The sequence below is a fragment of the Coregonus lavaretus genome (assembly GCF_964263955.1).
Source record: "Coregonus lavaretus genome assembly, contig: HAP1_SCAFFOLD_788, whole genome shotgun sequence".
Taxonomy (NCBI): Eukaryota; Metazoa; Chordata; class Actinopteri; order Salmoniformes; family Salmonidae; genus Coregonus; species Coregonus lavaretus.
Window position 1 is genome coordinate 108,653 of NW_028161303.1, and position 132,865 is coordinate 241,517.

Genomic DNA, 132,865 nt, shown 5'->3' on the forward strand with positions numbered 1-132,865 from the left:
CCACCATGTTCTATCCATATTAGGGTGCTCATAATCCCTATGTGATCCACAAGAGACATACAGTAGTAACAGTACTATGTGTATCGTGTTGATGACCACAATAGACTTTAAACTGCAAACAACATGTATTCCTTGCACAACACTTGTAACTGCCTTGACATCGATATCAGTCTCAGTTTCTCAATCATAAACTGTATGTTATAATGTGCTTTATCTACATTATTAAAATATACAGTGCATTCGGAAAGTATTCAGACCCCTTGACTTTTTCCACATTTTGTTACATTACAGCCTTATTTTATATTTGAATAAACTGTTTTTTTCCCTCATCAATCTACACACAATACCCCATAATGATGAAGCAAAAACAGGTTTCACATTTACATAAGTATTCAGACCCCTTCGGCAGCGATTACAGCCTCAAGTCTTCTTCGGTATGACGCTACAAGCTTGGCACACCTGTATTTGGGGAGTTTCTCCCATTCCTCTCTGCAGATTCCCTCAAGCTCTGTCAGGTTGGATGGGGAGCGTTGCTGCACAGCTATTTTCAGGTCTCTCCAGAGATGTTCGATCGGGTTCAAGTCCGGCTATGGCTGGGCCACTCAAGGACATTCAGAGACTTGTCCCGAAGCCACTCCTGCGTTGTCTTGGCTGTGTGCTTAGGGTCGTTGTCCTGTTGGAAGGTGAACCTTCGCCCCAGTCTGAGGTCCTGGAGCAGGTTTTCATCAAGGATCTCTCAGTACTTTTCTCCGTTCATCTTTCCCTCGATCCTGGCTAGTCTCCCAGTCCCTGCCGCTGAAAACATCACCACAGCATGATGCTGCTACAACCATGCTTCACCATAGGGATGGTGCCAGGTTTCCTCCAGACGTGACGCTTGACATTCAGGCCAAAGAGTTCAATCTTGGTTTCATCAGACCAGAGAATCTTGTTTCTCATGGTCTGAGTCCTTCAGGTGCCTTTTGGCAAACTCCAAGTGGGCTGTCATGTGCCTTTGGCTTCCGTCTGGCCACTCTACCATAAAGGCCTGATTGGTGGAGTGCTGCAGAGATGGTTGTCCTTCTGGAAGGTTCTCCCATCTCCACAGAGGAACTCTGGAGCTCTGTCAGAGTGACCATCGGGTTCTTGGTCACCTTCCTGACCAAGGCCCTTCTCCCCCAATTGCTCAGTTTGGCCGGGTGGCCAGCTATAGGAAGACTCTTGGTGATTCCAAACTTCTTCCATTTAAGATTGATGGAGGCCACTGTGTTCTTGGGGACCTTCAATGCTGCAGACATTTTTTGGTACCCTTCCCCAGATCTGTGCCTCGACACAATCCTGTCTCCGAGCTCTACGGACAATTCCTTCGAACTCATGGCTTGGTTTTTGCTCTGACATGCACTGTCAACTGTGTGACCATATATAGACAGGTGTGTGCCTTTCCAAATCATATCCAATCAATTGAATTTACCACAGGTGGACTCCATTCAAGTTGTAGAAACATCTCAAGGATGATCAATGGAAACAGGATAGACCTGAGCTCAATTTTGAGTCATAGCAAAGGATCTGAATACTTATGTAAATAAGGTATTTCTGTTTTTTTTTCTAAAAACCTGTTTTTGCTTTGTTATTACGGGGTATTGTGTGTAGATTGCTGAATATTTTTATTTATTTAATCCATTTTAGAATAAGGCTGTAATGTAACAAAATGTGGAAAAGGTCAAAGGGTCTGAATACTTTCCCGAAGGCACTGTATATTTAGTATTTAATGAGATATGACTTCTTCCATCAGTTTGTAAGGGGATTGTGGTCTGTGCTGACAGTTCTTCATCCAGTTACACCAGGCAACCTAGTGGACAAAGTGAAATACTGAACTGTACTTGTGATGCCATGAAAACAAAGTATTCAGAAAGATTCAAAGATGTCAATCAGATCTTTGAGAGGTTAACAACAACGTACCGCAGCCATACAGGAGGTTTATCTTGTGTATGTCCAGGAGACCTATTTCTCTGACCATTTGCTGCGTAGGGATCTGGTTTGGGGATTATGGTTGCGCTTCATTGTAATCAGATGAATATTTGGAAGGGGTCTCTAATGTTTGGTATACTCGTGTAAATGCATGCCAGTCTCTCTTGGCTAAGAGTTGAAGAGAGACTGACTGCATCACTTAAAATCCCAAATTGTTTGCATAGTCAACTTACACACAGCTCTGACACACACACTTACCCCACCAGACATGCCACCAGGGGTCTTTTCACAGTCCCAAAATCAAGAAAAGAAATCAAGAAAGCGTACAGTATTATACAGAGCCGTTATTGCATGGAACTCCCTTCAATCTCATGTTGCTCAAATAAACAGCAAACCTGGTTTCAAGAAACAGATAAAGCATCACCTCACGGCACAACGCCTCTCCCCTATTTAACCTAGATAGTTTGTGTGTATGTATTGATATGTAGGCTACGTGTGCCATTTTCCAAATGAATGTAGTTCTGTCCTTGAGCTGTTCTTGTCTATTAATGTTCTGTATTATATCATGTTTCATGTTTTGTGTGGACCCCAGGAAGAGCAACAGCTAATGGGGCTCCAAATATAAATCCCAAATACCACCGTCCTCTGAGAAGGCTACAGCTAATGGGGATCCTAATATAATACCAATTACCACCGTCCTCTGAGAAGGCTACAGCTAATGGGGATCCTAATATAATACCAATTACCACCGTCCTCTGAGAAGGCTACAGCTAATGGGGATCCTAATATAATACCAATTACCACCGTCCTCTGAGAAGGCTACAGCTAATGGGGATCCTAATATAATACCAATTACCACCGTCCTCTGAGAAGGCTACAGCTAATGGGGATCCTAATATAATACCAATTACCACCGTCCTCTGAGAAGGCTACAGCTAATGGGGATCCTAATATAATACCAATTACCACCGTCCTCTGAGAAGGCTACAGCTAATGGGGATCCTAATATAATACCAATTACCACCGTCCTCTGAGAAGGCTACAGCTAATGGGGATCCTAATATAATACCAATTACCACCGTCCTCTGAGAAGGCTACAGCTAATGGGGATCCTAATATAATACCAATTACCACCGTCCTCTGAGAAGGCTACAGCTAATGGGGATCCTAATATAATACCAATTACCACCGTCCTCTGAGAAGGCTACAGCTAATGGGGATCCTAATATAATACCAATTACCGCCGTCCTCTGAGAAGGCTACAGCTAATGGGGATCCTAATATAATACCAATTACCGCCGTCCTCTGAGAAGGCTACAGCTAATGGGGATCCTAATATAATACCAATTACCGCCGTCCTCTGAGAAGACTACAGCTAATGGGGATCCTAATATAATACCAATTACCGCCGTCCTCTGAGAAGGCTACAGCTAATGGGGATCCTAATATAATACCAATTACCACCGTCCTCTGAGAAGACTACAGCTAATGGGGATCCTAATATAATACCAATTACCACCGTCCTCTGAGAAGGCTACAGCTAATGGGGATCCTAATATAATACCAATTACCACCGTCCTCTGAGAAGGCTACAGCTAATGGGGATCCTAATATAATACCAATTACCGCCGTCCTCTGAGAAGACTACAGCTAATGGGGATCCTAATATAATACCAATTACCGCCGTCCTCTGAGAAGGCTACAGCTAATGGGAATCCTAATATAATACCAATTACCACCGTCCTCTGAGAAGGCTACAGCTAATGGGGATCCTAATATAATACCAATTACCACCGTCCTCTGAGAAGGCTACAGCTAATGGGGATCCTAATATAATACCAATTACCACCGTCCTCTGAGAAGGCTACAGCTAATGGGGATCCTAATATAATACCAATTACCACCGTCCTCTGAGAAGGCTACAGCTAATGGGGATCCTAATATAATACCAATTACCGCCGTCCTCTGAGAAGACTACAGCTAATGGGGATCCTAATATAATACCAATTACCGCCGTCCTCTGAGAAGGCTACAGCTAATGGGAATCCTAATATAATACCAATTACCACCGTCCTCTGAGAAGGCTACAGCTAATGGGGATCCTAATATAATACCAATTACCACCGTCCTCTGAGAAGGCTACAGCTAATGGGGATCCTAATATAATACCAATTACCGCCGTCCTCTGAGAAGACTACAGCTAATGGGGATCCTAATATAATACCAATTACCACCGTCCTCTGAGAAGGCTACAGCTAATGGGGATCCTAATATAATACCAATTACCACCGTCCTCTGAGAAGGCTACAGCTAATGGGGATCCTAATATAATACCAATTACCACCGTCCTCTGAGAAGGCTACAGCTAATGGGGATCCTAATATAATACCAATTACCACCGTCCTCTGAGAAGACTACAGCTAATGGGGATCCTAATATAATACCAATTACCGCCGTCCTCTGAGAAGGCTACAGCTAATGGGGATCCTAATATAATACCAATTACCGCCGTCCTCTGAGAAGGCTACAGCTAATGGGGATCCTAATATAATACCAATTACCGCCGTCCTCTGAGAAGACTACAGCTAATGGGGATCCTAATATAATACCAATTACCGCCGTCCTCTGAGAAGGCTACAGCTAATGGGGATCCTAATATAATACCAATTACCACCGTCCTCTGAGAAGGCTACAGCTAATGGGGATCCTAATATAATACCAATTACCACCGTCCTCTGAGAAGGCTACAGCTAATGGGGATCCTAATATAATACCAATTACCGCCGTCCTCTGAGAAGACTACAGCTAATGGGGATCCTAATATAATACCAATTACCACCGTCCTCTGAGAAGGCTACAGCTAATGGGGATCCTAATATAATACCAATTACCACCGTCCTCTGAGAAGGCTACAGCTAATGGGGATCCTAATATAATACCAATTACCGCCGTCCTCTGAGAAGGCTACAGCTAATGGGGATCCTAATATAATACCAATTACCGCCGTCCTCTGAGAAGGCTACAGCTAATGGGGATCCTAATATAATACCAATTACCACCGTCCTCTGAGAAGGCTACAGCTAATGGGGATCCTAATATAATACCAATTACCGCCGTCCTCTGAGAAGGCTACAGCTAATGGGGATCCTAATATAATACCAATTACCGCCGTCCTCTGAGAAGACTACAGCTAATGGGGATCCTAATATAATACCAATTACCGCCGTCCTCTGAGAAGGCTACAGCTAATGGGGATCCTAATATAATACCAATTACCACCGTCCTCTGAGAAGACTACAGCTAATGGGGATCCTAATATAATACCAATTACCACCGTCCTCTGAGAAGGCTACAGCTAATGGGGATCCTAATATAATACCAATTACCACCGTCCTCTGAGAAGGCTACAGCTAATGGGGATCCTAATATAATACCAATTACTGCCGTCCTCTGAGAAGACTACAGCTAATGGGGATCCTAATATAATACCAATTACCGCCGTCCTCTGAGAAGGCTACAGCTAATGGGGATCCTAATATAATACCAATTACCACCGTCCTCTGAGAAGGCTACAGCTAATGGGGATCCTAATATAATACCAATTACCGCCGTCCTCTGAGAAGACTACAGCTAATGGGGATCCTAATATAATACCAATTATACCGCCGTCCTCTGAGAAGACTACAGCTAATGGGGATCCTAATATAATACCAATTACCGCCGTCCTCTGAGAAGGCTACAGCTAATGGGGATCCTAATATAATACCAATTACCACCGTCCTCTGAGAAGACTACAGCTAATGGGGATCCTAATATAATACCAATTACTGCCGTCCTCTGAGAAGACTACAGCTAATGGGGATCCTAATATAATACCAATTACCACCGTCCTCTGAGAAGACTACAGCTAATGGGGATCCTAATATAATACCAATTACCGCCGTCCTCTGAGAAGACTACAGCTAATGGGGATCCTAATATAATACCAATTACCACCGTCCTCTGAGAAGACTACAGCTAATGGGGATCCTAATATATAATACCAATTACCACCGTCCTCTGAGAAGACTACAGCTAATGGGGATCCTAATATAATACCAATTACCGCCGTCCTCTGAGAAGACTACAGCTAATGGGGATCCTAATATAATACCAATTACCACCGTCCTCTGAGAAGACTACAGCTAATGGGGATCCTAATATAATACCAATTACCACCGTCCTCTGAGAAGACTACAGCTAATGGGGATCCTAATATAATACCAATTACCGCCGTCCTCTGAGAAGACTACAGCTAATGGGGATCCTAATATAATACCAATTACCGCCGTCCTCTGAGAAGACTACAGCTAATGGGGATCCTAATATAATACCAATTACCACCGTCCTCTGAGAAGACTACAGCTAATGGGGATCCTAATATAATACCAATTACCGCCGTCCTCTGAGAAGGCTACAGCTAATGGGGATCCTAATATAATACCAATTACCACCGTCCTCTGAGAAGACTACAGCTAATGGGGATCCTAATATAATACCAATTACCACCGTCCTCTGAGAAGGCTACAGCTAATGGGGATCCTAATATAATACCAATTACCACCGTCCTCTGAGAAGGCTACAGCTAATGGGGATCCTAATATAATACCAATTACCGCCGTCCTCTGAGAAGACTACAGCTAATGGGGATCCTAATATAATACCAATTACCGCCGTCCTCTGAGAAGGCTACAGCTAATGGGAATCCTAATATAATACCAATTACCACCGTCCTCTGAGAAGGCTACAGCTAATGGGGATCCTAATATAATACCAATTACCACCGTCCTCTGAGAAGGCTACAGCTAATGGGGATCCTAATATAATACCAATTACCACCGTCCTCTGAGAAGGCTACAGCTAATGGGGATCCTAATATAATACCAATTACCACCGTCCTCTGAGAAGGCTACAGCTAATGGGGATCCTAATATAATACCAATTACCGCCGTCCTCTGAGAAGACTACAGCTAATGGGGATCCTAATATAATACCAATTACCGCCGTCCTCTGAGAAGGCTACAGCTAATGGGAATCCTAATATAATACCAATTACCACCGTCCTCTGAGAAGGCTACAGCTAATGGGGATCCTAATATAATACCAATTACCACCGTCCTCTGAGAAGGCTACAGCTAATGGGGATCCTAATATAATACCAATTACCGCCGTCCTCTGAGAAGACTACAGCTAATGGGGATCCTAATATAATACCAATTACCACCGTCCTCTGAGAAGGCTACAGCTAATGGGGATCCTAATATAATACCAATTACCACCGTCCTCTGAGAAGGCTACAGCTAATGGGGATCCTAATATAATACCAATTACCACCGTCCTCTGAGAAGGCTACAGCTAATGGGGATCCTAATATAATACCAATTACCACCGTCCTCTGAGAAGACTACAGCTAATGGGGATCCTAATATAATACCAATTACCGCCGTCCTCTGAGAAGGCTACAGCTAATGGGGATCCTAATATAATACCAATTACCGCCGTCCTCTGAGAAGGCTACAGCTAATGGGGATCCTAATATAATACCAATTACCGCCGTCCTCTGAGAAGACTACAGCTAATGGGGATCCTAATATAATACCAATTACCGCCGTCCTCTGAGAAGGCTACAGCTAATGGGGATCCTAATATAATACCAATTACCACCGTCCTCTGAGAAGGCTACAGCTAATGGGGATCCTAATATAATACCAATTACCACCGTCCTCTGAGAAGGCTACAGCTAATGGGGATCCTAATATAATACCAATTACCGCCGTCCTCTGAGAAGACTACAGCTAATGGGGATCCTAATATAATACCAATTACCACCGTCCTCTGAGAAGGCTACAGCTAATGGGGATCCTAATATAATACCAATTACCACCGTCCTCTGAGAAGGCTACAGCTAATGGGGATCCTAATATAATACCAATTACCGCCGTCCTCTGAGAAGGCTACAGCTAATGGGGATCCTAATATAATACCAATTACCGCCGTCCTCTGAGAAGGCTACAGCTAATGGGGATCCTAATATAATACCAATTACCACCGTCCTCTGAGAAGGCTACAGCTAATGGGGATCCTAATATAATACCAATTACCGCCGTCCTCTGAGAAGGCTACAGCTAATGGGGATCCTAATATAATACCAATTACCGCCGTCCTCTGAGAAGACTACAGCTAATGGGGATCCTAATATAATACCAATTACCGCCGTCCTCTGAGAAGGCTACAGCTAATGGGGATCCTAATATAATACCAATTACCACCGTCCTCTGAGAAGACTACAGCTAATGGGGATCCTAATATAATACCAATTACCACCGTCCTCTGAGAAGGCTACAGCTAATGGGGATCCTAATATAATACCAATTACCACCGTCCTCTGAGAAGGCTACAGCTAATGGGGATCCTAATATAATACCAATTACTGCCGTCCTCTGAGAAGACTACAGCTAATGGGGATCCTAATATAATACCAATTACCGCCGTCCTCTGAGAAGGCTACAGCTAATGGGGATCCTAATATAATACCAATTACCACCGTCCTCTGAGAAGGCTACAGCTAATGGGGATCCTAATATAATACCAATTACCGCCGTCCTCTGAGAAGACTACAGCTAATGGGGATCCTAATATAATACCAATTATACCGCCGTCCTCTGAGAAGACTACAGCTAATGGGGATCCTAATATAATACCAATTACCGCCGTCCTCTGAGAAGGCTACAGCTAATGGGGATCCTAATATAATACCAATTACCACCGTCCTCTGAGAAGACTACAGCTAATGGGGATCCTAATATAATACCAATTACTGCCGTCCTCTGAGAAGACTACAGCTAATGGGGATCCTAATATAATACCAATTACCACCGTCCTCTGAGAAGACTACAGCTAATGGGGATCCTAATATAATACCAATTACCGCCGTCCTCTGAGAAGACTACAGCTAATGGGGATCCTAATATAATACCAATTACCACCGTCCTCTGAGAAGACTACAGCTAATGGGGATCCTAATATATAATACCAATTACCACCGTCCTCTGAGAAGACTACAGCTAATGGGGATCCTAATATAATACCAATTACCGCCGTCCTCTGAGAAGACTACAGCTAATGGGGATCCTAATATAATACCAATTACCACCGTCCTCTGAGAAGACTACAGCTAATGGGGATCCTAATATAATACCAATTACCACCGTCCTCTGAGAAGACTACAGCTAATGGGGATCCTAATATAATACCAATTACCGCCGTCCTCTGAGAAGACTACAGCTAATGGGGATCCTAATATAATACCAATTACCGCCGTCCTCTGAGAAGACTACAGCTAATGGGGATCCTAATATAATACCAATTACCACCGTCCTCTGAGAAGACTACAGCTAATGGGGATCCTAATATAATACCAATTACCGCCGTCCTCTGAGAAGACTACAGCTAATGGGGATCCTAATATAATACCAATTACCGCCGTCCTCTGAGAAGACTACAGCTAATGGGGATCCTAATATAATACCAATTACCACCGTCCTCTGAGAAGACTACAGCTAATGGGGATCCTAATATAATACCAATTACCACCGTCCTCTGAGAAGACTACAGCTAATGGGGATCCTAATATAATACCAATTACCACCGTCCTCTGAGAAGACTACAGCTAATGGGGATCCTAATATAATACCAATTACCGCCGTCCTCTGAGAAGACTACAGCTAATGGGGATCCTAATATAATACCAATTACCACCGTCCTCTGAGAAGGCTACAGCTAATGGGGATCCTAATATAATACCAATTACCACCGTCCTCTGAGAAGGCTACAGCTAATGGGGATCCTAATATAATACCAATTACCACCGTCCTCTGAGAAGACTACAGCTAATGGGGATCCTAATATAATACCAATTACCGCCGTCCTCTGAGAAGACTACAGCTAATGGGGATCCTAATATAATACCAATTACCACCGTCCTCTGAGAAGACTACAGCTAATGGGGATCCTAATATAATACCAATTACCACCGTCCTCTGAGAAGACTACAGCTAATGGGGATCCTAATATAATACCAATTACCACCGTCCTCTGAGAAGACTACAGCTAATGGGGATCCTAATATAATACCAATTACCGCCGTCCTCTGAGAAGACTACAGCTAATGGGGATCCTAATATAATACCAATTACCACCGTCCTCTGAGAAGGCTACAGCTAATGGGGATCCTAATATAATACCAATTACCACCGTCCTCTGAGAAGACTACAGCTAATGGGGATCCTAATATAATACCAATTACCACCGTCCTCTGAGAAGGCTACAGCTAATGGGGATCCTAATATAATACCAATTACCGCCGTCCTCTGAGAAGACTACAGCTAATGGGGATCCTAATATAATACCAATTACCACCGTCCTCTGAGAAGACTACAGCTAATGGGGATCCTAATATAATACCAATTACCACCGTCCTCTGAGAAGACTACAGCTAATGGGGATCCTAATATAATACCAATTACCGCCGTCCTCTGAGAAGGCTACAGCTAATGGGGATCCTAATATAATACCAATTACCGCCGTCCTCTGAGAAGGCTACAGCTAATGGGGATCCTAATATAATACCAATTACCACCGTCCTCTGAGAAGGCTACAGCTAATGGGGATCCTAATATAATACCAATTACCACCGTCCTCTGAGAAGGCTACAGCTAATGGGGATCCTAATATAATACCAATTACCACCGTCCTCTGAGAAGACTACAGCTAATGGGGATCCTAATATAATACCAATTACCACCGTCCTCTGAGAAGGCTACAGCTAATGGGGATCCTAATATAATACCAATTACCGCCGTCCTCTGAGAAGACTACAGCTAATGGGGATCCTAATATAATACCAATTACCGCCGTCCTCTGAGAAGGCTACAGCTAATGGGGATCCTAATATAATACCAATTACCGCCGTCCTCTGAGAAGGCTACAGCTAATGGGGATCCTAATATAATACCAATTACCGCCGTCCTCTGAGAAGGCTACAGCTAATGGGGATCCTAATATAATACCAATTACCACCGTCCTCTGAGAAGGCTACAGCTAATGGGGATCCTAATATAATACCAATTACCACCGTCCTCTGAGAAGGCTACAGCTAATGGGGATCCTAATATAATACCAATTACCGCCGTCCTCTGAGAAGGCTACAGCTAATGGGGATCCTAATATAATACCAATTACCACCGTCCTCTGAGAAGACTACAGCTAATGGGGATCCTAATATAATACCAATTACCGCCGTCCTCTGAGAAGGCTACAGCTAATGGGGATCCTAATATAATACCAATTACCACCGTCCTCTGAGAAGACTACAGCTAATGGGGATCCTAATATAATACCAATTACCACCGTCCTCTGAGAAGACTACAGCTAATGGGGATCCTAATATAATACCAATTACCGCCGTCCTCTGAGAAGGCTACAGCTAATGGGGATCCTAATATAATACCAATTACCGCCGTCCTCTGAGAAGACTACAGCTAATGGGGATCCTAATATAATACCAATTACCACCGTCCTCTGAGAAGACTACAGCTAATGGGGATCCTAATATAATACCAATTACCACCGTCCTCTGAGAAGACTACAGCTAATGGGGATCCTAATATAATACCAGTTACCGCCGTCCTCTGAGAAGGTAATTACCGCCGTCCTCTGAGAAGGTAATTACCTCCGTCCTCTGAGAAGGTAATTACCGCCGTCCTCTGAGAAGGTAATTACCGCCGTCCTCTGAGAAGGTAATTACCTCCGTCCTCTGAGAAGGTAATTACCGCCGTCCTCTGAGAAGGTAATTACCGCCGTCCTCTGAGAAGACATGCCTGCATCAGAGGATACAACTCAAGCTACATTCTTAGGCGGAAGTAAGTAAACTCATCCCTGATCTGTTTGTGCTGTCTTGCCAACTCCTATTTTCATTGTCTCAACTAGGTTGGCAAGGAATTGGCAACACAGAACTAGGTTGGCAAGGAATTGGCAAAACAGAACTAGGTTGGCAAGGAATTGGCAAAACAGAACTAGGTTGGCAAGGAATTGGCAAAACAGAACAAACAGACCAGTGAATATAGAATATCACCCCACCTACACCAACTCACCTGCCATAGTCCATGATGGAGCTGTAGTCATGAACAGTATTGAGGTTGTTGGTCTGATACTTCTTACAGTTATGACCTGTTTAGGGACATACAAAGACAACAGAGAAACATAATTAATAGGCATCTGCTGTTTAATGTATTAATGATTATTTCATCTGTTGTTTAATGTATTAATGATTATTTCAGTCTTTAGTCCTTTATTAAGGGTCCATTAATAGTGATAAAGAGAGAAAGAGGGGGAGAGAGAGAGCTAGGGAGAAAGACAGAAGGAGAGAGAGCGAGACAAAGGGAGCGAGACAGAGAGATAGCTATTGAGAGAGATGGAGGGAGAGAGAGAGAGAGAGAGAGCTAGAGAGACAGAGGGAGAGAGAGAGAGAGAGCTAGAGAGACAGAGGGAGAGAGAGAGCTAGAGAGACAGAGGGAGAGAGAGAGCTAGAGAGAGAGAGACCCCCCCGGTCCCCCCCATCAGAGCCCATGATAGCCCTCCTGACAACCACCACACACCCACTGAGGACACACACAAGCCACAGATTGTACTCCTTATGGACTCAAATGGGAAATACATACAAGAAAATAAACTTTTTCCCAAACACACATTGTCTAAACTCTGGTGTCCAAACACCCAGCGCCCCCTAGACCTTCTGTCTGAGGACCAACTAGGGTCATCCAGCCAAATAATAAGACACAGAGGCACAAATGACCTGAGAGCACAGCAGGAAATTGTGGCCACAGCACTCAAGGGAGTGATTGAAAAAGCTTCTTCTACTTTCCCCAACTCACAAGTGGTTATCTCAACCCTGCTACCATGAAAAGACTCCCACCCTGCTACCATGAAAAGACTCCCACCCTGCTACCATGAAAAGACTCCCACCCTGCTACCATGAAAAGACTTCCACCCTGCTACCATGAAAAGACTCCCACCCTGTTACCACGAAAAGACTCCCACCCTGCTACCACGAAAAGACTCCCAACCTGCAACCACGAAAAGACTCCCACCCTGCTACCACGAAAAGACTCCCACCCTGCTACCATGAAAAGACTCCCACCCTGCTACCACGAAAAGACTCCCACCCTGCTACCACGAAAAGACTCCCACCCTGCTACCACGAAAAGACTCCCACCCTGCTACCATGAAAAGACTTCCACCCTGCTACCATACAGCGGCTAAACGCTAACTTACCGTAACTGTGCCTTAAAATCAAATGTCTACCCGGCCCACCACTCCACCCTGGACTGGAACAGCCTTTATGACCAGGTCCACCTATACAAGGCAGCAGTGCCCACCTTCGCCCGGACCCTAAAGGATATCGCCCTCAACCGCAGCTCCAACACCTCACACAGGAGCAACAGATCAACAGACACCCAGCCCAGACCAGCGAGACACTCTCCCAGACCTGTGGGACCCCCCCCCCCCAGACCTACACATAGATGACCCCCGCCGAGAGGACCTACATCCAGACCACAGCACCACCAGCCATATCCACACCCCCACCCCTACCAATCAATACCCCCCCAAACCAACCATGCCCACACCCCATATAGGCTCCCTCAGGTCAGACCTATGCCCCTCCTGCCCACCCCATGCCCCCCACCCCCGCAAAGAGGGCCTCAACATGAAAGTCACACAAACGCCCAGGCCATGAGCAGGCAAAAATGCCCAACCCCCATTATTACACTAGCCCAAGCCAATGGCATGTACCAGATGCTCAGCAGGCTCTGCTCACACTTACTGGTCTGAGGCCAAACCACACGACTAACAACATTAGACACTTTATGGAACACAAAGCCTTCACTATCTCATCCTGGAATATCCAAGGCCTGAGGTCATCTGTCTTTGGCCTAAAGAGCAGGAACCTGGACTTCATCAAAGAAATTGGAAATACAGACATTGTCATCCTACAAGAAACATGGTATAGAGGAGACGGACCCACTGGTTGCCCTCTATGTTACAGAGAGCTGGTAGTCCCATCCACCAAACTACCAGGTGTGAAACAGGGAAGGGACTCAGGGGGTATGCTAATTTGGTATAGAGCAGACCTAACTCACTCTATTAAATTAATCAAAACAGGAACAATTTACATTTGGCTAGAAATTCAAAAGGAAATGATCTCAACAGAGAAAAAGTGTCCTCCTGTGTGCTACCGTCCCTCAGATTACACAGACCCACAAAGAATTCGAAAAAAACAAATCCAATTTTGATATTTTGGTATTTTTTACATGGAAGATACATTGGAGATAATATAAGGCAAGTATTGGAAACAATAGAACACTATGACAAATCTGGGAAACCAGGCCTGCTATTCATAGCAGACTTTGAAAAGGCATTTGATAAAGTACGACTGGGGTTTATATATAAATGCCTGGAACATTTCAATTGTGGAGAATCTCTTATAAAATGGGTCAAAATCATGTATAGGAACCCTAGGTGTAAAATAGTAAATAATGGCTATTTCTCAGAAAGCATTAAACTGTCAAGAGGAGTGAAACAAGAATGTCCACTATCGGCATATCTATTTATTGTGGCCATCGAGATGTTAGCTATTAAAATCAGATCCAATAATAATATCAGAGGATTAGAAATCCAGGGGCTTAAAAACAAAGGTGTCATTGTACGCTGATGATCCATGTTTTCTTTTAAATCCACAACTTGAATCCCTCCACAGCCTCATAGAGGATCTAGATACATTTTCTAACCTCTCTGGATTACAACCTAATTATGACAAATGTACTATAATACGTATTGGATCACTAAAAAATACAATCTTTACATGACCATGTAGTTTACCAATAAAATTGTCTGATGGTGATGTGGATATACTCGGAATACATATCCCAAATGAAATAAATGATCTCACTCCAATACATTTTAATAGAAAGTTAGCAAAAATAGATAAGATCTTGCTACCATGGAAAGGTAAATACTTGTCTATTTGTGGAAAAATCACCCTGATTAACTCTTTAGTATTATCCCAGTTTACCTATTTGCTTATGGTCTTGCCTACGCCTAGTGAACAGTTTTTTAAATGATATGAGAAAAAAATATTCCATTTTATTTGGAACGGCAAGCCAGACAAAATTAAACGGGCCTATTTATATAATGAATATGAATTCGGAGGACAGAAATGATTAAATATTAAAGCATTAGACCTATCACTAAAAGCTTCACATACAAAAGTTATACTTAAATCCAAACTGGTTCTCTAGCAAATTAGAAAGATTGTCTCACCCTATGTTCAAGAATGGCCTTTTTCCCTTTATTCAGATTACAACCTCTCACTTTCAGTTATTTGAAAAGGAAATAATCTCCCAAATATCACTATTTCTAAAACAAGCCATAGAAAGTTGGGTGCAATTTCAATTTAATCCTCCAGAAACTACAGAACAAATATTGCAACAAATATTGTGGTTAAACTCAAATATGCTAAAAAAAAATTATGTTAAAAAAAGGTATAATCTTCATTTTTACATTTTTTGTCATTTAGCAGACGCTCTTATCCAGAGCGACTTACAGTTAGTGAGTGCATACATTTTCATAAATTATATCATCGGTAGGACTGGTGGAGTTATGTCGCACATGCAGCTAACAAAAACATATGGAAGTGTCTGCTCTACTCAAAATTACAACCAAATAATTGCAGCATTACCGCAAAAATGGAAGAGGAAAGTGGAAGGGGGAGAAAGTAAGGAACTTGTCTGTCGGCCTTGCATTAAAGAACATAATTGGTTAAAGAAAATTGTGATAAATAAAAAAGTATATCAGTTTCATTTAAGGACCAAAGGATTGACAGCCGTCCCATATAGATGACAAAATAGTTGGGAAGAGATTTTTGACGTACCGATCCCATGGCATAGTGTTTATGAACTGATACGCCGGATTCAAAACTTAGAATTTTTCAATTTAAATTATTATATAAAATTCTTGCTACCAATAGAATGTTATTTAAATGGGGGATACAATCTTCCCAGCTCTGCAGATCTAGCTGCGAAGAGACAGAATCATTAGATCATTTGTTTTGGTACTGTCCATTTGTAGCTTGTTTTTGGTCACAGGTCCAGGAATGGCTGAAGGATTACAATATTTACCTGGAGCTATCCCTGCAGATAGCATTACTGGGTGATCTGAAAAGTCATAGTCAATCGATCAATAATATAATAATACTTTTAGCAAAAATGTTTATTTTCAATTTACAATCTGTAGAAACAATGAGAATAGAAAGGTTCAGACCTTTTGTAACATCACAGTACAGTTGAAAAATATATGGCAACTAGAAATCCAATATGGATGGTGTTAAGAGGTAGATGGGAGGTGTTGAATGGAGCTGAAGGATGGGACTAATAACAACTAACAACAACTAATAACAACAAGATAAATAATGTAAAGCATACGGTGTCCATAATAAGGATATAGGTTATAGATTGAGAGCTTTTGTGAAAGAGCACAGTTAGAAAGATATGGCATATAGAAGCAAACCGGATGGACATCATGATAATGATCGGAGAGGTTGAGGGTAGAGGAAGTTCAGGAGTAAAACCAAACAAAATAGAATTATTGTGAAATTGACTGTGTCCATAAAATGTATATAGTAATTATAAGCTGGAAGTAGAGGCCTAAACATTGTTGTTCACTAGTTTACTCCAATTAGGGAAGGGGTGGTGGGGTTGGAAAGTAATAAAGGGATGTATGTATATGTATTTATATATATATATACAGTTGAAGTCGGAAGTTTACATACACCTTAGCCAAATACATTTAAACTCAGTTTTTCACAATTCCTGACATTTAATCCTAGTACAAATTCCCAGTTTTAGGTCAGTTAGGATCACCACTTTATTTTAAGAACGTGAAATGTCAGAATAATAGAGAATGATTTATTTTCTGCTTTTATTTCTTTCATCACATTCCCAGTGGGTGTCACGTTCGCTCATAGACGGGTCAGACCAAGGCGCAGCGTGATATGCATACATGTTTATTTGAAACGAATAAACAACGACAAAACAACAAACTAAAGGAAACGTGAAGTCCAAGGTACACAAACAACATACCTCACACGGAACAAGATCCCACAACCCACTAGTGCCAATAGGCTGCCTAAGTATGGTCCCCAATCAGAGACAACGAGCGACAGCTGCCTCTGATTGGGAACCACACCGGCCAACATAGATCTAGACATACTAGATCTAAACATAGAAAATACAACATAGAAAATCACAACAAGGAATATACACACCCTGACTCAACATATAATACACTCAATTAGTATTTGGTAGCATTGCCTTTAAATTGTTTAACTTGGGTCAAATGTTTCGGCTAGTTAAATTCGGTGAATTTTGGCCCATTCCTCCTGACAGAGCTGGTGTAACTGAGTCAGGTTTGTAGGCCTCCTTGCTCGCACACGCTTTTTCAGTTCTGCCCACAAATGTTCTATAGGATTGACGTCAGGGCTTTGTGATGGCCACTCCAATACCTTGACTTTGTTGCCCTTAAGCCATTTTGCCACAACTTTGGAAGTATGCTTGGGGTCATTGTCCATTTGGAAGGCCCATTTGCGACCAAGCTTTAACTTCCTGACTGATGTCTCGAGATGTTGCTTCAATATATCCACATAATTTTCCTTCATCATGATGCCATCTATTTTGTGAAGTGCACCAGTCCCTCCTGCAGCAAAGCACCCCCACAGCATGATGCTGCCACCCCCGTGCTTCACGGTTGGGATGGTGTTCTTCGGCTTGCAAGAACCCCCTTTTTCCTCCAAACATAACGATGGTCATTATGGCCAAACAGTTCTATTTTTGTTTAATCAGACCAGAGGACATTTCTCCAAAAAGTACGATCTTTGTCCCCATGTGCAGTTGCAAACCGTAGTCTGGCTTTTTTATGGCGGTTTTGGAGCAGTGGCATCTGCCTTGCTGAGCGGCCTTTCAGGTTATGTCGATATAGGACTCGTTTTACTGTGGATATAGATACTTTTGTACCTGTTTCCTCCAGCATCTTCACAAGGTCCTTTGCTGTTGTTCTGGGATTGAGTTGCACTTTTCGCACCAAAGTACGTCTCCTTCCTGAGCGGTATGACGGCTGTGTGGTCCCATGGTGTTTATACTTGCGTACTATTGTTTGTACAGATGAACGTGGTACCTTCAGGCGTTTGGAAATTGCTCCCAATGATGAACCAGAATTGTGGAGGTCTACAAGTTTTTTTCTGAGGTCTTGGTTGATTTCTTTTGATTTTCCCATGATGTCAAGCAAAGAGGCACTGAGTTTGAAGGTAGGCCTTGAAATACATCCACAGGTACACCTCCAATTGACTCAAATTATTTCAATTAACCTATCTGAAGCTTCTAAAGCCATTACATCATTTTCTGGAATTATCCATGCTGTTTAAAGGCACAGTCAACTTAGTGTATGTAAACTTCTGACCCACTGGAATTGTGATACAGTGAATTATAAGTGAAATAATCTTGTTGGAAAAATTACTTGTGTCATGCACAAAATAGATGTCCTAACCGACTTGCCAAAACTATAGTTTGTTAACAAGAAATTTGTGGAGTAGTTGAAAAACGAGTTTTAATGACTCCAATGACTATTTTGCATATTTGTGATACTGAATGTTATCAGATCTTCAACCAAAACCTAATATTAGATAAAGGGAACATAAGTGAACAAATAACACAACAATTACATATTTATTAAAATGCAACACCCAATTCCCCTGTGTGAAAAAGTAATTGCCCCCTTTACACTCAATAACTGGTTGTGCCACCTTTAGCTGCAATGACTCCAACCAAATGCTTCCTGTAGTTGTTGATCAGTCTCTCACGTCGCTGTGGAGGAATTTTGGCCCACTCTTCCATGCAGAACTGCTTTAACTCAGTGACGTGTGGGTTTTCAAGCATGAACTGCTCGTTTCAAGTCCTGCCACAACATCTCAATTGGGATTAGGTCTGGACTTTGACTAGGCCATTCCAAAACTTCCAATTTATTGCTTTTTAGCAATTTTCATGTAGACTTGATTGTGTGTTTTGGATCATTGTCTTGCTGCATGACCCAGCTGCGCTTCAGCTTCAGCTCACAGACGGATGGTCTGACATTCTCCTGTAGAATTATCTGATACAGAGCAGAATTCATGGTTCCTTCTATTAAGGCAAGTCGTCCAGGTCCTGAGGCAGCAAAGTATCCCCAAACCATCACACCACCACCACCATGCTTGACCTTTGGTATGATGTTCTTACTGTGGAATGCAGAGTTTGGTTTTCGCCAGGCATTACTGGAACCATGTCGTCCAAAAAGTTATACTTTTGAATCATCTGTCCATAGAACATTCTTCCAAGAGTCTTGATGATCATCCAGCTGCTTTTTGGCAAACTTGAGTCAACTTTTTGGACGAGATGGGTCCCATTGATATACTGAATAAAGTGCTCTCAGGGTAGTGGTCGAGGCCTGCATATATATAACATCACTAAAATCTAAAGCCGCCAGTAATGTACATGGTACCAGCTCCTTCCTGGCCTCCAGAGAAAAACAAGCCTTATGCCGGTAATAAAAACCTATTCTCAGCTTGAGCTTCCTTATCAAGTTCTCCACATGAACAGTGAAGCTCAGCTGGTCATCCACCCACACTCCCAAATATTTGTACACTTTGACTCTCGCTCTATAGTATGTCCATCCAATGTAGCAATGACATGATTATTAACATTGAAAATACCATGCATTTTGTTTTACCCTAATTCAGAACCAGTTTCTGTTGTATGGTGTTAAATGCTCTTTGGGCATTTTCAAAAGTTGAAGATAAACTAATACCACTTGAATAAAGAACAGTATCATCTGCATAAAAATTAACATCCGCTGTTTCAATATGATCCCCAATGTTGTTGATATACAAAATGAACAAACAGTGGGCCCAAAATAGATTATAAATCAATCTAGAGCATGACCAGTAATTCCACAACATTTTAACCTTTGCACAAACACAGCCTTCGACAAATCAATAAAGACAGACACACAATGTAACTTTAATGAAGACAGCTTCTCCATCCTAGAGGGGGAGATCAACCATTTCCAGGCCCAGGGACATGTACTAGTCTGTGGTGACCTAAATTCCAGAACTGGACAAGAACCTGACACCCTGTATAGCACACTGTATTACTTACACAACTAATATAGGGACAGAACATGAGACGGGAGTAGAAACTAACGTGGGCATTGTTTCATGCATTTCACAGGACAAAACATTCCAAGCATTTCGTCGTACGTAAGCATTACAGTATTACAGGGACAAACTAGAATATCAACGCACAATACCTACCTGGAGGTGACAGCATTCCCTCCCCCATGTGCCCCCCTAGACACAACTACGACAACATAACCAACAAAAACGGGTCACAACTCCTGCAGCTGTTGTCGCATGCTGGGTATGTACATAGTCAATGGTAGGCTTCGAGGAGACTCCTACGGTAGGTACACCTACAGCTCATCTCTTGGCAGTAGTACTGGAGACTACTTTATCACCGACCTCAACCCAGAGTCTCTCAGAGCCTTCACAGTCAGCCCACTGATACCTCTATCAGATCACAGCAAAATCACAATCTACTTGAACAATCACAATCTTTAACAAACAGTAGGCAGTGGTAGGCCTGATCACCGACAACAATGAGACAGCCTATAGGGAGGAGGTCAGTGACCTGGCAGTGTGGTGCCAGGACAACAACCTCTCCCTCAATGTGAGCAAGACAAAGGAGCTGATCGTGGACTACAGGAAAAGGCGGGCCGAACAGGCCCCCATTAAATCAAATCAAATCAAATCAAATCAAATTTTATTGGTCACATGCGCCGAATACAACAGGTGCAGACATTACAGTGAAATGCTTACTTACAGCCCTTAACCAACAGTGCATTTATTTTAAACAAAAAAGTAAGAATAAAACAACAACAAAAAAGTGTTGAGAAAAAAAGAGCAGAAGTAAAATAAAGTGACAGTAGGGAGGCTATATATACAGTAAAATAAAGTGACAGTAGGGAGGCTATATATACAGGGGGGTACCGTTGCAGAGTCAATGTGCGGGGGCACCGGCTAGTTGAGGTAGTTGAGGTAATATGTACATGTGGGTAGAGTTAAAGTGACTATGCATAAATACTTAACAGAGTAGCAGCAGCGTAAAAAGGATGGGGTGGGGGGGCAGTGCAAATAGTCCGGGTAGCCATGATTAGCTGTTCAGGAGTCTTATGGCTTGGGGGTAGAAGCTGTTGAGAAGTCTTTTGGACCTAGACTTGGCACTCCGGTACCGCTTGCCGTGCGGTAGCAGAGAGAACAGTCTATGACTAGGGTGGCTGGAGTCTTTGACAATTTTGAGGGCCTTCCTCTGACACCGCCTGGTATAGAGGTCCTGGATGGCAGGGAGCTTTGCCCCAGTGATGTACTGGGCCGTACGCACTACCCTCTGTAGTGCCTTGCGGTCAGAGGCCAAGCAGTTGCCATACCAGGCGGTGATGCAACCAGTCAGGATGCTCTCGATGGTGCAGCTGTAGAATTTTTTGAGGATCTGAGGACCCATGCCAAATCTTTTTAGTCTCCTGAGGGGGAATAGGCTTTGTCGTGCCCTCTTCACGACTGTCTTGGTGTGTTTGGACCATGATAGTTCGTTGGTGATGTGGACACCAAGGAACTTGAAGCTCTCAACCTGTTCCACTACAGCCCCGTCGATGAGAATGGGGGCGTGCTCAGTCCTCTTTTTTTTCCTGTAGTCCACAATCATCTCCTTTGTCTTGGTCACGTTGAGGGAGAGGTTGTTGTCCTGGCACCACACGGCCAGATCTCTGACCTCCTCCCTATAGGCTGTCTCATCGTTGTCGGTGATCAGGCCTACCACTGTTGTGTCGTCGGCAAACTTAATGATGGTGTTGGAGTCGTGCCTGGCCATGCAGTCATGGGTGAACAGAGAGTACAGGAGGGGACTGAGCACGCACCCCTGAGGGGCCCCCGTGTTGAGGATCAGTGTGGCAGATGTGTTGTTACCTACCCTTACCACCTGGGGGCGGCCCGTCAGGAAGTCCAGGATCCAGTTGCAGAGGGAGGTGTTTAGTCCCAGGATCCTTAGCTTAGTGATGAGCTTAGAGGGCACTATGGTGTTGAATGCTGAGCTGTAGTCAATGAATAGCATTCTCACGTAGGTGTTCCTCTTGTCCAGGTGGGAAAGGGCAGTGTGGAGTGCGATAGAGATTGCATCATCTGTGGATCTGTTGGGGCGGTATGCAAATTGGAGTGGGTCTAGGGTTTCTGGGATTATGCTGTTGATGTGAGCCATGACCAGTCTTTCAAAGCACTTCATGGCTACAGACGTCAGTGCTACGGGTCGGTAGTCATTTAGGCAGGTTATCTTAGAGTTCTTGGGCACGGGTACTATGGTGGTCTGCTTGAAACATGTTGGTATTACAGACTCAGTCAGGGACATGTTGAAAATGTCAGTGAAGACACTTGCCAGTTGGTCAGCACATGCTCGGAGTACACGTCCTGGTAATCCGTCTGGCCCTGCGGCCTTGTGAATGTTGACCTGCTTAAAAGTCTTACTCACATCGGCTACGGAGAGCGTGATCACATAGTCGTCCGGAACAGCTGGTGCTCTCATGCATGCTTCAGTGTTGCTTGCCTCGAAGCGAGCATAGAAGTGGTTTAGCTCGTCTGGTAGGCTTGTGTCACTGGGCAGCTCGCGGCTGTGCTTCCCTTTGTAGTCTGTAATAGTTTTCAAGCCCTGCCACATCCGACGAGCGTCAGAGCCAGTGTAGTATGATTCAATCTTAGACCTGTATAGACTCTTTGCCTGTTTGATGGTTCGTCGGAGGTCATAGCGGGATTTCTTATAAGCGTCCGGGTTAGAGTCCCGTTCCTTGAAAGCGGCAGCTCTACCCTTTAGCTCAGTGCGGATGTTTCCTGTATTCCATGGCTTCTGGTTGGGGTATGTACGTACGGTCACTGTGGGGACGACATCATCGATGCACTTATTGATGAAGCCAGTGACTGATGTGGTGTACTCCTCAATGCTGTCTGAAGAATCCCGGAACATGTTCCAGTCTGTGCTAGCAAAACAGTCCTGTAGCTTAGCATCTGCGTCATCTGACCACTTTTTTATTAGCCGAATCACTGGTGCTTCCTGCTTCAGTTTTTGCTTATAAGCAGGAATCAGGAGGATAGAGTTATGGTCAGATTTGCCAAATGGAGGGCGAGGGAGAGCTTTGTATGCGTCTCTGTGTGTGGAGTAAAGGTGGTCTAGAGTTTTTTCCCCTCTGGTTGCACATTTAACATGCTGGTAGAAATGAGGTAGAACGGATTTAAGTTTCCCTGCATTAAAGTCCCCGGCTACTAGGAGCGCTGCATCTGGATGAGCGTTTTCCTGTTGATTAATGGCCTTGTACAACTCATTCAGTGCAATCTTAATGCCAGCATTGGTTTGTGGTGGTAAATAGACAGCTATGAAAAATATAGATGAAAACTCTCTTGGTAATTAACATTGAGAGTTTCAAGTTCCTTGGTGTCCACATCACCAACGAACTATCATGGTCCAAACACACCAAGACAGTCGTGAAGAGGGCATGAAAACACCTTTCCCCTCAGGAGACTGAAAACATTTGGCATTGGTCCCCAGATCCTCAAAAGGTTCTACAGCTGCACCATCGAGAGCATCCTGACCGGTTGCATCACCGCCTGGTATGGCAACTGCTCGGCATCTGACCGTAAGGCGATACAGAGGGTAGTGTGTACGGCCCAGTACATCACTGGGGCCAAGCTTCCTGCCATCCAGGACCTACAGTTGAAGTCAGAAGTTTACATACACCTCAGCCAAATACATTTAAACTCAGTTTTTCACAATTCCTGACATTTAATCCTAGTATAAATTCCCTGTCTTAGGTCAGTTAGGATCACCACTTTATTTTAAGAATGTGAAATGTCAGAATAATAGTAGAGAGAATGATTTATTTCAGCTTTTATTTCTTTCATCACATTCCCAGTGGGTCAGAAGTTTACATACACTCAATTAGTATTTGGTAGCATTGCTTTTAAATTGTTTAACTTGGGTCAAACGTTTCGGCTAGCCTTCCACAAGCTTCCCACAATAAGTTGGGTGAATTTTGGCCCATTCCTTCTGACAGAGCTGGTGTAACTGAGTCAGGTTTGTAGGCCTCCTTGCTCGCACACGCTTTTTCAGTTCTGCCCACAAATGTTCTATAGGATTGAGGTCAGGGATTTGTGATGGCCACTCCAATACCTTGACTTTGTTGTCCTTAAGCCATTTTGCCACAACTTTGGAAGTATGTTTGGGGTCATTGTCCATTTGGAAGACCCATTTGCGACCAAGCTTTCACTTCCTGACTGATGTCTTGAGATGTTGCTTCAATATATCCACGTAATTTTCCTTCCTCATGATGCCATCTATTTTGTGAAGTGCACCAGTCCCTCCTGCAGCAAAGCACCCCCATGCTTCATGGTTGGGATGGTGTTCTTCGGCTTGCAAGCTACCCCCTTTTTCCTCCAAACATAACGATGGTCATTATGGCCAAACAGTTCTATTTTGTTTCATCAGACCAGAGGACATTTCTCCAAAAAGTACGATCTTTGTCCCCATGTGCAAACCGTAGTCTGGCTTTTTTATGGTGGTTTTGGAGCAGTGGCTTCTTCTTTGCTGAGCAGCCTTTCAGGTTATGTTGATATAGGACTCGTTTTACTGTGGATATAGATACTTTTGTACCTGTTTCCTCCAGCATCTTCACAAGGTCCTTTGCTGTTGTTCTGGGATTGATTTGCACTTTTCGCACCAAAGTACGTTCATGTCCTAACCGACTTGCCAAAACTATAGTTTGTTTTTTATTGTTAGCTCTCTGTGGCATGGCTGGCCCTTGGATGTATGAGAGCTAAAATTAATATGCATGTCAATCTATCTGGCTCAATGTCACGGTTTCGGCCGAGGCTGCTCCTCCTCCTTGTTCGGGCAGGTTTCGGCGGTCGTCGTCCCCGGAGTACTAGCTGCCACCGATCTATGTTTCATGTTCGTTTGGTTTTGTCTGGATGTTGTACACCTGTGTCTAGTTAGTCCTCATTAGTGTCCTATTTAGTTCTCGTTGTGTGTGTATGGTGTTGTGTGTGATTGCTCCTCTGTTTGGTGTGCTGAGCTACGTATTTCTTCCCTCCGTGTTTGGAGAGGTTTTCGCACATGTTAGTGCGCCTTTATTTAGCCTCCGGGCTGATTGTTCTCGTATACTACGTGAATAACTCACTAAAGTATTTTGGACTTAGCTTCTGCGTCCTGCGCTTGATTCCTGCACCACACCCACCTTCAGCAACCTTGACACTCAAAGTGGATGAGAGATTGACTTCATCACTGCTTGTATTTGTGAGAGGGATTGACATGGTGAATGCACCGAGCTGTCTGTTTGAACTACTGGCACACAGCTCGGACACCCATATATACCACACAAGAAATGCCACCAGAGGTCTCTTCACAGTCCCCAAGTCAAGAACAGACTATGGGAGGCGCACAGTACTACATAGAGCCTAGAGTAGGGGCCTGAGGTCACACACTTAATGTTTTGTGAAATCTGTTGTGAATGTATTGTAATGTTTTTAAAATTGTATAACTGCCATCATTTTGCTGAACTAATGGGATCCATAACAAACCCCAGGAGGAGTATCTGCTGCCTTGGCAGGAATTGTCAATACGTCTCACAAATACAAGTAGTGATGAAGTCAATCTCTTCTCCACTTTCAGCCAGGAGAGATTGACATGCATATTATTAATGTTAGATCCCTGTGTAAATCCAAGGGCCAGCCATGCTGCCCTGTTCTGAGCCAATTGCAATTTTCCTAAGTCCCTCTTTGTGGCATCCTGACCACATGACTGAACAGTAGTCCAGGTGCGACAAAACTAGGTCCTGTAGGACCTACCTTGTTGATAGTGCTGTTAAGAAGGTAGAGCAGCGCTTTATTATAGACAGACTTTTCACATCTTAGTTACTGTTTTATCAATATGTTTTGACCAAGACAGTTTACAATCCAGGGTTACTCCAAGCAGTTTAGTCACCTCAACGTGCTCGATTTCCACATTATTCATTACAAGATTTAGTTGAGGTTTAGGGTTTAGTGAATGATTTGTCCCATGCTTTTAGTTTTGGAAATATTTAGGACCAACTTATTCCTTGCCACCCATTCTGAAACTAACTGCAGCTCTTTAAGTGTTGCAGTCATTTCACTCCCTGTAGTAGCTGATGTGTATAGTGTTGAGTCATCCGCATACATAGACACGCTGGCTTTACTTAAAGCCAGTAGCATGTCGTTAGAAAATATTTTTTAAAGTAAGGGGCCTAGACAGCTGCCCTGGGGAATTCCTGATTCTACCTGGATTATGTTGGAGAGGCTTCCATTAAAGAACACCCTCTGTGTTCTGTTAGACAGGTAACTCTTTATCCACAATATAGCAGGGGGTGTAAAGCCATAACGCATATGTTTTTCCAGCAGTAGACTCTGATCGATAATGTCAAAAACAAAACAGTTCCCACAAAAGGTTTTAATTATCAATTTATATCAGCCAATCATCAGTCATTTGTGTAAGTGCTGTGCCTGTTGAATGTCATTCCCTATAAGTGTGCTGAAAGTTTATTGTCAATTTGTTTACTGTAAAATAGCATTGTATCTGGTCAAACACCATTTTTTCCAAAAGTTTACTAAGGGTTGGTAACAGGCTGATTAGCCAAGAGTCTAATTAGCCAGGAGTCTAATTAGTTAGTTAGTGTCCTGTCTGTCCTCTGGGTCAAACTGAATATGTTGAGTCATCATATCCATTTGACACTTTCCAGCATCACAGTCCTGGTCATATAGTCCCTGTCTGGATTAGGGTCAGTCCATATAGTCCACTAGTCATCCCTGTCTGGATTAGGGTCAGTCCATATAGTCCACTAGTCATCCCTGTCTGGATTAGGGTCAGTCCATATAGTCCACTAGTCATCCCTGTCTGGATTAGGGTCAGTCCATATAGTCAACTAGTCATCCCTGTCTGGATTAGGGTCAGTCCATATAGTCCACTAGTCATCCCTGTCTGGATTAGGGTCAGTCCATATAGTCCACTAGTCATCCCTGTCTGGATTAGGGTCAGTCCATATAGTCCACTAGTCATCCCTGTCTGGATTAGGGTCAGTCCATATAGTCCACTAGTCATCCCTGTCTGGATTAGGGTCAGTCCATATAGTCCACTAGTCATCCCTGTCTGGATTAGGGTCAGTCCATATAGTCCACTAGTCATCCCTGTCTGGATTAGGGTCAGTCCATATAGTCCACTAGTCATCCCTGTCTGGATTAGAGTCAGTCCATATAGTCCACTAGTCATCCCTGTCTGGATTAGGGTCAGTCCATATAGTCCACTAGTCATCCCTGTCTGGATTAGGGTCAGTCCATATAGTCCACTAGTCATCCCTGTCTGGATTAGGGTCAGTCCATATAGTCCACTAGTCATCCCTGTCTGGATTAGGGTCAGTCCATATAGTCCACTAGTCATCCCTGTCTGGATTATGGTCAGTCCATATAGTCCACTAGTCATCCCTGTCTGGATTAGGGTCAGTCCATATAGTCCACTAGTCATGCCTGTCTGGATTAGGGTCAGTCCATATAGTCCACTAGTCATCCCTGTCTGGATTAGGGTCAGTCCATATAGTCCACTAGTCATCCCTGTCTGGATTAGGGTCAGTCCATATAGTCCACTAGTCATCCCTTTCTGGATTAGGGTCAGTCCATATAGTCCACTAGTCATCCCTGTCTGGATTAGGGTCAGTCCATATAGTCCACTAGTCATCCCTGTCTGGATTAGGGTCAGTCCATATAGTCCACTAGTCATCCCTGTCTGGATTAGGGTCAGTCCATATAGTCCACTAGTCATCCCTGTCTGGATTAGGGTCAGTCCATATAGTCCACTAGTCATCCCTGTCTGGATTAGGGTCAGTCCATATAGTCCACTAGTCATCCCTGTCTGGATTAGGGTCAGTCCATATAGTCCACTAGTCATCCCTGTCTGGATTAGGGTCAGTCCATATAGTCCACTAGTCATCCCTGTCTGGATTAGGGTCAGTCCATATAGTCCACTAGTCATCCCTGTCTGGATTAGGGTCAGTCCATATAGTCAACTAGTCATCCCTGTCTGGATTAGGGTCAGTCCATATAGTCCACTAGTCATCCCTGTCTGGATTAGGGTCAGTCCATATAGTCCACTAGTCATCCCTGTCTGGATTAGGGTCAGTCCATATAGTCCACTAGTCATCCCTGTCTGGATTAGGGTCAGTCCATATAGTCCACTAGTCATCCCTGTCTGGATTAGGGTCAGTCCATATAGTCCACTAGTCATCCCTGTCTGGATTAGGGTCAGTCCATATAGTCCACTAGTCATCCCTGTCTGGATTAGGGTCAGTCCATATAGGATGTGACATGGTAACTAAGCCTTCTGTGCCCAGTTTGGAATTCTTAGCAACAAATTGGGAATCCCTTACAATGAGTTTGGTAATCTCATTTAATCTGCTACAGTTTCTAATACTTAAAACAAGCCATCTTTGATTCTATGAAACCTGAAGAATTACAAAATACATTTTCATACTGGTTTCAAAACATTGCATCGCTACCATCACTGTCATCGCTACCATCACTACCTGCCATTGATACAATAATTAATAACACACTGTATCATTGTTTACCTTAATGATGTCTTTGTGTATCTTTGTCTAGATCACTTTCAGGTCTTCAGAGGTCAAGCGATAATATGCTTTGTGGAGATAGAGTAACACTACTTGCGGTAAACATCCGTTGGGCCAGAGATGGGCACTCTGACTGCCACAGCCATCGATCTGGGGGCAATACAGGGAATCAGTCAGTCTGACGGCTCTGTTCTGGTCTGTCTGGACAGAGGATGGGGATAATCGTGCATCCTAAAAAGTGCACTACTTAAAGGGAATAGGGTCCATTTGGGACACATGCTGAGATTTAGAGAAAGGGAAGGGTTAAGGGTCCATTTAAGGGTCCATTTGGGACACATGCTGAGATTTAGAGAAAGGGAAGGGTTAAGGGTCCATTTAAGGGTCCATTTGGGACACATGCTGAGATTTAGAGAAAGGGAAGGGTTAAGGGTCCATTTAAGGGTCCATTTGGGCCACATGCTGAGATTTAGAGAAAGGGAAGGGTTAAGGGTCCATTTAAGGGTCCATTTGGGCCACATGCTGAGATTTAGAGAAAGGGAAGGGTTAAGGGTCCATTTAAGGGTCCATTTGGGACACATGCTGAGCTTTAGAGAAAGGGAAGGGTTAAGGGTCCATTTAAGGGTCCATTTGGGACACATGCTGAGATTTAGAGAAAAGGAAGGGTTAAGGGTCCATTTAAGGGTCCATTTGGGACACATGCTGAGATTTAGAGAAAGGGAAGGGTTAAGGGTCCATTTGGGACACATGCTGAGATTTAGAGGGCCTGTAGGAGCCAGAACAGGAACTCTATGCAGCCACTGGGCACCACGTCATTTCAACATGGATAATTGGGTCATATTTGGTTAAGATGTTGATCAATGATATTACAACCTACTGTATATTCACCCACTCAAAAAGACAGCCAAAAGTTAGTGGAATTTGCAATGTGTTATCAATATGATTTCAACCATCTAAAAGCACAACCAGATTCCAATAGAAAAACAATGTCAGATTTTTGGTTTAGTTGTCACCGAAATGTCTATCACTGCGCTTTCAACCATTTAAAAGCGCAGCAAAATTCAAATGGGAATACAATGTCAGATATTTTGTTTATTTATACAACAGATTGTTGTTCTTCATCTAACAGCAGATCCAAAGGACCTGGATTGCAGGATTACATTAAAAGTACATAGTGCTATCGATCAATGCCTTTTGAGATTCTGCTCAGATTATTACAGCAATTGTGAAGATCTCCACAGACCTGCAACGACCTATGTTGATTATTACAAATTATAAATAATACAATTACCTTAATCCCATTCTTTAACTTTTATTTTTGGTTGGAGACGTGAATCCAACATATCATTTGTAAACTTGTCGACAAGTTAATAGGCTATTTATTGTATTTCAAAAGTGATATTGAATTGTGTTTGGTTGCCAACGCAACCAAATATTAACCAAATATTAACATTTGAAGGAGATTTATCTTCTGCTTGGATAGTTCCATCTGTGCCACTGATTTAGTAATTCCAGTTTGTCTACAAATTAATAATTGATATGTTGGATTCACTTTTCCATCTTAACCAAAAATCTAAGTTAAAGAATAGGACTAAATCTGAAAAAAATAGAAAAAATGCTAAACTAAATAAAAAGTTGGTCACAAAAAAAAGAAAAAAAAGAATATAACTCAATCAAATCCAACTTTAAAGGCACTTTAAATACAGTTTGATTTGATCCTATTCTTTAACTTTGATGAAGACTTGAATCCAACATATCAATTATTAATTTGTAGACAAACTGGAATTAAAGCCAGACTAAGTCAGACTAAGTAATCTCCTTCAAATGTTGATATTTGGTTGCGTTGACAACCAAACACAATTGGAAGTGATTCCAAGATGGCGTAGCAGTGCGGGCGTGTACTCTGTAGTGTGCTCGTGTAAATAGCCTGTTTTTTGTTTTTTTGTCTTTTTCGTATATATTTCTCTATCACACTTTTCATCCTTCAACTGAATATACTTTCCTGCATCCCGACTCACCCAATGTGGAACGGATTCTATTATTTCTTATACCTTTTTATCTAGAACCTCCGGCTGAAACTAGCCAGCTAGCCAGCTAACTAGCTACTTGCTATTAGCCACCGTTAGCGGTTTTCACCATTGTCCGTGGCCTGCACTACCTACCAGCCAGCTCTAGGCCTGCACTACCTACCAGCCAGCTCTAGGCCTGCACTACCTACCAGCCAGCTCTAGGCCTGCACTACCTACCAGCCAGCTCTAGGCCTGCACTACCTACCAGCCAGCTCTAGGCCTGCACTACCTACCAGCCAGCTCTAGGCCTGCACTACCTACCAGCCAGCTCTAGGCCTGCACTACCTACCAGCCAGCTCTAGGCCTGGACTACCTACCAGCCAGCTCTAGCCTGGACTACCTACCAGCCAGCTCTAGGCCTGCACTACCTACCAGCCAGCTCTAGCCTGCACTACCTACCAGCCAGCTCTAGGCCTGCACTACCTACCAGCCAGCTCTAGCCTGCACTACCTACCAGCCAGCTCTAGGCCTGCACTACCTACCAGCCAGCTCTAGGCCTGCACTACCTACCAGCCAGCTCTAGGCCTGGACTACCTACCAGCCAGCTCTAGCCTGGACTACCTACCAGCCAGCTCTAGGCCTGCACTACCTACCAGCCAGCTCTAGCCTGCACTACCTACCAGCCAGCTCTAGGCCTGCACTACCTACCAGCCAGCTCTAGCCTGCACTACCTACCAGCCAGCTCTAGGCCTGCACTACCTACCAGCCAGCTCTAGGCCTGCACTACCTACCAGCCAGCTCTAGGCCTGCACTACCTACCAGCCAGCTCTAGGCCTGCACTACCTACCAGCCAGCTCTAGGCCTGCACTACCTACCAGCCAGCTCTAGGCCTGCACTACCTACCAGCCAGCTCTAGGCCTGCACTACCTACCAGCCAGCTCTAGCCTGCACTACCTACCAGCCAGCTCTAGGCCTGCACTACCTACCAGCCAGCTCTAGCCTGCACTACCTACCAGCCAGCTCTAGGCCTGCACTACCTACCAGCCAGCTCTAGGCCTGCACTACCTACCAGCCAGCTCTAGGCCTGCACTACCTACCAGCCAGCTCTAGGCCTGCACTACCTACCAGCCAGCTCTAGGCCTGCACTACCTACCAGCCAGCTCTAGGCCTGCACTACCTACCAGCCAGCTCTAGGCCTGCACTACCTACCAGCCAGCTCTAGGCCTGCACTACCTACCAGCCAGCTCTAGGCCTGCACTACCTACCAGCCAGCTCTAGGCCTGCACTACCTACCAGCCAGCTCTAGGCCTGCACTACCTACCAGCCAGCTCTAGGCCTGCACTACCTACCAGCCAGCTCTAGGCCTGCACTACCTACCAGCCAGCTCTAGGCCTGCACTACCTACCAGCCAGCTCTAGCCTGGACTACCTACCAGCCAGCTCTAGGCCTGCACTACCTACCAGCCAGCTCTAGGCCTGCACTACCTACCAGCCAGCTCTAACCTGGACTACCTACCAGCCAGCTCTAGGCCTGCACTACCTACCAGCCAGCTCTAGGCCTGCACTACCTACCAGCCAGCTCTAACCTGGACTACCTACCAGCCAGCTCTAGGCCTGCACTACCTACCAGCCAGCTCTAGGCCTGCACTACCTACCAGCCAGCTCTAGGCCTGCACTACCTACCAGCCAGCTCTAGGCCTGCACTACCTACCAGCCAGCTCTAGGCCTGCACTACCTACCAGCCAGCTCTAGGCCTGCACTACCTACCAGCCAGCTCTAGGCCTGCACTACCTACCAGCCAGCTCTAGGCCTGCACTACCTACCAGCCAGCTCTAGGCCTGCACTACCTACCAGCCAGCTCTAGGCCTGCACTACCTACCAGCCAGCTCTAGGCCTGCACTACCTACCAGCCAGCTCTAGGCCTGGACTACCTACCAGCCAGCTCTAGGCCTGGACTACCTACCAGCCAGCTCTAGGCCTGCACTACCTACCAGCCAGCTCTAGGCCTGGACTACCTACCAGCCAGCTCTAGGCCTGCACTACCTACCAGCCAGCTCTAGGCCTGGACTACCTACCAGCCAGCTCTAGGCCTGCACTACCTACCAGCCAGCTCTAGCCTGGACTACCTACCAGCCAGCTCTAGGCCTGCACTACCTACCAGCCAGCTCTAGCCTGCACTACCTACCAGCCAGCTCTAGGCCTGCACTACCTACCAGCCAGCTCTAGCCTGCACTACCTACCAGCCAGCTCTAGGCCTGCACTACCTACCAGCCAGCTCTAGGCCTGCACTACCTACCAGCCAGCTCTAGCCTGGACTACCTACCAGCCAGCTCTAGGTCTGCACTACCTACCAGCCAGCTCTAGGCCTGCACTACCTACCAGCCAGCTCTAGGCCTGCACTACCTACCAGCCAGCTCTAGGCCTGCACTACCTACCAGCCAGCTCTAACCTGGACTACCTACCAGCCAGCTCTAGGCCTGCACTACCTACCAGCCAGCTCTAGGCCTGCACTACCTACCAGTCAGCTCTAACCTGGACTACCTACCAGCCAGCTCTAGGCCTGCACTACCTACCAGCCAGCTCTAGGCCTGCACTACCTACCAGCCAGCTCTAGGCCTGCACTACCTACCAGCCAGCTCTAGGCCTGCACTACCTACCAGCCAGCTCTAGGCCTGCACTACCTACCAGCCAGCTCTAGCCTGGACTACCTACCAGCCAGCTCTAGCCTGGACTACCTACCAGCCAGCTCTAGCCTGGACTATTATCGGCCAGTCTGCACAGTCTGCACATCGCGCTATCGACCAAGAACATATCGAATTTCTGCCAGAATCACTGAATCACTGGACCTTAACACCGAATCATCGCAACTAGCTAGCTGCAACCGAATGGATGTTGTTGGCTAATCAACACCTGTCCCGAAGCAAGCACCAGTTAGCCTTGAGCTAGCCTCGAGCCAGGCCCATCTCCTGGCTATCTACCTCTCTGTCAACCGGATGGGACCTCCTAGTGTCGACACGGAGCCCCGCTGATCCATCACGACTGGTCAGCCGACGTGATCGTCTAATGTGGTTTCAACAGGCTTCCCGTTGCGACGACCACGAAGATCCATCTGCTAGCCCCGGCCCGCTAGCAAACGCAATCAATAGCCGTGCCTCCTGCTCGCCTGTGCCGTAGCAGCCATCAAACTGCTCCCGGACTCACCTATTGCTGTTCACTGAACCTTATGATCACTCAGCTACACAGCTACACAGCTGATGCCTGCTGGACTGTTCCTTTACACTGTACACCATCCTGTTTATCTGTCCTGTTTATCTGTTTAGCCTCATCCCAAACTTTCGTCGCCATTACCAGTTGTTGTCTTAGCTCTCTCGAATAACACCTGTGATTGCTTTATGCCTCTCTCCCATGTCAATATGCCTTGCCTACTGCTGTTTCGGTTAGTTCTTATTATACAATTTCATTGTAGAGCCCCCAGTCCCGCTCAACCTGCCTCAAATAGTTCCTTTGTCCCACCCCCCACACACGCGGAGACAGACTCAATCGGTGCCTCCAGTAATGCTATCTCTTTCATCGTTACCCAACGCTTAGGTTAACCTCCACTGTACTCATATCCTTCCATATCCTTGTCTGTACATAATGCCCTGAATCTATTCTACAACGCCCGGAAATCTGCCCCTTTTTTTCTCTGTACCCAACGCACTAGAAGACCAGTTCTTAAAGCCTTTAGCCGTATCCTTATTCTACTCCTCCTCTGTTCCTCTGGTGATGTAGAGGTTAACCCAGGCCCTGTAGCCCCCAGTATCACTCCTACTCCCCAGGCATTATCATTTGTTGACTTCTGTAACCGTAAAAGCATTGGTTTCTTGCATGTTAACATCAGAAGCCTCCTCCCTAAATTTGAGTTGTTCACTGCGTTAGCACACTCCGCCAACCCTGATGTTCTAGCAGTGTCTGAATCCTGGCTTAGGAAGGCCACCAAAAACTCTGAAATGTCCATCCCCAACAACAACATTTTCCGTCCAGATAGAACTGCCGAAGGGGGTGAGAGTTGCAATCTACTGTAGAGAGAGCCTGCAGAACTCTATCATATTATCCAGGTCTGTGCCCAAACAGTTTGAGCTTCTACTTCTAAAGATCCACCTTTCCAGAAATAAGTCTCTCACTGTTGCCGCTTGCTACAGACCCCCCTCAGCCACCAGTTGTGCCCTGGACACCATATGTGAATAGCTTGCCCCCCATCTATCCTCAGAGTTCGTACTGCTTGGTGACCTAAACTGGGATATGCTTAACACCCCGGCCGTCCTACAATCTAAACTAGATGCCCTCAATCTCACACAAATTATCAAGGAACCTACCAGGTACAACCCTAAATCCGTAAACATGGGCACCCTCATAGATATCATCCTGACTAACTTACCCTCTAAATACACCTCCGCTGTCTTCAACCAGGATCTCAGCGATCACTGCCTCATTGCCTGCGTCCGTAATGGGTTTGCGGTCAAACGACCGCCCCTCATCACTGTCAAACGCTCCCTAAAACACTTCAGCGAGCAGGCCTTTCTAATTGACCTGGCCCGGGTATCCTGGATGGATATTGACCCCATTCCGTCAGTAGAGGATGCCTGGTTGTTCTTTAAAAGTGCTTTCCTCTCCATCTTAAATAAGCATGCCCCATAAAAAAAAATCTGAACTAAGAACAGATATAGTCCCTGGTTCACCCCAGACTTGACTGCCCTTGACCAGCACAAAAACATCCTGTGGCGTACTGCATTAGCATCGAACAGCCCCCGCGATATGCAACTTTTCTAGGGAAGTCAGGAACCAATATACACAATCAGTTAGGAAAGCAAAGGCTAGCTTTTTCAAACAGAAATGTGCATCCTGTAGCACTAACTCCAAAAAGTTTTGGGACACTGTAAAGTCCATGGAGAATAAGAGCACCTCTTCCCAGCTGCCCACTGCACTGAGGCTAGAAAACACTGTCACCACCGATAAATCTACGATAATCGAGAATTTCAGTAAGCATTTTGCTACGGCTGGCCATGCTTTCCACCTGGCTACCCCTACCCCGGCCACCAGCTCTGCACACTCCGCTGCAACTTGCCCATGCCCTCCCCCGCTTCTCCTTCACCCAAATTCAGATAGCTGATGTTCTGAAAGAGCTGCAAAATCTGGACCCCTACAAATCAGCTGGGCTAGACAATCTGGACCCTTTCTTTCTAAAATTAGCAGCCGAAAGTGTAGCAACCCCTATTACTAGCCTGTTCAACCTCTCTTTCGTATCATCTGAGATCCCCAGAGATTGGAAAGCTGCCGCGGTCATCCCCCTCTTCAAAGGGGGTGACACTCTAGATCCAAACTGTTACAGACCTATATCCATCCTGCCCTGCATTTCGAAAGTATATGAAAGCCAAGTTAACAAACAGATCACCGACCATTTCGAATCCCACCGTACCTTCTCCGCTATGCAATCCGGTTTCCGAGCTGGTCATGGTTGCACCTCAGCCACGCTCAAGGTACTAAAACAATATTATAACCGTGATTGATAAAATACAGTTTTTTGTATTTAATTTTCTTATTTATTTCACCTTTTTTTAACCAGGTAAGCCAGTTGAGAACAAGTTCTCATTTACAACTGCGACCTGGCCAAGATAAAGCAAAGTAGTGCGATAAAAACAACAACACAGAGTTACATATGGAATAAACAAAAAGTACAGTCAATGACACAATAGAAAATCTATATACAGTACTGTGCAGCCGTCTTCATCGACCTGGCCAAGGCTTTCGACTTTGTCAATCACCGCATTCTTATCGGCAGACTAAATAGCCTTGGTTTCTCAAATGACTGCCTCACCTGGTTCACCAACTACTTCTCAGATAGAGTTCAATGTGTCAAATCGGAGGGCCTGTTGTCTGGACCTCTGGCAGTCTCTATGGGGGTGCCACAGGGTTCAATTCTCGGGCCGACTCTATTCTCTGTGTATATCAATGATGTCGCTCTTGCTGCGGTGACTCTCAGATCCACCTCTACGCAGACAACACCATTTTGTATACATCTGGCCCTTCATTGGACACTGTGTTAACAAACCTCCAAACGAGCTTCAATGCCATACAACACTCCTTCCGTAGCCTCCAACTGCTCTTAAACGCTAGTAAAACTAAATGCATGCTCTTCAATCGAACGCTGCTTGCACCCACCCGCCCGACTAGAATCACTACTCTCGGCGGGTCTGACTTAGAATATGTGGACAACTACAAATACCTAGGTGTCTGGTTAGACAGTAAACTCTCCTTCCAGACTCACATTAAGCATCTCCAATCCAAAGTGAAATCTAGAATCGGCTTCCTATTTCGCAACAAAGCCTCCTTCACTCATGCTGCCAAACATGCCCTCGTAAAACTGACTATCCTACCGATCCTTTTCTTCGGCGATGTCATTTACAAAATAGCCTCCAACACTGTACTCAGCAGATTGGATGTTGTCTATCACAGTGCCATCCGTTTTGTCACCAAAGCCCCATATACTACCCACCACTGTGACCTGTACGCTCTTGTTGGCTGGCCCTCACTACATATTAGTCGCCAAACCCACTGGCTCCAGGTCATCTATAAATCACTGCTAGGCAAATCCCCGCCTTATCTTAGCTCATTGGTCACCATAGCAACACCCACCCGTAGTCTGCGCTCCAGCAGGTATATCTCACTGGTCATCCCAAAGCCAACACCTCCTTTGGCCGCCATTCCTTCCAGTTCTCTGCTGCTAATGACTGGAACGAACTGCAAAAATCTCTGAAACTGGAGACTCTTATCTCCCTCACTAACTTTAAGCGTCAGTTGTCAGAGCACCTTACCGATCACTGCACCTGAACACAGCCCATCTGAAATTAGCCCACCCAACTACCTCATCCCCATATTGTTATTTATTTTGCTAATTTGCACCCCAGTATCTCTATTTGCACATTATCTTCTGCACATCTTATCATTCCAGTGTTAATACTAATTGTAATTATTTTGCACTATAGCCTATTTATTGCCTTACCTCCATAACTTACTACATTTGCACACACTGTATATATAGATTTTCTATTATGTTATTGACTTTGTTTTGTTTACCCCATATGTAACTGTGTGTTGTTGTTTTTATCGCACTGCTTTGCTTTATCTTGGCCAGGTCGCAGTTGTAAATGAGAACTTGTTCTCAACTGGTCTACCTGGTTAAATAAAGGTTAAATAAATAAAAATATTTTAAAAATACCATTACATTTTAAATTAACCAGAGCTTGAAATCCTAGGCCTATTGTCAATTTTTTTTTTTATTCTGGGTTGAATTGATCAATAGCTGTTGATGACTTTGCGAATGCTATAAAGTCCTAAATAGCATCATTGATGATATATGAGTGATAAAGTCACATTCAATTTGCTCTCTTAAACCTAACCTTTGGAATGACTTCGATAGCAACAGTGAATCTATTTAGTTTTCAAGTGGAGCCTGCTCAACAATCATTCTCACAATAGCGCACTGGTAATATTGTTAGTGACAAATATCATAGCTAAGCAGGGCTGGGATTGGGTAAAACCCTGGTTGGGAGACCAACGGGTAGCGGTAGATAGATCAATTCAGGGCTGGGATTGGGTAAAACCCTGGTTGGGAGACCAACGGGTAGCTGTAGATAGGAGGTGATTCCCCGCCTACTACATTTTCTGATTGTGGATATAACGTTGAAGATCTGATGTTGTTTTAAAGGTACATATTCAACATATTTTATACAAGGTTTGTCTGTGTTGAAATTTGGTTACCATGAGGACTTAATCCTGTGGTTGAAATGTCACCCTCTCAACAACAATTTATGTCACAATACGTTGAAACAAGGCCCCGTGTAGCTGTTGGTAGAGCATGGCGCTTGCAACGCCAGGGTTGTGGGTTCGATTCCCACGGGGGGCCAGTTGGTAGAGCAAGGCGCTTGCAACGCCAGGGTTGTGGGTTTGATTCCCACGGGGGGCCAGTATGAAAATGTATGCACTCACTAACTGTAAGTCGCTCTGGATAAGAGCGTCTGCTAAATGACTAAAATGTAAACAGAGTTGATTCAAACAGTTTGATAGGTGGCCATGATGGTATAAGGACCAGATTGGGAATTTAGGAAAGATAACACCTCTACTCTTACAATAAGTGCCCTGGGATCTTTAGTGACCACAGAGTCAGGACACCCGTTTACAGTTTTATACATTTACGTCATTTAGCAGACGCTCTTATCCAGAGCGACTTACAAATTGGTGCATTCACCTTATGATAGCCAGTGGGACAACCACTTTACTATATATATATATATTTTTTTTTTTGGGTGGGGTAAGGTGGGGTAGAAGGATTACTTTATCCTATCCCAGGTATTCCTTAAAGAGGTGGGGTTTCAAGTGTCTCCGGAAGGTGGTGAGTGACTCCGCTGTCCTGGCGTCGTGAGGGAGCTTGTTCCACCATTGGGGTGCCAGAGCAGCGAACAGTTTTGACTGGGCTGAGCGGGAACTATGCTTCCGCAGAGGTAGGGGGGCCAGCAGGCCAGAGGTGGATGAACGCAATGCCCTCGTTTGGGTGTAGGGACTGATTTTACAATCACTTTGGCACTAATTTCATTTTTCAAAACTCTAGACACAAAACGGTCATCACTTGTAACACAGGCTGTCCAATGTTCAAAACATTGCATTGTGCATTCATATCTTTAAAGAAATCTTGCACTTGCACAATCATCGGTTCAAAAAACAAATTTATTGTGAAATACCAATGAAACGTTAATTTAGATCACCCACACACAAACAACCAATAGTTTCACTGTGTCATTGTTCGTACAATCATTAAATATTGTAGTACAAAATAGGTGATACATGTTTCATCATGGTACTATATGTAAATACATCCCTGTAAAAGTACTGCAGTAGTAGAGAGAATACTACAGACACAGTGGAATCATTGAACAAAATCTGAAATATATTGATGAAAAAAAATACAGTACTGTAAAACATCAAATGCAGTGTTCCTCAACTTGCTTGCTTGTACTGTAAAAAGCAAAACATAGGAGTGATTACTGTACTTCTACATTTTCATCAACTCTGTCTTGTGGATTTGGCCACTGGTTCTCATCTACATCACAATGGATGTTTTCATTAACCAAACATCTTGGAAAAAACCTTCGGGCATGGCGAATCCAGGCCTGACACTGGTCTGCCGTGATGTCATTGCATGCGTCATCCATGGCCTGGAGAAGAGTGACTTGTTCATGAGGGCGCCTATCATAAACCTTTCATCTCCATGTGGAGAAAAATTCCTCAATCGGGTTAAGGAAAGGAGAGTATGGGGGTAAATACAGGGTGGTAAATTGTGCATGGGCCTGAAACCATGCTTGCACCATATGAGCATGGTGGAACCTGACATTATCCCACACAATGACATAGGTCACGCCACCAGCTCTACAGGCCTGATCGAGCTCATCAAGGAAGGTTACAAGGAGAGCTGCATTATATGATCCAATACGAGGTCTGCGTCCCACCACACCATCTTCTGATATAGCCGCACACATGGTAATGTTGGCCCCACGTTGTCCAGGTACTTGGATGGTGCCCGCTGGCCAATGAAATTCCGACCTCTCCTCCTTGTCTTGGCCAGGTTAAAGCCTGCCTCATCCAAATATATGAATTTGTGATGGTTGTCATCAGCATCCAGCTCCATCACCCTCTAAAAATACATTTTGGAAAGAGATTTACTGATTACTGTACAATGTAGAATTATTAGGGAATTTTATTATAACAGCCATCTTGAAACTGAACATACTCAGTCCTCATTTGCTTCACTCTGTCTGCATTACTTTCAAAAGGCACACGGTATAGTTGTTTTAAAGACTCCTGGTTCCTTTTCAGCATGCGTGCAATAGTCGGCAAACTTATGGATTCCACATTGTTAAACATGTCTTCATTGTCCAAGATATGCTGGTGAATTTCTGTAAGGCGAATATCATTTCTGGCCAGAACCAAATCGACCACAGCCTGCTCTTGTTGGTCAGTCAGAATTTTGCCTCTGCCTCCCCTATTTGGCCTAGTCTCAATTCTACAGGGAACATTACAGTAAGAAGACACTTGGTCACATCATCTACTCTGTGATACACATTGGTATGCAGTCATTTGACAATTGAGAGTAGCATAATGATTAGTGCATGCTGACGACTTACCGGTTCTCATTGCGGAAAGTTCTGATTATTGAGGCCACGGTTGACCTTCTGAGGTTTGGTTGTATCATTGTAGTCATTGTCATGCCATGATTTATGACATGGTCTACAACTATTGCTCGGATTTCATTGGTCACTCTTTGCTGTTGCTGCCGCTGTCTTGGTCCGTGGCCTTGTCCTCTACCACGTTCCCCCACACCTCTCAAACGAGGCCCACGACCACCTCTCAGAAGGGGTGCTTGTCCCCTACCATTCCTTTGACCAACACGACTTCCTCGTCTTCCTCCCACCACTGCTTGACCTCTATTGTGACCTGGATCACCTGCCGGCTCCTTGTTACAGTATGTAAAGCTATGTTGTTGCAAGTGGATCCCAATCAATTCTTTATATACTCGTTCCACAATGTGAACTCAATCATCAGTAACGAGTTGGCAGAATTGGACAGCAATTACAAGGGCCTGCATCCATATAGTGCAGTACTGTCAATACTGTAAATAGTCTGAAAAGGTGGTACATGGGACCATAGAAACGGTGTCTGATAAAGAATGATGATGAAATATTACATCCATAGATAATGTAGTCTAATTGGTTCATGCTCCACGCTAATTGGTGACAATGAATCTCGTTATCTTGAAACTTTCATGATCTAAACATGGAATATTGTTTGTCTGTTTCCATACAACTATGCATTAAGAGTAATGCAACAGTTACTTTTCATTTTGAGCAGTTGTATCAATTGATAGTTAGACACTCATCTAAATTTGTAATGAGTGAATTGCCTTTTGAAATAGTAGTACTTTGATGTTAAGTTGTGTCATATTGAACAGGTGATTTTTGTTGAATGAACAAATTATCTTAGTTTTATGTGTATTGTATCCAAGCAATTGAAAAAAGTGTTAGTGTTTTGAAAAATGACGTCAAGGTTCTGAAATGAGTGCCAAAGTGATTGTAAAAAACTGTAACTTCCCATCTGAAAGACAGCATCCTACACAGGGTAATGTCCCCGATCACTGCCCTGGGGAAGTGAGATATATAGACATCTTTCTTAGACCAGAGGACAGACTGCCTCCTACTGGCCCTCCAACACCACTTCCAGCAGCATCTGGTCTCCCATCCAGGGCCAACGCTGCGTAGCTTGAGAGGCCAGCCAGCAGTGGGATGCAGGGTGGTATGCTGCATCCTTCAGCAGCCTGAATGAGCCAAAATTAGGAACACTGCTTACACATGGTAAACCATCTTAGGAGGGCACATCGCTGACAGATCCTATACCTCCCTGATAGTTCCTATACCTTTAATGAATTTATTTGCAAATTATGGTGGAAAATAAGTATTTGGTCAATAACAAAAGTTTCTCAATACTTTGTTATATACCCTTTGTTGGCAATGACACAGGTCAAACGTTTTCTGTAAGTCTTCACAAGGTTTTCACACACTGTTGCTGGTATTTTGGCCCATTCCTCCATGCAGATCTCCTCTAGAGCAGTGATGTTTTGGGGCTGTCGCTGGGCAACATGGACTTTCAACTCCCTCCAAAGATTTTCTATGGGGTTGAGATCTGGAGACTGGCTAGGCCACTCCAGGACCTTGAAATGCTTCTTACGAAGCCACGCCTTCGTTGCCCGGGCGGTGTGTTTGGGATCATTGTCATGTTGAAAGACCCAGCCACGTTTCATCTTCAATGCCCTTGCTGATGGAAGGAGGTTTTCACTCAAAATCTCACGATACATGGCCCCATTCATTCTTTCCTTTACACGGATCAGTCATCCTGGTCCCTTTGCAGAAAAACAGCCCCAAAGCATGATGTTTCCACCCCAATGCTTCACAGTATGTATGGGGTTCTTTGGATGCAACTCAGCATTCTTTGTCCTCCAAACACGACGAGTTGAGTTTTTACCAAAAAGTTCCATTTTGGTTTCATCTGACCATATTACATTCTCCCAATCCTCTTCTGGATCATCCAAATGCACTCTAGCAAACTTCAGACGGGCCTGGACATGTACTGGCTTAAGCAGGGGGACACGTCTGGCACTGCAGGATTTGAGTCCCTGGCGGCGTAGTGGGTTACTGATGGTAGGCTTTGTTACTTTGGTCCCAGCTCTCTGCAGGTCATTCACTAGGTCCCCCCGTGTGGTTCTGGGATTTTTGCTCACCGTTCTTGTGATCATTTTGACCCCACGGGGTGAGATCTTGCGTGGAGCCCCAGATCGAGGGAGATTATCAGTGGTCTTGTATGTCTTCCATTTCCTAATAATTGCTCCCACAGTTGATTTCTTCAAACCAAGCTGCTTACCTATTGCAGATTCAGTCTTCCCAGCCTGGTGCAGGTCTACAAATTTGTTTCTGGTGTCCTTTGACAGCTCTTTGGTCTTGGCCATAGTGGAGTTTGGAGTGTGACTGTTTGAGGTTGTGGACAGGTGTCTTTTATACTGATAACAAGTTCAAACAGGTGCCATTAATACAGGTAATGAGTGGAGGACAGAGGAGCCTCTTAAAGAAGAAGTTACAGGTCTGTGAGAGCCAGAAATCTTGCTTGTTTGTAGGTGACCAAATACTTATTTTCCACCATAATTTGCAAATAAATTCATAAAAAATCCTACAAGGTGATTTGGAAAAAGTTTTCTCAATTTGTCTGTCATAGTTGACGTGTACCTATGATGAAAATTACAGGCCTCTCTCATCTTTTTAAGTGGGAGAACTTGCACAATTGGTGGCTGACTAAATACTTTTTTCCCCCACTGTATGTCTACCTGATAGTTCCTATACCTCCCTGATAGTTCCTATACCTCCCTGATAGTTCCTATACCTCCCTGATAGTTCCTATACCTCCCTGATAGTTCCTACACCTCCCTGATAGTTCCAATATCTACCTGATAGTTCCTATACCTCCCTGATAGTTCCTATACCTCCCTGATAGTTCTTATACCTCCCTGATAGTTCCTATACCTACCTGATAGTTCTTATATCTACCTGATATTTCCTATACCTCCCTGATAGTTCCTATACCAACCTGGTAGTTCCTATACCTCCCTGATAGTTCCTATACCTACCTGATAGTTCTTATATCTACCTGATATTTCCTATACCTACCTGATATTTCCTATACCTCCCTGATAGTTCCTATACCTACCTGATAGTTCTTATATCTACCTGATATTTCCTATACCTCCCTGATAGTTCCTATACCTACCTGATAGTTCTTATATCTACCTGATATTTCCTATACCTCCCTGATAGTTCCTATACCTACCTGATATTTCCTATACCTCCCTGATAGTTCCTATACCTACCTGATAGTTCTTATATCTACCTGATATTTCCTATACCTCCCTGATAGTTCCTATACCTCCCTGATAGTTCTTATATCTACCTGATAGTTCTTATATGGGCGGCAGGTAGCTTAGTGGTTAAGAGCGTTGTGCCAGTAACCGAAAGGTCGCTGGTTCTAATCCCTGAGCCGACTAGGTGAAAAATCTGTCGATGTGCCCTTGAGCAAGGCACTTAACCCTAATTGCTCCTGTAAGTCGCTCTGGATAAGAGCGTCTGCTAAATGACCAATTATTTATTTATTTTTATTTATTTATATCTACCTGATATTTCCTATACCTCCCTGATAGTTCCTATACCTCCCTGATAGTTCTTATATCTCCCTGATAGTTCTTATATCTACCTGATAGTTCTTATATCTACCTGATATTTCCTATACCTCCCTGATAGTTCCTATACCTCCCTGATAGTTCCTATACCTACCTGATAGTTCTTATATCTACCTGATATTTCCTATACCTCCCTGATAGTTCCTATACCTACCTGATATTTCCTATACCTCCCTGATAGTTCCTATACCTACCTGATAGTTCTTATATCTACCTGATATTTCCTATACCTCCCTGATAGTTCTTATACCTCCCTGATAGTTCCTATACCTACCTGATAGTTCTTATATCTACCTGATATTTCCTATACCTCCCTGATAGTTCTTATACCTCCCTGATATTTCCTATACCTCCCTGATAGTTCTTATACCTCCCTGATATTTCCTATACCTCCCTGATAGTTCTTATACCTACCTGATAGTTCTTATACCTCCCTGATATTTCCTATACCTCCCTGATAGTTCCTATACCTCCCTGATAGTTCCTATACCTCCCTGATATGTCCTATACCTCCCTGATAGTTCTTATACCTCCCTGATAGTTTCTATACCTCCCTGATAGTTCCTATACCTACCTGATATTTCTTATACCTCCCTGATAGTTCTTATACCTCCCTGATATTTCCTATACCTCCCTGATAGTTCCTATACCTACCTGATAGTTCTTATACCTCCCTGATATTTCCTATACCTCCCTGATAGTTCCTATACCTCCCTGATAGTTCCTATACCTCCCTGATAGTTCTTATACCTACCTGATAGTTCTTATACCTCCCTGATATTTCCTATACCTCCCTGATAGTTCTTATACCTACCTGATAGTTCTTATACCTCCCTGATATTTCCTATACCTCCCTGATAGTTCCTATACCTCCCTGATAGTTCCTATACCTCCCTGATATGTCCTATACCTCCCTGATAGTTCTTATACCTCCCTGATAGTTCCTATACCTCCCTGATAGTTCCTATACCTACCTGATATTTCTTATACCTCCCTGATAGTTCTTATACCTCCCTGATATTTCCTATACCTCCCTGATAGTTCCTATACCTACCTGATAGTTCTTATACCTCCCTGATATTTCCTATACCTCCCTGATAGTTCCTATACCTCCCTGATAGTTCCTATACCTCCCTGATAGTTCTTATACCTACCTGATAGTTCTTATATCTACCTGATATTTCCTATACCTCCCTGATAGTTCCTATACCTCCCTGATAGTTCCTATACCTACCTGATAGTTCTTCTATCTACCTGATATTTCCTATACCTCCCTGATAGTTCCTATACCTACCTGATAGTTCCTATACCTACCTGATAGTTCCTATACCTCCCTGATAGTTCCTATACCTCCCTGATAGTTCCTATACCTACCTGATAGTTCTTATATCTACCTGATATTTCCTATACCTCCCTGATAGTTCCTATACCTACCTGATAGTTCCTATACCTCCCTGACAGTTCCTATACCTCCCTGATAGTTCCTATACCTCCCTGGCATCGGTACATCAATATTCATAAAGCGTCCCAGAGTAGCAGTGCTGATCTAGGACCAGTTTAGCCTTTTAGATCATAATGAATATGTTTATATAGACAGGGGGGACCTGATCCAGGACCAGCACTCCTACTGAATACGGGCCCAGAGCCCTGACACTGATACCTACCTGGCAACAGAACAGGTACTGTTGAAATGTAATTCCTACTCTGTCGAAATACCAGCTCAGTGCCCAAAAAAAAGAAACCAGAGAGAAATAATGAACATAATAATGTGAGATGAAAAATGATTGACTAAAATACCCCAAATCATACCCTATCACATCCCCTCAATACCCAAATACCCCAAATCATACCCTATCAAATCCCCTCAATACCCAAATACCCCAAATCATACCCTATCACATCCCCTCAATACCCAAATACCCCAAATCATACCCTATCAAATCCCCTCAATACCCAAATACCCCAAATCATACCCTATCAAATCCCCTCAATACCCAAATACCCCAAATCATACCCTATCAAATCCCCTCAATACCCAAATACCCCAAATCATACCCTATCAAATCCCCTCAATACCCAAATCATACCCTATCAAATCCCCTCAATACCCAAATACCCCAAATCATACCCTATCAAATCCCCTCAATACCCAAATACCCCAAATCATACCCTATCAAATCCCCTCAATACCCAAATACCCCAAATCATACCCTATCAAATCCCCTCAATACCCAAATACCCCAAATCATACCCTATCAAATCCCCTCAATACCCAAATACCCCAAATCATACCCTATCAAATCCCCTCAATACCCAAATACCCCAAATCATACCCTATCACATCCCCTCAATACCCAAATACCCCAAATCATACCCTATCAAATCCCCTCAATACCCAAATACCCCAAATCATACCCTATCAAATCCCCTCAATACCCAAATACCCCAAATCATACCCTATCAAATCCCCTCAATACCCAAATACCCCAAATCATACCCTATCAAATCCCCTCAATACCCAAATACCCCAAATCATACCCTATCAAATCCCCTCAATACCCAAATACCCCAAATCATACCCTATCAAATCCCCTCAATACCCAAATACCCCAAATCATACCCTATCAAATCCCCTCAATACCCAAATACCCCAAATCATACCCTATCAAATCCCCTCAATACCCAAATACCCCAAATCATACCCTATCAAATCCCCTCAATACCCAAATACCCCAAATCATACCCTATCAAATCCCCTCAATACCCAAATACCCCAAATCATACCCTATCAAATCCCCTCAATACCCAAATACCCCAAATCATACCCTATCAAATCCCCTCAATACCCAAATACCCCAAATCATACCCTATCAAATCCCCTCAATACCCAAATACCCCAATCCAACTCTAACATCACAGCCTACTTCTCAGACTTTGGCCATCGGATGTGAAACATTTGGGTCAAATAGGATGAGTATATGGGATGCCTTTGTATTTACTTCTGATCTGGTGGCATCTGGTCTTATCAGATAAATTATACTCTGCTAAATTCAAGACAAACAGTTTAGAGAACAAGAACACAGGAAGATAAAGAGTTTAAAGTCACAGCGTAGGTCAACTCAGGTTGTCAAATGAGAAAGAAGCTTCCCTCTGACTCCATCTTGATTATTTTGTAACAGAAAAGCAGCTTATCCTACGACTTTGTGTTCTGATATAGCCAACAACATCCCCACTGCAGACACACAGGTCGACCCAGGTCGTCTTCAGCCCCACTGCAGACACACAGGTCGACCCAGGTCGTCTTCAGCCCCACTGCAGACACACAGGTCGACCCAGGTCGTCTTCAGCCCCACTGCAGACACACAGGTCGACCCAGGTCGTCTTCAGCCCCACTGCAGACACACAGGTCGACCCAGGTCATCTTCAGCCCCACTGCAGACACACAGGTCGACCCAGGTCATCTTCAGCCCCACTGCAGACATACAGTTCGTCTTCATTTGTTCTTTCAAAAGGAAGACATCCTCCAATCATTATGGTCCAAATGGAGGACATTTATTCACATTGTTCACGTGGCTCATCTGGAAGTCATTCACGTCATTATTATATTTATTTTATGAGGATTTAGCTCTGTTTCTGATCCCAGGGGAAGGACAGTCAATGAGACTGACTTTTGTATCATAATTATTCAGAGGATTAAAAACACTTGTCTCCCGTATCCTCTTGGATTCAGGAGGAAATGAACTCAAAGCCTTTTGGGAACCAACAGATTAAACCTGGTTAACGTGAGGATAACAGATTAAACCTGGTTAACGTGAGGATAACAGATTAAACCTGGTTAACGTGAGGATACCGTTGCAACAGAGAAAACATATGTTCTAGTGGCACATCTCTACTGATGGCTAGCCATGCTATATTGCGTCTGGTAATAACTGGATCAAAATGCTGCTGTTTAGACTTGACTGAAACTACACTAAGCCTTTTCCTGATATTCATTCTTTCCCTTTAGTTTATAGTTCTTATCCAAAACGAATATCAAAACCACAAATTCTGCACTGACCACTAAGATATCATAGTTTAATCTTCCTTTGTCGTCTTCAGTACTGATTGTTCCCAGTGAACCAACCGCTGTATGTGAGCTGCAGCACCATGGTAGGACTAGGCCCACAGAGACCCAGGAGTCTGCCATGGTAGGACTAGGCCCACAGAGACCCAGGAGTCTGCCATGGTAGGACTAGGCCCACAGAGACCCAGGAGTCTGCCATGGTAGGACTAGGCCCACAGAGACCCAGGAGTCTGCCATGGTAGGACTAGGCCCACAGAGACCCAGGAGTCTGCCATGGTAGGACTAGGCCCACAGAGACCCAGGAGTCTGCCATGGTAGGACTAGGCCCACAGAGACCCAGGAGTCTGCCATGGTAGGACTGGGCCCACAGAGACCCAGGAGTCTGCCATGGTAGGACTGGGCCCACAGAGACCCAGGAGTCTGCCATGGTAGGACTAGGCCCACAGAGACCCAGGAGTCTGCCATGGTAGGACTAGGCCCACAGAGACCCAGGAGTCTGCCATGGTAGGACTAGGCCCACAGAGACCCAGGAGTCTGCCATGGTAGGACTAGGCCCACAGAGACCCAGGAGTCTGCCATGGTAGGGCTAGGCCCACAGAGACCCAGGAGTCTGCCATGGTAGGACTAGGCCCACAGAGACCCAGGAGTCTGCCATGGTAGGACTAGGCCCACAGAGACCAAGGAGTCTGGGCCACAGAGATAGAGACATTAGTACGATGCCAGTGGATCCATACAGATTACTGAATGAATGTGCTGGAGCCTCCAGAGACTGATCTAGGTGTGGATAAGCACAGACATGATGGGGAACTTGGCCTATGCAATTTAGGCACTTAGTGATGGGGAGGCTGCAGTGAGGAACTTGGCCTATGCAATTAATCCTTAAGAGTCTATTGACGCACCCGTATGTCAGTCTAAGTAACACAATAATAAAAAATCCCCATCAAAATCCGTTAGTTTAAACTAGAGATATCAGGTTGTTTTGCACGGACTCAACCACCGTATCCACCTATGTCGCACTTTCGCATCTGCGGCCCTGACCCTGGATAACCCTGACCCTGGATAACCCTGACCCTGGATAACCCTGACTGGATAACCCTGACCCTGGATAACCCTGACTGGATAACCTTGACCCTGGATAACCCTGACCCTGGATAACCCTGACCCTGGATAACCCTGACCCTGGATAACCCTGACCCTGGATAACCCTGACCCTGGATAACCCTGACTGGATAACCCTGACCCTGGATAACCCTGACTGGATAACCTTGACCCTGGATAACCCTGACCCTGGATAACCCTGACCCTGGATAACCCTGACCCTGGATAACCCTGACCCTGGATAACCCTGACCCTGGATAACCCTGACTGGATAACCCTGACCCTGGATAACCCTGACTGGATAACCTTGACCCTGGATAACCCTGACCCTGGATAACCCTGACCCTGGATAACCCTGACCCTGGATAACCCTGACCCTGGATAACCCTGACCCTGGATAACCCTGACTGGATAGCCCTGACCCTGGATAACCCTGACTGGATAACCTTGACCCTGGATAACCCTGACCCTGGATAACCCTGACCCTGGATAACCCTGACTGGATAACCCTGACCCTGGATAACCCTGACTGGATAACCTTGACCCTGGATATCCCTGACCCTGGATAACCCTGACCCTGGATAACTCTGACCCTGGATAACCCTGACCCTGGATAACTCTGACCCTGGATATCCCTGACCCTGGATAACCCTGACCCTGGATAACCCTGACCCTGGATATCCCTGACCCTGGATAACCCTGACCCTGGATAACCCTGACCCTGGATAACCCTGACCCTGGATAACCTTGACCCTGGATAACCCTGACCCTGAATAACGCTGACCCTGGATAACCCTGACCCTGGATAACCCTGACCCTGGATAACCCTGACCCTGGATAACCCTGACCCTGGATAACCCTGACCCCTGACCTCTGAGCTAGAGCAATCAGGACCTTTTTACATGTATTTTAGTGTGATGTGATTGAAAACATAAGAACTACTACTGTATATAACTACAACCTACTAAAGTACTAATACTATCAATGAAAGTGATGATAACAAATTCATCATCATCATCATCATCAGTGCAGTAGATACTGCTGTTACATTGTTCCACTAAGGGCGTGCTCCATGGTCCACCTCTTCAAGCTCCGCCTCCAGTGACAGAGCTCTATGTGCCTTCCTCATCCATAGGGGTTAGCGGGACGCGGCTGCGCCCTATCCCACACGGAGGGGTTTTCAATCCCGTTAACAACTGCTTTTTTACTGGGACGTTAATTGGAATTCGTGGTTTACTTGGTCTGGATTCCCGTTTTGAGAAGAAAGAGTGCAAATGGAACTTCTCTCATATTGACGTCAGCTCGCGGGTGGAAAGCATCTGGAAATACATCTTCCTCCTCCGCTACTGTGGGACCTGGAATCTAAGATTACAAGAGTTTTGTGGAGGATCATTTCTTTGAAATGGATTCTTTCTTTGTAGAGGTAAGATACAAGTCTAAACAAAGTATTTTGAGGCATTGTAGCAGCTCTGAAAAGTTGTTTTATTCCAAAGTGACTGCAGGAGCCGGGAGCGTCTTTGTTACATGTTTACGAGCAGTGAGCACTTTTCATGTCGCGTAGGTTTTTGGGTGGCGGATTGTATTGTCTTTATAGCGGTCCTCTCCTGCTGCAGATGAAAAAACTAACAATAATGGGTTATTTCGCTAGTAAAGGGTGAGACGCTACTATATGGTTTACAGTACTTTATGCAGCAGGATATGTGTTATAGCCTAGTATTAATAGCAGCCAGACACAATAGGCACGCTGAGCTCTGCTCTGGGCTGGGATAGGTCGACCGCTGAGCTCTGCTCTGGGCTGGGATAGGTCGACCGCTGAGCTCTGCTCTGGGCTGGGATAGGTCGACCGCTGAGCTCTGCTCTGGGCTGGGATAGGTCGACCGCTGAGCTCTGCTCTGGGCTGGGATAGGTCGACCGCTGAGCTCTGCTCTGGGCTGGGATAGGTCGACCGCTGAGCTCTGCTCTGGGCTGGGATAGGTCGACCGCTGAGCTCTGCTCTGGGCTGGGATAGGTCGACCGCTGAGCTCTGCTCTGGGCTGGGATAGGTCGACCGCTGAGCTCTGCTCTGGGCTGGGATAGGTCGACCGCTGAGCTCTGCTCTGGGCTGGGATAGGTCGACCGCAGGATGCAGCTGGACTGTCTGTCCTTGGGACTTACTACAGTTCCACATGTTACACAGTTCTAAATCTCTGTTGTTTAACGCACAAGGAGGAGCCCCCTATCTTAAGTCCAGCCCTGTTGATCTCATCAGACCATAGACCAGGCAGTCTATCCCATTGTGTATGAAGACATCACCCTTCTAATACCCTGTTACCTATGACTCGTACGGGCATAAGCCTAGCTATGTCACTAAGCATGAATGGAGACCGCCCAGCCCCACACGGGAAACACAGAGATAATGTGTCTGAAGTCTACCCTTTGAACCCTGACAAAAGCACGTGTCCTGATCTCTGTTTCCTACGCATTTCCTGCCAGGGTGTGATGTGTCATGTCTAAGTACACACTCACGACCCCTGTGATGTCTTCATGACCCCTGAACTACTAGGGCGCTATTGTTAAACTCCTCCCTTCTCACTCGTCGTCCCCTATAACCTTCCACCCCATCCCTCCACCCCTTACCCAGCCCTTAGCATCCCCTATAACCTTCCACCCCATCCCTCTACCCCTTACCCAGCCCTTAGCATCCCCTATAACCTTCCACCCCATCCCTCTACCCCTTACCCAGCCCTTAGCATCCCCTATAACCTTCCACCCCATCCCTCTACCCCTTACCCAGCCCTTAGCATCCCCTATAACCTTCCACCCCATCCCTCCACCCCTTACCCAGCCCTTAGCATCCCCTATAACCTTCCACCCCATCCCTCTACCCCTTACCCAGCCCTTAGCATCCCCTATAACCTTCCACCCCATCCCTCCACCCCTTACCCAGCCCTTAGCATCCCCTATAACCTTCCACCCCATCCCTCTACCCCTTACCCAGCCCTTAGCATCCCCTATAACCTTCCACCCCATCCCTCCACCCCTTACCCAGCCCTTAGCATCCCCTATAACCTTCCACCCCATCCCTCTACCCCTTACCCAGCCCTTAGCATCCCCTATAACCTTCCACCCCATCCCTCTACCCCTTACCCAGCCCTTAGCATCTCCTATAACCTTCCACCCCATCCCTCTACCCCTTACCCAGCCCTTAGCATCCCCTATAACCTTCCACCCCATCCCTCTACCCCTTACCCAGCCCTTAGCATCCCCTATAACCTTCCACCCCATCCCTCTACCCCTTACCCAGCCCTTAGCATCCCCGCTAACCTTCCACCCCATCCCTCTATCCCTTACCCAGCCCTTAGCATCCCCTATAACCTTCCACCCCATCCCTCTACCCCTTACCCAGCCCTTAGCATCCCCTATAACCTTCCACCCCATCCCTCTACCCCTTACCCAGCCCTTAGCATCCCCTATAACCTTCCACCCCATCCCTCCACCCCATCCCTCTACCCCTTACCCAGCCCTTAGCATCCCCTATAACCTTCCACCCCATCCCTCTACCCCTTACCCAGCCCTTAGCATCCCCTATAACCTTCCACCCCATCCCTCTACCCCTTACCCAGCCCTTAGCATCCCCTATAACCTTCCACCCCATCCCTCCACCCCTTACCCAGCCCTTAGCATCCCCTATAACCTTCCACCCCATCCCTCTAAAAGCACTATCAATATTCACTATACACATCAATATACACTATAAACATCAATATATACATCAATATACACATCACTATATAAAATAGACATCAATATACACATCACTATATACTATATACATCAATATATACATCACTATACACAAACATATATACATCAATATACACATCACTATATACACATCACTATACACATCAATATATAGATCAATATACACATCACTATATACACATCAATATACACTATACACATCACTATACACATCAATATATACATCAATATACACTATACACATCAATATATAGATCAATATACACATCACTATGTACACATCAATATATACACTATACACATCAATATATACATCAATATTCACTATATACATCAATAATGTTACAGGTTTTTGTTTTTCCATTTATGTTTCGAGGTTAGACGTTAACACATTAGCACGTTAGCATGTAGGGCGCACCGATCCGATTGGTGTCACCTCGTTAGTCAGTCTGTGTTACACCTGTGCTGATTGTCATCTCATTAGTGGGAAGGTGTTTCACCTGTGCTGGCCCAGGTCCTATTTAACAGTGTCTGGCCCAGGTCCTATTTAACAGTGTCTGGCCCAGGTCCTATTTAACAGTGTCTGGCCCAGGTCCTATTTAACAGTGTCTGGCCCAGGTCCTATTTAACAGTGTCTGGCCCAGGTCCTATTTAACAGTGTCTGGCCCAGGTCCTATTTAACAGTGTCTGGCCCAGGTCCTATTTAACAGTGTCTGGCCCAGGTCCTATTTAACAGTGTCTGGCCCAGTGCTCCAGTTGCCTTGATAGATGGAGGGTTAACACCTTTAGTTGTCTCTCCCTATTTTGATTTCTAGACAAACAATCCTTTATCTGATTTAATTTGCTCCACCTTTTTAGTTTGCTTCCTGTCTTTAAGTTTGGTGTGGGTTTTAATTTTGTTAGCCTCTTCTTGGTAAATGAAGTGGGTGTCATGGTGGGGGTCTTTTAGGGCCCAGTTGTTGTTGTTAGTCAGCTTCCAGTGGACCCCCCCATGAGCGTCTTTCAGAACCCCTCCTAAAACCCCACCTGTTTAGTTTTGGTTGTTGTCAGTGACTCTTTGTTAGTTGCCCTTTCTGTTTGAGCAACATTATTTGGTTTTCTTTCTTGATGTATAATTCATCAGATACATTTTTACGTGATTCAGAGAGTAACATATACTTTGTTTTACCTGCATTAAGTACCAATTTCAGTTCAACAAAGGCTTTCTGCAAAGTAATGAAGGCAGACTGAAGCTCCGACAGACACCGTCCCAGCTGTCACCAGACCATTAGACAGGACACTACCCCAGCTGTCACCAGACCATTAGACAGGACACTACCCCAGCTGTCACCAGACCATTAGACAGGACACTACCCCAGCTGTCACCAGACCATTAGACAGGACACTACCCCAGCTGTCACCAGACCATTAGACATGACACTACCCCAGCTGTCACCAGACCATTAGACAGGACACTACCCCAGCTGTCACCAGACCATTAGACAGGACACTACCCCAGCTGTCACCAGACCATTAGACAGGACACTACCCCAGCTGTCACCAGACCATTAGACATGACACTACCCCAGCTGTCACCAGACCATTAGACGGGACACTACCCCAGCTGTCACCAGACCATTAGACAGGACACTACCCCAGCTGTCACCAGACCATTAGACAGGACACTACCCCAGCTGTCACCAGACCATTAGACAGGACACTACCCCAGCTGTCACCAGACCATTAGACAGGACACTACCCCATCTGTCACCAGACCATTAGACAGGACACTACCCCAGCTGTCACCAGACCATTAGACAGGACACTACCCCAGCTGTCACCAGACCATTAGACAGGACACTACCCCAGCTGTCACCAGACCATTAGACAGGACACTACCCCAGCTGTCACCAGACCATTAGACAGGACACTACCCCAGCTGTCACCAGACCATTAGACAGGACACTACCCCAGCTGTCACCAGACCATTAGACGGGACACTACCCCAGCTGTCACCAGACCATTAGACAGGACACTACCCCAGCTGTCACCAGACCATTAGACGGGACACTACCCCAGCTGTCACCAGACCATTAGACGGGACACTACCCCAGCTGTCACCAGACCATTAGACAGGACACTACCCCAGCTGTCACCAGACCATTAGACAGGACACTACCCCAGCTGTCACCAGACCATTAGACAGGACACTACCCCAGCTGTCACCAGACCATTAGACAGGACACTACCCCAGCTGTCACCAGACCATTAGACAGGACACTACCCCAGCTGTCACCAGACCATTAGACAGGACACTACCCCAGCTGTCACCAGACCATTAGACAGGACACTACCCCAGCTGTCACCAGACCATTAGACAGGACACTACCCCAGCTGTCACCAGACCATTAGACAGGACACTACCCCAGCTGTCACCAGACCATTAGACAGGACACTACCCCAGCTGTCACCAGACCATTAGACAGGACACTACCCCAGCTGTCACCAGACCATTAGACAGGACACTACCCCAGCTGTCACCAGACCATAAGACAGGACACTACCCCAGCTGTCACCAGACCATTAGACAGGACACTACCCCAGCTGTCACCAGACCATTAGACAGGACACTACCCCAGCTGTCACCAGACCATTAGACAGGACACTACCCCAGCTGTCACCAGACCATTAGACAGGACACTACCCCAGCTGTCACCAGACCATTAGACAGGACACTACCCCAGCTGTCACCAGACCATTAGACAGGACACTACCCCAGCTGTCACCAGACCGTTAGACAGGACACTACCCCAGCTGTCACCAGACCATAATACTTTTGATACTTAAGTATATTTTTGCAATTACATCTACTTTTGATACTTAAGTATATTTAAGTTGGGTCCTTTTCCCACCACTGCTTGTCTGTTTAGCATCGGGACAAGACTCTGTGAAGGTGACGTTCGGTAATGAAATGCGTTTTGATATAAACAGGCAGAAGAAGCTTTTAGATCTGCGGTTACAAAATGCAGCAAGATAGACTGGGTTAAGGTTAGACTGGGTTAGACTGGGTTAGAGTTAGACTGGGTTAGGGTTAGACTGGGTTAGAGTTAGACTGGGTTAGGGTTAGACTGGGTTAGGGTTAGACTGGGTTAGAGTTAGACTGGGTTAGAGTTAGACTGGGTTAGGGTTAGACTGGGTTAGAGTTAGACTGGTTTAGAGTTAGACTGGGTTAGGGTTAGGATTAGACTGGGTTAGGGTTAGACTGGGTTAGGGTTAGACTGGGTTAGACTGGGTTAGAGTTAGACTGGGTTAGAGTTAGACTGGGTTAGAGTTAGACTGGGTTAGGGTTAGACTGGGTTAGAGTTAGACTGGGTTAGGGTTAGGATTAGACTGGGTTAGGGTTAGACTGGGTTAGGGTTAGACTGGGTTAGACTGTGTTAGGGTTAGACTGGGTTAGAGTTAGACTGGGTTAGAGTTAGACCGGGTTAGGGTTAGACTGGGTTAGAGTTAGACTGGGTTAGAGTTAGACTGGGTTAGGGTTAGACTGGGTTAGAGTTAGACTGGGTTAGGGTTAGGATTAGACTGGGTTAGGGTTAGACTGGGTTAGGGTTAGACTGGGTTAGACTGTGTTAGGGTTAGACTGGGTTAGAGTTAGACTGGGTTAGAGTTAGACTGGGTTAGGGTTAGACTGGGTTAGAGTTAGACTGGGTTAGGGTTAGGATTAGACTGGGTTAGGGTTAGACTGGGTTAGGGTTAGACTGGGTTAGGGATCATTGGGGGATGAGATCATTATGTTCCCAGCATGAATCCACCCCTACCTCTCCTGCTCTCTCCTCTCTTCCTGTCTGTCACCCTGTGACGGCAGACAGAGAACTAGACAGATAAGCAGGCAACCAGATAGACAGGCACATTTTCCAGAGACGGACAGACGGACAGACAGAGGGACGGACGGACAGACAGAGGGACGGACGGACAGACAGAGGGACGGACGGACAGAGGGACGGACGGACAGAGGGACGGACGGACATACGGACGGACGGACGTAGGGAGGTCTGGGTATTTCTCCCACAGTGTGTGTTATTGGTCCTTTAGCCCTGGACGCTGTAAAAAGCTGTAGCACACAAATAATAAATAAAATAAAAATAAAATAAAAACAGCAGGGCAAAGAGTCTTAGAAGGGAGTCCTGGGACTGACAGGCAGTATGAGATATGATCAGAGGTCAGGGGTCAGGTAATAGGAGCTCCGCTCAACACAACACACAGCACTGGCCCAGGTCCAGATGTGGAGGACACATTCACACAGAGAGAGAACTCCCTAACCCTGGGTCCCAACTATTGAGCTGCATTCCTGTAATATCTCGGATGTTCTGCCCTGGAGAGAGAGGAGGAGGGAGGGAGGGAGGAGCACCAGCTACAGTACCCAATCAGATATAACCTCCAATGGAGGGAGGGAGGAGCACCAGCTACAGTACCCAATCAGATATAACCTCCACTTATGCCCTGGTTTATGTCATCTTTCTGTCAACTATGAAGAGATCTGACTTCCTGCTGTACTGACTTCCTGTTCCATGGCTTAGAGAAGAGTAACATCACTTTATTCATCAATTGTACACAACTGAAATGTGATTTGTGCTTTATCCCCTCTGAAAGACACCTAGTGTACATACTGTAGACCGGTTGGAGCAGGGGACTGCCATACTATGTTGTTGAGAGGGGTTACGTGCCTTGCTCAAGGGCACAACGGCAGGCAATGACGTCTAGGATTTGATACCAGCAATCCTCCGGTTGCCACCTCACTTCCCAACAGATATTTTCCCGTCAGACTCGGGATTCAAACTGGCTACCCTCCGGTTGCTGGTTGGCCTCTCTAACCGATAGGCTACTTGCTCCTCTCAGGCTCAGCAGCGTCGTTTAGTCACAACATCACTTATGAACTCTTGGAATTGTTAAGACTTAAGTACATTATTTGTTATGTTAATTTTGGGCTCATGAATTAAACTGAGTGTCTCTCTGGCAATAGGGTTAATTAGCTGATGACAGCACGGCGACATCCCCTCCCCATGAAGGGTTACATAGTCACGGCGACATCCCCTCCCCATGAAGGGTTACATAGTCACGGCGACATCCCCTCCCCATGAAGGGTTACATAGTCACAGCGACATCCCCTCCCCATGAAGGGTTACATAGTCACGGCGACATCCCCTACCCATGAAGGGTTACATAGTCACGGCGACATCCCCTCCCCATGAAGGGTTACATAGTCACAGCGACATCCCCTCCCCATGAAGGGTTACATAGTCACGGCGACATCCCCTCCCCATGAAGGGTTACATAGTCACAGCGACATCCCCTCCCCATGAAGGGTTACATAGTCACAGCGACATCCCCTCCCCATGAAGGGTTACATAGTCACAGCGACATCCCCTCCCCATGAAGGGTTACATAGTCACAGCGACATCCCCTCCCCATGAAGGGTTACATAGTCACAGCGACATCCCCTCCCCATGAAGGGTTACATAGTCACAGCGACATCCCCTCCCCATGAAGGGTTACATAGTCACAGCGACATCCCCTCCCCATGAAGGGTTACATAGTCACAGCGACATCCCCTCCCCATGAAGGGTTACATAGTCACAGCGACATCCCCTCCCCATGAAGGGTTACATAGTCACAGCGACATCCCCTCCCCATGAAGGGTTACATAGTCACAGCGACATCCCCTCCCCATGAAGGGTTACATAGTCACAGCGACATCCCCTCCCCATGAAGGGTTACATAGTCACAGCGACATCCCCTCCCCATGAAGGGTTACATAGTCACAGCGACATCCCCTCCCCATGAAGGGTTACATAGTCACAGCGACATCCCCTCCCCATGAAGGGTTACATAGTCACAGCGACATCCCCTCCCCATGAAGGGTTACATAGTCACGGCGACATCCCCTCCCCATGAAGGGTTACATAGTCACGGCGACATCCCCTCCCCATGAAGGGTTACATAGTCACGGCCACATCCCCTCCCCATGAAGGGTTACATAGTCACGGCGACATCCCCTCCCCATGAAGGGTTACATAGTCACAGCGACATCCCCTCCCCATGAAGGGTTACATAGTCACAGCGACATCCCCTCCCCATGAAGGGTTACATAGTCACAGCGACATCCCCTCCCCATGAAGGGTTACATAGTCACAGCGACATCCCCTCCCCATGAAGGGTTACATAGTCACAGCGACATCCCCTCCCCATGAAGGGTTACATAGTCACAGCGACATCCCCTCCCCATGAAGGGTTTCCTCCCCATCACACATACGGTACATAGTCTGTGGTCCATGGAGACCATATGTTCCACTGGAAGACTGAAGAACCCTTTTATCTCCTAAACGTCCTCTCTGGCCCTGTAGTGACGATCCTATCCTCTCTGATCCTGTAGTGACGATCCTATCCTCTCTGACCCTGTAGTGACGATCTTATCCTCTCTGGCCCTGTAGTGACGATCTTATCCTCTCTGGCCCTGTAGTGACGATCTTATCCTCTCTGACCCTGTAGTGACGATCCTATCCTCTCTGCTCCTGTAGTGACGATCCTATCCTCTCTGATCCTGTAGTGACGATCCTATCCTCTCTGACCCTGTAGTGACGATCTTATCCTCTCTGGCCCTGTAGTGACGATCTTATCCTCTCTGGCCCTGTAGTGACGATCTTATCCTCTCTGGCCCTGTAGTGACGATCCTATCCTCTCTGACCCTGTAGTGACGATCTTATCCTCTCTGGCCCTGTAGTGACGATCCTATCCTCTCTGATCCTGTAGTGACGATCCTATCCTCTCTGACCCTGTAGTGACGATCTTATCCTCTCTGGCCCTGTAGTGACGATCTTATCCTCTCTGGCCCTGTAGTGACGATCTTATCCTCTCTGACCCTGTAGTGACGATCCTATCCTCTCTGCTCCTGTAGTGACGATCCTATCCTCTCTGATCCTGTAGTGACGATCCTATCCTCTCTGACCCTGTAGTGACGATCTTATCCTCTCTGGCCCTGTAGTGACGATCTTATCCTCTCTGGCCCTGTAGTGACGATCTTATCCTCTCTGGCCCTGTAGTGACGATCCTATCCTCTCTGACCCTGTAGTGACGATCTTATCCTCTCTGGCCCTGTAGTGACGATCCTATCCTCTCTGATCCTGTAGTGACGATCCTATCCTCTCTGACCCTGTAGTGACGATCTTATCCTCTCTGGCCCTGTAGTGACGATCTTATCCTCTCTGGCCCTGTAGTGACGATCCTATCCTCTTTGACCCTGTAGTGACGATCTTATCCTCTCTGACCCTGTAGTGACGATCTTATCCTCTCTGACCCTGTAGTGACGATCCTATCCTCTCTGATCCTGTAGTGACGATCCTATCCTCTCTGGCCCTGTAGTGACGATCCTATCCTCTCTGATCCTGTAGTGACGATCCTATCCTCTCTGGCCCTGTAGTGACGATCCTATCCTCTCTGATCCTGTAGTGACGATCCTATCCTCTCTGGCCCTGTAGTGACGATCCTATCCTCTCTGACCCTGTAGTGACGATCCTATCCTCTCTGACCCTGTAGTGACGATCCTATCCTCTCTGGCCCTGTAGTGGCGATCCTATCCTCTCTGACCCTGTAGTGACGATCCTATCCTCTCTGGCCCTGTAGTGACGATCCTATCCTCTCTGACCCTGTAGTGACGATCCTATCCTCTCTGACCCTGTAGTGACGATCCTATCCTCTCTGACCCTGTAGTGACGATCCTATCCTCTCTGACCCTGTAGTGACGATCCTATCCTCTCTGATCCTGTAGTGACGATCCTATCCTCTCTGATCCTGTAGTGACGATCCTATCCTCTCTGACCCTGTAGTGACGATCCTATCCTCTCTGATCCTGTAGTGACGATCCTATCCTCTCTGATCCTGTAGTGACGATCCTATCCTCTCTGGCCCTGTAGTGACGATCCTATCCTCTCTGATCCTGTAGTGACGATCCTATCCTCTCTGATCCTGTAGTGACGATCCTATCCTCTCTGACCCTGTAGTGACGATCCTATCCTCTCTGACCCTGTAGTGACGATCCTATCCTCTCTGACCCTGTAGTGACGATCCTATCCTCTCTGACCCTGTAGTGACGATCCTATCCTCTCTGACCCTGTAGTGACGATCCTATCCTCTCTGACCCTGTAGTGACGATCCTATCCTCTCTGATCCTGTAGTGACGATCCTATCCTCTCTGACCCTGTAGTGACGATCCTATCCTCTCTGATCCTGTAGTGACGATCCTATCCTCTCTGATCCTGTAGTGACGATCCTATCCTCTCTGGCCCTGTAGTGACGATCCTATCCTCTCTGATCCTGTAGTGACGATCCTATCCTCTCTGATCCTGTAGTGACGATCCTATCCTCTCTTACCCTGTAGTGACGATCCTATCCTCTCTGACCCTGTAGTGACGATCCTATCCTCTCTGATCCTGTAGTGACGATCCTATCCTCTCTGATCCTGTAGTGACGATCCTATCCTCTCTGATCCTGTAGTGACGATCCTATCCTCTCTGATCCTGTAGTGACGATCCTATCCTCTCTGACCCTGTAGTGACGATCTTATCCTCTCTGACCCTGTAGTGACGATCCTATCCTCTCTGACCCTGTAGTGACGATCCTATCCTCTCTGACCCTGTAGTGACGATCCTATCCTCTCTGACCCTGTAGTGACGATCCTATCCTCTCTGACCCTGTAGTGACGATCCTATCCTCTCTGACCCTGTAGTGACGATCCTATCCTCTCTGACCCTGTAGTGACGATCCTATCCTCTCTGACCCTGTAGTGACGATCCTATCCTCTCTGACCCTGTAGTGACGATCCTATCCTCTCTGACCCTGTAGTGACGATCCTATCCTCTCTGACCCTGTAGTGACGATCCTATCCTCTCTGACCCTGTAGTGACGATCCTATCCTCTCTGACCCTGTAGTGACGATCCTATCCTCTCTGACCCTGTAGTGACGATCCTATCCTCTCTGGCCCTGTAGTGACGATCCTATCCTCTCTGGCCCTGTAGTGACGATCCTATCCTCTCTGATCCTGTAGTGACGATCCTATCCTCTCTGACCCTGTAGTGACGATCCTATCCTCTCTGACCCTGTAGTGATGATCCTAAATCTTTAATCAGGTATAAAAATGATTAAAACTCTGAGATTGGCCAGATAATCTGTCACATTCAGCAATTGTTAACTAACACTCAAAATAGAGATACTATTAGAGATATTATCCAGCATAAAAACAGAGATAATATTAAAGATATTATCTGTCATAAAAACAGCTCAGAGATATTATTGAGTAATGACACTAGCTCCCAGTCCTGATCTGAATTTGTATAGAGCTAGTAGTAGTGTTTCAATGGCACCCTATCTGTCTCTGTCAGGTCTCTTTCTATAGAGATATTATTATCAGGTCTTTCTATAGAGATATTATTATCATATCGAGGGAAAGATGAACAGAGAAAAGTACAGAGAGATCCTTGATGAAAGACTGCTCCGGAGCGCTCATGACCTCAGACTGGGGCGAAGGTTCACCTTCCAACAGGACAACGATCCTAAGCACACAGCCAAGACAACGCAGGAGTGGCTTCGGGACAAGTCTCTGAATGTCCTTGAGTGGCCCAGCCAGAGCCCGGACTTGAACCCGATCGAACATCTCTGGAGAGACCAGAAAATAGCTTTGCAGCGACGCTCCCCATCCAACCTGACAGAGCTTGAGAGGATCTGCAGAGAAGATTGGGAGAAACTCCCCAAATACAGGTGTGCCAAGCTTGTAGTGTCATACCCAAGAAGACTCGAGGCTGTAATCGCTGCCAAAAGGTGCTTCAACAAAGTACTGATTAAAGGGTCTGAATACTTATGTAAATGTTTTTTTGTTTTTGTTTGCAAAACTTTCTAAAAACCTGTTTTCGCTTTGTCATTATGGGGTATTGTGTGTAGATTGAAGAAGAAAAAAAACACAATTTCATCCATTTTAGAATAAGGCTGTAAAGTAACAAAATGTGGAAAAAGGCAAGGGGTCTGAATACTTTCTGAATGACCTGTAAATCAAGCGAAACATTCGGTCTTCCTCTCTGTCTCTCCTTCTCTCTGTCTCTCCTTCTCTCTGTCTTCCCTTCTCTATGTCTTCCTCTCCTTCTCTCTGTTTTCTCTCCTTCTCTCTGTCTTCCTCTCCTTCTCCCTGTCTTCCTCTCCTTCTCCCTGTCTTCCTCTCCTTCTCTCTGTCTCATCTCCTTCTCTCTGTCTTCCTCTCCTTCTCTCTGTCTTCTCTCCTCTGTCTTCCTCTCCTTCTCTTCGCTTCTGTCTCCTCTCCTTCTCTCTGTCTCCTCTCCTTCTCTCTGTCTTCCTCTCTTTCTCTCTGTCTCCTCTCCTTCTCTCTCTCTTGCTCTCCTTCTCTCTGTCGTCTCTCCTTCTCTCTGTCTTCCTCTCCTTCTCTCTGTCTCCTCTCCTTCTCTCTGTCTCCTCTCCTTCTCTCTGTCTTCTCTCCTTCTCTCTGTCTTCTCTCCTCTGTCTTCCTCTCCTTCTCTCTGTCTTCTCTGTCTCCTCTCCTTCTCTGTCTCCTCTCCTTCTCTCTGTCTTCTCTCCTCTCAGTCTTCCTCTCCTTCTCTCTGTCTTCCTCTCCTTCTCTCTGCCTTCTCTGTCTCCTCTCCTTCTCTCTGTCTTCCTCTCCTTCTCTGTCTCCTCTCCTTCTCTCCGTCTCCTCTCCTTCTCTCTGTCTTCCTCTCCTTCTCTCTGTCTTCTCTGTCTCCTCTCCTTCTCTCTGTCTCCTCTCCTTCTCTCTGTCTCCTCTCCTTCTCTCTGTCTTCTCTCCTCTGTCTTCCTCTCCTTCTCTCTTATCTTCTCTGTCTTCTCTCCTTCTCTGTCTCCTCTCCTTCTCTCTGTCTCCTCTCCTCTCAGTCTTCATCTCCTTCTCTCTGTCTTCCTCTCCTTCTCTCTGTCTTCTCTGTCTCCTCTCCTTCTCTCTGTCTTCCTCTCCTTCTCTGTCTCCTCTCCTTCTCTCCGTCTCCTCTCCTTCTCTCTGTCTTCCTCTCCTTCTCTCTGTCTTCCTCTCCTTCTCTCTGTCTCCTCTCCTTCTCTCTGTATCCTCTCCTTCTCTCTGTCTTTCTCTCCTTCTCTGTCTTCTCTCCTTCTCTCTGTCTTCCTCTCCTTCTCTGTCTCCACTCCTTCTCTCTGTCTCCTCTCCTTCTCTCTGTCTTCTCTCCTTCTCGCTGTCTCCTCTCTATCTCCTCTCCTTCTCTCTGTCTTCCTCTCCTTCTCTGTCTCCTCTCCTTCTCTCTGTCTCCTCTCCTTCTCTCTGTCTTCTCTCCTTCTCGCTGTCTCCTCTCTGTCTCCTCTCCTTCTCTCTGTCTTCTCTCCTTCTCTCGTCTCCTCTCTGTCTCCTCTCCTTCGCTCTGTCTTCTCTCCTCTCAGTCTTCCTCTCCTTCTCTCTGTCTTCTCTGTCTCCTCTCCTTCTCTCTGTCTTCCTCTCCTTCTCTGTCTCCTCTCCTTCTCTCCGTCTCCTCTCCTTCTCTCTGTCTTCCTCTCCTTTTCTCTGTCTTCTCTCCTCTCAGTCTTCCTCTCCTTCTCTCTGTCTTCCTCTCCTTCGCTCTGTCTTCTCTCCTTCTCTCTGTCTTCTCTGTCGTCTCTCCTTCTCTCTGTCTTCCTCTCCTTCTCTCTCCTTCTCTCTGTCTTCTCTGTCTCCTCTCCTTCTCTCTGTCTTCTCGCCTTCTCTCTGTCCCCTGTCCTTCTCTCTGTCTTTCTCTCCTTCTCTGTCTTCTCTCCTTCTCTCTGTCTCCTCTCCTTCTCTCTGTCTTCTCTCCTTCTCGCTGTCTCCTCTCTGTCTCCTCTCCTTCTCTCTGCCTTCCTCTCCTTCTCTCTGCCTTCCTCTCCTTCTCTCTGCCTTCCTCTCCTTCTCTCTGTCTTCCTATCCTTCTCTCTGTCTTCTATCCTTCTCTCTGTCTTCTCTCCTTCTCTCTGTCATCCTTTCCTTCTCTGTCTTCCTCTCATTCTCCCTGTCTCCACCTCTTCCCCCTCCTCCACCTCTCCCTCTTGCACTGGGGATGCCCTCCCACCATTGGACACTATTCCACTCTTCTCATTTCTTATCAGCTGCTTCCTCCACCATTCATTCATAGCTCCTCTCCCCTTTCTTCTCTCCCCTCCCCTTTCCTCTCCCCTCTCCTCTTCCCTCTCCTCTCACTGAAGGTCAGGGATGTTCATTTGATCCCTTTATCAGACACATCTCTCTCTCTCTCTCTCAGGGCAGGAGCAGTGAAATGGGCCTTCATTAGTTATAGTTAATGTGGTGGTTTTCCAAAACAAAGAGATGAGGAAAGAAAGGTGGAGTTGTGATGGGAGATGGTCAGACAGACAGACAGCAGTCAGTCTGTACACAGCATCCATGCCGCTGATGCACAATGTTCAGAGACAGTACACACATAAGGGTGAAGCTGTAATCACTGTAGGCTCTGGCCTGTTACCTATTCTATCCATCCTCTTCCTCCTCTCCATCCCTCCCCCTCTCCCTCCTCACTCTCCTCTCCCTTCATCCATCCATCCTCTCCTTCCTCTCTCTTCATCCATCCAATCATCCATCCATCCCTCCCTCCTCTCTCTTCATCCATCCATCCATCCATCCCTCCCTCCTCTCTCTTCATCCATCCATCCATCCCTCCTCACCCACCTCTCCATCCATCCATCCATCCATCCATCCCTCCCTCCTCTCTCTTCATCCATCCATCCATCCATCCCTCCTCACCCACCTCTCCATCCATCCATCCATCCATCCATCCATCCATCCATCCCTCCTCTCTCTTCATCCATCCATCCCTCCATCCATCCTCTCCCTCCTCTCTCTTCATCCATCCATCCAATCATCCCTCTATCTCTCCCTCCATCGTCCCACTGAGAACCCTTGGGAACTCTGGCCGCCTCCCCCGCCCCAAGCAGCCCCGCCCCCAGGTTTAATCCCGCCAACAGTTCTAATCCCTCCCGTTACTTCCTCCTCATTCCGCTCTGTTCTGCTCACTCAGCTTCAAGGACATTTTCATCCAAACCCGGAGTGTGTCTCTGGTCCCTGTCACGGGCAGAACATCAAGATCCTGTGTTGCTGTGTGTTTCTGTCTGCCTCCTCCTCCAGAGTTCTGCAGAGAATATACAGTACCAGTCAGACGTTTGGACACACCTACTCATTCAAGGGTTTTTCTTTATTTTGTACTATTTTCTACATTGTAGAATAATAGTGAAGACATCACAACTATGAAATAACACATATGGAATCATGTAGTAACCAAAAAAGTGTTTAAGAAATCAAAATATATTTTTATATTTGAGATACTTCAAATAGCCACCCTTTGCCTTGATGACAGCTTTGCACACTCTTGGCATTATCTCAACCAGCTTCATGAGGTAGTCACCTGGAATGCATTTCAATTAAAAGTTAATTTGTGCAATTTCTTTCCTTCTTAGTGCGTTTGAGCCAATCAGTTGTGTTGTGACAAGGTAGGGGTGGTATACAGAAGATAGCCCTATTTGGTAAAAGACCAAGTCAATATTATGGCAAGAACAGCTCAAGTAAGCAAAGAGAAACGACAGTCCATCATTACTTTAATGAGTAGGTGTTGTAAATCTTTTGACCAGTAGTGTACATCTCAATGCTTCATGTAGTGCAGTAGGGCTACTGTGAGCTCTTCAGGTAGAGGCATTAGCATGGTGGTCAGTCTGTCTGTGTGTGTGATTACATTACATTTTAGTCATTTTAGCAGACGCTCTTATCCAGGGCGACTTACATGAGCAATTAGGGTTAAGTGCCTTGCTCAAGGGCACATCGACAGATTTTTCACCTAGTCGTCTCGGGTATTAGAACCAGCGACCTTTCGGTTACTGGCACAACGCTCTTAACCACTAAGCTACCTGCCGCCCCAGGTGATTAGACTGTGTTGTCATACCCAGCCATCCTAAAGAGAAGGCCTGAGGGTCAGGCAAACATAGCGGGGTCACTGACTCTCGTTATTGTTATGATAATGTTTGACAATGTGTGTATCAGCTCTATAGTTATGATAATGTTCAAAAGTGTTGCTATTTGAGGTGCAAATAGGTTGTTGGATTGCCATAGAAGCGGAGAGGTGCAATAGATTGTTGGATATAGCCATAGAAGCGGAGAGGTGCAATAGATTGTTGGATTGCCATAGAAGCGAAGAGCTGAACAGCTGCTAGTAAAGGAACTGCTTTCATTTTGTGAAGGATTTAACCTCCCTAACCCTCCGCCGCTGGGAGAAACAAATTACAGATGAAAGTCAGGAGCCAAGAGAATGTAATCATCCCTAAACCGGGCACGGTGCTCTGCCGCCACGGTGCTCTGCCGCCACGGTGCTCTGCCGCCACGGTGCTCTGCTGCCACGGTGCTCTGCCGCCACGGTGCTCTGCCACAGCCCTGGGTCCTCCATTAATCTATTCACCCGCTGGAGGCTTGGCTCTCTGGGATCCAGAACCATAGGCTTGGCTCTCTGGGATCCAGAACCATAGGCTTGGCTCTCTGGGATCCAGAACCATAGGCTTGGCTCTCTGGGATCCAGAACCATAGGCTTGGCTCTCTGGGATCCAGAACCATAGGCTTGGCTCTCTGGGATCCAGAACCATAGGATTGGCTCTCTGGGATCCAGAACCATAGGCTTGGCTCTCTGGGATCCAGAACCATAGGATTGGGACTAATTGTCCAACTATGTTTTGGGCTAGGTGATTAGCTTTCTATTGTTCTGTCTGATGAGATCACCTGATACGGTATTCTGTCTGATGAGATCACCTGATACGGTGTTCTGTCTGATGAGATCACCTGATACGGTGTTCTGTCTGATGAGATCACCTGATACGGTGTTCTGTCTGATGAGATCACCTGATACGGTGTTCTGTCTGATGAGATCACCTGATACGGTGTTCTATCTGATGAGATCACCTGATACGGTGTTCTATCTGATGAGATCACCTGATACGGTGGGGTGACACACTATGCTGAAAAATAGGCCAGGCACCTTGTACCTTGTAAACCTGTTAATATTTTAATGCTCATTAATAAGCTATTGTGTGTCAATGTGATGCCATTATACAAGCAGCAGAAACTAGGGGAGGCTGGGCTGGAGGCTATGGCTGGGGCTGGAGGTTAGGGCTGGAGGTTAGGGCTAGAGGCTGGGGCTGGAGGTTAGGGTTGGAGGTTAGGGCTGGAGGTTAGGGCTGGAGGTTAGGGCTGGAGGTTAGGGCTGGAGGCTGGGGCTGGAGGTTAGGGCTGGAGGCTGGGGCTGGAGGTTAGGGCTGGAGGCTGGGGCTGGAGGTTAGGGCTGGAGGTTAGGGCTGGAGGTTAGGGCTGGAGGTTAGGGCTGGAGGCTGGGGCTGGAGGTTAGGGCTGGAGGTTAGGGCTGGAGGTTAAGGCTGGAGGTTTGGGCTGGAGGCTGGGGTGTCCCTCAGCGTCTCAGCTGGCCTTTTGTTGTAGCGATTTCTGCCTGGTTAACTTCTGGACCACCTCATAGTCCTTAAACAACAGCACCCACCAGCTTGTTGCACAATGGATTCTTTGATAAAGTGATTAAATATTTAAGGTACTCTTGTGAGTTCACACCACGACCAGGAATTGAAGGTTTGACGTAGTAGTTGGACTTTGACCCCATGGGGTTTATTTCTTCTGTGTGAGTGTGTATGTGTGTGTGTAGTTTGTGTGAGTGTGTGTAGTTTGTGTTTGTGTTTGTGTGTGTGTGTGTAGTTTGTGTGAGTGTGTGTGTGTGTGTAGTGTGTGTGTGTAGTGTGTGTAGTGTGTGTAGTGTGTGTGTCACATGATCACAGTCTAATAAACAGGATACGAACATTCCGCTAAATATATAGTGTTTTTGCAACCAAACCCATTTTAATACAGATCTAAAATATTTAATATTACTAACTTTATCTTCGCGTTGTTGGAAATGGACCCGTCAGTTTCACTGTTAGTCGACACCGGTTGTTACAAAACATGTGACATATTTGATTGATTTGATTTGAAATCTATGAATATTATTTTTTTGAGAACAGTAATATTTTACACACACATGAAGGGACCCATAAGCTCATTTCTGAGGAAAAAACACAAATGTGGAAAAATGTGTGGACCAGACATGTTAGATAACTATCTAGTGGTTTTCCCCTAGTCTACATGTTAGATAACTATCTAGTGGTTTACCCCTAGTCTACATGTTAGATAACTATCTAGTGGTTTTCCCCTAGTCTACATGTTAGATAACTATCTAGTGGTTTACCCCTAGTCTACATGTTAGATAACTATCTAGTGGTTTTCCCCTAGTCTACATGTTAGATAACTATCTAGTGGTTTACCCCTAGTCTACATGTTAGATAACTATCTAGTGGTTTTCCCCTAGTCTACATGTTAGATAACTATCTAGTGGTTTTCCCCTAGTCTACATGTTAGATAACTATCTAGTGGTTTTCCCCTAGTCTACATGTTAGATAACTATCTAGTGGTTTTCCCCTAGTCTACATGTTAGATAACTATCTAGTGGTTTACCCCTAGTCTACATGTTAGATAACTATCTAGTGGTTTTCCCCTAGTCTACATGTTAGATAACTATCTAGTGGTTTTCCCCTAGTCTACATGTTAGATAACTATCTAGTGGTTTTCCCCTAGTCTACATGTTAGATAACTATCTAGTGGTTTTCCCCTAGTCTACATGTTAGATAACTATCTAGTGGTTTTCCCCTAGTCTACATGTTAGATAACTATCTAGTGGTTTACCCCTAGTCTACATGTTAGATAACTATCTAGTGGTTTACCCCTAGTCTACATGTTAGATAACTATCTAGTGGTTTTCCCCTAGTCTACATGTTAGATAACTATCTAGTGGTTTTCCCCTAGTCTACATGTTAGATAACTATCTAGTGGTTTACCCCTAGTCTACATGTTAGATAACTATCTAGTGGTTTTCCCCTAGTCTACATGTTAGATAACTATCTAGTGGTTTACCCCTAGTCTACATGTTAGATAACTATCTAGTGGTTTTCCCCTAGTCTACATGTTAGATAACTATCTAGTGGTTTTCCCCTAGTCTACATGTTAGATAACTATCTAGTGGTTTACCCCTAGTCTACATGTTAGATAACTATCTAGTGGTTTTCCCCTAGTCTACATGTTAGATAACTATCTAGTGGTTTACCCCTAGTCTACATGTTAGATAACTATCTAGTGGTTTTCCCCTAGTCTACATGTTAGATAACTATCTAGTGGTTTTCCCCTAGTCTACATGTTAGATAACTATCTAGTGGTTTTCCCCTAGTCTACATGTTAGATAACTATCTAGTGGTTTTCCCCTAGTCTACATGTTAGATAACTATCTAGTGGTTTACCCCTAGTCTAGTGTGTGGATCCATAAATGGTGTTGCTACATTCCAGAGTTGTGTACATTTTGGGAGCTGTGACTGTATCTGCCCCATCTGAGGGCTATCTGTCTTTCCTAACCAGGAAATGAAGGCTTGTTGTGGTTTGTCTTTGACCCCTAGGGTTAATTTCCTCTTTCTGTTGTGGATCATCCATATGGTGTTGCATCATTAGCATCATATCTATGTTTCAAAATGTGTACATGAGTTGTTGTCTGTATCTGTAGAGGTCTCTCTCTCTCTCTCTCTCTCTCTCTCTCTCTGTCTGTCTGTCTGTCTGTCTGTCTGTCTGTCTGTCTGTCTGTCTGTCTGTCTGTCTGTCTGTCTGTCTGTCTGTCTGTCTGTCTGTCTGTCTGTCTGTCCTGTCTGTCTGTCCTGTCTGTCCTGTCTGTCCTGTCTGTCTGTCCTGTCTGTCCTGTCTGTCCTGTCTGTCCTGTCTGTCTGTCCTGTCTGTCCTGTCTGTCCTGTCTGTCTGTCTGTCTGTCTGTCTGTCTGTCTGTCTGTCTGTCCTGTCTGTCTGTCCTGTCTGTCTGTCCTGTCTGTCTGTCCTGTCTGTCTGTCCTGTCTGTCTGTCCTGTCTGTCTGTCCTGTCTGTCTGTCCTGTCTGTCTGTCCTGTCTGTCCTGTCTGTCTGTCTGTCTGTCTGTCTGTCTGTCTGTCTGTCTGTCTGTCTGTCTGTCTGTCTGTCTGTCTGTCTGTCTGTCTGTCTGTCTGTCTGTCTGTCTGTCATGATGTGTAGTCTTGGCTCTTCTTAGGGAAACTCCTGGATTCTTATCGTGTATTTCAGAGACTTAGTTACACAGTGAACCCAATTATTCCAGTCAGTTTATCCATATTTAGTCACTTGTGGTCTTTGCCAGTGGTTGGAACCGGTTCAGGGAACAGAACAGAAAACCGGAAGAGAACAACATTTTTAGAGGAACAGAATCAGAACCGGAAACGAAAGTGATCTATACTGTTCCGGAACAGAACCGTTATCTTTTACGTTCAGTCCAACAAAAAACGCAACAAAGCGCCAATGCAAAGCCCTCACTCAGTCACTCAGCAACGTATTCCAGTGTCTGTCTGCCAGCTGGACATCTTCTCAGTGGGTGTGCATGTGTAGACGACCTGCCCCTCCCCCGCCAAAGCATGGGCTGTAGCCTATTGACATAACAAGCGTGATTCAGGTTTTTAATTACAGAAGAATGGATTCATTTGTTCAATGCTAGTTAACCCTGTCAGTTCCGAGACTCCAGCAAAAATGACTGACTTTCATTTATCTGCTTATATGTAGCCTCACAATGAAGTGTTTTACCATTTTATTTTCAAGACAACCAGGGCTACAAATTGACATAAACAGTTGCATTCATGAGTTTTATTGACAAATGTCAATTTAGAAAAATAAGGTCCAAAGCAAAAACGGATCAAAATGAATGTATATGAATGTTGTAAGTACAGAAATGTTTTGCTCAGTGGGAAATGAATATCCGACTAGTCAGTGACGTCTGTGTGGAGTTAGGAGTGTGTGTATTAACTCCAGATGTCAGCGTTGTCTGTCTGTCTGTCTGTCGGTGAATATCCGACTAGTCAGTGACGTCTGTGTGGAGTTAGGAGTGTGTGTATTAACTCCAGATGTCAGCGTTGTAGACGTGAACCCCTTACTTTCTAATGACTCTTGTGTAGCTGGTGAACATGTTACGTGTGCGTGTTCATGAGAGTCTCGGCTTTTCATAGATATCTTTTAATAGTTTGTAACTCAAACCATTCGGACTCTACAGACATTTTTGTTAAAAAGGCCCCGGCCCTGGTCCCCTTCGGGAGACCCCTTATCTCACAAACACCACTCTAGCTCCGCCCCCATTAGTCACACAGACTATTGGTTGGTATCTACGGATGCAGAAGAAATAGACACCTCCAATGGTACAACCCAGAAGTCTGTATCTCACACACATTATGTATGAAAGAGGTTAGAAGTCCAGAACACGTTGACGTTATGGAGGGGCTCTGGGTTAAGGATATTATAGTTATCACGTTTCACATTGGATTTATTAAGTACAAAAAAGGTAAGATGTGTTTTTAATTCTGGTGCCACTCTGCACACACAAGCTTGTTAGCTAGCTAGCTCTGGTCCAATGTTAAGCCAACTCTCGGGAGTGCAAAGAGGTATAATTCTGTGGGCCTAATTCAGATAAAGCATGACATCACAAGATGCCCAGCGCTTCAAGCCAAGCCTCCTCCTCCACCCTCGCTTGCTCTCTCCCCACACGCAAAAAGTCGCATCTCGTGCCACTTGTCTGTCCATCGCGCATTTAAACAACTATAGCTTGTCCGCTCCATAGCAAGCTGCTCTACCAGCACCAGAGTACGTGAGCAGAGCTGGAGCGGACCGAGGAGCGGAGGGTGCCCAATTTGACTGGAGCGAGATTCCCAAAAGCTGGAGTGTCGCCCTTCTCGCCCGCTCCAATTTCGCTCCAGTAGCGCTCACTTCACCAGCTCAGGGCGTGCCGGCCCAGCATGCATCTGTAGTCTACTTGTGTGCTGCTACAGCCCCTTGCTTTAGCTACTGTCATGGAGTTCACTAAATATATTCATAAAGAAACTGATCAAGGTGACTTACAAAGATGAGGACCAAGAGAGGGAGTGTGGTGATGTAGTGTCCACAACTAAAGAATCATTGTGGAATCTGAAAAGACACGTATCCCAAAAGCATGATGGTGTCCTTACTACGTGAACATGCTAATAGAAAGGAACGAGGTGGGTCTAACTAAGTGTGTCATTGTAGCAAAGTATTTATAAACTAAAAATCTGATCTCTTAAAAGTTTTGTTCATTTTCGTTCTATAATCTATACAATAAGGTTATAATTGATTTTGTCCCAATAATAATAATAATAATAATATGCCATTTAGCAGACGCTTTTATCCAAAGCGACTTACAGTCATGCGTGCATACATTTTTTGTGTATGGGTGGTCCCGGGGATCGAACCCACTACCTTGGCGTTACAAGCGCCGTGCTCTACCAGCTGAGCTACAGAGGACCACAAGCCTGGCATATTCCCACGTTCAATCACATTCTCCACTGCTGGCCTGCTTTCCAGGCACCATACATTCTCCACTGCTGGCCTGCTCTCCATGCACCATACATTCTCCACTGCTGGCCTGCTCTCCATGCACCATACATTCTCCACTGCTGGCCTGCTCTCCAGGCACCATACATTCTCCACTGCTGGCCTGCTCTCCAGGCACCATACATTCTCCACTGCTGGCCTGCTCTCCAGGCACCATACATTCTCCACTGCTGGCCTGCTCTCCATTCTCCACTGCTGGCCTGCTCTCCAGGCACCATACATTCTCCACTGCTGGCCTGCTCTCCATGCACCATACATTCTCCACTGCTGGCCTGCTCTCCATGCACCATACATTCTCCACTGCTGGCCTGCTCTCCATTCTCCACTGCTGGCCTGCTCTCCAGGCACCATACATTCTCCACTGCTGGCCTGCTCTCCATGCACCATACATTCTCCACTGCTGGCCTGCTCTCCATTCTCCACTGCTGGCCTGCTCTCCATGCACCATACATTCTCCACTGCTGGCCTGCTCTCCATGCACCATACATTCTCCACTGCTGGCCTGCTCTCCATTCTCCACTGCTGGCCTGCTCTCCATGCACCATACATTCTCCACTGCTGGCCTGCTCTCCATGCACCATACATTCTCCACTGCTGGCCTGCTCTCCAGGCACCATACATTCTCCACGGCTGGCCTGCTCTCCAGGCACCATACATTCTCCACTGCTGGCCTGCTCTCCAGGCACCATACATTCTCCACGGCTGGCCTGCTCTCCAGGCACCATACATTCTCCACGGCTGGCCTGCTCTCCAGGCACCATACATTCTCCACTGCTGGCCTGCTCTCCATTCTCCACTGCTGGCCTGCTCTCCAGGCACCATACATTCTCCACTGCTGGCCTGCTCTCCAGGCACCATACATTCTCCACTGCTGGCCTGCTCTCCAGGCACCATACATTCTCCACTGCTGGCCTGCTCTCCATGCTCCATACATTCTCCACTGCTGGCCTGCTCTCCATTCTCCACTGCTGGCCTGCTCTCCATTCTCCACTGCTGGCCTGCTCTCCATTCTCCACTGCTGGCCTGCTCTACATTCTCCACTGCTGGCCTGCTCTCCATTCTCCACTGCTGGCCTGCTCTCCAGGCACCATACATTCTCCACTGCTGGCCTGCTCTCCATTCTCCACTGCTGGCCTGCTCTCCATTCTCCACTGCTGGCCTGCTCTCCATTCTCCACTGCTGGCCTGCTCTCCATTCTCCACTGCTGGCCTGCTCTCCATTCTCCACTGCTGGCCTGCTCTCCATTCTCCACTGCTGGCCTGCTCTCCAGGCACCATACATTCTCCACTGCTGGCCTGCTCTCCATTCTCCACTGCTGGCCTGCTCTCCATTCTCCACTGCTGGCCTGCTCTCCATTCTCCACTGCTGGCCTGCTCTCCATTCTCCACTGCTGGCCTGCTCTCCATTCTCCACTGCTGGCCTGCTCTCCATTCTCCACTGCTGGCCTGCTCTCCATTCTCCACTGCTGGCCTGCTCTCCATTCTCCACTGCTGGCCTGCTCTCCATTCTCCACTGCTGGCCTGCTCTCCATTCTCCACTGCTGGCCTGCTCTCCATTCTCCACTGCTGGCCTGCTCTCCAGGCACCATCGCATGAGCCTGAAGCCACAGACTGGCCAAACTCGTTTTCTAAAAATTAATTAAAAGCCACTAATAAGTCATTTTTCATTTAATTTGTATTTTTACATCTTAGTAAGTCACAGCCTGTATGTGCAATGTATAGACTATAATGATTTAATACAACAACATGTTGTTTAAATGCTGAGCCCTTTCTGTCCCTGACAGCATAGTGTGTCACACTCGCAAATGCTTCACAATGTATTTCTTTGTTGTCTAAAGCCTTGAAATTATTTAAATATTACAGCCTAGATCATTCATTTTCGTTCCTTCTGAGGCTTCCTGTCTGGCTCCTGACCTATTCAGAGTGTTTATATGCTGTTTAATATGACATGTAGACTATTTGAAATGACGTCGCTTCTTCCGGATGTGGAGGTCCTGGGCCGGCGTGGTAACACGTGGTCTGCGGTTGTGAGGCCGGTTGGACGTACTGCCAAATTCTCTAAAACGACGTTGGAGACGGCTTATGGTAGAGGACATATCATTCAATTCTCTGGCAATAGCTCTGGTGGACATTCCTGCAGTCAGCATGCCAATTGCACACTTCCTCAAAACTTGAGATGCCTGTGGCATTGTGTTGTGTGACAAATCTGCACATTTTAGAGTGGCCTTTTATTGTCCCCAGCACAAGGTGCACCTGTGTAATGATCATGCTGTTTAATCAGCTTCTTGATATGCCACACCTGTCAGGTGGATGGATTATCTTGGCAAAGGAGAAATGCTCACTAACAGGGATGTAAACAAATTTGTGTAAAACGTTTGAGAGAAATAAGCTTTTTGTGCCTATGGAACATTTCTGGGATATTTTATTTCAGCTCATGAAACATGGGACCAACACTTTAGATGTTGCGTTTATATTTTTGTTCAGTGTAAAAAAAGAAGAAGATTTGAGTGGTTAAAAAAGGAACAGAAAGGAATGATATAGACTGGTAATTTGTTCTGGTTGGTTCCAAACTTTATTTTGCAGGTAAAGAGCAGTGGAATGGAACACAAACAATAATGATTCTGTTCAGAACCAAACCTGGGCTAGATCGTTACTATGACTGTGTATGAAAATGACAGATATCTAAATATATGTTTAAGCCTAATATGTACGTCAGTGGAGGCTGGTTGGAAGAGCTATAGGAGGGTGGAACTGTCACGACTCGTCTGCTGTCAAACACTTTCCGCGGTGTTTGTGTTGAGATATCAGTTGTGTCTTGTTATAGTAATAGAATTGAGGCATCTACAGGCATTTTAATTTTATTTCAATGGTTATAACGTAACTCTCTGTCTCTCTTCAATCCGTCCTCTTTATCCGATGGACTGATGCAGTTAGAGCCAGTCTGCCTCTGTCAGTTACAGTTACATAATAACAACTGATCTTCTTACATCTACAGAATAACTAAACCAGTCGGTCTGTAATTCTTTTCTGGTTTATGTCCCAAATGGCATCCTATTCCCTATATAGTGCACTATAAAAGTAGTGCTATAAAAGTAGTGCACTATATAGGGAATAGGGTCCTATTTGGGACACTGCTCCGTCAGACCAGAACACGTGGTGCAGCTTTTCTCAAGCCTGAATCCGACACGCCGGTACCAGGCACAGTAACTACAGTGGCTTGCGAAAGTATTCACCCCACTTGGCATTATTCCTATTTTGTTGCCTTACAACCTGGAATTAAAATGGATTTTTTTGTATCGTTTGATTTACACAACATGCCTACCACTTTGAAGATGCAAAATATTTTTTATTGTGAAACAAACAAGACAAAAAAACTGAACTTGAGCATGCATAACTATTCACCCCCCCAAAGTCAATACTTTGTAGAACCAACTTTTGCAGCAATTTCAGCTGCAAGTCTCTTGGTGTATGTCTCAATAAGCTTGGCACATCTAGCCACTGGGATTTTTGCCCATTCTTCAAGGCAAAACTGCTCCAGCTCCTTCAAGTTGGATGGGTTCCGCTGGTGTACAGCAAACTTTAAGTCATACCAGATTCTCAATTGGATTGAGGTCTGGGCTTTGACTAGGCCATTCCAAGACATTTAAATGTTTCCCCTTAAACCACTCAAGTGTTGCTTTAGCAGTATGCTTAGGGTCATTGTCCTGCTGGAAGGTGAACCTCCGTCCCAGTCTCAAATCTCTGGAAGACTGAAACAGGTTTCCCTCAAGAATTTCCCTGTATTTAGTTCCATCCATCATTCCTTCAATTCTGACCAGTTTCCCAGTCCCTGCCGATGAAAAACATGGGGATGGTGTTCTCTGGGTGATGAGAGGTGTTGGGCTTGAGCCAGACATTGTGTTTTCGTTGTTGGCCAAAAAGCTCAATTGTAGTCTCATCTGACCAGAGTACCTTCTTCCATATGTTTGGGGAGTCTCCCACATGCCTTTTGGCGAACACCAAACGTGTTTGCTTATTTTTTTATTTAAGCAATGGCTTTTTTCTGGCCACTCTTCCGTAAAGCCCAGCTCTGTGGAGTGTACGGCTTAAAGTGGTCCAATGGACAGATACTCAATCTCTGCTGTGGAGCTTTGCAGCTCCTTCAGGGTTATCTTTGGTCTCTTTGTTGCCTCTCTGATTAATGCCCTCCTTGCCTGGTCCGTGAGTTTTGGTGGGCGGCCCTCTCTTGGCAGGTTTGTTGTGGTGCCATATTCTTTCCATTTTTTAATAATGGATTTAATGGTGCTCCGTGAGATGTTCAAAGTTTCAGATATTTTTTTATAACCCAACCCTGATCTGTACTTCTCCACAACTTTTTTCCATAAGCTGTTTGAAGAGCTCCTTTGTCTTCATGGTGCCGCTTGCTGGGTGTGCCCATTGCTTAGTGGTGTTGCAGACTCTGGGGCCTTTCAGAACAGGTGTATACATACTGAGATCATGTGACAGATCATGTGACACCTAGATTGCACACAGGTGGACTTTATTTATCTAATTATGTGATTTCTGAAGGTAATTGGTTGCAGCAGATCTTATTTAGGGGCTTCATAGCAAAGGGGGTGAATACATATGCACACACCACTTTTCCGTTATTTATTTTTTTGAATTCTTTGAAACAAGCTATTTTTTTCATTTCACTTCACCAATTTGGACTATTTTGTGTATGTCCATTACATGAAATCCAAATAAAAATCTATTTAAATTACAGGTTGTAATGCAACAAAATAGGAAAAACGCCAAGGGGAATGAATTACTTAAAAATCATACAATGTGATTTTCTGGATTTTGTAAGTAGGAAAACCTGCAAAATCGACAGTGTATCAAATACTAGTTCTCCCCACTGTACATATATATATAAGGAGTAGGTGTGTCCAAACAAACACCAATGAGGAGTAAGAGGTGTGTCCAAACAAACACCAATGAGGAGTAAGAGGTGTGTCCAAACAAACACCAATGAGGAGTAAGAGGTGTGTCCAAACTGTTGACTGGTACTGTATGTAGTCCACTACTTCAGACCAGGGACCCTACACTCTTAGAAAAAAGGGTTCCAAAAGGGTTCCTCTGCTGTCCCCATAGGAGAACCCTTTGGGTTCCAGGTACAGGGGGAAAAGTATTTGATCCCCTGCTGATTTTGTACGTTTGCCCGCTGACAAAGACATGATCAGTCTATAATTTTAATGGTAGGTTTATTTGAACAGTGAGAGACAGAATAACAGTAAAAAACATCCAGAAAAACGCATGTCAAAAATGTTTTAAATGTATTTGCATTTTAATGAGGGAAATAAGTATTTGACCCCTCTGCAAAACATGACTTAGTACTTGGTGGCAAAACCCTTGTTGGCAATCACAGAGGTCAGATGTTTCTTGTAGTTGGCCACCAGGTTTGCACACATCTCAGGAGGGATTTTGTCCCACTCCCTTTGCAGATCTTCTCCAAGTCATTAATGTTTCGAGGCTGACGTTTGGCAACTCGAACCTTCAGCTCCCTCCACAGATTGTCTATGGGATTAAGGTCTGGAGACTGGCTAGGCCACTCCAGGACCTTAATGTGCTTCTTCTTGAGCCACTTCTTTGTTGCCTTGGCTGTGTGTTTTGGGTCATTGTCATGCTGGAATACCCATCCACGACCCATTTTCAATGCCCTGGCTGAGGGAAGGAGGTTCTTACCCAAGATTTGACGGTACATGGCCCCGTCCATTTTCCCTTTTGATGCTGTGAAGTTGTCCTGTCCCCTTAGCAGAAAAACACCCCCAAAGCATGTTTCCACCTCCATGTTTGACGGTGGGGATGGTGTTCTTGGGGTCATTGGCAGCATTCCTCCTCCTCCAAACACGGCGAGTTGAGTTGATGCCAAAGAGCTCGATTTTGGTCTCATCTGACCACAACACTTTCACCCAGTTCTCCTCTGAATTATTCAGATGTTCATTGGCAAACTTCAGATGGGCCTGTATATGTGCTTTCTTGAGCAGGGGGACCTTGCGTGCGCTGCAGGATTTCAGTCCTTCACGGCGTAGTGTTTTACCAATTGTTTTCTTGGTGACTATGGTCCCAGCTGCCTTGAGATCATTGACAAGATCCTCCCTTGTAGTTCTGGGCTGATTCCTCACTGTTCTCATGATCATTGCAACTCCACGAGGTGAGATCTTACATGGAGCCCCAGGCCGAGGAAGATTGACAGTTCTTTTGTGTTTCTTCCATTTGCGAATAATCGCACCAACTGTTGTCACCTTCTCACCAAGCTGCTTGGTCTTGGCCAGAGCTCTTTGGTCTTGGCCATGGTGGAAAGTTTGGAATCTGATTGATTGCTTCTGTGGACAGGTTTCTTTTATACAGGTAACAAGCTGAGATTAGGAGCACTCCCTTTAAGAGTGTGCTCCTAATCTCAGCTATTTACCTGTATAAAAGACACCTGGGAGACAGAAATCTTTCTGATTGAGAGGGGGTCAAATACTTATTTCCCTCATTAAAATGCAAATCAATTTATAACATTTTTGACATGCGTTTATCTGGATTCTTTTGTTGTTATTCTGTCTCTCACTGTTCAAATAAACCTACCATTACAATTATAGACTGATCATTTCTTTGTCAGTGTGCAAACGTACAAAATCAGCAGGGGATCAAATACTTTTTTCCCTCACTGTACATATGGGGTAAAACAAAACATAAAGTCAAAAATACAACAGAAAATAGAAAATCTATATACAGTGTGTGCAAATGTAGCAAGTTATGGAGGTAAGGCAATAAATAGGCCATAGTGCAAAATAATTACAATTAGTATTAACACTGGAATGATATATGTGCAGAAGATGATGTGCAAATAGAGATACTGGGGTGCAAATGAGCAAAATAAATAACAATATGGGGATGAGGTAGTTGGGTGGGCTAATTACAGAAAGGCTGTGTACAGGTGCAGTGATCGGTAAGGTGCTCTGACAACTGATGCTTAAAGTTAGTGAGGGAGATAAGAGTCTCCAGCTTCAGAGATTTTTGCAGTTCGTTCCAGTCATTGGCAGCAGATATATTAACCTCTATATTAACCTCTAGTGTGCTTCTAGACAATGGAACAGAGTATTATCATGTTTCAATATTAACCTCTAGTCTGCTTCTAGACATTGGAACAGAGTTTTATCATGAATCTCAGCCTTCCTCTCCCCGTCCCAGACACACACACACACACACACACACACACACACACACACACACACACACCCAGCCCTCTCCTAATTTATAGACTCTACTCCTCCCTCTCTCCCTCCCTCCCTCCCTCCCTCCCTCCCTCCCTCCCTCTCCCCCTCCCTCCCTCCCTCCCTCCCTCCCTCTCTCCCTCTCGTCCCTGGTGAGTTGGTGTAGCTACATTTAGCTGTGTTCCATTTAGTGGAACTATGTTTTTAGACCAGAGTGCTGCTGGCTGAGTGACCCATCCACCACTTTTTCTGTCTCTTCAGTGTGATGATCACCCTGAAAAACCCCTCTAATGGGGTGGGATGATCACCCTGAAAAACCCCTCTAATGGGGTGAGATGATCACCCTGAAAAACCCCTCTAATGGGATGAGATGATCACCCTGAAAAACCCCTCTAATGGGGTGAGATGATCACCCTGAAAAACCCATCTAATGGGGTGTGATGATCACCCTGAAAAACCCCTCTAATGGGGTGTGATGATCACCCTGAAAAACCCCTCTAATGGGGTGTGATGATCACCCTGAAAAACCCCTCTAATGGGGTGAGATGATCACCCTGAAAACACAGTAGAGGTACTGCACCAGCAGCTGTTCATACTGCACCACCAGCTGTTCATACTGCACCACCAGCTGTTCATACTGCACCACCAGCTGTTCATACTGCACCACCAGCTGTTCATACTGCACCACCAGCTGTTCATACTGCACCACCAGCTGTTCATACTGCACCACCAGCTGTTCATACTGCACCACCAGCTGTTCATACTGCACCACCAGCTGTTCATACTGCACCACCAGCTGTTCATACTGCACCACCAGCTGTTCATACTGCACCACCAGCTGTTCATACTGCACCACCAGCTGTTCATACTGCACCACCAGCTGTTCATACTGCACCACCAGCTGTTCATACTGCACCACCAGCTGTTCATACTGCACCACCAGCTGTTCATACTGCACCACCAGCTGTTCATACTGCACCACCAGCTGTTCATACTGCACCACCAGCTGTTCATACTGCACCACCAGCTGATCATACTGCACCACCAGCTGTTCATACTGCACCACCAGCTGATCATACTGCACCACCAGCTGTTCATACTGCACCACCAGCTGTTCATACTGCACCACCAGCTGTTCATACTGCACCACCAGCTGTTCATACTGCACCACCAGCTGTTCATACTGCACCACCAGCTGTTCATACTGCACCACCAGCTGGCTTTCTGTCCGACTCCTGCTTACTACTGCAACAACTGGTCCCAAACCCAACTGGTCCCAAACCCAACTGGTCCCAAACCCAACTGGTCCCAAACCCAACTGGTCCCAAACACAAATGCAGTCCCGCAATGTTATAGCCTACCTTTTAGGTGGGGGAAGATTTTCAGACCAGGAAATATGGGTGATCAATATTTATTTCTACACTCTTAGAAAAAAGGGTTTCAAAAGGGTTCTTCGGCTGTCCCCATAGGAGAAGTCTATTTGGTTCCAGGCAGAACCCTTTTGGTTCCAGGTAGAACCCTTTTGGTTCCTGGTAGAACCCTTTTGGTTCCAGGTAGAACCCTTTTGGTTCCTGGTAAAACCCTTTTGGGTTCCATGTAAAAGCCTATGTGGAAAACATTATACATGGAACCAAAAAGGGTTCTCCTATTGGGAAAGCTGAATAACCCTTTTAGGTTCTAGATAGCAATGGAAACGTGCTTCACCACTTCCAGGTGCAACGCTCGCTCACCATAGTAACCTAACCCATGGTCACCATAGTAACCTAACCCATGGTCACCATAGTAACCTAACCCATGGTCACCATAGTAACCTAACCTATGCTCACCATAGTAACCTAACCTATGCTCACCATAGTAACCTAACCTATGCTCACCATAGTAACCTAACCCATGGTCACCATAGTAACCTAACCTATGGTCACCATAGTAACCTAACCTATGTGTCACGATCGTCGGGAAGAGAGGACCAAGGCGCAGCGTGGAATGCGAACATATTTTATTTAAATAATGATCACACGAACAAAACGATAACGTGACGTCCCTGGTTACATACACAAACCAACACAGAACAAGAAACCACACCAAACGAATGCCTAACGGCTACCTAAGTATGGCTCCCAATCAGAGACAACGAGCTACAGGCGTCTCTGATTGGGAGCCACCCTGGCCAACATAGAAATGCAAAACTAGACCTACAACACAAAACATAGAAACTAACACCCTGGCTCAAAATACGAGAGTTCCCAGAGCCAGGGCGTGACACTATGCTCACCATAGTAACCTAACCTATGCTCACCATAGTAACCTAACCTATGCTCACCATAGTAACCTAACCTATGGTCACCATAGTAACCTAACCTATGCTCACCATAGTAACCTAACCTATGGTCACCATAGTAACCTAACCTATGCTCACCATAGTAACCTAACCTATGCTCACCATAGTAACCTAACCCATGGTCACCATAGTAACCTAACCCATGCTCACCATAGTAACCTAACCCATGCTCAGCATAGTAACCTAACCCATGGTCACCATAGTAACCTAACCCATGGTTACCATAGTAACCTAACCTATGGTAACCATAGTAACCTAACCCATGGTTACCATAGTAACCTAACCTATGGTCACCATAGTAACCTAACCTATGCTCACCATAGTAACCAAACCTATGATCACCATAGTAACCTAACCTATGCTCACCATAGTAACCTAACCTATGCTCACCATAGTAACCTAACCTATGCTCACCATAGTAACCTAACCTATGCTCACCATAGTAACCTAACCTATGCTCACCATAGTAACCTAACCTATGCTCACCATAGTAACCTAACCTATGGTCACCATAGTAACCTAACCTATGCTCACCATAGTAACCTAACCTATGTGCACATTGTGCCTTGTCCTTTTCAGTCAGACGTTGAGCGTCCTCCACTTCTTTCCATTGTCAATATTTATTTACAGACACTGTAGTAAACTACAGTCTAATCATATTTAAGTTAATTTCATACACTATTTATACAAAAGTATGTGGACACCCCTTCAAATTAGTGGGTTCGGCTATTTCAGCCACACTTGTTGCTGACAGGTTTATAAGATCGAGCACACGGCCATGCAATCTCCATAGACAAACCGCCATTGGACTCCGGAGCAGTGGAAAGGCGTTCTCTGGAGTGATGAATCACGCTTCGCCATCTGGCAGTCCAAATCGGGGTTTGGCGGATGCCAGGAGAATGCTACCTGCCCCAGTGCATAGTGCCAACTGTAAAGTTTGGTGGAGGAGGAATAATGGTCTGCGGCTGTTTTTTATGGTTCGGGCTAGGGCCCTTAGTTCCAGTGAAGGGAAATATTAATGCTACAGCATACAATGACATTCTAGACGATTCTGTGCTTCCAACTTTGTGGCAACAGTTTGGGGAAGGCCCTTTCCTGTTTCAGCATGACAATGCCGCCGTGCACGAAGCGAGGTCCATACAGAAATGATTTGTTGAGATCGGTGTGGAAGAAATTGACTGGCCTGCACAGAGCCCTGACCTCAACCCCATCGAACACCTTTGGGATGAATTGGAACGCCGACTGCGAGCCAGGCCTAATCGCCCAACATCAGTGCCCGACCTCACTAATGCTCTTGTGGCTGAATGGAAGCAAGTCCCCGCAGCAATGTTCCAACATCTAGTGGAAAGCCTTCCCAGAACAGTGGAGGCTGTTATAGCAGCAAAGGGGGAACCAACTCTATATTAATGCCCATGATTTTGGAATAAGATGTTCGACCAGCAGGTGTCCACATACTTTTGGTCATGTAGTGTATTTGAGTTAACTAACACACATACCACACATACTAGGCTCACTTGAACTCTCACGCCCAACTAGGAGGCTACTCACGCCCAACTAGGAGGCTACTCACGCCCAACTAGGAGGCTACTCACGCCCAACTAGGAGGCTACTCGCGCCCAACTAGGAGGCTACTCACGCCCAACTAGGAGGCTACTCACGCCCAACTAGGAGGCTACTCACGCCCAACTAGGAGGCTACTCACGCCCAACTAGGAGGCTACTCACGCCCAACTAGGAGGCTACTCACGCCCAACTAGGAGGCTACTCACGCCCAACTAGGAGGCTACTCACGCCCAACTAGGAGGCTACTCAAGCCCAACTAGGAGGCTACTCACGCCGAACTAGGAGGCTACTCACGCCCAACTAGGAGGCTACTCACGCCCAACTAGGAGGCTACTCACGCCCAACTAGGAGGCTACTCACGCCCAACTAGGAGAGGCTACTCACGCCCAACTAGGAGAGGCTACTGAAGTTGAAGCAGTGAATTCTGAGTGGGTGAAATATGTGCTTTTAATACAACAGGTAGCTTTCCAAATCATCTGCGGGGACAACAACAATATTCCAATATTCTCAATTACCCATAATGATGAGTTAATATCCTGAATTTACTTATGGTCCAGGGACAATGTGACAATGACAAGACCAGCTGTCATTTACAGTAAAATCCTTGAATACTTTGCTCTGACTCTGACTACACCCAGCCCTGTCCTGGTGATGAGTCTGACTACACCCAGCCCTGTCCTGGGGATGACTCTGACTACACCCAGCCCTGTCCTGGGGATGACTCTGACTACACCCAGCCCTGTCCTGGGGATGACTCTGACTACACCCAGCCCTGTCCTGGGGATGACTCTGACTACACCCAGCCCTGTCCTGGTGATGACTCTGACTGACTACACCCAGCCCTGTCCTGGGGATGACTCTGACTGACTACACCCAGCCCTGTCCTGGGGATGACTCTGACTGACTACACCCAGCCCTGTCCTGGTGATGACTCTGACTACACCCAGCCCTGTCCTGGGGATGACTCTGACTACACCCAGCCCTGTCCTGGGGATGACTCTGACTACACCCAGCCCTGTCCTGGGGATGACTCTGACTACACCCAGCCCTGTCCTGGTGATGACTCTGACTACACCCAGCCCTGTCCTGGTGATGACTCTGACTACACCCAGCCCTGTCCTGGGGATGAGTCTGACTACACCCAGCCCTGTCCTGGGGATGACTCTGACTACACCCAGCCCTGTCCTGGTGATGACTCTGACTGACTACACCCAGCCCTGTCCTGGGGATGACTCTGACTGACTACACCCAGCCCTGTCCTGGGGATGACTCTGACTGACTACACCCAGCCCTGTCCTGGTGATGACTCTGACTACACCCAGCCCTGTCCTGGGGATGACTCTGACTACACCCAGCCCTGTCCTGGGGATGACTCTGACTACACCCAGCCCTGTCCTGGGGATGACTCTGACTACACCCAGCCCTGTCCTGGGGATGACTCTGACTACACCCAGCCCTGTCCTGGGGATTGTGTTGTATTGAACCAGTCCAGCTCCATGTGGAGCAGCATGTTGTTAATAGTTCATGCGGATGGATGCCCTTTGAACCTTGTCTAGAGGTAGGGAGGGTTGGGGTTAGGGTCTAGGGTTTTATCCTAGGATTATTGATGATTGATTATTGATTATTGATTTTCCATTTTATGTCTTGTTGGACAAACGACTCTCTCTCCACTTCACTACCCCAGTGAATGCTGGCGCTAGGGTGATTCATACTGTTTGGCCATGCTGGGATGAGAATTAGTCTCAGTAGTCAGCTAGTGGAGAGGACACATTATACAGAGCTGTAGACAGACAGTCCCTAGCGTGCTCCCTAGCGTGCTCCCTAGCGTGCTCCCTAGCGTGCTCCAACATCACCAGGAAGTGACTACACTTCTCAGCAATCAGCTAGTGATTCCTGTTATTGCAGGTCTTCTCTCCTCACTTTCCAATCAGCTATTCCTCTTATTTATTTCTGCTATAGAGCCCTGTCTCCCCTGTCTCCCCTGTCTCCTCTGTCTCCCCTGTCTCCTCTGTCTCCTCTGTCTCCTCTGTTTCCCCTGTCTCCCCTGTCTCCTCTGTCTCCCCTGTCTCCCCTGTCTCCTCTGTCTCCCCTGTCTCCTCTGTCTCCTCTGTCTCCCCTGTCTCCCCTGTCACCCCTGTCTCCCCTGTCTCCCCTGTCTCCCCTGTCTCCCCTGTCTCCTCTGTCTCCCCTGTCTCCCCTGTCTCCCCTGTCTCCCCTGTCTCCCCTGTCTCCTCTGTCTCCCCTGTCTCCCCTGTCTCCCCTGTCTCCCCTGTCTCCCCTGTCTCCCCTGTCTCCTCTGTCTCCCCTGTCTCCTCTGTCTCCCCTGTCTCCCCTGTCTCCCCTGTCTCCTCTGTCTCCCCTGTCTCCCCTGTCTCCTCTGTCTCCTCTGTGTAACATGGATGGGAGGTCAGTGACTCCACTCTGCCACATTAACAGTAACACAGCAGACATAATCACAGAGGAGAGAGCAGACAGCAAAACAGGATATAATCTGGGAGTGGGCTTCCTGTTCTATGTCTGTGGGTTTGGGTGGGGGTGTGAGCAGGGTGACTGTGAGCAGGGTAGGGGTGTGAGCAGGGTGACTGAGCAGGGTAGGGGTGTGACCAGGGTGACTGTGAGCAGGGTAGGGGTGTGAGCAGGGTGACTGTGTGAGCAGGGTAGGGGTGTGAGCAGGGTAGGGGTGTGAGCAGGGTGACTGTTAGCAGGGTAGGGGTGTGAGCAGGGTGACTGTGTGAGCAGGGTGACTGTGAGCAGGGTAGGGGTGTGAGCAGGGTGACTGTTAGCAGGGTGACTGTGTGAGCAGGGTGACTGTGAGCAGGGTAGGGGTGTGAGCAGGGTAGGGGTGTGAGCAGGGTAGGGGTGTGAGCAGGGCGACTGTTTGAGCAGGGTGACTGTTTGAGCAGGGTGACTGTGTGAGCAGGGGAGGGGTGTGAGCAGGGTGACTGTGAGCAGGGTGACTGTGTGAGCAGGGTGACTGTTTGAGCAGGGGAGGGGTGTGAGCAGGGTGACTGTGAGCAGGGTGACTGTTTGAGTAGGGTGGGGGTGTGAGCAGGGTGACTGTTTTAGTAGGGTGGGGGTGTGAGCAGGGTGACTGTTTGAGCAGGGTGACTGTTTGAGCAGGGTGACTGTGTGAGCAGGGTGACTGTGTGAGCAGGGTGACTGTCTGAGCAGGGTGACTGTTTGAGCAGGGGAGGGGTGTGAGCAGGGTGTAGTGTGGTGGCTAATGACTGTGTAGCAGCAGGATGGAGAGACAGACGGACTCAGATGGATGGCCAGAGGCTGACTCAGTAACTAGTCCAGTTAACTCTTCTGTTGGCAGCAACTTTGAAGATGATATCTTTCTAGCTAATGCTTTCTCTGAATGTTGATGTCTAGACTGTAGAACCATTCGTTTTTTCTCCTACTGTTGGTGTTATTCTGTTACCCCTCTGAGTGGCCCTTCACTTGTCACAGATTCATGTGGTGTTATTCTGTTACCCCTCAGAGTGGCTGAATCATGTGGTGTTATTCTGTTACCCCTCTGAGTGGCCGATTCATGTGGTGTTATTCTCCCTTCACTTGTCTTGTGTTTAGCCAGAGGCAGCAGGTTCTAGTAACATGCCCACATATGATGATTTGGTTCTGTTGTTATGAGTCATGTTGTCTATCTATCTGTTGGGTTTCAGGGGCCCGTGTCTCATCATGTTGTGTTTCAGGGGCCTGTGTCTCATCATGTTGTGTTTCAGGGGCCTGTGTCTCATCATGTTGTGTTTCAGGGGGCCCGTGTCTGGCTGTGGGACAAAGAGCAGCTCCTTCCTGCTACTGTCAGCTCCTGTTCCCACGACGACGGATCCTTGGTCCTCACCACCAACTATGATGAGGTAAGAGGGACAAACTACAATTAATCAAATGGCACCCGGACTATTTATGTTGACCTCTAACCCCCCCCCCCCCCCCCCCCCCCTTTTGTTTTTACACTGCTGCTACTCACTGTCTATTATCTATGCATAGTCACTTTACCCCTACCTACATGTACAAATTACCTCAACTAACCTATACCCCCGCACATTGACTCGGTACCGGTACCCCCTGTATATCCTCCCGAGTGGCGCAGTGGTCTAAGGCACTGCATCGCAGTGCTAGCTGTGCCACTAGAGATCCTGGTTCGAATCCAGGCTCTGTCGCAGCCGGCCACGACCGGGAGACCCATGGGGCGGCGCACAATTGGCCCAGCGTCGTCCAGGGTAGGGGAGGGAATGGCCGGCAGGGATGTAGCTCAGTTGGTAGAGCATGGCGTTTGCAACGCCAGGGTTGTGGGTTCGATTCCCACAGGGGGCCAGTATAAACAAATGATGTATGCACTCACTAACTGTAAGTCGCTCTGGATAAGAGCGTCTGCTAAATGACTTAAATGTAATGTAAATGTATATAGCCTCATTATTGTTATTTTATTGTGTTACTTTTTATTAGTTTTTACTTTAGTTTATTTAGTAAATATTTTCTTAACTCTATTTATTGAACTGCATTGTTGGTTAAGGGCTTGTAAAAATAAAAATAAATAAATAAGTGTAAGTAAATAAGTGTAAGTAAGCATTTCACTGTAATCTGTTGTATTCGGCGCATGTGACAAATACAATTTTATTTTATTTCTATGTTTGCTGCTGCTGCATTGTGGGGAGGCGTTGCTTAGGTAACTGAAGATTAGTTTGCTACTAGGATCTTCTCTGGCTTCTTTACCCACAAAGTCATGAACCCCACCCATTTAAAAAATTGATCTTCTCAAAATTAAGTTTTTAACCTAACCCTAACTTTAACCCTAACCTTAAACACATTGCTAACCTTATGCCTAACCTAACCTTAAATTAATTTTTGTAACCAATTTTTACTTTGTGGCTGTGGAATCTGACTTTGTGGCTGTGGAATCTGACTTTGTGGCTGTGGAATCTGACTTTGTGGCTGTGGAAACTAGTGAAAACCCAACACTGTGCTTGTTTCAAGAAGGAGCAACAAAGTTTCATCATGTTGTTAAGAGTCCATGTTATGGCAGAGACGGACTCAACCACAAGAACGCCCGGCCGTCCTGTCTTCAGTCAGACGTTTTTGGAATTTTCGATGCTCCCTGACTAGCTTCAATTTCGGTGATTATTAGCGAGCTGAACACAGTCAGGTAACTGTAAAAATGTACTGTAGAGCCATATGTTTGACAGCTTTGCTCTAGTTTATGACTGTCTTCAAAGGCCTCTCTTCCTTTTCATTGTCAAAGTCACTGAATTGTGTGAATCTGTGAACATTATAACCAGCTATGATAGAAGTTGTGTGGTTGACTGTGTGTGAGAGCATGATGCTTTCTGTGATGGGAAAGAGACCTACAGTAAGAAGAGCAGGAATGGGCTTTACTCTACTCTGAGCCAAGCTGAGGCTAGCAGCATTATCTGCTGTTATCTGTTGGGTTGGAGGGAAACCTTGAGGCTAGCGACATTATCTGTTGGGTTGGAGGGAAACCTTGAGGCTAGCGACATTATCTGTTGGGTTGGAGGGAAACCTTGAGGCTAGCGACATTATCTGTTGGATTGGAGGGAAACCTTTAGGCTAGCGACATTATCTGTTGGGTTGGAGGGAAACCTTGAGGCTAGCGACATTATCTGTTGGGTTGGAGGGAAACTTTGAGGCTAGCGACATTATCTGTTGGGTTGGAGGGAAACCTTTGTGTCTGAAGGATATCCTGTTTTAACAGCGGGAGGGAGGGAGAGAGATGAAGACAGAGAGAAAGAGGGGGGGAGAAAGAGAAAGGGAGGGGAGAGAGAGAGAGAGGAAGGGAGAGAGAGAACGAGAGCGAAAAGAGAGAGAGGAAGATGGGACATTGAAAATAGCCTCCTTAGATGTGAATGTCTAAATGTCCGCTGTGTGGGAAAGAGTCTTCCGGTTCAGCTGCTGTGTTGAAGAATTTTCCTTTACTGTATGTATAGCTTTAGACATTGGTCTGGTTTGGTTTGTTCTGGTTCGGTCTGTTCAGGTCTGGTCTGGTTTGGTCTGGTCTGGTTCGGTCTGTTCAGGTCTAGTTTGGTTTGGTCTGGTCTGGTCTGGTTCGGTCTGTTCAGATCTGGTCTGGTCTGGTCTGGTTTGGTCTGGTCTGGTTCGGTCTGTTCAGATCTGGTCTGGTCTGGTTCGGTCTGGTTTGGTCTGGTCTGGTTCGGTCTGTTCAGATCTGGTTTGGGCTGGTTTGGTCTGGTTTGGTGTGGTTTGGTCTGGTCTGTTCTGGTCTGTTCAGATCTGGTCTGGTCTGGTTTGGTCTGGTCTGGTCTGGTCTGGTTTGGTCTGGTTTGGTTTGGTCTGGTCTGGTCTGGTTTGGTCTGGTCTGGTCTGTTCTTAGACTGATGTTGCATCAGGTACTGGCTGTCCTGTATGTCGCTCCATGTTCCTAGACAGTTCTAATCCAAAGGCCCTTGGTTACCCCCAGAGCCCAAAAGACCCCTGCCCTGTCCCCATTCCTAGGCTCTGTCACCCAGCTGTCCTCCTCACCCGTACCCCAGGCTTCATGCTATTTCTGGAGGCCTCTGCTGTGCTGCTGTGAGGGTGGATCTAAACGTGGACAACATGTGTTCAAGTGGCAGCTAGCTCTGCTGATGTACTGAGTTTCTTCACGAGGTCACAGCTTAACTCTCAGCATGGCTGGAGTCTACTGAGTTTCTTCACGAGGTCACAGCTTAACTCTCAGCATGGCTGGAGTCTACTGAGTTTCTTCACGAGGTCCCAGCTTAACTCTCAGCAAGGCTGGAGTCTACTGAGTTTCTTCACGAGGTCACAGCTTAACTCTCAGCATGGCTGGAGTCTACTGAGTTTCTTCACGAGGTCACAGCTTAACTCTCAGCATGGCTGGAGTCTACTGAGTTTCTTCACGAGGTCACAGCTTAACTCTCAGCATGGCTGGAGTCTACTGAGTTTCTTCACGAGGTCACAGCTTAACTCTCAGCATGGCTGGAGTCTACTGAGTTTCTTCACGAGGTCACAGCTTAACTCTCAGCATGGCTGGAGTCTATCATCTTTACAGCATCTCTCCACCAGGCTGGGAATACACGCAGCCGTTCTCACTGAAGACATGATGATGATTTTATACAGGGTTAGGGTTAGGATTTGACATTATTCTACAGTGTTGAAGCAAAGCTATACTGTATGGGTGACTGTAGAGACAGAAGAGATTTCAGTGTGCAGTGAGATGTAAAGCCTTCTCTGTCTGCCCTGAGGGCACAGGAGCTGCTAAATCTGAGGAGTCCAAGAGAACGCCCTGTGGAGAAATATGTTTTAGTCTCTGCTCTGTATATATCTCTCATGACAGAGACCGTTGTTTTCCCATGTCCAGAGAGACTGCTGATATATCCTATATTTCTCTGTGTGTTCCTTTGTGTGTGTTCCTCTGTGTGTTCCTGTGTGTTCCTTTGTGTATGTATATATATAGGAGAGTCCCATTCCCAGCCCGGTGGACTGGAATATCTGAGGTTTCCTTTTCTTAACAGCTGCTGACTACTATTATTAGTCTATAGTAGTGATGGGAAGTTCGGCTCTTTTTACTGACTGAACTTTTCGACTCGTTCAGTGAGACAAACAAATCTTTCGACTAATTTCGTTAATTTGAGTCAGTAATGCACAGAGCACGCAGGACCCCGTACCGGCGAACGATGAACTGAAAACTCGAAAGAGTCATGATTCTACAAGCCTCTCGTCCAAATGTCCTTCACCATAGGGGGCTTATTGAAGCTGTCATTTGATTCTACACGCCCCTCGTTCAAATGTCCTTCAGCATAGGGGGCTTATTGAAGCTGTCATTTGATTCTACAAGCCTCTCCTTCAGCATAGGGGGCTCATTGGAGCTGTCATTTGATTCTACAAGCCTCTCCTTCAGCATAGGGGGCTCATTGGAGCTGTCATTTGATTCTACAAGCCTCTCCTTCAGCATAGGGGGCTCATTGGAGCTGTCATTTGATTCTACAAGCCTCTCCTTCAGCATAGGGGGCTCATTGGAGCTGTCATTTGATTCTACAAGCCTCTCCTTCAGCATAGGGGGCTCATTGGAGCTGTCATTTGATTCTACAAGCCTCTCCTTCACCATAGTGTAGCAGGTGATTTGGACGGAGTCAGGCGGTGTAAATCACAGAATAATGGTTTATTCGGCCGATAGAGCAGTTCGTAGCAATGTGTAAAACAACTACAGTGCGACTTAACGGCGCACTGGGAAAAACAAAACACACGGGTGAACATCCCGGCGATAACGTACAATATGCTCCACCGAGCTAGCGACCCCTCCACATGGAAACAATAACACACAAAGACATGGGGGCAGAGGGAACACTTAGACAGGGACTGATGAGAGGATATGAACCAGGTGTGTGTGAAAACAAGACAAAACAAATAGAATGATGAAAAGAGGAGCAGTAGCTAGAAGGCCAGTGATGACGAACGCCGAAGCCTGCCCAAACAAGGAGAGGAGGCAGCTTTGGCGGAAGTCGTGAGAGTACCCCCCCCTTGACGCACAGCGTCGGCACGATTAGAGTGGAAATGGTAGAAGACTATCTCTTACTGCTACTCCTGCTGTGAGGTGTCCTGTAGTCCTGCTACTCCTGCTGTGAGGTGTCCTGTAGTCCTGCTACTCCTGCTGTGAGGTGTCCTGTAGTCCTGCTACTCCTGCTGTGAGGTGTCCTGTAGTCCTGCTACTCCTGCTGTGAGGTGTCCTGTAGTCCTGCTACTCCTGCTGTGAGGTGTCCTGTAGTCCTGCTACTCCTGCTGTGAGGTGTCCTGTAGTCCTGCTACTCCTGCTGTGAGGTGTCCTGTAGTCCTGCTACGCCTGCTGTGAGGTCAATGTCCTGTAGTCTCTGTGTTTCAGGTGATTTACCTGCAGCAGTAAAGCTAACTACCTGTTGTGTCTCTGTGTCTCAGGTGATTTACCTGCAGCAGTAAAGCTAACTACCTGTTGTGTCTCTGTGTCTCAGGTGATTTACCTGCAGCAGTAAAGCTAACTACCTGTTGTGTCTCTGTGTCTCAGGTGATTTACCTGCAGCAGTAAAGCTAACTACCTGTTGTGTCTCTGTGTCTCAGGTGATTTACCTGCAGCAGTAAAGCTAACTACCTGTTGTGTCTCTGTGTCTCAGGTGATTTACCTGCAGCAGTAAAGCTAACTACCTGTTGTGTCTCTGTGTCTCAGGTGATTTACCTGCAGCAGTAAAGCTAACTACCTGTTGTGTCTCTGTGTCTCAGGTGATTTACCTGCAGCAGTAAAGCTAACTACCTGTTGTGTCTCTGTGTCTCAGGTGATTTACCTGCAGCAGTAAAGCTAACTACCTGTTGTGTCTCTGTGTCTCAGGTGATTTACCTGCAGCAGTAAAGCTAACTACCTGTTGTGTCTCTGTGTCTCAGGTGATTTACCTGCAGCAGTAAAGCTAACTACCTGTTGTGTCTCTGTGTCTCAGGTGATTTACCTGCAGCAGTAAAGCTAACTACCTGTTGTGTCTCTGTGTTTCAGGTGATTTACCTGCAGCAGTAAAGCTAACTACCTGTTGTGTCTCTGTGTCTCAGGTGATTTACCTGCAGCAGTAAAGCTAACTACCTGTTGTGTCTCTGTGTCTCAGGTGATTTACCTGCAGCAGTAAAGCTAACTACCTGTTGTGTCTCTGTGTCTCAGGTGATTTACCTGCAGCAGTAAAGCTAACTACCTGTTGTGTCTCTGTGTCTCAGGTGATTTACCTGCAGCAGTAAAGCTAACTACCTGTTGTGTCTCTGTGTCTCAGGTGATTTACCTGCAGCAGTAAAGCTAACTACCTGTTGTGTCTCTGTGTTTCAGGTGATGTACCTGCAGCGGGCGGAGCTCAGCAGAGACAAGGTGTTTCCGATGCACCCCACCAGTATTAATGGAGTAGAGGACATGTCTACTCTGGCAGAGCTACACGAAGCTGCCATTATGTACAACCTCTACCTCCGCTACCAGAAGGACTGCATCTATGTAAGACACTGTTATAGACTAACCCTACCAGACAGATATCATCTATATAAGACACTGTTATAGACTAACCCTACCAGACAGATATCATCTATATAAGACACTGTTATAGACTAACCCTACCAGGCAGATATCATCTATATAAGACACTGTTATAGACTAGACTAACCCTACCAGACAGATATCATCTATATAAGACACTGTTATAGACTAACCCTACCAGACAGATATCATCTATATAAGACACTGTTATAGACTAACCCTACCAGGCAGATATCATCTATATAAGACACTGTTATAGACTAGACTAACCCTACCAGACAGATATCATCTATATAAGACACTGTTATAGACTAACCCTACCAGACAGATATCATCTATATAAGACACTGTTATAGACTAACCCTACCAGACAGATATCATCTATATAAGACTCTGTTATAGACTAACCCTACCAGACAGATATCATCTATATAAGACACTGTTATAGACTAACCCTACCAGACAGATATCATCTATATAAGACACTGTTATAGACTAACCCTACCAGACAGATATCATCTATATAAGACACTGTTATAGACTAACCCTACCAGACAGATATCATCTATATAAGACACTGTTATAGACTAACCCTACCAGACAGATATCATCTATATAAGACACTGTTATAGACTAACCCTACCAGACAGATATCATCTATATAAGACACTGTTATAGACTAGACTAACCCTACCAGACAGATATCATCTATATAAGACTCTGTTATAGACTAACCCTACCAGACAGATATCATCTATATAAGACACTGTTATAGACTAACCCTACCAGACAGATATCATCTATATAAGACACTGTTATAGACTAACCCTACCAGACAGATATCATCTATATAAGACACTGTTATAGACTAACCCTACCAGACAGATATCATCTATATAAGACACTGTTATAGACTAACCCTACCAGACAGATATCATCTATATAAGACACTGTTATAGACTAACCCTACCAGACAGATATCATCTATATAAGACACTGTTATAGACTAACCCTACCAGACAGATATCATCTATATAAGACACTGTTATAGACTAACCCTACCAGACAGATATCATCTATATAAGACACTGTTATAGACTAACCCTACCAGACAGATATCATCTATATAAGACACTGTTATAGACTAACCCTACCAGACAGATATCATCTATATAAGACACTGTTATAGACTAACCCTACCAGACAGATATCATCTATATAAGACACTGTTATAGACTAACCCTACCAGACAGATATCATCTATATAAGACTCTGTTATAGACTAACCCTACCAGACAGATATCATCTATATAAGACACTGTTATAGACTAACCCTACCAGACAGATATCATCTATATAAGACACTGTTATAGACTAACCCTACCAGACAGATATCATCTATATAAGACACTGTTATAGACTACCCTACCAGACAGATATCATCTATATAAGACTCTGTTATAGACTAACCCTACCAGACAGATATCATCTATATAAGACACTGTTATAGACTAGACTAACCCTACCAGACAGATATCATCTATATAAGACTCTGTTATAGACTAGACTAACCCTACCAGACAGATATCATCTATATAAGACACTGTTATAGACTAACCCTACCAGACAGATATCATCTATATAAGACACTGTTATAGACTAACCCTACCAGACAGATATCATCTATATAAGACACTGTTATAGACTAACCCTACCAGGCAGATATCATCTATATAAGACACTGTTATAGACTAACCCTACCAGACAGATATCATCTATATAAGACACTGTTATAGACTAACCCTACCAGACAGATATCATCTATATAAGACACTGTTATAGACTAACCCTACCAGACAGATATCATCTATATAATACACTGTTATAGACTAACCCTACCAGACAGATATCATCTATATAAGACACTGTTATAGACTAACCCTACCAGGCATATATCATCTATGTAAGACACTGTTATAGACTAACCCTACCAGACAGATATCATCTATATAAGACACTGTTATAGACTAACCCTACCAGACAGATATCATCTATATAAGACACTGTTATAGACTAACCCTACCAGACAGATATCATCTATGTAAGACACTGTTATAGACTAACCCTACCAGGCAGATATCATCTATATAAGACACTGTTATAGACTAACCCTACCAGACAGATATCATCTATATAAGACACTGTTATAGACTAACCCTACCAGACAGATATCATCTATATAAGACACTGTTATAGACTAACCCTACCAGACAGATATCATCTATATAAGACACTGTTATAGACTAACCCTACCAGACAGATATCATCTATATAAGACACTGTTATAGACTAACCCTACCAGACAGATATCATCTATATAAGACTCTGTTATAGACTAACCCTACCAGACAGATATCATCTATATAAGACACTGTTATAGACTAACCTACCAGACAGATATCATCTATATAAGACACTGTTATAGACTAACCCTACCAGACAGATATCATCTATATAAGACACTGTTATAGACTAGACTAACCCTACCAGACAGATATCATCTATATAAGACACTGTTATAGACTAACCCTACCAGACAGATATCATCTATATAAGACACTGTTATAGACTAGACTAACCCTACCAGACAGATATCATCTATATAAGACACTGTTATAGACTAACCCTACCAGACAGATATCATCTATATAAGACACTGTTATAGACTAACCCTACCAGACAGATATCATCTATATAAGACACTGTTATAGACTAACCCTACCAGGCAGATATCATCTATATAAGACACTGTTATAGACTAACCCTACCAGACAGATATCATCTATATAAGACACTGTTATAGACTAACCCTACCAGGCAGATATCATCTATATAAGACACTGTTATAGACTAACCCTACCAGACAGATATCATCTATGTAAGACACTGTTATAGACTAACCCTACCAGACAGATATCATCTATATAAGACACTGTTATAGACTAACCCTACCAGACAGATATCATCTATATAAGACACTGTTATAGACTAACCCTACCAGACAGATATCATCTATATAAGACTCTGTTATAGACTAACCCTACCAGACAGATATCATCTATATAAGACACTGTTATAGACTAACCCTACCAGACAGATATCATCTATATAAGACACTGTTATAGACTAACCCTACCAGACAGATATCATCTATATAAGACACTGTTATAGACTAGACTAACCCTACCAGACAGATATCATCTATATAAGACACTGTTATAGACTAACCCTACCAGACAGATATCATCTATATAAGACACTGTTATAGACTAACCCTACCAGACAGATATCATCTATATAAGACTCTGTTATAGACTAACCCTACCAGGCAGATATCATCTATATAAGACTCTGTTATAGACTAACCCTACCAGGCAGATATCATCTATATAAGACACTGTTATAGACTAACCCTACCAGACAGATATCATCTATATAAGACACTGTTATAGACTAACCCTACCAGACAGATATCATCTATATAAGACACTGTTATAGACTAACCCTACCAGGCAGATATCATCTATATAAGACACTGTTATAGACTAGACTAACCCTACCAGACAGATATCATCTATATAAGACACTGTTATAGACTAACCCTACCAGACAGATATCATCTATATAAGACACTGTTATAGACTAACCCTACCAGACAGATATCATCTATATAAGAGACTGTTATAGACTAGACTAACCCTACCAGACAGATATCATCTATATAAGACACTGTTATAGACTAACCCTACCAGACAGATATCATCTATATAAGACACTGTTATAGACTAACCCTACCAGACAGATATCATCTATATAAGACTCTGTTATAGACTAACCCTACCAGACAGATATCATCTATATAAGACACTGTTATAGACTAACCCTACCAGACAGATATCATCTATATAAGACACTGTTATAGACTAACCCTACCAGACAGATATCATCTATGTAAGACACTGTTATAGACTAACCCTACCAGACAGATATCATCTATATAAGACACTGTTATAGACTAGACTAACCCTACCAGACAGATATCATCTATATAAGACACTGTTATAGACTAACCCTACCAGACAGATATCATCTATATAAGACTCTGTTATAGACTAGACTAACCCTACCAGACAGATATCATCTATATAAGACACTGTTATAGACTAACCTTACCAGACAGATATCATCTATATAAGACACTGTTATAGACTAACCCTACCAGACAGATATCATCTATATAAGACACTGTTATAGACTAACCCTACCAGACAGATATCATCTATATAATACACTGTTATAGACTAACCCTACCAGACAGATATCATCTATATAAGACACTGTTATAGACTAACCCTACCAGGCAGATATCATCTATGTAAGACACTGTTATAGACTAACCCTACCAGACAGATATCATCTATATAAGACACTGTTATAGACTAACCCTACCAGACAGATATCATCTATATAAGACACTGTTATAGACTAACCCTACCAGACAGATATCATCTATGTAAGACACTGTTATAGACTAACCCTACCAGGCAGATATCATCTATATAAGACACTGTTATAGACTAACCCTACCAGACAGATATCATCTATATAAGACACTGTTATAGACTAACCCTACCAGACAGATATCATCTATATAAGACACTGTTATAGACTAACCCTACCAGACAGATATCATCTATATAAGACACTGTTATAGACTAACCCTACCAGACAGATATCATCTATATAAGACACTGTTATAGACTAACCCTACCAGACAGATATCATCTATATAAGACTCTGTTATAGACTAACCCTACCAGACAGATATCATCTATATAAGACACTGTTATAGACTAACCTACCAGACAGATATCATCTATATAAGACACTGTTATAGACTAACCCTACCAGACAGATATCATCTATATAAGACACTGTTATAGACTAGACTAACCCTACCAGACAGATATCATCTATATAAGACACTGTTATAGACTAACCCTACCAGACAGATATCATCTATATAAGACACTGTTATAGACTAGACTAACCCTACCAGACAGATATCATCTATATAAGACACTGTTATAGACTAACCCTACCAGACAGATATCATCTATATAAGACACTGTTATAGACTAACCCTACCAGACAGATATCATCTATATAAGACACTGTTATAGACTAACCCTACCAGGCAGATATCATCTATATAAGACACTGTTATAGACTAACCCTACCAGACAGATATCATCTATATAAGACACTGTTATAGACTAACCCTACCAGGCAGATATCATCTATATAAGACACTGTTATAGACTAACCCTACCAGACAGATATCATCTATGTAAGACACTGTTATAGACTAACCCTACCAGACAGATATCATCTATATAAGACACTGTTATAGACTAACCCTACCAGACAGATATCATCTATATAAGACACTGTTATAGACTAACCCTACCAGACAGATATCATCTATATAAGACTCTGTTATAGACTAACCCTACCAGACAGATATCATCTATATAAGACACTGTTATAGACTAACCCTACCAGACAGATATCATCTATATAAGACACTGTTATAGACTAACCCTACCAGACAGATATCATCTATATAAGACACTGTTATAGACTAGACTAACCCTACCAGACAGATATCATCTATATAAGACACTGTTATAGACTAACCCTACCAGACAGATATCATCTATATAAGACACTGTTATAGACTAACCCTACCAGACAGATATCATCTATATAAGACTCTGTTATAGACTAACCCTACCAGGCAGATATCATCTATATAAGACTCTGTTATAGACTAACCCTACCAGGCAGATATCATCTATATAAGACACTGTTATAGACTAACCCTACCAGACAGATATCATCTATATAAGACTCTGTTATAGACTAACCCTACCAGACAGATATCATCTATATAAGACACTGTTATAGACTAACCCTACCAGACAGATATCATCTATATAAGACACTGTTATAGACTAACCCTACCAGGCAGATATCATCTATATAAGACACTGTTATAGACTAGACTAACCCTACCAGACAGATATCATCTATATAAGACACTGTTATAGACTAACCCTACCAGACAGATATCATCTATATAAGACACTGTTATAGACTAACCCTACCAGACAGATATCATCTATATAAGAGACTGTTATAGACTAGACTAACCCTACCAGACAGATATCATCTATATAAGACACTGTTATAGACTAACCCTACCAGACAGATATCATCTATATAAGACACTGTTATAGACTAACCCTACCAGACAGATATCATCTATATAAGACTCTGTTATAGACTAACCCTACCAGACAGATATCATCTATATAAGACACTGTTATAGACTAACCCTACCAGACAGATATCATCTATATAAGACACTGTTATAGACTAACCCTACCAGACAGATATCATCTATGTAAGACACTGTTATAGACTAACCCTACCAGACAGATATCATCTATATAAGACACTGTTATAGACTAGACTAACCCTACCAGACAGATATCATCTATATAAGACACTGTTATAGACTAACCCTACCAGACAGATATCATCTATATAAGACTCTGTTATAGACTAGACTAACCCTACCAGACAGATATCATCTATATAAGACACTGTTATAGACTAACCTTACCAGACAGATATCATCTATATAAGACACTGTTATAGACTAACCCTACCAGACAGATATCATCTATGTAAGACACTGTTATAGACTAACCCTACCAGACATATATCATCTATATAAGACTCTGTTATAGACTAACCCTACCAGACAGATATCATCTATATAAGACACTGTTATAGACTAACCCTACCAGACAGATATCATCTATATAAGACTCTGTTATAGACTAACCTTACCAGACAGATATCATCTATATAAGACACTGTTATAGACTAACCTTACCAGACAGATATCATCTATATAAGACACTGTTATAGACTAACCCTACCAGACAGATATCATCTATATAAGACACTGTTATAGACTAACCCTACCAGACAGATATCATCTATATAAGACACTGTTATAGACTAACCCTACCAGACAGATATCATCTATATAAGACACTGTTATAGACTAACCCTACCAGACAGATATCATCTATATAAGACACTGTTATAGACTAACCCTACCAGACAGATATCATCTATATAAGACTCTGTTATAGACTAACCCTACCAGACAGATATCATCTATATAAGACACTGTTATAGACTAGACTAACCCTACCAGACAGATATCATCTATATAAGACACTGTTATAGACTAACCCTACCAGACAGATATCATCTATATAAGACACTGTTATAGACTAACCCTACCAGACAGATATCATCTATATAAGACACTGTTATAGACTAACCCTACCAGACAGATATCATCTATATAAGACACTGTTATAGACTAACCCTACCAGACAGATATCATCTATATAAGACACTGTTATAGACTAACCCTACCAGGCAGATATCATCTATATAAGACACTGTTATAGACTAACCCTACCAGACAGATATCATCTATATAAGACACTGTTATAGACTAACCCTACCAGACAGATATCATCTATATAAGACTCTGTTATAGACTAACCTTACCAGACAGATATCATCTATGTAAGACAATGTTTACAATCTTGTCTGCCAAACAGATCAGGGCCCTGTTTCCTGATAGCGATGGAACTTAGGCTTACAGGTGTTTTAACGATGCATTATGACGGCCAAAGATGTACAGTGGGGAAAAAAAGTATTTAGTCAGCCACCAATTGTGCAAGTTCTCCCACTTAAAAAGATGAGAGAGGCCTGTACTTTTCATCATAGGTACACGTCAACTATGACAGACAAATTGAGAAAAATAAATCCAGAAAATCACATTGTAGGATTTTTAATGAATGTATTTGCAAATTAAGGTGGAGAATAAGTATTTGGTCACCTACAAACAAGCATGATTTCTGGCTCTCACAGGCCTATAACTTCTTCTTTAAGAGGCTCCTCTGTCCTCCACTCGTTACCTGTATTAATGGCACCTGTTTGAACTTGTTATCAGTATAAAAGACACCTGTCCTCAACCTCAAACAGTCACACTCCAAACTCCACTATGGCCAAGACCAAAGAGCTGTCAAAGGACACCAGAAACAAAATTGTAGACCTGCACCAGGCTGGGAAGACTGAATCTGCAATAGGTAAGCAGCTTGGTTTGAAGAAATCAACTGTGGGAGCAATTATTAGGAAATGGAAGACATACAAGACCACTGATAATCTCCCTCGATCTGGGGCTCCACGCAAGATCTCACCCCGTGGGGTCAAAATGATCACAAGAACGGTGAGCAAAAATCCCAGAACCACACGGGGGGACCTAGTGAATGACCTGCAGAGAGCTGGGACCAAAGTAACAAAGCCTACCATCAGTAACACACTACGCCGCCAGGGACTCAAATCCTGCAGTGCCAGATGAGTCCCCCTGCTTAAGCCAGTACATGTCCAGGCCCGTCTGAAGTTTGCTAGAGTGCATTTGGATGATCCAGAAGAGGATTGGGAGAATGTCATATGGTCAGATGAAACCAAAATAGAACTTTTTGGTAAAAACTCAACTCGTCGTGTTTGGAGGACAAAGAATGCTGAGTTGCATCCAAAGAACACCATACCTACTGTGAAGCATGGGGGTGGAAAAATCATGCTTTGGGGCTGTTTTTCTGCAAAGGGACCAGGACGACTGATCCGTGTAAAGGAAAGAATGAATGGGGCCATGTATCGTGAGATTTTGAGTGAAAACCTCCTTCCATCAGCAAGGGCATTGAAGATGAAACGTGGCTGGGTCTTTCAGCATGACAATGATCCCAAACACACCGCCCGGGCAACGAAGGAGTGGCTTCGTAAGAAGCATTTCAAGGTCCTGGAGTGGCCTAGCCAGTCTCCAGATCTCAACCCCATAGAAAATCTTTGGAGGGAGTTGAAAGTCCGTGTTGCCCAGCGACAGCCCCAAAACATCACTGCTCTAGAGGAGATCTGCATGGAGGAATGGGCCAAAATACCAGCAACAGTGTGTGAAAACCTTGTGAAGACTTACAGAAACGTTTGACATTTACATTACATTTACATTTTAGTCATTTAGCAGACGCTCTTAACCAGAGCGACTTACAGGAGCAATTAGGGTTAAGTGCCTTGCTCAAGGGCACATTAACGTCATTTAGCAGACGCTCTTAGCCAGAGCGACTCACAAATTGGTGCGTTCACCCTATAGCCAGTGGGATAACCACTTTACAATTTGGGGGGGGGGGGGGGGGGTTAGAAGGAATACTTTATCCTATCCCAGGTATTCCTTAAAGAGGTGGGGTTTCAAATGTCTCCGGAAGGTGGTGAGTGACTCCGCTGTCCTGGCGTCGTGAGGGAGCTTGTTCCACCATTGGGGTGCCAGAGCAGCGAACAGTTTTGACTGGGCTGAGCGGGAGCTATGCTTCCGCAGAGGAAGGGGAGCCAGCAGGCCAGAGGTGGATGAACGCAATGTCCTCGTTTGGGTGTAGGGACTGATCAGAGCCTGAAGGTACAGAGGTGCCGTTCCCCTCACTGCTCCATAGGCAAGCACCATGGTCTTGTAGCGGATGCGAGCTTCAACTGGAAGCCAGTGGAGTGTGCGGAGGAGGGGGGTGACGTGAGAGAACTTGGGAAGGTTGAACACCAGACGGGCTGCGGCATTCTGGATGAGTTGTAGGGGTTTAATGGCACAGGCAGGGAGCCCAGCCAACAGCGAGTTGCAGTAGTCCAGACGGGAGATGACAAGTGCCTGGACCAGGACCTGCGCCGCTTCCTGTGTAAGGCAGGGTCGCACTCTCCGAATGTTGTAGAGCATGAACCTGCAGGAGCGGGTCACCGCCTTGATGTTGGCGGAGAACGACAGGGTGTTGTCCAGGGTCACGCCTAGGCTCTTCGCACTCTGGGAGGAGGACACAGCGGAGTTGTCAACCGTGATGGCGAGATCATGGAACGGGCAGTCCTTCCCCGGGAGGAAGAGCAGCTCCGTCTTGCCAGGGTTCAGCTTGAGGTGGTGATCCGTCATCCATACTGATATGTCTGCCAGACATGCAGAGATGCGATTCGCCACCTGGTTATCAGAAGGGGGAAAGGAGAAGATTAGTTGTGTATCGTCAGCGTAGCAATGATAGGAGAGACCATGTGAGGATATGACAGAGCCAAGTGACTTGGTGTATAGGGAGAAAAGGAGAGGGCCCAGAACCGATCCCTGGGGGACACCAGTGGTGAGAGCACGTGGTGCGGAGACAGCTTCCCGCCACGCCACTTGGTAGGAGCGACCGGTCAGGTAGGACGCAATCCAGGAGTGAGCCGCGCCGGAGATGCCCATCTCGGAGAGGGTGGAGAGGAGGATCTGATGGTTCACAGTATCAAAGGCAGCAGACAGGTCTAGAAGGACAAGAGCAGAGGAGAGAGAGTTAGCTTTAGCAGTGCGGAGAGTCTCCGTGACACAGAGAAGAGCAGTCTCAGTTGAATGACCAGTCCTGAAACCTGATTGGTTTGGATCAAGAAGGTCATTCTGAGAGAGATAGCAAGAGAGTTGGCTAAAGACGGCACGCTCAATAGTTTTGGAAAGAAAAGAAAGAAGGGATACTGGTCTGTAGTTGTTGACATCAGTGGGGTCGAGTGTTGGTTTTTTGAGAAGGGGAGCAACTCTCGCTCTCTTGAAGACGGAAGGGACATGGCCAGCGGTCAAGGATGAGTTGATCAGCGAGGTGAGGTAGGGGAGAAGGTCACCGGAGATGGTCTGGAGAAGGGAGGAGGGGATGGGGTCAAGCGGGCAGGTTGTTGGGCGGCCTGCAGTCACAAGTCACAGGATTTTATCTGGAGAGAGAGGGGAGAAAGAAGTCAAAGCATAGGGTAGGGCAGTGTGAGCAGGACCAGCAGTGTTATTAGACTTAACAAACGAGGATCGGATGTCGTCAACCTTCTTTTCAAAGTGGTTGACGAAGTCATCCACAGAGAGAGAGGAGGGGGGGGGGGGGGAGGAGGATTCAGGAGGGAGGAAAATGTGGCAAAGAGCTTCCTAGGGTTAGAGGCAGATGCTTGGAATTTAGAGTGGTAGAAGGTGGCCTTAGCAGCAGAAACAGATGAAGAAGATGTAGAGAGGAGGGAGTGAAAAGATGCCAGGTCGGTAGGGAGTTTAGTTTTCTTCCATTTCCGCTCCGCTGCCCGGAGCTCTGTTCTGTGAGCTCGCAGTGAGTCATCAAGCCACGGAGCTGGAGGGGAGGACCGAGCCGGCTGGGAGGATAGGGGACACAGAGAGTCAAAGGATGCAGAAAGGGAGGAGAGGAGGGTTGAGGAGGCAGAATCAGGAGATTGGAGGGAGAAGGATTGAGCAGAGGGAAGAGATGATAGGATGGAAGAGGAGAGAGTAGTGGGAGAGAGAGAGCGAAGGTTGCGGCGGCGCATTACCATCTGTGTAGGGGCAGAGTGAGTAGTGTGGGAGGAGAGCGAGAGAGAAAAGGAAACAAAGTAGTGGTCGGAGACTTGGAGGGGAGTTGCAGTGAGATTAGTAGAGGAGCAGCATCTAGTGAAGATGAGGTCAAGCGTATTGCCTGCCTTGTGAGTAGGGGGGGACGGTGAGAGGGTGAGGTCAAAAGAGGAGAGGAGTGGAAAGAAGGAGGCAGAGAGAAATGAGTCAAACGTGGACATAGGGAGGTTGAAATCCCCCAAAACTGTGAGGGGTGAGCCATCCTCAGGAAAGGAACTTATCAAGGCGTCAAGCTCGTTGATGAACTCTCCAAGGGAACCTGGAGGGCGATAGATGACAAGGATATTAAGCTTAAATGGGCTAGTGACTGTGACAGCATGGAATTCAAATGAGGAGATAGACAGATGGGTTAGGGGAAAAATTGAGAATGTCCACTTGGGAGAGATGAGGATTCCTGTACCACCACCCCTCTGACCAGATGCTCTCGGGGTATGCGAGAACACATGGTCAGACGAGGAGAGAGCAGTAGGAGTAGCCGTGTTTTCAGTGGTGATCCATGTTTCCGTCAGCGCCAGGAAGTCGAGGGACTGGAGGTTGGCATAGGCTGGGATGAAGTCAGCTTTGTTGGCAGCAGAACGGCAGTTCCAGAGGCTGCCTGCGACCTGGAACTCCAGGTGAGGGGTCCGTGCCAACAAAGGGTATATAACAAAGTATTGAGAAACTTTTGTTATTGACCAAATACTTATTTTCCACCATAATTTGCAAATAAATTCATTAAAAATCCTACAATGTGATTTTCTGGATTTTTTTTCTCATTTTGTCTGTCATAGTTGACGTGTACCTATGATGAAAATTACAGGCCTCTCTCATCTTTTTAAGTGGGAGAACTTGCACAATTGGTGGCTGACTAAATACTTTTTCCCCCCACTGTATTTCCAAAACAACAGAGGCTAAGTGCTTCGTTGAGGCATGTGTCCATACTGATAGGTTGGACAGAAAGGGAGCGCTGCTCTCAGATCAGCTTTGTCCGTTCAAATCTTACCTTAACATTATAATTATTCCACAATACTGACGACGAATCGGCTCCTACAGAGATATTATAACCTATAATGGCTGCATATTAAGTCAGCTTATTCTAATGCTTACCCTATAATGATGCACTAAATCACAGATTCATTTGGCACATCATTGTGGAAATATTGTTACACATCATGAAATACTGTATATTAAAACAAATACTACAGACAGAGTTGGCTACAAATAGAACTCAATTGACTGAACATTAAATAGATTTTAATATGATTTAAATATGCTTTATATTAGCCTACATAGCCTATAGCCTACTGGATTAATTTCTTAATGCAGTCATCTTGGTTTCTGTTTGAAGCATATTTTTTATCAAATGCAAAGACATTGGCAACTTTATATTTGTAGTCGACTTCGTTCCAAAGTTATTGTCGGTCACAGAGAGACCTATAAACAGTTTGATTCTATGTTTAGTGGAGATTTTCTATGTATAAGGTGACGTGGAAGGGTAAAAAATAATCTAATGACGCGCTTAGCTGTCCTAACCTTAGGATGCTTTTGGGGAACCGGGCCCTGGACCATAGTACCTCCCCTGGAGATAGAAAGTGACAGAGTGAACTGCTCTGTATTTGAGCTGGTCAATTAAATCATTTCAATAGCCAATATCTTTTTGTTTTACAATGTATCTTTCACTAGGCTAGAGCATCCCACAGGACAATTATCAATCAATCAAATATATTTATAAAGCTATTTTTACATCAGCAGATGTCACAAAGTGCTTATACAGAAACCCAGCCTAAAACCCCAAAACGCAGCAATGCAGATGTAAATAATTGTTGAACAGCCACACATCTTCCAACAGGACAATGATCATCCTAATCTCATCATCCAGACCCCTTGCTCTGGCCAAACGCTAGGCCACGCCCACGGACGTTCATTTCTTCTCCACAATGAGTCTGGATCTGAGTACCTCCCCGACGATTTCTAGAACGCAAACACATTCTAACCGTTCTGATTGGTCCCAGAAACCGATGGGTTGGACCAGAGCCAGAACACACAGCGTAAAGCGGCGTTTTGAAAAAATCGTCATTACCGTTGATTATTGGTTAGAGATGATCCAATCGCTGATGACTTTGTTTTGTACAACACCCCTCATTTTGACGTCACCACAAACTACTTCACTGATGGCAGTCTCAGACGGAAGTATGTAGGGAAGATAGTGCAGTGGAAGAATTCAAGTTTGAGTTGTCAGGTTAGGCTTTTAGTGGGCTGGTTCTATTTCATACAATCTGATGTCATTGGAAACAAAATGACCCACTAACCCACTTTACCCAGGCTGCTTTCCACTCAAACTGAATTATACAACAAGTCATGATTGATTCCTATAATAATAATACTGTAAGTACAAACCTTACCAACTAGTTGTATATTAATGGCACTGGGTCTTACATTCCATTGAACTGTATCTTAGAATGCTACAGTATTGACCAGAGGTATTTTAATACAGGGAATAGAACAGTGGAATTTATCTTAGAATGCTACGGGATTGACCTGAGGTATTTAATACAGGGAATAGAACAGTGGAATTTATCTTAGAATGCTACGGTATTGACCTGAGGTATTTAATACAGGGAATAGAACAGTGGAATTTATCTTAGAATGCTACGGTATTGACCAGAGGTATTTAATACAGGGAATAGAACAGTGGAATTTGACTCTGAACTAATCTCTCATTGCTGAGGCAGAGTTTGCTGAACTACTTTTGACCAGGGTTGTTTCCTGTCAGGGTGGATTGTTGTTTTGTTAAGCTGATCAGATGGTATCCATCTCTATCTCTCTGTCCCTGTTTCAGTAAATTATCTACGCAGTAAAGAAGACTGAGCTAAAAATGTCATCCCATGCCCCCTCCCCCCCAGACCAACATAGGGTCTATCCTGGCAGCAGTGAACCCCTATAAGCAGATCCCAGGTCTGTATGACCCAGAAGCAGTAGGCCTGTATAGTAGACACCACCTGGGAGAGCTGCCCCCCCACATCTTCGCTGTGGCCAACGAGTGTTACCGCTGCCTCTGGAAGAGGCACGACAGCCAGTGTGTTCTCATCAGGTCAGTTCACCAGGGGCTTGGGAACCCACATGGCATTAACTAGTAACTAATCACAACAGACTAGAGACTCCAACACACACATAAACACAAACACACACACACAAGTAGTTTAATACATGGTGAACTTGTACTGAACCCCATTTAGTGTATATAGTCATATGTCATGTATATAGTCATATGTCATGTATATAGTCATATGTCATGTATATAGTCATATGTCATGTATATAGTCATATGTCATGTATATAGTCATATGTCATGTATATAGTCATATGTCATGTATATAGTCATATGTCATGTATATAGATAGCTGACATGCGTGTGTCTATCTCCATGTATATAGATAGCTGACATGCGTGTGTCTATCTCCATGTATATAGATAGCTGACATGCGTGTGTGTATCTCCATGTATATAGATAGCTGACATGCGTGTGTCTATCTCCATGTATATAGATAGCTGACATGCGTGTGTCTATCTCCATGTATATAGATAGCTGACATGCGTGTGTCTATCTCCATGTATATAGATAGCTGACATGCGTGTGTCTATCTCCATGTATATAGTCAGCTGATATGCGTGTGTGTATCTCCATGTATATAATCAGCTGACATGCGTGTGTCTATCTCCATGTATATAGTCAGCTGACATGCGTGTGTCTATCTCCATGTATATAGTCAGCTGACATATCTGTGTGTGTATCTCCATGTATATAGATAGCTGACATGCGTGTGTCTATCTCCAGCGGCGAATCAGGAGCAGGGAAGACAGAGAGTACCAAGCTGCTGCTCCAGTTCCTGTCTGTGATGTCACAGAAGTCTGCCGGGACAGCCCCCTCTGAGAGGAGCACCCGCGTGGAGCAGGCCATCGTACAGAGCAGGTAACTGATAGCCTCTACCGGTACCCCCTGTATATAGCCTCTACCGGTACCCCCTGTATATAGCCTCTACCGGTACCCCCTGTATATAGCCTCTACCGGTACCCCCTGTATATAGCCTCTACCGGTACCCCCTGTATATAGCCTCGGTACCGGTACCCCCTGTATATAGCCTCTACCGGTACCCCCTGTATATAGCCTCTACCGGTACCCCCTGTATATAGCCTCGGTACCGGTACCCCCTGTATATAGCCTCTACCGGTACCCCCTGTATATAGCCTCTACCGGTACCCCCTGTATATAGCCTCTACCGGTACCCCCTGTATATAGCCTCGGTACCTGTACCCCCGTATATAGACTCTGTACCGGTACCCCCTGTATATAGCCTCGGTACCGGTACCCCCTGTATATAGCCTCGGTACCGGTACCCCCTGTATATAGCCTCTACCGGTACCCCCTGTATATAGCCTCTACCGGTACCCCCTGTATATAGCCTCGGTACCGGTACCCCCTGTATATAGCCTCTACCGGTACCCCCTGTATATAGCCCCGGTACCGGTACCCCCTGTATATAGCCTCTACCGGTACCCCCTGTATATAGCCTCTACCGGTACCCCCTGTATATAGCCTCGGTACCGGTACCCCCTGTATATAGCCTCGGTACCGGTACCCCCTGTATATAGCCTCATTATTGGTATTTTATTGTGTTATTTTATTAACTCTATTTTCTTAAAACTGCTTAGTTGGTTAAGGGCTTGTAAGTAAGCATTTCATGGTAAGCTGTTGTATTTGGCACAAGTGACAAATAAAATGTGATTTGATTTGATTTATTTTTTTATTGATCAATTGTTCAAGCCCAGGTCAATGATGGTCTATCAGTCTATACTGTCTGTCTGTCTGTCCATGATGGTCTGTCTCTCTTTCTGTCCATGATGGTCTGTCTCTTTCTGTCCATGATGGTCTGTCTCTCTTTCTGTCCATGATGGTCTGTCTCTCTGTCGGTCCATGATGGTCTGTCTCTTTCTGTCCATGATGGTCTGTCTCTCTTTCTGTCCATGATGGTCTGTCTCTCTTTCTGTCCATGATGGTCTGTCTCGCTTTCTGTCCATGATGGTCTGTCTCGCTTTCTGTCCATGATGGTCTGTCTCGCTTTCTGTCCATGATGGTCTGTCTCGCTTTCTGTCCATGATGGTCTGTCTCTCTTTCTGTCCATGATGGTCTGTCTCGCTTTCTGTCCATGATGGGTCGTGGATGGGTATTCCAGCATGACAATGACCCAAAACACATGGCCAAGGCAACAAATGAGTGGCTCAAGAAGAAGCACATTAAGGTCCTGGAGTGGCCTAGCCAGTCTCCAGACCTTAATCCCATAGAAAATCTGTGGAGGGAGCTGAAGGCTCGAGTTGCCAAACGTCAGCCTCGAAACCTTAATGACTTGGAGAATATCTGCAAAGAGGACTGGGACAAAATCCCTCCTGAGATGTGTGCAAATCTGGTGGCCAACTACAAGAAACGTCTGACCTCTGTGATTGCCAACAAGGGTTTTTCCACCATGTACTAAGTAATGTTTTGCAGAGGGGTCAAATACTTATTTCCCATGAAGACCAAGGAGCTCTCCAAACAGGTCAGGGACAAAGTTGTGGAGAAGTACAGATCAGGCTTGGGTTATAAAAAAAATATCAGAAACTTTGAACATCCCACAGAGCACCATTTAAATCCATTATTTAAAAAATGGAAAGAATATGGCACCACAACAAACCTGCCAAGAGAGGGCCGCCCACCAAAACTCACAGACCAGGCAAGGAGGGCATTAATCAGAGAGGCAACAAAGAGACCAAAGATAACCCTGAAGGAGCTACAAAGCTCCACAGCGGAGATTGGAGTATCTGTCCATAGGACCACTTTAAGCCGTACACTCCACAGAGCTGGGCTTTACGGAAGAGTAGCCAGAATAAAGCCATTGCTTAAAGAAAAAAATAAGCAAACACGTTTGGTGTTCACCAAAAGGCATGTGGGAGACTCCCCAAACATATGGAAGAAGGTACTCTAGTCAGATGAGACTAAAATTGAGCTTTTTGGCCATCAAGGAAAACGCTATGTCTGGCGCAAACCCAACACCTCTCATCACCCCGAGAACACCATCCCCACAGTGAAGCATGGTGGTGGCAGCATCATGCTGTGGGGATGTTTTTCATCGCCAGGGACTGGGAAACTGGTCAGAATTTAAGGAATGATGTTTCAGTCTTCCAGAGATTTGAGACTGGGGTGGAGGTTCACCTTCCAGCAAGACAATGACCCTAAGCATACTGCTAAAGCAAAACTCAAGTGGTTTAAGTGGAAACGTTTAAATGTCTTGGAATAATAATAATAATATAATATGCCATTTAGCAGACGCTTTTATCCAAAGCGACTTACAGTCATGCGTGCATACATTTTTGTGTATGGGTGGTCCCGGGGATCGAACCCACTACCTTGGCGTTACAAGCGCCGTGCTCTACCAGCTGAGCTACAGAGGACCACATGGAATGGCCTAGGAATGGCCTAGTCAAAGCCCAGACCTCAATCCAATTGAGAATATGTGGTTTGACTTAAAGATTGCTGTACACCAGCGGAACCCATCCAACTTGAAGGAGCTGGAGCAGTTTTGCCTTGAAGAATGGGCAAAAATCCCAGTGGCTAGATGTGCCAAGCTTATAGACACATACCCCAAGAGACTTGCAGCTGTAATTGCTGCAAAAGGTGGCTCTACAAAGTATTGACTTTGGGGGGGTAAATAGTTCTGTTTTTTTGTCTTATTTCTTGTTTGTTTCACAATAAAATATATCTTCAAAGTGGTAGGCATGTTGTGTAAATCAAATGATACAAACCCCCCAAAAAATCCAGGTTTTAAGGCAACAAAATAGGAAAAATGCCAAGGGGGGTGAATACTTTCGCAATACTTTCTCTCTCTCTCTCTCTCCCGCCAAATGTCTTTTGGCATGGGAAACGTGTGTTAACATTACCAAAGCAAGTGAAATCGAAAATAAACAAAAGTGAAATAAACAATAAATATTAACAGTAAACATTACACTCAGAAGTTCCAAAGGAATAGAGACATTTAAAATGTCATATTATGTATATATACAGTGTTATAATGATGTGCAAATAGTTAAAGTACAAATGGAAAAATAAATAAACATAAATATGGGTGGTATTTACAATGGTGTTTGTTCTTCACTGGTTGCCCTTTTCTTGTGGCAACAGGTCACAAATCTTGCTGCTGTGATGGCACACTGTGGTATTTCACCCAGTAGATATGGGAGTTGATCAAAATTGGATTTGTTTTCAAGTTCTTTGTGGATCTGTTTAATCTGAGGGAAATATGTGTCTCTAATATTGTCATACATTTGGCAGGAGGTTAGGAAGTGCAGCTCAGTTTCCACCTCATTTTGTGGGCAGTGTGCACATAGCCTGTCTTCTCTTGAGAGCCAGGTCTGCCAGGTGAGAGAGGCCACCTGGCAGGTCATATGTCATGTATATAGTCATATGTCATGTATATAGTAATATGTCATGTATATAGTCATATGTCATGTATATAGTAATATGTCATGTATATAGTAATATGTCATGTATATAGTCATATGTCATGTATATAGTCATATGTCATGTATATAGTCATATATATGTATATGGCCTCTCTCAATAGCAAGACTATGCTCACTGAGTCTGTACATAGTCAAAAGCTTTCCTTAATTTTGGGTCAGTGGTCAGGTATTCTGCCACTGTGTACTCTCTGTTTAGGGCCAAATAGCATTCTAGTTTGCTCTGTTTTTTTTGTTAGTTCTTTCCAATGTGTCAAGTAATTCTCTTTTTGTTTTCTAATGATTTGGTTGGGTCTAATTGTGTTGCTGTCCTGGGGCTCTGTGGGGTCTGTTTGTGTTTGTGAACAGAGCCCCAGGACCAGCTTGCTTAGGGGACTCTTCTCCAGGTTAATCTCTCTGTGTCCCTCTCTGTATCTCTCTCTCTCTCGTTCTCACTCTCGCTCTCTCTCTCTCGCTCTCCATCTCTTTTTCACCATCTCTCTTTCTCTCTGAGGATTGAATGTTGAAGTACTACTATAGGGTCTTACACCCAGTAAAGGGGATTTTAAAGCCGATGCTCCTCTGTGTGTCAATCCTATTCCGTTCGGAGCTCCAACCAGCTGTCAGTGTTGCTGCAAACCGTGACAGAAAATACATGCCAAATTTTAAAAAGATATGACACCATGGCTAGTCATGGTTTATGTAGATGGTCTGGCAGTCAATAAATATAATTTAAAAGTGAAACCAGTCCTTTCTCTGTCCAGTTTTAACTGAAATTCCCTAACATGAACTTCACTGGCTAGCTAACTAGTGTAGCTCATCCCTAGCTTGGTTAGCTAGCTTGCTAGCTTGATAAAACATGGTTGGCAAATAGGCAACATTTTGGCTAGCTAGCTTAATTGTACAGCCAGTATTTTGTCTATATCGAAGCTGTTACAAAAGAAACAAATAATAATTTATGAAACCGTGATGTGATGTAGGCAGGATGACTATGACAGGATTGTATGTTGTTTCAATTCTGTTTGAATTGCTTTGTGTATCAGAAAAGTTGCTTTAGATGATGTCACTTGCATCTGCAACAGAAATTGCGTCCAAATTGCTTTGTGTGACACTGGCTTAAAATTCTAAATGATCTATCTCTCTCTCTCTCTCTCTCTCTGTCTCTCTCTTTCTTTCTCTTCTTTCTTTCTTTTCTTTCTTTCTTTCTTCTTTCTTTCTTTCTTTCTTCTTTCTTTCTTTCTTTCTTTCTTTCTTTCTTTCTTTCTTTCTTTCTTTCTTTCTTTCTTTCTTTCTCTTCTTTCTTTCTTTCTTTCTTTCTTTCTCTCTTTCTTTCTTTCTTTCTTTCTTTCTTTCTTTCTTTCTCTTTCTCTCTTTCTCTTTCTTCTTTCTTTCTTTCTTTCTTTCTTTCTTTCTTTCTTTCTTTCTTTCTTTCTTTCTTTCTTTCTTTCTTTCTTTCTTTCTTTCTTTCTTTCTTTCTCTCTTTCTTTCTTTCTTTCTTTCTTTCTCTCTTTCTTTCTTTCTTTCTTTCTTTCTTTCTTTCTTTCTTTCTTTCTTTCTTTCTTTCTTTCTTTCTTTCTTTCTTTCTTTCTTTCTTTCTTTCTCTCTTTCTTTCTCTCTTTCTTTCTCTCTTTCTCTCTTTCTTTCTTTCTCCAGCCCCATCATGGAGGCGTTTGGGAATGCCAAGACGGTTTACAACAACAACTCTTCCCGCTTTGGGAAGTTCATCCAGCTCCACTTCTCCCAGAGTGGGAACATCCAAGGAGGATGCATCATCGACTGTATCCTTTCATTTACCACATTAACGTAATGAGGACCTATTAAGACTACCTTACTGTTTTGCTTTACAGTAACATACTGAGGCCTGGACTCAACCTGTTACCACTAATGGACCTTAATGAGGCCCAAGACCTTTTGCCATGAATGTACTGAGGCCTGGACCTTACTGTGATGTCTGGTATGGCTTAGAGATGTATCTATCTGTCTTTGTTTTCCTTAACTTTAACCCTTCAGATTTACTTGAAAAGAACCGTGTGGTGAGGCAGAACCCTGGAGAGAGGAACTATCATATCTTCTATGCTCTGCTGGCCGGGGCAGACAAGGACCACAGAGGTACGTTCATTCATACAGAGACTCCTTGACTGGAGTAGAGTTATTGCAACACTTGTATGGAATCATTGGAGGCTGGTGAAGGGAGGACGGCTCATAGTAATGGCTGGAATGGAATCAATGGAACGGTATCAAACACATGGAAACCATGTTTCTGAGTGACACCAGCCTCCACTGTACAGAATCAACTAAAGTGCCTCACTTGCTCATGAAGCGGTACCAGACATTCAAAGCGGTACCAGACATTCAAAGCGGTACCGATGCACCAAGTCTGGAACCAACAGGATCCTGAACAGCTTCTACCCCCAAGCCATAAGACTGATAAATAGCTAGTGAAATAGTTAACCAATAGCTACCCGGACTATCTGCACTGACCCTTTCTGAACTAACTCTGTGCCCACACACTGGACTCTACCACACACTGGACTCTACCCACACACTGGACTCTACCCACACACTGGACTCTACCACACACTGGACTCTACCCACACACTGGACTCTACCCACACACTGGACTCTACCCACACACTGGACTCTACCCACACACTGGACTCTACCACACACTGGACTCTACCACACACTGGACTCTACCCACACACTGGACTCTACCCACACACTGGACTCTACCCACACACTGGACTCTACCCACACACTGGACTCTACCCACACACTGGACTCTACCCACACACTGGACTCTACCACACACTGGACTCTACCACACACTGGACTCTACCCACACACTGGACTCTACCCACTCACTGGACTCTACCCACACACTGGACTCTACCCACACACTGGACTCTACCCACACACTCACTGGACTCTACCCACACACTGGACTCTACCCACACACTGGACTCTACCCACACACTGGACTCTACCACACACTGGACTCTACCACACACTGGACTCTACCCACACACTGGACTCTACCACACACTGGACTCTACCCACACACTGGACTCTACCTACACACTGGACTCTACCACACACTGGACTCTACCCACACACTGGACTCTACCCACACACTGGACTCTACCCACACACTGGACTCTACCACACACTGGACTCTACCCATACACTGGACTCTACCCACACACTGGACTCTACCCACACACTGGACTCTACCCACACACTGGACTCTACCACACACTGGACTCTACCCACACACTGGACTCTACCCACACACTGGACTCTACCACACACTGGACTCTACCCACACACTGGGCTCTACCCACACACTGGACTCTACCCACACACTGGACTCTACCCACACACTGGACTCTACCCACACACTGGACTCTACCCACACACTGGACTCTACCCACACACTGGACTCTACCCACACACTGGACTCTACCCACACACTCACACACACTGGACTCTACCCACACACTGGACTCTACCCACACACTGGACTCTACCCACACACTGGACTCTACCCACACACTGGACTCTACCCACACACTGGACTCTACCCACACACTGGACTCTACCCACACACTGGACTCCACACACTGGACTCTACCCACACACTGGACTCTACCCACACACTGGACTCTACCCACACACTCACACATACTTACATTGACATCCCCCCCACACACACACTACATACGCCCACACACACACACATGCATACTGACACCACACACACACACACACACACACTCTCACACACACACACACACACACACACACAAACTTTTCACACTCACCACACTGCACTATTATCTATCCTGTTGTCTAGTCCCTTTACCCCTACCTACAGTATACTGCTGCTACTGTCTATTATCTATCCTGTTGTCTAGTCCCTTTACCCCTACCTACAGTATACTGCTGCTACTGTCTATTATCTATCCTGTTGCCTAGTCCCTTTACCCCTACCTACAGTATACTGCTGCTACTGTCTATTATCTATCCTGTTGCCTAGTCCCTTTACCCCTACCTACAGTATACTGCTGCTACTGTCTATTATCTATCCTGTTGTCTAGTCCCTTTACCCCTACCTACAGTATACTGCTGCTACTGTCTATTATCTATCCTGTTGTCTAGTCACTTTACCCCTACCTACAGTATACTGCTGCTACTGTCTATTATCTATCCTGTTGCCTAGTCACTTTACCCCTACCTACAGTATACTGCTGCTACTGTCTATTATCTATCCTGTTGTCTAGTCCCTTTACCCCTACCTACAGTATACTGCTGCTACTGTCTATTATCTATCCTGTTGCCTAGTCACTTTACCCCTACCTACAGTATACTGCTGCTACTGTCTATTATCTATCCTGTTGTCTAGTCACTTTACCCCTACCTACAGTATACTGCTGCTACTGTCTATTATCTATCCTGTTGTCTAGTCCCTTTACCCCTACCTACAGTATACTGCTGCTACTGTCTATTATCTATCCTGTTGCCTAGTCCCTTTACCCCTACCTACAGTATACTGCTGCTACTGTCTATTATCTATCCTGTTGTCTAGTCACTTTACCCCTACCTACAGTATACTGCTGCTACTGTCTATTATCTATCCTATTGTCTAGTCACTTTACCCCTACCTACAGTATACTGCTGCTACTGTCTATTATCTATCCTGTTGTCTAGTCCCTTTACCCCTACCTACAGTATACTGCTGCTACTGTCTATTATCTATCCTATTGCCTAGTCACTTTACCCCTACCTACAGTATACTGCTGCTACTGTCTATTATCTATCCTGTTGCCTAGTCACTTTACCCCTACCTACAGTATACTGCTGCTACTGTCTATTATCTATCCTGTTGTCTAGTCACTTTACCCCTACCTACAGTATACTGCTGCTACTGTCTATTATCTATCCTGTTGCCTAGTCACTTTACCCCTACCTACAGTATACTGCTGCTACTGTCTATTATCTATCCTGTTGCCTAGTCACTTTACCCCTACCTACAGTATACTGCTGCTACTGTCTATTATCTATCCTGTTGTCTAGTCACTTTACCCCTACCTACAGTATACTGCTGCTACTGTCTATTATCTATCCTGTTGTCTAGTCACTTTACCCCTACCTACAGTATACTGCTGCTACTGTCTATTATCTATCCTGTTGTCTAGTCACTTTACCCCTACCTACAGTATACTGCTGCTAATGTCTATTATCTATCCTGTTGACTAGTCACTTTACCCCTACCTACAGTATACTGCTGCTAGTGTATATTATCTATCCTGTTGTCTAGTCCCTTTACCCCTACCTACAGTATACTGCTGCTACTGTCTATTATCTATCCTGTTGCCTAGTCACTTTACCCCTACCTACAGTATACTGCTGCTACTGTCTATTATCTATCCTGTTGTCTAGTCACTTTACCCCTACCTACAGTATACTGCTGCTACTGTCTATTATCTATCCTGTTGTCTAGTCACTTTACCCCTACCTACAGTATACTGCTGCTACTGTCTATTATCTATCCTGTTGTCTAGTCACTTTACCCCTACCTACAGTATACTGCTGCTACTGTCTATTATCTATCCTGTTGTCTAGTCACTTTACCCCTACCTACAGTATACTGCTGCTACTGTCTATTATCTATCCTGTTGACTAGTCACTTTACCCCTACCTACAGTATACTGCTGCTAGTGTCTATTATCTATCCTGTTGTCTAGTCCCTTTATCCCTACCTACAGTATACTGCTGCTACTGTCTATTATATATCCTGTTGTCTAGTCCCTTTACAGGGGTCAACTTCCTGTATATAGCCATGTTACTTCCTACTTCCTGTATATAGCCATGTTATTTTCTACTTCCTGTATATAGCCATGTTATTTTCTACTTCCTGTATATAGCCATGTTATTTTCTACTTCCTGTATATAGCCATGTTATTTTCTACTTCCTGTATATAGCCATGTTATTTTCTACTTCCTTTATATAGCCATGTTACTTCCTACTTCCTGTATATAGCCATGTTACTTTCTACTTCCTGTATATAGCCATGTTATTTTCTACTTCCTGTATATAGCCATGTTACTTCCTACTTCCTGTATATAGCCATGTTATTTTTCTACTTCCTGTATATAGCCATGTTACTTTCTACTTCCTGTATATAGCCATGTTATTTTCTACTTCCTGTATATAGCCATGTTATTTTCTACTTCCTGTATATAGCCATGTTATTTTCTACTTCCTGTATGTTATTTCTACTTCCTGTATATAGCCATGTTATTTTCTACTTCCTGTATATAGCCATGTTATTTATGACTTCCTGTATATAGCCATGTTAATTCTACTTCCTGTATATAGCCATGTTATTTTCTACTTCCTGTATATAGCCATGTTACTTCTACTTCCTGTATATAGCCATGTTATTTCTACTTCTGTATATAGCCATGTTATTTTCTACTTCCTGTATATAGCCATGTTATTTTCTACTTCCTGTATATAGCATGTTATTTCTGACATTTCTGTATATAGCCATGTTAATTCTACTCCCATGTTATTTTTACTCGTTATTCAGTGTGTATTTATTCCATGTCACAATTTATATATTATCAATATATATATATTTTTTCATTATCTTGAACTCTGCATTGTAAGTAAGCGTTTCACTGTTAGTCTACACCTGTACGAAGCAATGTGACAAATACCTGTGTATCTCAGTTGGTAGAGCAGGGCGCTTGCAACGCCAGGGTTGTGGGTTCGTTCCCACGGGGGACCAGTATGAAAAATGTATGCACTCACTAACTGTAAGTCGCTCTGGATAAGAGCGTCTGCTAAATGACTAAAATGTAAAAATGTAATACAGTGGGACTTTGTTTGTATCTCTAGAAAAGGTACATTTCCTGGAGAAAATGTGACCGCTTGCTTCAACTGCCTAAAGTTATTTTCTGTCTGGTTCCAGAGCTGTACTTCCTGTCTGAGGGCCAGAGTCGTACCTCTACCTGAGTCAGTCTGCTGTGTGAAGGACAGGAGCCTAGACGACCTGCAGCTCTACGACAGTGTTATGGTGAGGCTGGTTGTACCTCACAAGCTGCCACAGAGGGCGCAATAACCCAGGAGCCTGTATTCAACAAACGTCTCAGATTAGGAGTGCCAATTTAAGATCAGGTCCTCTCTGTCCATGTCATTTTATTCATTATGATCTGTATGGAAAAGCTGATCCTAGAGCACTCCTACTCTGGGATACTTTTGAACATGGGCCCTGCAGCATGTATTATCCAGTCTGGGTTCAGTAGAAGGAAACTCATCATCTCTCTGTCTCTGCTGCCACCAGGAGGCTTTAAAGGTGATGGAGTTCAGTGAGGAGGAGATACGTGACGTCTTCAAGCTGCTGTCTGCTGTTCTCCTGATAGGGAACATAGAATTCATGACCGCAGGAGGAGCACAAATCACATCCAAAGGAGGTGAGAGGAGGAGGAGAGGAGGGAGGGAGGGGAGATGGGAGGGAGGGAGGGTGGAGAGAGGAGAGGAGAGGGGATGGAGGGAGAGGAGGGGAGGGAGGTTAAAGGAGAGGAGAGGAGGAGGGAGGGAGAGAGGAGGGAGGGAGGTTAAAGGAGAGGAGGGGAGAAGAGAGGAGGGAGGGAGGGAGGTTAAAGGGAGAGAGAGAGAGAGAGGGAGGAGGGAGGGAGGGAGGTGGGAGGAGAGGGGAGGGAGGGAGGTTAAAGGAGAGGAGGGGAGGGAGGGAGAGGGAGGGAGGAGGGAGGTTAAATGAGAGGAGAGGGAGGAGAGGAGGGAGGGAGGGAAGGAAGGACAGAGAGAGAGGGAGGGAGGTTAAATGGGAGGAGAGAGAGAGAGAGAGGGAGGAGGGAGGGAGGAGAGAGAGAAGGAAGGACAGGGAGGGAGGTGAGAGGAGAGGGGAGGAGAGAGAGGGAGGGAGGGAAGGAAGGACAGAGAGAGGGAGGGAGGTTAAAGGAGAGGAGAGGGGAGGAGAGAGAGAGAGGGAGGGAGGGAGAGAAGGAAGGTTAAAGGAGAGGGGAGGAGAGAGAGGGAGGGAGGGAGGGAGGGAGGGAGGTTAAAGGAGAGGAGGTTATTCTAATGCATGATAGTGAAGAAGCTGAGGTAACATTTCAGTTAAAGACAAAGCCTGCTGAGAAAAACTATATACAGTGCCTTCAGAAAGGATTCAGACCCTTAACTTTTTAATGTTTTAATTAAATGTTTTCCTCCTCAATCTACACACAATACCCCATAATGACAAAGCGAAAACAGGAAATATCTTATTTCCAAAGTATTCAGAACCTTTGTTATGAGACTCGAAATTGATCATCCTTGAGATGTTTCTACAACTTGATTGGAGTCCACCTGTGGTAAATTCTATTGATTGGACATGATTTGGAAAGGCACACACCTTTCTATATAAGGTCCCACAGTTGACAGTGCATGTTAGAGCAAAAACCAAGCCATGAGGTCGAAGGAATTGTCCGTAGAGCTCCGAGACAGGATTGTGTTGAGGCACAGATCTGGGGAAAGGTACCAAAAAATTTCTGCAGCATTGAAGGTCCCCAAGAACACAGTGGCCTCCACCATTCTTAAATGGAAGAAGTTTGGAACCACCAAGACTCTTCCTAGAGCTGGCCGCCCGGCCAAACTGAGCAATCGTGGGAGAAGGGCCTTGGTCAGGGAGGTGACCAAGAACCCGGTGGTCACTCTGACAGAGCTCCAGAGTTACTCAGTGGAGATGGGAGAACCTTCCAGAAGGACAACCATCTCTGCAGCACTCCACCAATCAGGCCTTTATGCTAGAGTGGCCAGACGGATTCTCTGGTCTGATGAAACCAAGATTGATCTCTTTGGTCTGAATGCCAAGCGTCACGTCTGGAGGAAACCTGGCACCATCCCTACGGTGAAGCATGGTGGTGGCAGCATCATGCTGTGGGGATGTTTTTCAGCGGCAGGGACTGGGAGACTAGTCAGAATTGAGGGAAAGATTAATGGAGCAAAGTACATAGAGATCCTTGATGAAAATCTGCTCCAGAGCGCTCAGGACCTCAGACTGGGGCGAAGGTTCACCTTCCAACAGGACAACAACCCTAAGCACACAGTCAAGACAACGCAGGAGTGGCTTCAGGACAAGTCTCTGAATGTCCTTGAGTGGCCCAGCCAGAGCCCGGACTTGAACCCGATCGAACATCTCTGGAGAGACCAGAAAATAGCTTTGCAGCAACGCTCCCCATCCAACCTGACAGAGCTTGAGAGGATCTGCAGAGAAGAATGGGAGAAACTCCCCAAATACAGGTGTGCCAAGCTTGTAGCGTCATACCCAAGAAGACTCAAGGCTGTAATCGCTGCCAAAGGTGCTTCAACAAGTACTGAGTAAAGGGTCTGAATACTTATGTAAATGTCATATTTCAGTCTTTTGTCTTTTATACATTTACAAAAATGTCTAAAAACCTGTTTTTGCTTTGTCATTATGGGGTATTGTGTGTAGACTGATGAGGGGAAAAAATTATTTAAATGCACTGTATATATAAAACGATATATATAAAACTATATATATATAATTATGTAAATAAAACTATATAAAACGATATATATAAACTATATTACATTTACATTTCAGTCATTTAGCAGACGCTCTTATCCAGAGCGACTTACAGTTAGTGAGTGCATACATTTTTTCATACTGGCCCCCCGTGGGAAATGAACCCACAACCCTGGCGTTGCAAGCGCCATGCTCTACCAACTGAGCTACAGGGGACTTATATATTAAACTATATATATACAACTATATAGCAAACTATATATATATAAAACTATATATATAAAAAAATATATAAACCTATATATATATATATATATATATATATAAAAAAATATATAAAACTATATATATATAATTATGTATATAAAACTATATAAAATCATATATATAAACTATATATACAACTATATATTAAACTATATATATAAAACTATATATAAAACGATATATATATATATAACTATATACAGTGGGGAGAACAAGTATTTGATACACTGCCGATTTTGCAGGTTTTCCTACTTACAAAGCATGTAGAGGTCTGTAATTTTTATCATAGGTAACTTCAACTGTGAGAGACGGAATCTAAAACAAAAATCCAGAAAATCACATTGTATGATTTTTAAGTAATTAATTTGCATTTTATTGCATGACATAAGTATTTTATACATCAGAAAAGCAGAACTTAATATTTGGTACAGAAACCTTTGTTTGCAATTACAGAGATCATACGTTTCCTGTAGGTCTTGACCAGGTTTGCACACATTGTAGCAGGGATTTTGGCCCACTCCTCCATACAGACCTTCTCCAAATCCTTCAGGTTTCGGGGCTGTCGCTGGGCAATACGGACTTTCAGCTCCCTCCAAAGATTTTCTATTGGGTTCAGGTCTGGAGACTGGCTAGGCCACTCCAGGACCTTGAGATGCTTCTTACAGAGCCACTCCTTAGTTGCCAAGGCTGTGTGTTTCGGGTCGTTGTCATGCTGGAAGACCCAGTCACGACCCATCTTCAATGCTCTTACTGAGGGAAGGAGGTTGTTGGCCAAGATCTCGCGATACATGGCCCCATCCATCCTCCCCTCAATACGGTGCAGTCGTCCTGTCCCCTTTGCAGAAAAGCATCCCCAAAGAATGATTTTTCCACCTCCATGCTTCACGGTTGGGATGGTGTTCTTGGGGTTGTACTCATCCTTCTTCTTCCTCCAAACACGGCGAGTGGAGTTTAGACCAAAAAGCTCTATTTTTGTCTCATCAGACCACATGACCTTCTCCCATTCCTCCTCTGGATCATCCAGATGGTCATTGGCAAACTTCAGACGGGCCTGGACATGCGCTGGCTTGAGCAGGGGGACCTTGCGTGCGCTGCAGGATTTTAATCCATGACGGCGTAGTGTGTTACTAATGGTTTTCTTTGAGACTGTGGTCCCAGCTCTCTTCAGGTCATTGACCAGGTCCTGCCGTGTAGTTCTGGGCTGATCCCTCACTTTCCTCATGATTATTGATGCCCCACGAGGTGAGATCTTGCATGGAGCCCCAGACCGAGGGTGATTGACCGTCATCTTGAACTTCTTCCATTTTCTAATAATTGCGCCAACAGTTGTTGCCTTCTCACCAAGCTGCTTGCCTATTGTCCTGTAGCCCATCCCAGCCTTGTGCAGGTCTACAATTTTAACCCTGATGTCCTTACACAGCGCTCTGGTCTTGGCCATTGTGGAGAGGTTGGAGTCTGTTTGATTGAGTGTGTGGACAGGTGTCTTTTATACAGGTAACGAGTTCAAACAGGTGCAGTTAATACAGGTAATGAGTGGAGAACAGGAGGGCTTCTTAAAGAAAAACGAACAGGTCTGTGAGAGCCGGAATTCTTACTGGTTGGTAGGTGATCAAATACTTATGTCATGCAATAAAATGCAAATGAATTACTTAAAAATCATACAATGTGATTTTCTGGATTTTTGTTTTAGATTCTGTCTCTCACAGTTGAAGTGTACCCATGATAAAAATTACAGACCTCTACATGCTTTGTAAGTAGGAAAACCTGCAAATTCGGCAGTGTATCAAATACTTGTTCTCCCCACTGTATATAAAACTATATAAACTACCAGTCAAAAGTTTTAGAACACCTACTCATTCAAGGGTTTTTCTTTATTTTTTACTATTTTCTAATAATAGTGAAGACATCAAATCTATGAAATAACACATATGGAATCATGTAGTAACCAAAAAAGTGTTGAACAAATCCAAATATATTTTATATTTGAGATTCTTCAAATAGCCACCCTTTGCCTTGATGACAGCTTTGCGCACACTTTGCATTCTCTCAACCAGCTTCTCTCAATGATACTGGACTATCTCTCTCCAGTGGTCAGTAACATATCTGTCTGTCTCTCTCTCCAGTGGTCAGTAACATATCTGTCTGTCTCTCTCTCCAGTGGTCAGTAACATATCTGTCTGTCTCTCTCTCCAGTGGTCAGTAACATATCTGTCTGTCTCTCTCTCAAGTGGTCAGTAACATATCTGTCTGTCTCTCTCTCAAGTGGTCAGTAACATATCTGTCTGTCTCTCTCTCAAGTGGTCAGTAACATATCTGTCTGTCTCTCTCTCCAGTGGTCAGTAACATGTCTGTCTCTCTCTCCAGTGGTCAGTAACATATCTGTCTGTCTCTCTCTCCAGTGGTCAGTAACATATCTGTCTGTCTCTCTCTCCAGTGGTCAGTAACATATCTGTCTGTCTCTCTCTCCAGTGGTCAGTAACATATCTGTCTGTCTCTCTCTCCAGTGGTCAGTAACATATCTGTCTGTCTCTCTCTCCAGTGGTCAGTAACATATCTGTCTGTCTCTCTCTCCAGTGGTCAGTAACATATCTGTCTGTCTCTCTCTCCAGTGGTCAGTAACATATCTGTCTGTCTCTCTCTCCAGTGGTCAGTAACATATCTGTCTGGTCTCTCTCTCAAGTGGTCAGTAACATATCTGTCTGTCTCTCTCTCAAGTGGTCAGTAACATATCTGTCTGTCTCTCTCTCAAGTGGTCAGTAACATATCTGTCTGTCTCTCTCTCCAGTGGTCAGTAACATGTCTGTCTGTCTCTCTCTCCAGTGGTCAGTAACATATCTGTCTGTCTCTCTCTCCAGTGGTCAGTAACATATCTGTCTGTCTCTCTCTCCAGTGGTCAGTAACATATCTGTCTGTCTCTCTCTCCAGTGGTCAGTAACATATCTGTCTGTCTCTCTCTCCAGTGGTCAGTAACATATCTGTCTGTCTCTCTCTCAAGTGGTCAGTAACATATCTGTCTGTCTCTCTCTCCAGTGGTCAGTAACATATCTGTCTGTCTCTCTCTCCAGTGGTTAGTAACATATCTGTCTGTCTCTCTCTCCAGTGGTTAGTAACATGTCTGTCTCTCTCCAGTGGTTAGTAACATATGTCTGTCTCTCTCTCCAGTGGTCAGTAACATATCTGTCTGTCTCTCTCTCCAGTGGTTAGTAACATGTCTGTCTGTCTCTCTCTCCAGTGGTCAGTAAACATATCTGTCTGTCACTCTCTCCAGTGGTCAGTAACATATCTGTCTGTCTCTCTCTCAAGTGGTCAGTAACATATCTGTCTGTCTCTCTCTCCAGTGGTCAGTAACATATCTGTCTGTCTCTCTCTCCAGTAGTCAGTAACATGTCTGTCTCTCTCTCCAGTGGTTAGTAATATATCTGTCTGTCTCTCTCTCAAGTGGTCAGTAACATATCTGTCTGTCTCTCTCTCCAGTGGTCAGTAACATATCTGTCTGTCTCTCTCTCAAGTGGTCAGTAACATATCTGTCTGTCTCTCTCTCAAGTGGTCAGTAACATATCTGTCTGTCTATTTCTCCAGTGGTCAGTAACATATCTGTCTGTCTCTCTCTCTCCAGTGGTCAGTAACATATCTGTCTGTCTCTCTCTCAAGTGGTCAGTAACATATCTGTCTGTCTCTCTCTCCAGTGGTCAGTAACATATCTGTCTGTCTCTCTCTCCAGTGGTCAGTAACATATCTGTCTGTCTCTCTCTCCAGTGGTCAGTAACATATCTGTCTGTCTCTCTCTCCAGTGGTCAGTAACATGTCTGTCTCTCTCTCCAGTGGTCAGTAACATATCTGTCTGTCTCTCTCTCCAGTGGTCAGTAACATGTCTGTCTCTCTCTCCAGTGGTCAGTAACATATCTGTCTGTCTCTCTCTCCAGTGGTCAGTAATGTCAGTGATCTGCTGGGTCTGGACTCGTTCCAGCTGTCTGAGGTTCTGACCCAGAGGTCCATGATCCTGAGAGGAGAGGAGATCTGTTCACCCCTTACTGTTGAACAGGTAAGAGCCCCGCCCCTCTGCCACGCCTGTCTGGCCTTAACCTGTCCCACCTACTCCTAACAATGAGAAAGGAAAACAACTGAGCCGGCACAGTACAGTTCGGGGGGAACAATAGTGTGAAAAGGGTATAATTTATCCCCTGACATAATCTCGGTTAACCCAGAACTAAAGTCTTGCATAATTGGTCAGATGCTCGATTAAAGACATGCTCCGGAACTTTGGTGACTAGTAAGTATATTTTATTCCACTTTGGGCTGGATGTGTTGACGTGTTCATACATGAACTGTTTTACTCCATTAGCCAGGAAATCTCTAGTTTGAAAGCGACTGTTTTCTGGAAGCTGTGCGGCGCCATTTTCCCTACATTTTCCGCCCACGTGGGCTAGCCCCTAGCAATTAGAGTTTCAGCCAATGAGATTCAGCCCCTTGCCATTTGAGTGACAGCAGAGAGAGAGAGAGGGCAATGACGTGGTACACGTATGTGACGGTGAGTGCTACTTTCAGAACTACTGGCTAAAAAGTATATAAACGAACCGGAGAATCTCTTTAAGTTCTGGGTCCATACATGTTAAGAGAAGAGATTTAAGTCCACCCTCTCTCTCTTTGCAAGTTACGGGCCGAATGTCCCCTCCCCTTCCGAAATTCGAAAGATGCTAACCACCTGGGAAATCGTGATTAAAAACCCAAGTACCAGAACTAATGTTGCTGATCTCACTAATCTAGTTGTATCATGACAGATCTATGGTACCAGTTCTGTTTATGTAGTCTGTCCACCAGAAATTAGTCCTGACAACTGACATTAGAGATTAGCCCTGACAACTTGACACTGTTGCCTTTTTCTCTCCCTATCTCCCGCTATAAGACAGGGCTCTCTCTCTCTATCCCCCATGCCTGTCTCTCTCTCTCTCTATCCCCATGCCTGTCTCTCTCTCTATCCCCCATGCCTGTCTCTCTCTCTATCCCCCATGCCTCTCTCTCTCTATATATATCACCCATGCCTGTCTCTCTCTCTCTCTATCCCCCATGCCTGTCTCTCTCTCTCTATCCCCCATGCCTGTCTCTCTCTCTCTATCCCCCATGCCTGTCTCTCTCTCTCTCTATCCCCCATGCCTGTCTCTCTCTCTATCCCCCATGCCTGTCTCTCTCTCTATCCCCCATGCCTCTCTCTCTATATATATATCACCCATGCCTGTCTCTCTCTCTCTATCCCCCATGCCTGTCTCTCTCTCTCTATCCCCCATGCCTGTCTCTCTCTATCCCATGCCTGTCTCTCTCTCTCTATCCCTATGCCTGTCTCTCTCTCTCTCTATCCCCCATGCCTGTCTCCTCTCTCTCTATCCCCCATGCCTGTCTCTCTCTCTCTCTATCCACCATGCCTGTCTCTCTCTCTCACTATCCCCATGCCTGTCTCTCTCTCTCTATCCCCCATGCCTGTCTCTCTCTCTCTCTCTATCCCATGCCTGTCTCTCTCTCTCCCCCATGCCTGTCTCTCTCTCTCTCTCTCTCTCTCTCTCTCTCTCTCTCTCTGTCTCCCTCTATCTCTCTCTCTCTCTCTATCCCCATGCCTGTCTCTCTCTCTCTCTATCCCCATGCCTGTCTCTCTCTCTCTCTATCCCCCATGCCTGTCTCTCTCTCTCTCTATCCCCATGCCTGTCTCTCTCTCTCTATCCCCATGCCTGTCTCTCTCTCTATCCCCCATGCCTTCTCTCTCTATATCAATGCTGTCTCCTCTATCCCCCATGCCTGTCTCTCTCTCTCTATCCCTATGCCTGTCCTCTCTCTCTCTATCCCTCATGCTGTCTCTCTCTCTCTATCCCCATGCCTGTCTCTCTCTCTCTCTCTCTCTATCCCCATGCCTGTCTCTCTCTCTCTCTATCCCTCATGCCTGTCTCTCTCTCTCTCTATCCCCCATGCCTGTCTCTCTCTCTCTATCCCCATGCCTCTCTCTCTCTCTCTCTCTCTCTCTCTCTCTCTCTATCCCCCATGCCTGTCTCTCTCTCTATCCCCATGCCTGTCTCTCTCTCTCTATCCCCCATGCCTGTCTCTCTCTATCCCCCATGCCTGTCTCTCTCTCTATCCCCCATGCCTGTCTCTCTCTCTCTCTATTCCCCCATGCCTGTCTCTCTCTATCCCCCCATGCCTTTCTCTCTCTCTATCCCCTATGCCTGTCTCTCTCTCTCTATCCCCATGCCTGTCTCTCTCTCTCTATCCCCATGCCTGTCTCTCTCTCTCTCTATCCCATATGCTGCTGCCTCTCTCTCTCTATCCCCATGCCCTCTCTCTCTCTCTCTCTATCCCCCATGCCTCTCTCTCTCTCTCTATCCCCATGCCTGTCTCTCTCTCTCTTTCCCCATGCCTCTCTCTCTCTCTCTATCCCCCTTGCCTGTCTCTCTCTCTCTCTATCCCTCATGCCTGTCTCTCTCTCTCTATCCCCCATGCCTGTCTCTCTCTCTATCCCCCATGCCTGTCTCTCCCTCTCTATCCCCCATGCCTGTCTCTCTCTCTCTCTATCCCCCATGCCTGTCTCTCTCTCTCTCTCTCTATCCCCATGCTCTCTCCCCCTCTCTCTCTCTCTCTCTCTCTCTCTCTCTCTCTCTCTCTCTCTCTCTCTCTCTCTCTCTCTCTCTCTCTCGCTCTCTCTCTCTCTCTCTCTCTCTCTCTCTCTATCCCCCATGCCTGTCTCTCTCTCTCTCTCTCTCTCTCTCTCTCTCTCTCTCTCTCTCTCTCTCTCTCTCTCTATCCCCCATGCCTGTCTCTCTCTCTCTCTCTCTCTCTCTCTCTCTCTCTCTCTCTCTCTCTCTCTTCTCTCTCTACTATCCCCCATGCCTGTCTCTCTCTCTCTCTATCCCCCATGGCCTGTCTCTCTCTCTCTATCCCTATGCCTGTCTCTCTCTCTCTCTCTATCCCTCATGCCTGTCTCTCTCTCTCTCTATATCCCCATGCCTGTCTCTCTCTCTCTCTATCCCCATGCCTTCTCTTTCTCTCTATCCCCCATGCCTGTCTCTCTCTCTCTCTATCCCCATGCCTGTCTCTCCTCTCTCTCTCCCCATGCCTGTCTCTCTCTCTCTCCCCATTGCCTGTCTCTCTCTCTCTATCCCCCATGCCTGTCTCTCTTCCCCATGCCTGTCTCTCTCTCTCTCCCCATGCCTGTCTCTCTCTCTCTATCCCCCATGCCTGTCTCTCTCTCTCTCTCCCCATGCCTGGCTCTCTCTCTCTCCCCATGCCTGTCTCTCTCTCTATCCCCCATGCCTGTCTCTCTCTCTCTCTCTCTCTCTATCCCATGCCTGTCTCTATCTCTCTCTCTCTCTATCCCCCATGCCTGTCTCTCTCTCTCTATCCCCCCAATGCCTGTCTCTCTCTCTCTCTCTCTCTCCCATGCCTGTCTCTCTCTCTCTCCCCATGCCTGTCTCTCTCTCTATCCCCCATGCCTGTCTCTCTCTCTCTCTATCCCCCATGCCTGTCTCTCTCTCTCCCCATGCCTGTCTCTCTCTCTCTCTCTCCCATGCCTGTCTCTCTCTCTCTCCCCATGCCTGTCTCTCTCTCTATCCCCCATGCCTGTCTCTCTCTCTCTCTATCCCCCATGCCTGTCTCTCTCTCTCTCTATCCCCATGCCGGTCTCCTCTCTCTATCCCCCATGCCTTCTCTCTCTCTCTCCCCATGCCTGTCTCTCTCTCTCTATCCCCCATGCCTGTCTCTCTCTCTCTATCCCCCATGCCTGTCTCTCTCTCTCTCCCCATGCCTGTCTCTCTCTCTCTCTCCCCATGCCTGTCTCTCTCTCTATCCCCATGCCTGTCTCTCTCTCTCTATCCCCATGCCTGTCTCTCTCTCTATCCCCATGCCTCTCTCTCTCTCTCTCCCCATGCCTGTCTCTCTCTCTCTCTCTCCCCATGCCTGTCTCTCTCTCTCTCTCCCATGCCTGTCTCTCTCTATCCCCATGCCTGTCTCTCTCTCTCTCTCTATCCCCCATGCCTGTCTCTCTCTCTCTCCCCATGCCTGTCTCTCTCTCTCTATCCCCCATGCCTGTCTCTCTCTCTCTATCCCCCATGCCTGTCTCTCTCTCTCTCCCCATGCCTGTCTCTCTCTCTCTCTCCCCATGCCTGTCTCTCTCTCTATCCCCCATGCCTGTCTCTCTCTCTCTATCCCCATGCCTGTCTCTCTCTCTATCCCCATGCCTCTCTCTCTCTCTCTCTCCCCATGCCTGTCTCTCTCTCTCTCTCTCTCCCATGCCTGTCTCTCTCATCTCTCTCTCCCCATGCCTGTCTCTCTCTATCCCCCATGCCTGTCTCTCTCCTCTCTCTATCCCCCATGCCTGTCTCTCTCTCTCTCCCATGCCTGTCTCTCTCTCTCTAAATCCCTTGCGTGACTTTGTACCATTAGCTGTTCTTAGTGTGCCCAATTCCTTATACAATAAAGCCCAGTGATAATGATCATTACCTGTTCTTAGTGTGCCAGATTCCTCTGACCTACAGTAACACAACTTCTCCACTAGGGACAGTGTAACACACAACTGGAAACTACATGGGACAGAAGCAGAATTAGTCTCATCTTTGCTTCAACTGTCCAGACTACTATCTAATTT

General features: G+C 45.3%; 1 protein-coding gene across 1 annotated transcript; it reads left to right on the forward strand.

Moving 5' to 3' along the window:
* Window positions 1-51,078: 51,078 nt before the first annotated feature.
* LOC311120835 (unconventional myosin-X-like) lies at window positions 51,079-121,442 on the forward strand (the record flags this gene model as incomplete). The annotated part of the gene is made up of 8 exons (XM_084195399.1): window positions 51,079-51,301; window positions 89,018-89,122; window positions 95,071-95,229; window positions 109,795-109,982; window positions 110,727-110,861; window positions 116,072-116,196; window positions 116,429-116,527; window positions 121,399-121,442. The coding sequence occupies exons 1-8, from the start codon at window positions 51,281-51,283 to the stop codon at window positions 121,440-121,442; spliced, it is 876 nt and encodes a 291-aa protein (XP_084051525.1). The 5' UTR covers window positions 51,079-51,280.
* Between the last annotated feature and the right edge of the window lie 11,423 nt (window positions 121,443-132,865).